This window comes from Ruditapes philippinarum, unplaced genomic scaffold (genome assembly GCF_026571515.1).
Source record: "Ruditapes philippinarum isolate M1 unplaced genomic scaffold, ASM2657151v2 ctg1665_1_1_1_1, whole genome shotgun sequence".
In the NCBI taxonomy this organism is placed as follows: Eukaryota; Metazoa; Mollusca; class Bivalvia; order Venerida; family Veneridae; genus Ruditapes; species Ruditapes philippinarum.
In genome coordinates, this window is record NW_026861357.1 from 53,236 (window position 1) to 164,873 (window position 111,638).

General features: G+C 33.7%; 3 protein-coding genes across 3 annotated transcripts; all 3 read left to right on the forward strand.

Moving 5' to 3' along the window:
• The first annotated feature begins 10,198 nt into the window (after positions 1 to 10,198).
• Positions 10,199 to 12,115, forward strand: LOC132715354 (uncharacterized). Its single transcript, XM_060698344.1, has 3 exons — positions 10,199 to 10,409; positions 10,879 to 11,009; positions 11,853 to 12,115. The coding sequence occupies exons 1-3, from the start codon at positions 10,382 to 10,384 to the stop codon at positions 12,099 to 12,101; spliced, it is 408 nt and encodes a 135-aa protein (XP_060554327.1). The 5' UTR covers positions 10,199 to 10,381; the 3' UTR covers positions 12,102 to 12,115.
• Positions 12,116 to 18,525: 6,410 nt separating this feature from the next.
• On the forward strand, positions 18,526 to 30,101 carry LOC132715355 (serine/threonine-protein kinase pakF-like). The gene is made up of 5 exons (XM_060698345.1): positions 18,526 to 19,834; positions 20,348 to 20,499; positions 21,677 to 21,744; positions 22,253 to 22,432; positions 29,942 to 30,101. The coding sequence occupies exons 1-5, from the start codon at positions 18,526 to 18,528 to the stop codon at positions 30,099 to 30,101; spliced, it is 1,869 nt and encodes a 622-aa protein (XP_060554328.1).
• LOC132715356 (uncharacterized) lies at positions 30,012 to 77,945 on the forward strand. Its single transcript, XM_060698347.1, has 10 exons — positions 30,012 to 30,152; positions 31,384 to 31,484; positions 45,379 to 45,495; positions 46,715 to 46,838; positions 52,900 to 53,028; positions 55,380 to 55,509; positions 61,182 to 62,017; positions 63,519 to 63,793; positions 67,788 to 67,940; positions 77,760 to 77,945. The coding sequence occupies exons 2-10, from the start codon at positions 31,386 to 31,388 to the stop codon at positions 77,943 to 77,945; spliced, it is 2,049 nt and encodes a 682-aa protein (XP_060554330.1). The 5' UTR covers positions 30,012 to 30,152; positions 31,384 to 31,385.
• The last annotated feature ends 33,693 nt before the right edge of the window (positions 77,946 to 111,638 follow it).

Genomic DNA, 111,638 nt, shown 5'->3' on the forward strand with positions numbered 1-111,638 from the left:
TTTCTAAGTTAAAAAGGGGCATTATTCTGTCAATATTGTAGGCAGAGTTATCCAACTTGTCAATCTGATGTACCTTGTTACTATAAATAAGTATTGTAAGTTTCAATTGAATATCTCAAGCAATAATTGAGATATTTGACTTTACAAAAAACTTTAACCAAAATTTCTAAGTTAAAAAGGGGCATTATTCTGTCAATATTGTAGGCAGAGTTATCCAACTTGTCAATCTGATGTACCTTGTTACTATAAATAAGTATTGTAAGTTTCAATTGAATATCTCAAGTAATAATTGAGATATTTGACTTTACAAAAAACTTTAACCAACGCAGACGCCGACGCGGACGCTGACGCCGACGCCGGGGCGACTACAATAGCTCTCATATTCTTCGAATAGTCGAGCTAAAAAGGTGCCGAAAAGACCAGGGTTTTGAACAAAGGGACCCGGCACAGTGTTGGGATAGTAATAAAGTAATTCTAGAAAAAAAATTATACCTTATATATAATATATATATTATATATACAACATATATGATTTTTTAGAATTACTTTTTACACTATCCCAACACTTAGCTGGGTCCCTGTGGTTTTGAGGGTGAAACTTCCAGGACCGAAACGTCCAGGATGTGTAAAGTCCAAACACCAATAATTTATGACTGTATTGGATCATAACTGTATAATAATTTTAACAAATATACTACAGAGGTAAATCCATAAAGATTATTACCTTTAGAAGTAGGTGCATATATATATGTATATATACATATAACTAATTAATGCGTCAAACTTATTGTTAAAATTTTTACACATCAGCTGTACAGTACATGGCTTACAGACACTTCACCCCCCAGACACTTCACCCTAGGCCCTTTTTTGCAGACACTTCACCCCTCAGACAGTTCACCCCTCATTTTAAGAAATTTGATTGAGACACTTCACCCCTCATTTTTTTAATTTTGTGTTAAACAATTATTTATGTAGATTATGTTAAATACATTCAATAGTGATTGAGTTTGTTTATTTGTTTTATAAATGACGTTATGAATGATCTTTGTATTAAATGCAGGATAATTGTGTCTGATAATGATGATAAATAATTCATATTTACTATATTTTATAAAGCAACTGATTCATTCATTCATATTCATTTATATTCATTTTATTTATTTATTTAATTTATTTATTAAGAATAAATTTAATTTTCATACAATTATACCATTTTAATTCAATTATCTAATCAATTGTGAGATAACCATTGAATAAACAACTAATCAACATGTGGAATAAACAAGGTGACATGCAATAAAAACTTAATGGATGAAAGTGCTGTGATATATCATTTGGCAATACAACCAATTTACCTAAATCAGCTTTAAACTTAGTAAAAATAAAGGTAATATGAAAAATTTTTAATCAAATAATACTAAAAATAATAAGGTAATAGGACATTTCGGACCATGGACATTTCGGACCAGACACTTCGGACCAGATTTTGGGACACTTCGGACCAGATATTTGGACGTTTCGGACCATGTGTTGGACATTTCGGACAAGGATGTCGTTGTTCTTTAATACCTGCTAGATCACGATTTAATTTGGATGAAGTTGACTTTAAATATGTAAATTCAGCGTATATCCTACGCTTACCAATATAGATCTAAAGGTATTCTATTATTGTTTTAATTTTTTTTTCAATATTAAAAAATTGTCAGCGTATAGAAATACATAAATGAATTACGATAGAATTACGATATAAATATTTTACATGGAAAGTCAAAACAATGGTAATATAAGCTTATCAGAAAATGTTAAAATCGCGTCGGACAGGTCTTTACTGCATGCATTTTGAATATCATAAAATATAAAAAATGTCAAATATTGTAAATACATCCTGAAATAACAAATAATTATATATAAAAAGGAATATATGTTCTGGTCCGAAGTGGTCCATCATGGTCCGAAATGACCATCGCATGGTCCGATATGTCCCAAAATCGGGTCCGAAATGACCCAAAAATCTGGTCCGAAATGTCTGGTCCGAAACGTCCGTGGTCCGAAATGTCCGTAATTCAATAATAAATATAAACATATATAAGCATTTTGTTGTTGACCAACTTGTTTTATTTACTTTATAGAACAAAATTGGATGAGGGGTGAAGTGTCTTACTGATTTTGGGGGGTGAAGTGTCTTAAGGGGTGAAGTGTCTTCAAAATTTGAGGGGTGAAGTGTCTGGGGGGTGAGGTGTCTTGCTACCCAGTACATTACGGCAATATCAGAGATAACCCGATTAATAAATGGGTTGCACTAAACTGCTGACGAATTAGCGTCAACGATACATAAAATTTTAATGCCGAAAACTGGAAAACAATGAAGGTGTGAATTTGCCGTAGGGGGTAAGAAAAACGACGGGAAATTACTATTATCTTTTTTATTTTTTATAATTTTGCATGTAAACTGTATTGCTTAATTTTGTGATGTTAGATACTTGCGAAAACGAAAGTAGAAAGTTAAAATATGTTTAGAACATTTACATATCAGCATAGGCCCTGGGCCAGTGTGAAATTTGCGTTGAAGATGTGCTAAATTGACCTCTTTACACACCAATCTTCCTAATATACTATATTCCAATTAAAAATTCCAATTTCAAAAACAGTCCATAATATGCTATATAGTTATTATGGACTGTTTTTGAAATTGGAATTTTTAATTGGAATATAGTATAGGCCTATTAGGAAGATTGGTGTGTAAAGAGGTCAATTTAGCACATCTTCAACGCAAATTTCACACTGGCCCAGGGCCTATGCATATCAGTTAATGAACTAATGGATTTTTTATGACGGTTAAAACATGACAACATCACACGTAGCTAAACATTTTAAACTCTACTTTAATATCTGAATTTCTATAAATCAATAGAAAAGTACATTGGTTACATGTAGTCTGGTTAGAAAAAGAACACTGATTAATCAATTTAATGAAGTTAACCCTGATAAATGTGAAGTTCTCAGGATAACAAGAAAAAGAAACCCTGTAATATTTCCTTATACCCTCCATAACATCCAACTAAACTCAACCCAAGAAGCAAAATACTTAGGAGTCACCATTAGTCAAGACCTTTCATGGACCATATATATAAACAATATTACATTTAAAGCAAATAACTCCCTTATATTCATTAGAAGAAATGTTAAAACCCCAAATAAAAAGATAAGGAAACTGAATATAAGACCTATGTTAGACCTCAGGTTGAATATTGCTCCATAGTTTGGCATCCTTGGTAGAAGTACTTAACTTAGAAGATAGAGCAAGTCCAAAGATCAGCTGCTAAATATATTTTTAATGACTAAGACTATATACTGTATACAAGTAGTGTTTCAAAAATGATAAATGATCTTAACTGGCAAACCCTTGAACAGCGTCGAAACATCAGTGCTGTAACCTACTGGTATAAAATCCAGAACAACATTATGTTTTTGTTGACCACCTGAACACCTTACTGAAACAAGAAATCTGAACTACCTCAGATACCCTACTCGAGGACACAATATCATCAAAATTCTTTTTTTCCTTAGGAGCATACATCTTTGGAATAGCCTTCCTCAAACTGTTCAGTCTAGCCCCAGTTTAAACATCTTTACTGAGAGGCATGACCCATTCTATAAATTCTAAATCACACTTTATGTCTTTTAAATTAATAGTCTTGTAGAACTTTTATTCTTTTAACTTTATAAATTTGCATATAAATAATGTCTTTTATTAACAGTTCCCTGACAACGTGCCTCGGCTAGTCATAATCAGAATTGATTGTTAATTTTAGCAGTATGATGTAGATGTTAACACTGATTTGCTTTCATATTTGAAGACCTTTATACAAGATCTTCAAGTTGACCAGTCTCACTTAGCTTAACCTTAACTCATAAAAGACTCTGACCTTGAAAGTCAATATATTGAACTGTACTTGATTTTTGCCATTATCCTACTGACTAATTTGGTTAAAGAATGAATAGATTGTCTTCCTACATGTACATGGACACAAGTTTACACTTGGTGATTTAAAAAGTCAACAATGTTCTTTATAGATCAAGTGATTTTGAATTACTTGGCAGAATCGTGGTCTGTTATAGGGTATGTAAAACAATTTTGTGTCCACGGTCCATAACTTTTTCATAGAAATTTGAATTACTAATGGCACAACATTTCACAACAATAAGACAATGTGTCTTTGGCAAACATAATATCTTAATACAATGAAAACAAGTGAGTTCGAGAAATTTGGGTTGATTCTATTATAACTAAATCTATATACAAAAATAATGCTTTTGACAATATTGAATTATTTTGATATGACCTTGACCATTAAATGACCTTCAATATCAATATATTATAACTTTGTTAATTAATTGATTAGGTTCATTCTTGGACAAAAGAACACTTATTACAAAAATCTGGCAATAATGATTACAGTAATTTAAATGTGACCTTGAATGTCTTAAGGTCAAATATGAAATTTGAATAATAATTGTTTAAGACAGTTATGTTTTCTAGGAGTATATTTCTTGCAATTTTCTTTCTTTTAATGGGTTCGACCTTAGAAGAAGGAGAAATTTGAGTGTAACCCCTGCCTGGTGGTGGCTCTTGTCTTTAGGTAAAGTTTTTCCTGTTTGATTTAGATTTTACTGATTAGTTAAACTGCTAATTTTTTTCTTGCAGGGTCCAGTTATTACAACCTTTACCTAAGTATAGCAGAAATGGCAGTGAATCGTCCCTCTGGTTTGTATTTTATTATATTCCTTTGTATTTAGTGAATGTTATATGAAATGTACCCCTGCCTATGTTGTAAAACACAGCTGGCAGAGATAAAAGTAGATTAGTAATCATTTTTGAAATAATTTGTTTGGCACATAATTGATCATCAGGGCTCACAAGTAGGAAGGCAATAAAAAAGTTATGTATCTACCAGTCCGATGTATCAGAGCGCCAGATGGCATTCATATCAGCTTTAAATGCTCATAGAAAATCTAATATACACCTATGCAGCATAATTAGGCCCCTTTAAATGAAAAAAAATACTTGTATGTCAAAGTTCATGTGTGAAAGGTAGTAAAGTTAATGTTGGCTGCTATCTATATCTTTCTGCTTTATTGGATGGGAAAAAAAATACTGTTGTCATCAATACTGTTGAAAATAAAAGTAGTAGGAAGTACTTAATATAGCATGGCATGAATTATTGATAATGAAGCAAGTAAATATCGTAGATATTGACCTACTGAATTTTGTTCAGACATGACATTGCTACATAATTACCAAGAATGTTTTCATTTCTTCAACTGAAATACTTTGAAAAATGTATTTCCAGCCAATAACTAACGTTCAGATTGACTTATCTTAATGAACACTTGATGTAAAGCAAGCTTATGTAATGACTTCATTTTGGATTGCACGCACCACCCCGGCCCTCCCTTCTAGGATCAAGGTCAATGTCACAGTTACTAAAAATAGAAAATTGGTAACTGGAGTTAAAGGAACTCCACTGAGGTTTAAAAGCCTAAAAACATAACATTTGAATTTCTTACATAAATGAGATTGGGCACTTTAAACAGAAATATATGCAAAGATAGTTTAAATATTAAGAAATATACTTTGAAATAAATTGAAAATCGTAGTTAATTTTTTTCTTAGCCCAATTTGAGTGAAAAGCTATTAAGCGCTTTTCATTTTGGGTCATTTTTTTTAAAATTTGAATAATTATTCTAGAAAAACAAAGTGCGCATATGATCTGAAATTTTGCACAAAGATTAGTGTCTATGGTACATTTATCTGCAAAAAATATTTTCAGTCCCACCATGTCAAAAAACCTCAGTGGAGTCCCTTTAAGGAAAGAAATGTCTCAAACTAAATCGTGTAAAATAAGTTTATGGGTTTACAGAACAGAATGCTTGCTTATTTATTTTATTTCTTCATTACACATAATTTATACCACCAATAGTTACATTGTACATTGCTTGTATTTGTATTCCAACTAGAACAAAACTTTCAATAGTGATAATTGCCTGATTTTGTGGTATAATTGCCATGTTTCTTGTTAACACGTCACACACTAATAGACACTAAAAAGACAGGAGGTGGCAGCAATGTGTCATCCAAGATCTATAATATATGCTACCTTAGGTTTTTACAATATTTCCGGGACCCTCGGAATACCGTATGGCGGCTCTACCGATTGAGCTATCCGGCCGCTTACACATTTTCTCCCCTATATAGTGAACAGTTCTGAACCGTGACATACTCCCCTGCTTTATTGAAATTCGTCCTCAAATTTCACAGAGTTACAGAGCAATGTGAATTTAACTCTGATCCGTATTCAGTCACGGTGACCCTCTTTGGGTGCCAAATGTCACAGGGTGAGAAAAATTACCATTTGATGTAGGTTTAGACCTCTAATCTTTGTGCAAAATTTCAGATCATTTGCGCACTTTGTTTTTTCAGAATAATTATTCACATTGTAAATAAATGACCTAAAATGAAAAGGGTTTAAACGCTTTTCACTCAAATCGGACTAAGAAAAGCATATACATACGATTTTCAATTATTTCAAAGTATATTTCTTAACTATCTTTTGCATATATTTCTGTCTAAAGAGCCCCAACTCATTTATGTAAGAAATTCAAATGTTATGTTTTTGGGCTTTTAAACCTCAGTGGAGTCCCTTTAATCCATACAGTATACAATACTATATATAAAAAAGTAGCCGAAACGTCTAGGAGGTGTAAAGACCAAAGGTGAAACGTCCAGGAGGTGTAAAGTCCTGAAATCAAATAGTCGATAATAAATATTCTTTTATTGAACAAAAGTATTTAATTTTATATAATTGCAATCAGCAACAGCTAGAATTGTGAATGTTTCAGCGGAAAACAGACAAATATTCATTTGTCACATATTTTCGCGATGTCGTGATTAAAAAAAAAAATACTAAAAGGAAGCTGAGTGTTATTCAAAGGTGTTTTATAACACTAAAAATGATGTTTATGAATAAAAATTACTTTAGGTATTGTTTATATTTGTGGATATGGAGATATTTGTCATTATATGTTCAGGTCACATATTCAATGAACATTTTTTAATGGAGGGAGGTGTGTGAAGAGAATCATAAAGAAAACAAAATGTAAGGTTATAAAAAATATTCTTCAAATCTCAACAATCACTTCTGTACAGTACAGTGTTGTCCATTAGGAACATTGGCTGCAAATAATAGTTGTAGTAGATATCCATGTATAATTCTTTTATATTTCAGAATGAAAGTGTTTTATTTATTTTTCACAATTAGAATTTTATTATGTTTAAAAATTCACAAATGAAAAGGCATAGGGTGAATCAAAAAAGTGAAAACAAAAATCACTGTAATAAACAGAGCTACATCTATATTCTCATTAGATAAACAATGTTTATATGTACAGTGATTTTAAAAAGTTTGAAATTTCCATATGAAAATTAAATCTCTCAAGAAAATCTAATTTCTCTCATTAAAATTTCTCAAATGAGAGAAAATCTCTCACTAAAAATCCTGACCAGAATGATCCCTGCTAGTCCAACTGATTGTACTACGCGATGATATCTTCCCTAGTAGAAACGAGATTCTGACCCGTAATAAATATATCTCAGAATTTAACTTTGGTTGGATACTGCAGACCCATACTGAAAATAAAGTATAAATGATGTTAAACTGTTAAATACAGTACACAGTTTATCAAAAAGTTTGGATATTATTAAAATTATATTTCACGTCTTTATGATTAGTAGAATATTTAATGTATGATAAGGACATATTATTTTTGACAAACATTACCCTTAATATGTATGGATGTTCTTCTACAGGTTTTGTTTTAGTATAAACATTAGTATACATACATGTATATATATTATATATTGATATATAGTTTATATGTATAGTATTTATGTAAATATATAAAAAAATATAATAAAAGTAAATAAGAAATAAAATTGTTGTTGAATAATCTTCAAGGGTCTTGTCTTTAAATGCTTGAAAAACCATAAATTATGACAATTGACATGCCATGTATACATTAGATTTTATAACCCTATGAATTTATTTCGCGGAAACCACAACCTGCATTGTCATATAAGTTTTTGAACCAGTACTTTCCATGAAACCACTTTCACCCTATGCATCTTGTCCTCTAACTGATACAGTCCAGCGATTTTTCTCACTTAATTGGGAAGAGGCCTTAGCCACTTGATTTTGGGAAAAATTATTGCTAAAGTTGCTAATTTGGGAAGTAAAAAAGCAAGTTTAATTTCAGATTTTTTGGAAAAGTGCACGATTTCAAAGATAATTTCAATTTCAGGCCTTTTAAGTCTGTTTTTTTAAGCAGGAAAATCACTGTACAGATATATCATGATGTATATCATTTGATAAACAGTGCTACACTATTACCTGTTGGATTTTGCAAAGCTTATAGAGAAATACAAAAAACTCATCGAAACATACAGCTTTAATAATAAAAAGCCTGGGGCGTCCATTGCCGAGTGATAATTGTCGTTGACTTCAAACAACTTGCTCCTCACTGCTGTAGTTTTGAATCTTGCCAGGCCCAGGGACTTTGCATTCTTTCATGTGAGGAATCTATGCAGCTAGCTTACTCAACGTTGGTGGTTCTACTCAGGTGCCCATTTGTGCCTGAAATAATTACTTGCTCCATCAATAAAGCTGGAAAGTTGCCATAATTTTAAACCCAACCAAATGAAAAAAGGCGCATATTTAACTGCTTATTTCATACATTTCATATAATATAATGTTTGAATTTGACATTGATCTAGCTAATAGAATGTTTCCAGATGTCAAATTTACACTTGAAAAAGGAAACGTTTAGGAATCAGTGAACCACTTGGTAGATTTTGATAAAACTATACCGCAATTATCATTAAATAGTCCTTTTGGCTTTATAAAACTTGCTTAATTGTTTCAGTCTGTTGAGCAAGAAATATTGTGGTAATTAAATCTTGTCAATGTAGACAATATCCTCTGGTGAACAATTAAGTCCATCATAGCTCTCTTGTTTTAAAGTCTTATATCAATGCTTTTTAGCTCGACTATTCGATAAGAATAAGTAGAGCTATTGCAGTCACCCGAGCGTCGGCGTCGGCGTCGGCGTAACCACTTATGTTAAAGTTTTTGTAATAGTTCAAATAATTTCAAAGTCCATTGACATATGGCTTTGAAACTTTGCACACTTGTTCACCATCATGACCCCAACCTGTAGACAGGAGGAGGTAACTCTATCAAGCATTTTGACAGAATTATGCCCCTTTTTCGACTTAGAATTTACGTTAAAGTTTTTGTAATAGTTCAAATATTTTCAAAGTCCATTGACATATGGCTTTGAAACTTTGCACACTTGTTCACCATCATGACCCCAACCTGTAGACAGGAGGAGGTAACTCTATCAAGTATTTTGACAGAATTATGCCCCTTTTTCGACTTAGAATTTACGTTAAAGTTTTTGTAATAGTTCAAATATTTTCAAAGTCCATTGACATATGGCTTTGAAACTTTGCACACTTGTTCACCATCATGACCCCAACCTGTAGACAGGAGGAGGTAACTCTATCAAGCATTTTGACAGAATTATGCCCCCTTTTCGACTTAGAATTTACGTTAAAGTTTTTGTAATAGTTCAAATATTTTCAAAGTCCATAGAACATATGGCTTTGAAACTTTGCACACTTGTTCAACATCATGACCCCAACCTGTAGACAGCAGGAGGTAACTCTATTAAGCATTTTGACAGAATTATGCCCCTTTTTCGACTTAGAATTTACGTTAAAGTTTTTTTTAATAGTTCAAATATTTTCAAAGTCCATTGACATATGGCTTTGAAACTTTGCACACTTGTTCACCATCATGACCCCAACCTGTAAACAGGAGGAGGTAACTCTATCAAGCATTTTGACAGAATTATGCCCCTTTTTTCGACTTAGAATTTACGTTAAAGTTTTTGTAATAGTTCAAATATTTTCAAAGTCCATTGACATATGGCTTTAAAACTTTGCACACTTGTTCACCATCATGACCCCAACCTGTAAACAGGAGGAGGTAACTGTATCAGGCATTTTTTTTACTATCAAGCACTTAGAATAGTCGAGCATGCTGTCCTACCGACAGCTCTTGTTTCCTTGTTTGCAAATAGGTATGAAATTCAGTTTGTATGACAAGAAAAGTAGATACCTGTACATTATCAATAGGACGTTTTAATTCCCCTTATTGTCTTCTCAAGCTTTGTGAGACTTATTCATTTTTTTTCATTTACAGAATGATGTTTGAGTTGATGATGGTTTTGTTCTAATGAAAGGCAAGGGAGAAAGAGGATGGCATCCAGGGAGTCTTTTGCTAAAGGTAAAGATAAATGAAAAGATAGATGTAAAGATTATGGAACTGGCCAGTGGCCAGTAGGTTCTGGTAATATGACATATATCTAAAAATAATAGTCTATGAGGAATATACATATACATTAGTGCCCTCATCCTGGGCAAGCCCTCATTTATCATGTGTGTTGCAAGAGTTTAACATCATAAGGATAAATATTTAAGCAGTCCATTGCTTTTGTCTACTGACAAAAAAACAACGAAAAAGAGCTTCAAATTGTCAGATATTGTGGAAGAACATGTATTGCATTAACTTCTATTTTGTGACATTACTTGAATAAAGGCTGCTTCATAAAGGCAGATTGTTTCACTTTGTGGTTTCATAAAGGATAACTAAGTAATGAAATGATATGCTTTTATTTAAGAAGCTTTAGGGCAAGATTTGAAAAATGAAAGATAATTTTATTCCAGTCTGAGTGATGTTTAGCATGTTCTTTCAGATGATAACTTCTATAAAAGAGTACTGAACCGAAGCCTAACAAGATTTGTAGAAGACCTTGACACGACTTCCATATTAGACTTGCTTTTAGAAAGAGATTTTCTGTCATATAGTCAAGTTAGAGATATTCAAGTAAGTAAATTTTATTTTATTTTTCTCCTACTTAAAGGCTAGACAACTTTTAAATGAATTGATTTTTTAACTTATCAAAAAAGATGAAAGTCAGTATAGAAAGAGCTCAGTCTCAGACTTTCAAATTTTTATCATGGGCAATGAATTCCTCCCTTTTCAAGATTAGTGTAAGTCAGTATGTCTTTCCAAAGTGTTTGTGTTATAAAACTGATAAAGACTGACATTCTGCTTGATAATATTATGATGATGTAATGTGTCCAATATAGACTTACATATTCAAATTTTACAAGGTCCATGACTGTATTTTTTTCGAATACCGCCAGTACTGGTTATGCAAGAGCTTGATTTTTAGCTCAGCTATTTGAAGAATAGGGAGAGCTATTGTATTTACCCAGACATTGAGTTGGTGTTGAGGTTTTCATCAGTTTATTTGGTAAGCATTTGCAATGCATGTTGGTATCTCCAAAATACTCAATGGAATTGGTTTACGCTTATTTGAGGGCACAATACGGGTCATAGGTTATGGCTCAGATGTCTATCATGGATTTTGACAGAATTTTGGCCGTTTTTGAACATAGATATTGCTACATTATCCAGGTTGTTGTTTAACTACCAAGAACTGAGAATAGTCAAGCGTGCTGTGCTACAGATAGCTCCTGGTATATTATGATGGAAGAAGTTGCTTTGCCCTGTTAGTAAAAAAAAAAAAAATCACACACACACTCATATAAAACTCATAAACTAATTATGAAATTTAAATGACAGGTATATCAAATAGTGTTGGACATCAGAAGATAAATAGTATATATGAATTACTGCAAGCAGTACTTTGATCTATTTAAGGAGCTGCCTTTAACTTCAACAAGGGCAAGAGAAATATTATCTAAAGTTGCCTCAAGGGGTGAAAAGGGATACAGAATATTTAAAAAGTTATTGAGAGAGTCAAAGCAAGAACATTTAGCAGAATATTTGGGTCGGCAAGAGATAGATTTAGAGAAAAAATTGATGGCTGAGAAGAAAAATGAAGATAAAGGGAAGCAAGGTGGGTTGCAAGTTCCTGCTGCAACTGTAAAGGCTAATACAGGTAAATAGAATTAGAATAAACCTGACTGTCTTTCATTTTGACTGGTCAGTTCTTATTCCAATTAAATTTATAACTGTTTCATTTCCAAAGTTTTGAAACTCACTAGCAGTCTGCTGGCCATGACACTCTTCAATAAAGACACATGGGTTCTTCATGTAAAAGTTTAATGGAAAACAAGGACTGAAAGATATGTACACCTAAACTATGATTAGCATAATAATTATTTAGCTTGATTAGTCAAACAAGTTTTTATGTGCAAGTCCAAAACTACTGAATTGAATAGGTTAAAACTTCTGCACGTATAAGAAATCATAATCAGGTCTATTTTAAAGGCCCTTGGTTAAAAGTCTTGTCAACAGCTCTTCTTTAATATTCAATTTACAGACAATGAAGTTTGTATTAAGGCTGTTGATGGCTATAGTTTTACCTCATGAATTCTGTTTCTGTTTCTGTTAGAAATGTTTAATATGAATATAATGAATTAAAAGCCAGATTACATGTTGGAAGTACCAAGAAATGCTGTAAGGTTGTATGGTATGTATGTAAGATGATTACAAAAAATAGTGGTGTTAGACTATGGTATTAAAGTTAAAGGCCTATGGAAACTTGATTTATAATTAATTAATGAGAATTGGTGTCTGGATAAGTATCGTAATAATAGAGCTACCTTGAAAGTATTTCTGACATAGAGGACTGACATACAGGATTGAAATGATCAGCAAATTGTCTGTTTAGATAACGGGAATTTCATGTCGATTAGGATTTTTTTTCAAAGATTGGGAAAAACTAAGAATATTTGCCATTGGGAATGGGTCTGGTGATCTGACCCATAGTGACCCTTAGAAAAGATACGACCATATTAGGGTAATTGCATAAAAATATACACTACAAGGTGTGAGAGATGTTACACATTTGCATTACTGGTATCAGAACAGACCCTGTCATCAATAATTTTGTTTTTTTCATTGGTTCAGAAGGATCTATCGTTTGCCAGATTTTTTTATTACGCTCGTATAAATACAAAGTGTATTTTACTCCCCATTTTCCAAACTTTGCATCAAAGCTTAACATTAGGCATCAATTTATTGTTACTGATAAGGTTATCATGGCCATCATATATTGTCTAAGGCGTTATATATTCATGAAGCTGCACTTTGTAAGTTATTTGCATGGTGCGTACAGCTACAAGTAAAAGTTATATGTAAGAGAAAGATATCTATTTATGTATTTCAGAAGAAATCCCAGATGATAAAGAATTAATAGCCATTTCATCCCACATTGGAATAAATTGGGAGATGATTGGACCTTTTCTTGGCGTGCCATCTACTACTGTTGATCAGATATGTATGGATAACTCAACAACAATAATGAAAATATACAGGTTGCTTTATGTTTGGCGTGGAATGAATGGGTCTGAAGCTACAGTGAAAAATCTTTTATTGAGTCTGAAGAATGTTCCGGATGCTGTAAATATCAATTGGAAAGGTCTTGAAAGTAAATATCTTTTTATTTTATTAGTCCCCTACCGGTTTAACCGGAGGGGACTTTAGGTTTACCCTCCGTCCTTCTGTCTGTCTGTCTGTCTGTCTGTCCGTCTGTCTGTCAGTCTGCACTCACAGGAGAGTAATGTGGCCAGAGGGACAATAGGTAACTGTTCTTTCTCTTTGATGTCATTCATTCCGTAATGCTTTTATGTGGCTATTTTCCTTTTGTGTGGCTAAAAAGAACAATAGAGGAGAACAATAGAGTAAGCCACATAATTACTGTCCTGGGAGAACGTCCGGTCAGTCCCGTCCGTCCACAAAATGGATCCCGCGATAACGCAAAAAAGTACTGAAAATATTTTTTTATGAAACTTGATATATGGATAGATGGCAGTATGGATTATTATGCACGTCCCTTTTTTTTTCTTCCTATGTTGAAAATTCTGGTTGCATATTTGGCAACAAATAGCTGAAAATATGGCAAATTTAACACATAACTGGATCCAGTGATAACTCAAAAAGTACTGAAAATATTTTTATGAAACTTGTAACATGGGTAGATGGCAGTCTGGAGATTATGCACATTCTTTTTCTTTTCTTCCTATGTTTGAAAATTCTGGTTGCTATGGCAACAAATAGCTTGAATTTCAAGATTTCTGATTTAATTTTTAAGCTTTTTCACTATAAGTTCTTTATTTCTTAAGGTGTTTACATTAATATTTAAATATAAGTTTCTGGTCATCAATTACATCATAAGTGACAAGGTTTACAACTCTATCACAAAATATCAGTATTACCTCCCTTGAAATTAGAATTTTATTAAAAAAAAAAATGTTGTCTTTTTTAATAACTTCTTTATTTCCTAATTATCTACTTCAAAACTTCATATATATGTTTCTTTATTATCACTCAACATTTTTGAGAAGGTTAAATACTCTAGCAAGACTATTTCCAGAATTATGTCCCCTTGAACTTAGATTTTTTTCGAGAGAAAATTGGTATTTTTCACTCCAACTTCTTCATTCCTATGAATTAAGTTTAAAATCCCACATCGTAATAATATGACAAGGTTGTATAAACATAATTTCCTTACTAGGCAGGGAAACTTAACACATTACTGTGATAGAGACAAACTTAAAACTCAAAAGATTTAAGTTCATTCATGTCTTTCATTCACTGGTAAAATTGAATGGCCAATGGCCCATCAGAATGTTGCAGGGGTTCTAACCGGTAGGGGACTTATGGATTGCTTGCAATACAATGATAATTGCTTGTTTATTTTTGGTTAATAATTGTTATAATAATGTAATTTTAAGTAATTCTTTCTGAAGCTTTGATATTCAGCGATTTTGTGAAGAAAAAATGGGTTGTTAAAATTCTGTGTACCTTATTCTCTGGTTAAATCGACCTGGCATTTACTTCTTTGTCATGTTTTCTGAGGTTTAACAGAAAAGTGATTTGCATCATGATTTTTAACAGTTTCTTGACTGCTCATTTAAAAAAACGACAACTGATAGCCAATATAGTGAATGGACATTGTAGTATTATTCAGTTATTCAGTTATTAAGAATCCACTGATTCAGAAATCATGTAGATTTAAAATTGGTCTCTTGCGGAGAAATCAATAATTACAGGTTTTTTACCCAGGAAATACAGTTGGGTGGACAGACTGCCAAGAATTGTCCAAAAACACGTGAAAATTGGTGTTAAAAGTAGATTAAAATAATTTATTAATTATCTAAGTAATTGGCCAATTTAATGGTTATCAGAGCTAAAATCAGAAAATTTTAAACCGTTAATTTTCTTTTCACAGATCTATTATCATTTAACACAGTCTGTAGCTTCTATTAGGGATATTCTATCCAATTTGATTACATAATAATATAAATAGTTGTATCACCTTCCAGAATAGTCAGCACCAAAACCAGCAAAGGGTTATCCACTTTTTAATCCCCCATATAGGGCCCTTTTCTGAGCCTACATTCCCCGCATCTACCCCCCCCCCCCCCCCCTTACACACACACACACACTTTTTTTTAAATAAAAGAATTCTGCCAAAAAAGATAAAAGAAAAAATAACTATTAAACTTTACCTTTAAAAGCAGGGAACCCATAACATTTGCCTAATAGCATGAATATTGTTTACGCAAAAGTTTCTTAGGAATACAGTACCTTTACATTGATTTATTACTAACTTCTTTCAATAATACATCATGACCCGCTGCCAGGGAATTAGACAGCAATGTTTTCCATGTATTCTTTTATACTATAATTTTGATAATCTTACATATTGCTTGTTTGGTTTGCACTTTGAAAATTATGTTTGTGTCTTTTTACAGAAAAACAGTCAACGAATTTGGGCCAAAAAGGAAAGGTTTAAATGAATTACTATCTCTGTTTATTTAAAAAACACACACAGGGAAATGTTTACTGTAGCAAAACTAAAATTATATACATGTATAATGTCAAATAATTGTCTAGCAGGATTATCATAAATTAACTGGTTTTTTTTTTAAAATTCAAGGTTTAGAATTTGTTTTTAGCTCACCTGTCACAAAATGACAGGGTGAGCTTTTGTGATCGCTTTTCGTCCGTCCGTCGTCCGTCCGTCCAAAAACTTTTGCTTTAAATGACATCTCCTCATAAACCACTAAGCCAATTTCATCCAAACTTCACAGGAATGTTCCTTTGGTGGTCACCTTTAACAATTGTTCAAAGAATTAAATTCCATGCAGAACTCTGGTTGCCATGGCAACTGAAAGAAAATCTTTAAATATCTTCTTTTAAACAACCCTAAGAGCTAGAGCTTAGATATTTGGCATGAAACATCTTCTAGTGAGTGTCTACCAAGTTTGTTCAAATAAAAGCCCTGGGATCAAAATTGGCCCCGCCCCAGGGGGTCATTGATTTTCCCTATATGCATATAGTAAAAACCTTAAAAAATCTTCTTTTAAAGAACCCAAAGAGCTAGAGCTAAGATATTTAGCATGACACATCTTCTAATGAGTGTCTACCAAGTTTGTTCAAATAAAAGCCTTGGGGTCAAAATTGGCCCTGCCCCAGGGGGTCATTGATTTTCCCTATATCCATATAGTAAAAACTTAAAAATCTTCTTTTAAAGAACCCAAATAGCTAGAGTTTAGGTATAAAGCATGAAACACCTTTTAGTGAGTGTCTACAAAGTTTGTTCAAATAAAAGCCCTTGGGTCAAAATTGGCCCCGCCCCGGTGGTCATTGATTTTCCTTATATGTGTAGCAAAAACTTAGAAATCTTCTTTGAAAAAACCCAAATAGTTAGAGTTTAGATATTAAGCATTAAACATCTTCTAGTAAATATCTACAAAGTTTGTTAAAATAAAAGCCCTGGGTCAAAAAACTGGCCCCTCCCCAAGGGTGTCATTGTTTTTAACTATTATGTTTGTATAGTAAAAAAACTTCAAAATCTTCTTTTTAAAAAACCCAATGAGCTAGAACTTAAGATGTTTAGCATGAAACATCTTCTTATGGGTGTCAACCAAGATGTTCAAATAAAAGCCCCCGGGGGGGGGGGTGGGAGGGGGCCCTTTTTAAGGTGAGCGACCTCAGGGGCCATCATGGCCCTCTTGTTAGATAGTAAGGTCAATCATAAATCATATAATTAATTAACTCGACTTATGATTTTAAATGCAATTGACATTATTTGCAAAAAAACAAGTCAGCTAAATACATTTTCATTTCTCTGATACCACAGAATTACAACAGAATGATATCTTATGTCTTACAGATAAATTGTTTAAAGATCAGATTTAAAGATTTTGACAATATCGTATGCCTTAGTCTTGTCTTGTGGGTATAGAGAATAAGCAATATATAATTATGCTCTTTACCCCAGTGACTTACTGTTGTTACGGTGAAATTCCTGGCACTAGGACTGCGCAGAAGTTATCTCTGTAAAATTTATCTATATGAAAAACACAAAATATTGTTTCCTGAAAAGTTTCTAGGAATATGGTAGTGTAGCAGCAAAAGTATTTTGCATTTGCCATTGTAGGCTTATTTTGGTTAAAATTCAAAGACTGAGGATGAAATGTAATCAAATATACAGTCTTACTAGGAAATTTGTAATTGTAAATGCAGGGTCAGCAAAATCTGATTTTAATTTACTTGTCTGTTTTATCTGAAACATTTTAAGCTTGACTTTTTTTTTTAGGAAAAAGATATTTTTTATGCCCAGTCAGCTACTATCTACCTGTCCATCCATCCATCCATCTGTCTGTGTTTTCCCACCTGTCAATACTGTAACTTTGTCATGCATTGAAGGATTTTAAAATAACTTGGCACAAATGTCTACCATATTTATGTATAGTTGATTTATTACTTGACTGAAAAACATGTTTGACAAAAAACGAAATGTTGACTTATTTTTTATAAGACCTTGACCTTTGAACGATCTTGACTGTCAAGGACAAATATAAAATTTGAATTATGTAAAAGAAAAGTTTTTTTCTTTAGTATTCTTTACTTCAATATTCTTCTTCTGGTATGTTTTACATTTAAAATTAAAAAAAGGAGTTTTGCCCTGCTAGGCACTGGCTCTTGTTTACTTGTTCATATGATAGTTATATCATCTTTTATAAGATAACCATGGTCATTGTATTATAAAGTGAACTCTTTGAATATTTTATTTGTCCATACAGGCTGTTGGACAACCTGAGCAATAGGGACAATTGAATTTGGCTTCCCTGGTTATTTTGAAATACATAGTCATCATGTTTTCTAACTGTCCTCATGATTGTATGTAAAAAGATGTGTCAGTGTTTGTTCTGATTTGCATTATCTGTGCACTACTTTGAATGCAATCAGATGTGATTGAAATGTTAGTTCAAGAGTTATCATAATTTGATCAATTTTCATTATGCAATTGTAATGTAATGTAGAAGTCATCAACCTAATGTGTGCTTACTATTAAATGAAAGTAATTGTAGCTCTTCTCAATGCTTTTACAAATACACAATACTTACTGAATCTTATTAATGATAGGAAAGTTGATGAAGGGAAGGCAAGAAATACATCAGAAGAAAAGCAGACATTCGCAGAAAGGGAAACTGAAATGCTTTTGAGCAAATTAGACATTGCTCCAACTTCAAAAGAACATGGGTCTAAGCCAAAAGATGTCTCTACAAAAGTAACTGTAGAAAGTGATCCTGACAAAAATCAGCCAAATCTAAAGTATAATCCAAGCTTGGAGGCAATGCAAGGAGAACTTGGCACGACTCGCAGAACAGGAGAGTTGTATAGTAATGAATATGGTCCTGATTTATCTGGGAAAAGTTTCCCCAGAAAGGACATGCTTATGGATCCAGGGGTAAATGTTGGGGATAAAGGGCTAACAAGTGACAAAGAAGTCCTTGATCCAACTTACAAAAGTTTCCAACAAATTCCTCCTATCGAATCTCAGATTTATCAAGTACAACATGGTGAAGTAAAGAAAAATCATCGTTATGATGAAGTTGGCTCTGATTCTGATGGAGAGAGTTCATCAGAAAGGCAATCAGAACAATTTGTGTCTGATCAGCCAAGTCAGTTACCAACAGGAATAAAAAATGATTCGGGTGGAAGTGATTTTAAAGACAAGAAAAAAGATGAAAAAGATGATGATGGTGCTTATGGGGGAATACAGGCTGATGTGAGTGGCAATTATTTAGTGTCAGATTCAAAAAACAACCAAAAAGATGAAGAAAATGATAATGCACTTGGGAATCAGAACGATATAGGAGGCATGCGCATGGATGAGACGGATGCAGGTCGTAGACATTCTTTGGAAAGAGAAATTGCTCAGAATTTACGTCAACAGCAAGCCACTTTTACACCAGCACGTCCAACTGGAGGGGCAACATCTTCTCCATTAGTTGTAGCAAATGCTGGAAAAGAAGACCCTGATAAAATGCTAAATTCCTCTTTAGATATCATTAAAAAGGAAGTTAATAAAATAGAGACTCAAATCAAACAGAAGAAAGGTAATGATGATACAGACGCGACTCCACTTCCGGATCCAAATGTGGTAGTAGAATTAAATTCAAGACCATTAGCTTCTCGGAAACATGATACTACAGTCAGAATCATTGAAGAAAGAAATGAAAGAGTGAAAAAGATTTTTGATTGTGATGATGAACCAAAAGGAAGGCTCAAGAATTTAAATGAACAAAATGTGAAAGATTTACTTGAACTATCTGATAAGAAGCCTGGTCTCAAAGGAGGATTTGGAGAAATTTATGTATGTAAGTATTTTTATTCTAAATACTGCCACAGATATTTTGTTTGATTTGGAGGCATATAGTTATTATAGTGTCCGTCCTTCCATTCGTCTGTCCCAACTTGGGGTCTCACTGGTCCTTGATTTTGTCATTTATGAAAAGATTTTTTAAAGCTATTTTGTATAAATAGGTAGCACATTGGGACAATGAATCTTAGTGTGATTTAGGTCTGTAGCTCAAAGGTCAAAATGCATTAATGTGTTGGACATAATAGTGCTATATCAATTTAAAGGTCAAGGTCACACTTAATAAGGCTAACATTAGCGCGCTTTAACACTATATTTGTATGTAACGCAAATGATGTCACATCAAAGTGTTACAACACTAGTGAAATATTGTTTTCATTAAATGGCTTTATTACACTCCAGTGTCGTAGTGATATGTGATATAAGGTACTTTGAAACAAGTTGTGATGAGTTTTACCATTTTTTTTAAGATTTCAAGGTTGCTTTAAAGTAGTTGTCTCCTTTTTTTTAGCAAGAGAAAAGGTTCCAGGGATTGATATGCAACTGGTTTTGAAAAAAGTGGCGATAGAGAGTGATGGACCAGATAGGAACGATAAAGATTTAAAAGTGCAAAAACTGAGATCCCTCACAAGCGTATGTTTCATAAATTATGTTTTTACTAGAGTTTGATTAGTTCCAAAATATATCTGGGCAATATGCTTTTGTGTACATAGTATATAGATATTTGTTATGTAGCAACATCTTCTAGCTTTTTACAAAAGTTCCGTAAACCATGGGCCCTCAGGTCATAATTGGCTTGGTTTGATAGTTAAAAGTGTTCCTGTCCTAATGAAGGTTGACTCAACGACTTATTTCTGCATTGAATAACTTTGAATTTTTCTAAGTCAAGAATCTCGAGTGACCAATCTGAGAAAGCCATTATGGCTCTCTGGTTTTAACAATTCTTCACACTTTCAAAATTTTCAATGAGGTCAGTGTTAGTTTAAACATGAATTCATGGATAATTTTTAAAAAAAATAATTTTCAGCAGCATCTATTTGTAGTCTAATGATTTACTAAAATAAACACGTACAAGTATCATTCTATAAAACCAGTAGATAAATTAAGCAACAAAATGGTTACAATAGTCATGTTACATGAACCAAGAAGCTGTGTATGAACGTTTGCCAGGGAAACGTCATTTATTGACTTTTGCACATTTAACTTACTTCTCAATATATTTTAATTGTATTGATACTAAAGATGGCAAATGAACAATATTATCATAACAAACAACACCTAATTTTGTATCAATTAACCTTAATTGTCTTTATCACGATCACGATGTGACGCCAACTGTCTCTAATTCAGAACTGTCGACCCACAACTTTTTTTGTCTTTTTGTGTGATTTTCACAATATTTCTGCCAAAGGATCATAGATCAGGTTCAAGAGTTCAGACCATAGGTGTTTGAGCGATCCGAGTTGTAAAACAATACATATTAAAAAAGAATTTTTCTGGAACTGGGCGATGAGTTCAAAAGAAGGTATTCGAGGGATCCGAGTTTAAGCGAACAAAGTTTAGCAGTATCTTTAAATCTTCTTGTCTTTTCTCTTACTTTAAACAAGTTCTAAAGCCTGAATGATTTTCAGTTGCAAATGCAACTTAAAACATTAACTTGATGTTAAATCATTACAAAATTTCAATCTATGGCAGAGACAGTAAATTTTTTTTTACCAGTAAACTTTTTTTTACTGTTTTACTGACTATTTTTAACTGGTGAAAGTTAATGTTTACAAAAGGCAAACGTGAGAATTGATTATTGTACCTACAAATCAGATTATCATATTATCTATTTCAGGAAAAACTGTGTGCCAGAGCAATGCATTATGGGATTGTTCCTCTGTTTGGGATACAGGAGAATTCAAAGTATTTAATTTTCTATTTTGTTTTATTATTATACCATACGACAATAGAAATAAAAATGTGAAAAATATTATGGCATCATCCCTGATGGGCAGGCAACATATAAGCGGCATTATGGTTTGTTTGGTGAATAATAATCATATACATTGCATTGAGGAATTTTAGTATTCATTGACACAAATTTTCACCACCATGAGACTAAGTTGTGTACATGATGCAGGTCTCTAGATTAAACATCAAGGACATACAAAAAATAGTTTATTGTTTGTCCAGAGCCAACTTCTACAAATTCTGGCAAGGGTCAAGGTCACATGCAAATGTCAAAGGTATGATTAGATATTATCAAATAATGTTAATATTGATTATTAAGTTATCATGAATTGTGGATTTTTTTTTTGTGAGACTGAGCTTTTATGATGAGTGTATTTGTCACAAATTGGCAATCTTTTGTTTCAGGCCTTTAAGATACTATGACTTGTATCATATGCACAATCTTTATTTTCTATTTCAGTAACTTTTATTTTCTTTCCCCGTTTATGGTAAATGGAAATCTAAATCATGCCATTGAAGAGGACAACAAGTGGATTGCCAGTGGTAAACCACCAAAGCTAGATGCATTCCAAAGATTAAGGAATATGTTCCAGATAGCTTCAGCTATAGACTTTCTACACACAGCGATTCCTGAGATCAGGTAAGGGCTAAATTAAATATCTCTGTCCTAACTTATATATTTTTGTTAAAGTAAGTAAAATCTGGACACAATACTTAATAGGAAAGTAAGACGCTACTTCTCTATATTGAATAATTATCATCATCATGGTCTCTTTACAAGTGTCTGTTCCTGGGGCAAAACATGAAGCTTGAATGTCTAAATTTTACTTTTTGCTTGAATTTTGCTATAAGTGGCTGAAACTTTGTTATTTTTAAATAGATTGTCTTTAACTTGAAACTTGAATGTATCCTATAGCAATTGAAGGATTTTCTTCAACCTTGGCTCAAATGTTCACCTCAACAAGGGGATGTGCAGAACCCATGTTGCCCATGTGTCAGCTCAAGGTCAAAGTCACCAATTGAAGGTCAAATATCAAACAATCAAATATTAGACAGTATGTCGTGTCTGCTCTGTTAGTCCTACACTAATTAAAAGATTTTCTTCAAGCTTAGCTCAAATGTTCACCTCAACAAGGGGATTTGCAGAACCCATGTTGCCCATGTGTCAGCTCAAGGTCAAGGTCACAATTGAAGGTCAAATATCAAACAATCAAATATTAAACAGTATGTCGTGTCCGCTCTGTAAGTCCTACACTAATTAAAAGATTTTCTTCAAATTTGGCTCAAATGTTCACCTCAAAAAGGGGATGTGCAGTACCCATGTTGCCCATGTGTCAGCTCAAGGTCAAGGTCACAATTGAAGGTCAAATATCAAACAATCAAATATTAAACAGTATGCCGTGTCCGCTCTGTAAGTCCCACACTAATTGAAAGATTTTCTTCAAATTTGGCTCAAATGTTCACCTCAAGAAGGGGATGTGCAGTACCCATGTTGCCCATGTGTCAGCTCAAGGTCAAGGTCACAATTATAGGTCAAATATCAAACAATCAAATATTAGACAGTATCTGTAAGTCCTAAACTAAAGATTTTCTTCGATCTTGGCTTTAAGGTCAAAGTCACACTTGAAGGTCAAAAATTGACTTAGAGAATATTCTTAAATTTTAACATGTATTTGAATATTTCTGAAACTAGAAAAGGTATTTTTTGTTTGTTTTTGTTTGTTTTGGGTTTTTACGTCACATCGACACAGTATAGGTCATATCGCGACGTTCCAGCTTTACTGGTGGAGGAAGACCTCAGGTGCCCTTCCATGCATTATTTCAGGCACGAACGGGCACCTGAGTAGAACCACCAACGTTCCGTAAGTTAGCTGGATAGCTTCCTCACATGAAAGAATCCAAAATCCCTGTGGGGATTCGAACCCACAGCGGTGAGGGGCAAGTGGTTTGAAGTAAACGATCTTAACCACTCGGCCACGGACGCCCCGAAAAGGTATTTGCTTGAAACCTAAAATATATATGAAGTGTCACAATTAAGATATGTAGGTCAAGTTTCATAATTCTGTATTGCATTTGGACAAAGTTATTCCCCTTTTTATACCCCCAAAAATGAAGTTTGGGGGGGTATATAGGAGTCACCCGGTGGTCGGTCGGTCGGGCGTGCGGTCGGTCGGTCGGTCGGTCCAGACGTCCGTTGCATTTTCCTTGTCCGGAGCATAACTTGAAGACTAATGATTGGAATTCAATATAACTACACACAATGGTCAAGCACATTGAGAGGAAGTGCAGTGCACAAGAACCATAACTCTATCTTGACTAATTACAGAGTTATTGCCCTTTGTTACTTTTCTTTGTCAGGGGCATAACTTGAAAACTACTGGTTGGAATTCAAAACAACTTCATACAATTGTCAAACACAATAAGGGGAAGTGCAGTGCACAAGAACCATAACTCTATCTAAAGTAATTACAGAGTTATTGCCCTTTGTTACTTTTCCATTCCTTTCTTTTTTCCGGACCATAACTTGAAGACTAATGGTTGGAATTCAATATAACTACATACAATGGTCAAGCACATTGAGAGAAAGTGCAGTGCACAAGAACCATAACTCCATCTTGACTAATTACAGAGTTATTGCCCTTTGTTACTTTTCCATTGCTTTCTTTTGTCCGGACCATAACTTGAAGACTAATTGTTGGAATTCATTATAACTTAATACTATGGTCAAGCTCATTGAGAGGAAGTGCAGTGCACAAAAACCATAACTCCATCTTGACTTATTACAGAGTTACTGCCCTTTGTTACTTTTCCTTGTCCAGAGCATGACTTGAAAACTACTGGTTGGAATTCAAAACAACTTCATACAATGGTCAAGCACAATAAGGGGAAGTGCAGTGCACAAGAACTATAACTCCATCTTGACTAATTACAGAGTTATTGCCCTTTGTTACTTTTCCATTGCTTTTTTTGTCCGGAGCATAACTTGAAGACTAATAGTTGGAATTCAATATTACTTCATACAATGGTCAAGCACATTGAGAGGAAGTGCAGTGCACAAGAACTATAACTCTATCTTGACTAATTACAGAGTAATTGCCCTTTGTTACTTTTCCTTGTCCAGAGCATAATTTGAAAACTACTGTTTGAAATTCAATACCACTTCATACAGTTGTCAAGGACATTAAAAGGAAGTGCAGTGCACAAGAACCATAACTCCATTTTGACAAAATACAGAGTTACTGCCCTTTGATACTTTTCCTTGTCTGGAGCATAACTTAAAACGTACTGGTTGGAATTCAAAACAACTTCATACAATGGTCAAGCACAATAAAAGGAAGTGCAGTGCACAAGAGATATAACTCCATCTTCAGTATTTATAGAGTTATTGCCCTTTGTTTCTTTTCCTTGTCTTTCTGGACTTATTACAGAGTAATTCAATAAAACTTCATCAATGGCCAACCACATTGAAAGGAAATGAGAAAATACAAGAACCACAACTATCTTTAATTGCCCACAACCATAACTCTATATTTCAATTCTTTTACAAGGTATCCTGTTACTAGTAACATCCTCATTTCTGAAGCAGTCTTGTGGGGGTATTAATCACATTAAGTGATAGTTCTAGTTAAGTCTTCAAATTTACATACAATCAAATATTAGATAATAGGTTGTGTCAGCTCTATAAATTCTATACTAATGGGAAGAATTTTCTTCAAACTTTACTCAAATGTTCATCTCAACAAGGTTATGTGCAGATCCCATCTTACCTTTGTGCCAGCTTAAGGTCAAGGTCACACTTGAAGGTCAAAAATTGACTTAGAAAATGTTCTGAAATTTTAACATGTACTTGAATTTTTCTGAAACTAGCACATGTATTTGCTTTGAACTTAAAAGGTATATGAGGTGTCACAAGTAAGATGTGCAGGTCAAGTTTTATAACTCTGTATTGCATTTTGACAAAGTTATGCCCCTTTTTAAGTCTTTAAATTTACATACAATCAATACTAGACAATATGTTGTGTCCACTCTATAAATTCTATACTAATGGGAAGAATTTTCTTCAAACTTTACTCAAATGTTCATCTCAACAAGGTTATGTGCAGATCCCATCTTACCTTTGTGCCAGCTTAAGGTCAAGGTTACACTTAAAGGTCAAAAATTGACTTAGAAAATGTTCTGAAATTTTAATATGTACTTGAATATTTCTAAATCATTTGAAACTTCAAATACAGTCGAGACTGTCATATGTGACTTTCCAAGGGATCTTCAGAAAAAGATCACATATGACAGGGAGTCTCTTAATACAGTCTCAAGAAAATTAAATTTAAATACCATCTATCTGTCTATATACCATTGTGACTTAACTGTGTGAAGGAATAATATTTAACCAATTGCAAATAAACATAGGTATTCTTAAAATGTTTGATGTAAATAAAATAAATAAGAATCCATGTAAAACAAATATATTCGCATGTATATCATATAAAATTTAATTTTATTTTTTGTATTAAGATTTAAATTGAATCTTTATACAGTGGAACCTGTCTAATCCGAACTCGTCCGGACCAGAAGAAAAGTTCGGATTAGAAAGGTTTCCGGATCAGAAAGGTTTCCGAATTAGAAGGTTTTTTTTACATGTTTTTTCATGTTATTTGCAAAATAGTGTAAGGAAAGAAAACGGGAATGCATTTGAAATTGCAATTTAGATATTTTAATTTTGCAGTCTTTTATCGTTCATTTTAATACATGTGAATACAAAAATAAAGAAATAAATATAAATAAATAAGCAAAAATATTATGTCCTCAAGCGTAAGTTAACCTACGATGTTAAACAGGAGGCCGAGACATGATTGAATATTCGTACCAGCATTTGTCAATTGTTGTTTACTCATATCCGAATCAGCGACTATCCGAATTCACTGACAGTTTCCATTAATTTTCATTACTTAATCACGTATCATTAAATCCATTACAAAGGATTAAAAGATATTTCTTTTGAACTATATCAAAATATTTATAGAAGCTGACGAAAAACAATCAATTAAGCAATTATAGAAGATATCAAGGCAATATAAGTGTAATTTTCACACCTTCACAGAACATACGTTTCACCCATTAAGCGAAATAACACTTATCAGTTTGGTGAATGTTTACACCTGAAAGATGTGCGATTATTTGTTATTTTGAATGAAGGTGTGACATTTGGCAAAATCTGTTCGGATCCGAGAGGTAAATTTTATAGTAAAATAAGAACAAAAATTAAAAAAATCGTCCGGAATTCGAAGTAGACAGGTTCCGGATCCGAAAGGTTTTTAACTATTGAAAATAGAACGAATAAAATCGGGACCGGGCACTTCGTTCGGATAAGAAAGGATTCCGGATTAGAAGGGTTCGGATTAGCAAGGCTCCACTGTAGTATAAAATAAACTGGAATTTGATGCATTCAAATCATTGAAATAAATATCATACTTGTAAAAGTTAAACAATATCTATATCCAAAGCTTTTTCTGGTTTGGTATCAATATTTTTTCCGTATTAATTATGCAGCCATATAAAGGTAAATTAAAAAAAATGCTGCCTTAAAAAAATCTTCCGTTGGCACTCTATAATTTATAAAAAAAAAAAATCTGACATAAGTCTTAATCCAGTTTACTCGTATCATTATGTACATTACACACACAGCGATTGCAGCATGCTTACCATATTTGGCACTAGGGAACAGACGCTACGTCACTCGATACCTGTATACATGTTAACTGTGTAATAGAGCCTAGGTGTGTAGAGTTTGTTTGCTACTGGATTATAATTGGACTTAATTATTTTGGCCCTCTGGCTGTTAAAATAGGTATTATTTATCTGATTAACGGACAAATAAAAGGTGTAAAAGTCATTTAAATCAGACAAAACATTGCAATGGGACCAGACAATTAGGGTCACTTGTCACATATGACGGAGTCGTTTAATTCAGACCATTTATATAGAAAAATACGTTGGGAGTACTGAAACAAGGTCGGATAAGACAGGGAGTCGTTGAAATCAGGGGGTCGCTAAGGCTGTCTCGACTGTATATGCAAAGTGTCGCAAGTAAGATATGCAGGTCAAGTTTCATAACTAAAAAAAGTGTGGGGGGGATAACTTTGTATTGTATTTTGACAAAGTTAAGTCCATTTTTATGTCTTTAAATTTATTTACTATGATATTTCTTAAACTAGAACAGATATTTACTTGAAACTTAAAATTTATATGAATTGTTAAAAGCAAACTCAGATGACGAAAATTCTACAATTCCATTGAATTATGACACATTATGACACATTAGTTATGTAAGGGTCACAGGTAAGCTCAGTATGCAAAGTTTTTCCACTCTTAATTACATTTTAACATAATTATGCTATGTTCTTAACTCCATTGCTTTTGTTTGTTTTAGAACATTGGATTTGTAACTGTTTTGAACATGATTTGACAATATATATTTACATTGGTGGGGGTATGAATCGCATTCAGCGATAGTTCTAGTTTAATATCAGTCACTTCAATAGAAAAATATTAGAAAAAAAGAAACCCTTTTCTTGTAAATGTTATGAAGCAATTCTGATTTCCATCCCTGGAGGAGAGAATTTAACAATAAGATACACTAAACTGTCTCTATTTGCACTTCCTTTCATAATGCTTGACCATTGTATGAAGTTGCTTTGAATTCCAAACATAAGTTTCTAAGTTATGCATCCGACAAAGAAAAGGAACAAAGGGAACAAATAACTCTGAAATACAGAAGATGGAGTAATAGTTATTGTTTTACTCAGGATAAGATATGATATAAAAGTATCATTTATTTAATCACTTCAGTTCTTTTTTCATTACAACTTTTAAATTAATTATATATTCTAACACTATCGGAAATTTTTCTATATAAACAAAGAAGGACGGAAGCATTGCATTATTCTACAACCATGCACTCGCCGTTCTTATTATCTCCCTGTGTATTTTCTTATTGAGGGCCCCATTTTGTTTGAAAAATCTGATAATAAAAACATTTTTTGTCGAATTTTGTTGTGAAAACTATCTTGAATGAAAGAAAATGTTCTAACTTAGAAAATGAATTCGAACACCAATATCTTTAATTCAGTGGTTAACGCTGTACAGATGTTTAAATTGTTGTTTATGTGACGTCACAATGTAGCGCCAAACAGCACGTGCAAAACAATCAAATCAAGTACGCTATTTTAATGTCGCAAACGAGTTAAGATTAACATTTATTTCACTTTTGATAATTTGTTTTTCGCTTGAAAAAATACAGATTGAAATAAAAAAATAAAAAAAGTTTTTAATCAACGCTTTTAAAATTCATTATTCTCAAAATGCTTCTACACACGGTAGATTTAACGCATTTTTTTTTTCAACCCACTGGAACAGCCTTTTAAGAACGTTTCTATTGGAAACTCTGAGGCGAAAACAAAAACCAACAAAACATTAAGTCCAACTTTATAATAATAATTATATCTTTTCTTGACATGTTAGAATGGAAATAGATATTAATTCTGCGTGCATTATTGTATAATAATGCACGTTTTTTGTTCAAATGTAGTGTAATTAATCACTCAGGCCTATAATCTGCCTTTGTGATTATATTACTATGCATTTGAACTCAAACTGTGCATTATTCTACAACAATGCACTCAGAATTGATATCTATTTCCTAAGTAAAAAAGGAAGGGGCTTTGTCCACGAAAGATACGAAAGGGGAATTGTGCAGGCTGAAAAACAAAGGGAGTAGAATTGTTCACCCTATTAAAATAATGGGAGGGGAATTGTCCGGGTTGTCAAGAATAAATGAGAGGGGAATCGTCCAGGAAGGGAATTGTCCAGATTCCATTTAAGCATAATACAGGAATGTTAATTTATATCATAGCTTATACCCGTAAAAACTTGTGTGCCGGCTACCAAATACAGACTTAATCTATGTTTATAAAATGCCTTCAGAAATAAGCTTGTGAGACTGTGTTACATTCTGACCTTGGAAATAAGGTAACAATCTTTTACTAAAAGTAATAATGAGCTGTAGCTTATTATCAAGTTTTTAGTGTATGTTTATAAAGTGTTGGAAAATTCATTTTCATCAGTTTTACTATAATGCATTATTTATTTACAGAGGAATGATATTTCACAGAGATGTTAAATCCTTAAATATTGTGCTAGATGAATTTCTGAACGCAAGAATAATTGATTTTGGCCTTGCACGTGAAATGAAATTTGGCGTTGACAATACAAAAACTACACGTTATTATGCCACCCTGGCTATGGAAAATTAACAAAGCAACAGATCATTGATAGACTTGATGATTACCGTTATTTTGGCGTAGGTAAGTGCTTTATACATTTTACAAAACCAGTAGTTGACCTGCCAAACTCGTACCATTGCCATTTGAGAAGATTTTTTTGGTGACTTAGGTAATTATAAGGTAATAGTGACTTATGTTGGCATTTTAACTGTAAAAGAGGAACTTTTCTTTATGCATGTAGTTTGAAATAATAATGAAATTATAGCACAAATCAACTTTTTTCTTGTTAGATTTTTTATGAGGTCACCTGAGAACCACTGAACCAATTTCAATCAATTTTGGCATAAAGTATCTATAGGTAAAGGGGAACAAAAATTGTGAAATTTCATGGCCCCTGAGAGAGGCTGTCTTCTCCAAAAATTGTGAAATTCATGGCACCAGGGTCAGTGGTTCTGTTGTTTTTAGCTCACCTGTCTTAAAGTGAGCTTTTGTGATCCCTTTTCGTCCGGTCACGGCATCTGTAAACTTTTAATTTTAACGACTTCTTTTCATAAATCACTGAGCCGATTTCATCCAAACTTCACAGGAATGTTCCTTTGGTGGTCATCTTTAAAATTTGTTCAAAGAATTTAATTCCATGCAGAACTCTGGTTGCCAGAAAAACCGTAAAAAATCTTCTTTTAAAAAACCCAAAAAGTTAGAGTTAAGATATTTGGCATGAAACATCTTCTAGCGAGTCTCTACCATGTTTGTTCAAATAAATGCCCTGGGGTCAAAATTGGCCCTGCCCCAGGGGGTCGTTGTTTTTCCCTATATGTATGTAGTTAAAACTTAAAATCTTCTTTTAAAAACTCAGAGAGGTACAGCTTAGATATTTAGCATGAAACATCTTCTAATGGGTGTCTACCAAGTTTGTTCAAATAAAAGCTGTTGGGTTAAAATTGGCCCTGCCGGGGGGAGAGAAGGGAAGGCCATTTTTTTTCCCTATGTGTATATTAAAACTTAAAAAATCTTCTTTTAAAAAACCCAAATGTCTAGAGCTTAGATATTTAGCATGAAACATCTTCTTATTTGTGTCTACCAAGTTTGTTCAAATAAAAAGCTTTGGGTTAAAATTGGCCCGTCCGGGGGCCTATATACAGGTGAGAAATTTCAGGGCCATCAATGCCTTCTTGTTTTATCAAATTAGCGGGAAAAAAAATTCAAATTCTATTTTCAAAATTGATTGTCCTCCACAGATTATAGAAAGTTTTTGTATTTAAGCATTTATTCCTGTTAATCTAATATATTGTTAATGCTTTGGTATTTTCAGTTATGAGAGAACTACTTACGGGTAAAAAGCCATCTGTAGAGGCATGTCCAGAAGATGATTTAATGACACAAATTGAAAAGAAGATAAGAAAACGATTAATGGTTGGTTTTCATTTAGCAAATAACTAAGACATCTTTTAGATAGACTGTTTAGTTATCCAGGAAAGCTTGTGAGTCAAACTGATTGCCAAGATATGATCAAATATGTGTTAAAATTAGTTTAAAAACCAGATAAAGAAATGAAAAAGAAAAAAAAGAAGCTGATTACAAAAAGATATTTATATCTAAGAATTTAAATAAAGTTAGTTGAATGCTTTTGATTAAACTTCAGTCTGTACCCCGGTGTACCACTTCAGTCTGTACCTCTTGGAGTCAGTTTTTGTGTCGCCTTGAAAAGGTGACATATAGGGGTTACTTTTGTCGGCGGTGTCGGCGGCGGCGTCTGTGTCGGCGTCGTTGTCGGCGTCCCCTAAAGCTTGTCCGGAGCATAACTCAGTCACTATAAGTCTGATTGACTTCAAACTTGGTATGCATGCTTCTTTCAATAACCCGAAGTGCAGTGCACAAGGACCGGTACTCTGCAGTTCTTATTTTTGGAGTTATTGCCCTTTGTTAATTTTTATACTTTAATTTTGTCCGGGCCATTTCTCTTCAACTAAAAAAGCTATGGACTTGAAACTTCATAGGATGATAGATCTCATTAAGAAGAAATGCAGTGCACAAGAACCAGTACTCTGTTTTTCCTAATTTTTGAGTTATTGCCCTTTGTTAATTTTCATACTTTATTTTTGTAAGGCCATTTCTCCTAATGTATAAAAGCCATGGACTTGAAACTTCATAGGATGATAGGTCTCATTAAGAAGAAGTGCAGTGCACAAGAACTGGTACTCTGCATTTCTTATTTTTTGAGTTATTGCCCTTTGTTTATTTTCATACTTTAAATTTGTCCGGGCCATTTCTCCTTAAGTATAAAAGCTATGGACTTGAAACTTCATAGGATGATAGATCTCATTATTAAGAAGTGCAGTGCACAAGAATCTGTACTCTGCATTTCTTAATTTTTGAGTTATGGCCCTTTGTTAATTTTCATACTTAATTTTTGTCCAGGCCATTTCTCCGAAAGTATAAAAGTTATGGACTTGAAACTTCATAGGATGATAGATCTCATTAAAAAGAAGTGCAGTGCATAAGAACTGATACTCTGCATTTCTTATTTTTGAGTTATTGCCCTTTGTTGATTTTCTTACTTTATTTTTGTCCTGGTCATTTCTCCTCAAGTATGAAAGCTATGGACTTGAAACATCATAGAATTTGATAAGAAGTGCAGTGTACAGAAACTGCTGCTCTGCACGTATTATTTTTTTAGTTATTGCCCTTTGTTATTTTTCATATTTCATTTTTGTCCTGGCCATTTCCCATAAACTACATTGTTCACAAGGCGACACATCTGACTCGCGGAGTTCTAGTTAATTAGTATTTTAACATATCTTGTAATTATTTATTCCTATACTGTAAAAGCCCATGGTCTTCTTTACCATAACCCTGAGGTCAATATTGTCTCTGGCCTGGAGGTCACCATGCCTTATGTAGATTGATGTATTAGAAAACACATCAAATCTGTTTGTTGAAAACTACAGTGCTCAGAGCTTACATATTTGGTATGTAGTATGGCCTAGCAGACCTGTATAAATGTTTTATGAATCATGCAGCAAGGGTTAAGATGCTTCCACTTAATTTAGTATTAAAAGAATAATTTAGGTAAGAATCTTTTGGTGAAGTTTTTTAAATGTTTTTTTTTAGCTCACCTGAGTTTGCTCAGGGTGAGCTTTTAGGATCGGTGAATGTCCGTCGTACGTCCACAATTGCTTGTGAACACTCTAGCGGTCGCATTTTTGCCTCAATCATCATCAAACTTGGTCAGGATGCTTATCTAGTTGAAAGCTCGGATGAGTTCGAACATGGGTCATCTCGGATGAAAAACTAGGTCACAAGAGCTAAAAATAGAAAAACCTTGTGAACACTCTAGTGGTCACATTTTTTAACCAATCATCATCAAACTTGGTCAGAATGCTTGTCCAGTCAATTGCTTGGATGAGTTTTAACATGGGTCATCTCTGATGAAAAACTAGGTCACAGGAGCTAAAAATAGAAAAACCTTGTGAACACTCTAGTGGTCACATTTTTGACCCAATCATCATCAAACTTTGTCAGGATGCTTGTTTAGATAAAAGCTCGGAATGAGTTCGAATATGGGTCATCTCGGATGAAAAACTAGGTCACCGGAGCTATAAATAGAAAAACCTTGTTAACACTCTAGCGGTCACATTTTTGCATCAATCATCATCAAACTTGGTCAGGATGCTTATCTAGTTGATAGCTTGAATGAGTTTGAACATGGGTCATCTCTGATGAAAAAGTAGGTCACAGGAGCTATAAATAGAAAAACCTTGTGAACACTCTAGTGGTCACATTTTTGAACCAATCATCATCAAACTTGGTCAGAATGCTTGTCCAGTCAATTGCTTGGATGAGTTCGAACATGGGTCATCTCGGATGAAAAACTAGGTCACAGGAGCTAAAAATAGAAAAACCTTGTTAACACTCTAGTGGTCACAATTTTGACTCAATTGTCATCAAACTTGGTCAGGAAACTTGTCTAGGTCATTGCTGGGAATAGATCGAACATGGGACATCTTGGATGAAAAACTAGGTCACCGGAGCTAAAAATAGAAAAATCTTGTTAACACTCTAGTGGCTACTGTTGTGATCCAAATATTCTGTTAATTGGTCTGAAAGTTTGTTTTGATGATTTCTAAGTCAAGATCGAACATAGGTCATCTTGGATGAAAAACTAGGTCACACTGCCCAAATATGGAACAACCTTGTTAACATTCTAGTGGTCACATTTTCGACTCAATTATCATCAAACTTGGTCAGGATGCTTGTCTAGGTAATTGCTTGGATGAGTTCGAAATCGCATGTAAAACTAGGTCACCGGAGCTAAAAATAGAAAAATCTTGTTAACACTCTAGTTGCTACTGTTTTGATCCAAGTATCCTGGAAATCGGTCTGAAAGTTTGTTTTGATGATTTCTAGGTCAAGTTTGAATATGTGTCACCTGGGTAAAAAACTAGGATGCACTGCTCAAATATGGATAATCCTTGTAAACACTGTAGTGGTCACATTTTTGACTCACCTGTCATGAGACTTGGTCAGAATGCTTGTCTAGGTAATTGTTTGGATGAGTTTGATAAGTCAGGTGAGCAATCTAGGGCCATCATGGCCCTCTTGTTTTTTTTCCTAATTGAAAGATTATTATTGATAACTCAAACAATTTTGGTTTAGGCGTATATTGCTCCTCCTTTACAGTGCCCTCGTTATTGATCAGAAGTTAAAAAACTGTAATTTTTTGTGAAGAAAAGATTACGCATGTTTAATTATTGTTTAAGAAGATTGATATTTTTATGCTCGCCTAAAAATTTCGGGGGAGCATAAAGTCGTCGGGTTGTCCGTCCGTCCGTACGCCCCGAATTCGTGTCCGGCCCATAACTTTGTTATTTGGAGTCGGATTTTAAAATTATTTCACAGAAATAATCACCATATTGAGACGATGTGTCGCGCTTAACATTTGGGTCGCTACCTTGAAGGTCAAGGTCACAGCATGACCTTGCAGCAAAATTGTGTCCGGTCCATAACTTCAATATTTGAAGTCGGATTTTAAAACTATTTCACAGAAATGATCACCAAATTAAGATGACGTGTCGCGCGCAAGATTTGGGTCGCTACATTGAAGGTCAAGGTCACAGCATGACCTTGCAGTAAAATCGTGTCTGGTCCATCACTTTGTTATTTGAAGTTGGATTTTAAAACTATTTCACAGAAATGATCACCATATTGAGACGACGTGTCGCGCGCAAGATTTGGGTCGCTACCTTGAAGGTTAAGGTCACAGCATGACCTTGCAGCAAAATCGTTTCCGGTCCATAACTTCGTTATGTGAAGTCGGATTTTAAAACTATTATACAGAAATGATCACCATATTGAGACGAATTGTCGGGCGTAACATTTGGGTCGCTACTTTGAAGGTCAAGGTCATGGCATGACCTTGCAGCAAAATCGTGTCTGGTCCATTACTTCATTATTTGAAGTTTGATTTTACAACTTTTTCACAGAAATGATCATTATATTGAGATGATGTTTCGTGTGCAATATTTGGGGGGCTACCTTGAAGGTCAAGGTCACAGCAAGGCCTTGCAGGAAAATTGTGTCCGGGCCATAACTTTGTTATTTGAAGTCGGATTTTACAACTATTTCACAGAAATGATTACCATATTGAGACAATGTGTCGCGCAACATTTGGGTTGTTTTTACACTTTGAACTTTGCTTGTGACATAACTCTGACACAACAAGACGTATACCTTCCTGTGTCCAAAACCTATTCAGGGAGCATCACCCGGTTCAACCGGCTCTTGTTGTTGGATAATTGTTGACATAATTATTAATCATGAGTGAATTTGTTTATCTGTGTAACATTCATATGAAGCTTCAAGCAAGGATTGCTATGTCATAGTAAATTACCAAAATAGGTCAAAATAAGCATAAATAGTACTTTCAGTGGTAGAAATGCAGAAAAATTATGGTAATAAATACTTTATCCCACATAACATGTAAATTATTACTTGAATCTTAAATCTTTTTACTTTTCTCAAACCTTAGTTTATTATGCTCCTCAAAAAAATTTGGGGGAGCATATAGTCTCCGGGTTGTCCATCAATCCGTACGTTAGTACGTCCTGAATTTGTGTCTGGCCCATAACTTCCTTATTTGAAGTCAGATTTTACAACTATTTTACAGAAATGATCATCATATTGAGACGACGTGTCATGTGCAAATTTGGGTTGCTACCTTAAAGGTCAAGGTCACAGCATGATCTTGCAGCAAAATCTTGTCCGGCCTATAACTTTGTTATTTGAAGTCGGATTTTATGACTATTATACAGAAATGATCACCATATTGAGATGATGGTAGCGCGCCACATTTGGGTCGCTACCTTGTTTTTACACTTTGAACTTAGTCTGTGACATAACTCTGCACTGCCTCTGTGGTCGAGGGGTTAGAGTCGATGACTTTTAATCCAGTTACCTCTGGCTTGGGTTCAATCCCCGGGAGATGCTTTGGTAGTTTAGCGCAGAGGAAGGTAGTCTAGTACTGGTGTAACTCTCCAGGAACAATGGTTAGGAAACTACTTGCCTATATGACTGAAATACTGTTGGAAAAAGGCGTAAAATGAAATAAACAAACAAACAAGTGACATAATCTGACACTACCAGATAGTACCAGAGATAGGGGCCATTTATTTCAAATGTGTGTCCAAAAGTATAATTAGTCTCATTTGAAAGCAAAATGTGTACAGATTCCAAAAATCTATTTCTTAAAAAAAAACTCTTTTACAATCACCGGAAATCCAAGATGGCCGCCAAGATGGCCGCCAAATTTTAAGAAATCACCCTGTATAATAAAAAATATATTTCTGAGTGTATCTTTTGATATCTAATATTGTTTTATTACTGCAAATGATAGAATGTATATTATTTTACATGAATTTAAAGCTTTTAAAATAAATATGTATCTTTCTAGGAGGAAATGTGCCTAAAACCAACAGAAATATGCTAAAATTAATGATTTTTTGTGTTAAAAACGTTTTTTAAATCTATCAGAAAGTGTTTTTATGTGCAAATTTTATCATTTTGTGTAGTTTTGGATAGAAAAAGTTGTTTGATACTGGCACAATTGTTCTAAGATAATAATTTCTGCTGTGAAAATGAGTTTCATCCGAAAAGTGGGTGGGGTAAATTAAACCGATTTTGAAAAAAAAATAAAGAGTTTCATAAAACAATAAGATTTTTTCATTTCCAACTTTTAATTTACTTTTCTGCTAGGCAATTAATGTCAAATGTAATATAACAGTTTTGGTTATGTAAAGTTTGTAATAAATTTCAAATTTTAGTTTAGGGTGGGTGGGGTAAGGTTATATATGATATGTATACGAATTAAAATACTGATTATCATTATTATTGGTAAAAACGCTTTCTTCAAAATGTGAATTAGACGAACCAGATTTTATTTACAAAAGAAAAGCTCGTAAAGGTAGGTGTTTCTTTGTTATTTATAACCTAATAATAAAATATGCTTTGCAAAGTTGTTTCCCTTTCCAAAGAATTCGCCATTTGTTCAGCAGTGCAGACGACACATCAATATATACAGATACATTTTTTTTCAAACCTTTACATATCATAATACCATCGTGTAAGTGCAAATTTTTTTAAATTAGTTATTTACAATTTTTATATTTTAAAAAGAAGGGTATATATTATATAGAAGGGTCATTTCAAAATTATTATTAAAACTTGAATAGTATTCGGATATGGCATAATTTTGGATACAATTATTTACCTTTGCAGAATGACTTCTATACAATCAGAAAAGACAGAACTAAAGTGTTCCAATTATTATTAATTAATTATTAAGAAGCCTTTGTTTAATTACTTATCATCTAAAATATATTTATTTTAGTTATGATGCAGATCGAAGCAGCATTTGTAAAGAGAAGTCGAGCTGAATTTTTAATAGAATAGGAGTTTACCAGCTTATAAGCTCTTGTCATAAGCTATATCACATCTAAAGATAAAATAAAGTATTATTCAAAAGAAAAGTTATATCTGATTACGGAGGGCCATTTAAAAACTATTTTTTAAACATGAATAGTATTCTGATATGTTATTTTGGATTAAAAAAGTTTACATTAGTATTATCAGATAGTTAAGAATAATAAACGTTTTTTGATTGTTTAAGTCTTCTTTTTATCATTTTCACCTGAATGAACCTCTGTTGTATTTTATTTTTTTGCTAGAACATGTACTAAGTTTTAACACTTTTAATACAGAAAAAACTTTGATAAAAGAACCGATGAACAAGACTGAATCTATATAGAATATGAGTCTAACAACTACCAGCCTGTCAAAAGGTATGCTATAAAGTATATAAAAACTTTTTTTTGCTTTTACTATTATACTATTAAATTTGAGATTTTGTTTTTCTAATTTACTCTTAACTACAATGATTTAACTAAAAATGATAAGTCACACCCTTGTGATTTGTTCTGCGATAAGAAAAGCAGTGCCATTGGTCAATCATTTTATGTCTACAACTAAACATTTCGCTTTATAAGATATAGCGGTTATTCAACAGACATGTATATTGTAAATAGTATTACAAGACAATGCTGAAGGAAAACTTTTTAATCAAATAAATATAATTCATGATTAAGCTAGAAAGTCATCATTGAATGCATTTCTTAAAATTCAGCAATTAAATGACACATACCCGTAACTATTTTATGCTTAAAATGATTATTTCTCTGCTACAGAAATAGTGATATCCTGGAATACATATTGTGATGCGATGAGTTGTCAGAGTAACTAAGACTGCAATGAATTTTCTAGACTGTAGGTAAGTAATCATAAATCAAATATTATTGCAAAGAAAGTTTACAGTTTGCTATTGATGATGTACTAACGCTAATAAGTCATGACGCAAGGACTTTTTGATTTATCTTGTTCATACTTTGAAAGAAAAAATTATTCAAATTAAATTGTAGGCAAAACTCTGATATACAAAAGATCGATACTTTACATTTGACATGCATAAAAAGAAATATTATGTTGAATGACTATATCATATTGCCTTTTCAGATTATTACAATGAGTGATATTCAACCTATTTGTATATTACACCGGACAGCTAAAGGGAAATCTGATGAACCCTTGAAACAGTTTACTGAACAGTCATGGGCCAATGTAAAGGAAGCTGAAAAACTTAGAAAAGAACATTTAAAAACTTCACATCTTTTCGATATTACTATTCCAGATCAATATGTTTCACATATGTATTACCACTCTAATTGTTACAAAACTTATACTGCAGTACCAAAACAGCTTAATAAAATTGAACCATATGTTGAAAAAAAATGTGCACTCACTTTGAGAAGTGAGGTTGAACATCCATGTTCAAATAGTACCGGAGTGTTTAAGCCAGTGTGTTTGTTTTGCGGAGAAATTCGTAGATGGAATAAAGGTAAATTTGAGAAACTTGGAACAATTGAAACCAAATCTGCCAGAGACAAGATATTTGAAGCAGCTACTAATCTAACTGATGGTGTTCTGTTATCAAAAATAGCTGGAGAGGATCTTATTGCAAAAGAAGCAAAATTCCATCACACATGCAGAAATGCATATTATAAAAAAAGTGAAAGATTTAAAAATGGTAAAGTAAGTAATCCCGAAAAGCTGTACATAGCTCATAGTAGTGATTCGGGAGAGGTAACGCATACTGCATATGAGCATTTGAAGGACTATGTACGAACAAACCTTGTTGATAATTGTGGTGCTGAAAAGATTACATCCCTGTATAAACGTTATTTATCAGAAAAGAGAGAAACTGATGAAAAATATGCGCCATTTTATCTTTGTGAAAAGCTGTTGGGTGAGTACCCGAATGATCTGAAGACCTACAAGTCAAGCAATAAAGAAGGGATGATACTTTGCAATAAAAGCCTGTCTCAAGAAACAGCTACAATGAGAGCCAATTTTAACAGCAGTCTAGTTAAAGAAACGGCTTATTACCTTCGTTCACTGATACTGTCAATGGCAGCAGATGTTGATAAAATACCAACACCTTATTCAGAAAAATTGTTAAAAGAAGGCCAGAATGCCACACCACCAGAGCTTGAGGAATTTTTTAATGTTCTATACAGCGGCAGAACTGAAGACTATCAGCAAGACAAATTGCAAAGACTAACCAAAAGCACCAGTGATGATGTTGTTTTCAACGTCACCAGAGGAAAGGTTAAACCAGGAAAACATATCTGCCTAGGTCTCGGATTAAAGAGTTTGACAGGTAGTCGTAAGATTATAGAAATTATGAATAGATTTGGACATTCAGTAAGTTACCACATTGTTGAAGAGTTAGAAACACAGATAGCCTCTGAAATAATAGATAGACATATGACAACGCCTGATGGCATTCTTAAGGAACCTGGTCTTTTTACAGGACTTGCCTGGGACAACTATGATGAAAACACAGAAACACTTTCTGGGTCTGGGACTCTTCATGACACAGTTGGAATTTGTTACCAGAATGTTCAACATAATGTTCCCTTTCCTGTTGGAAATGAAAAGCAGCATCATAATGAGATGCAGACTGATGAACAATATCTTGCAAAAGTGGTTAAAGAACCTTTAAAATATGAAAAACAAGATCAACAAGGAAAGGCGGCGTTCAATGAACGCAACTCCCATATGACCCAGCAACAAGAACCAACGGCAAGGAGCCCAGGCGGACCCCAAACATAAAAAGGACAGGGCAACGACACGTTAATCATTAAATTATAAATAATTTGTAACTGATTAGGAATTCAAAGAAAATAATAATAGGCCCACAAAGGGGAAGTCCCAGAAGACCGGGGAAGGGGGGGGGGGTTAATCAAAGAAATAAAAACTAGAGGCAATGGGGAAGATACTTACCGTAGACCAGAAAACAACAAGGGACACAAGCAAGTGTCACCAAAACATTATTTAAAGTCTCGTTCAAAACGAAGTCTCCTTGCAAATGATACGGAACTCGCACCATACAGAAAGAAACCAAAAATGTCATTGTTTCAGTACCAGATAAAGGACTCAGAAAAACCAGAATGCCTTACTAGAATAGAGAGACTTGATACATTTTGGATATTGAATTTTTCAGTCCTTGATAATACTCCAATGTGGACAGGATGGAATTCTTTGTTTGAAAAAGACCATTTGCCTCAACAGAGAATATCCTATATGGAAAATATTTCCTTTCCACCCACACGACTTGATGTAGTAGTTGAAACAATGCGCAGATCCCAGAAAGTTGCTGAAGAATGTGGTGATAAATACATGGCAGTTACATATGACCTTGCTGTTGCAAGACCAGCCCTGCAGATTCAAGCATCAGAATCGCCAGCATTTGATAATCTTTTCATATGTTTTGGTGCATTTCATATCATTCTGTCCTACTTCGGAGCAATTGGATATTTCCTAGATGGTTCTGGTGCTCCTGAAATCTTAAGTGACACTGAAGTGTTAGCTGATGGATCTATAAATGGATTCCTAAAGGGAAAACATTTTAACAGATGCACAAGACTTCATCAGGTGTTGATGTGTGCCTTTAAGTCTCTACATGTCAAAAGATTTTTTTTCAGAAGAAGGACATCTTCCTGAAGCATTAGTACAAAATATGACGACGTTAGCTGCTGACCCATCTGAGGAACACATGAAAATAATTGAATCCTCTCCAGAGTACGAAGATTTCATGACACGTTATGAAGCCTTTACAGAGCAAACACTCAAAGGAGATCTTGGTAGTACTGCCCAATTCTGGATGATATATATAAATCTGGTCTCCATATACCTTAAATTCAATCGAGCCAGTAGAACGAAAATCTATCATTATTTGTTGATTCACTAAAAGACATGTGTCCAGTTTTCTTTGCAATGAATCGGCCCAATTATGCCAGATGGATGGTCAGGTATTACTACAACCTACTTAACATCACCGAAACTCATCCAGGGATGAAAGAAGTCTTAGAAGGTGGAGCTTTATCTATAAGAAGAACAGATAAAATTTCTCTCGTACACCAGTCGATATGGCACTTGAGCAAACAATTAATGCTGATGCAGCTTCAAGACAAACTGGTATTGTCGGTTTTAACAACTCCGAATCAGCACGTAGACGTTGGATGCTGACTCGATCTATGAGAAGTGGTATTATTGGAGGCTTACTTGAGAAAGCAGGATTAAAGTCAGTGGATGATGTATCTACCACATTGAAAGATTCAAGAGTTAAAAGAGACAACGAGGATGTAAGGAAAGTTGTAGACAAAATCGTTACAACTCTCAACCCTTTTGATACTGCACCTGATCACAATTTGTACTGTCTCTCGACGGGAAACAGTGTACCTCTGAAACACGCAATGATCTTCTCAATTGTTTTGACATTGGCCAAAAATGGGAGTCAGAATTTATCAAAGGCTGCTTTTCAGATCCAACAACTTTTGAGAAACCTATACCAAGAAGAAAAGTAAGAAATTTTGCTGCAGATGCCCTGAAGTCAAAAATTACATCAAAAGACAGGAAAATCATTGTTTTGTCGTTTGTTGTATTTAAGCTCAACAAGATACATTGATCTGAAAAAGGTATTTAGTTACCCTCTTGTCCCAGTTCCACTTTCGATAGGACACATAGATGGCTCCATTTACAAGACGGACAAAAGTAGTTTAATGCACAAATTGGAGTAAATGACAACTGCAGAAGGACATGCACCAGACGCTGTTGATGCAACATTTGTTGATGCAGTATTTCTGTTTCACACCCTATCGAATATACCTTGTACAATGGGTGAATTATCTAGGATGTTGCTACATATTATTTGCAAGATGTCACCAGTGGTACATTTCATTTGTGACACATACATTACACCATCAATAAAGGAAACGGAACGTACTAGACGTGGTGAAAGTCACATAGCTTACTCAACAATTGGAAGAGACCAAAAAACGCCAAGAAATTGGCAGCAAACTCTGCAGTCATCACACTTCAAGACTGCTTTCTTCAGGTTCCTTGCATCTGATTGGCAGAATACCTCTTATTCTACGATTTTGCAAAATAATGACGTTTATCTTGGATTTGATGACATATGTTACCGCTTCACTGTGAAGGATGGTGCCACAGTGCGTATGCATGCACAACAGTATGATTGTCACCAATGAAGAGGCCGATACAAAGACTTATCTATCAATTAACGTATTCACGACAGAGAACAACAACAACTTGAACTGTGTGATAAGAAAGCAATGATACTGACGTGCTTGTGCTGCTTTTCTATCATGTCACAGAGTCCAATGTATGGATGGATGCTGGTCTAAATAAGCATAACACAAGAAGGTTTATCAATATTGGATATCTTAAAGAGAACCTTGGCTCGTCATTTACAGACGCTCTCCCAGGATTCCATGCATTCACAGGATCAGATTACACAGCTTCGTTTATGAATAAAGGAAAAGTAAAACCATTAGATCTGATGAAAAAACAAGAAGAATTTGTTAAGGTGTTTGCTGCACTTGGAGATCCACTTATACCTGAAGATAAATAGTTCAATGTTTGGAATCGTTCGTTTGCAAATTATATGGCAAATACAGATCAACAAATGTAAATGAAGTTCGATTCTCGCTGTTTCAAGAGAAGTATTCCTATAATCCTTCAAATTCTAGATATGCTCCGTTGTCAAAAATTAAAGGTATGAATCCAAGTTGCATGCCACCTTGTAAAAAGGTCCTGAAAGAGAAAATTAAGCGAGCAAACTATGTAGCAGCTGTCTGGAAGAGGACGAAATATCAAAATCCTGTCATAGAATCGCCCAATGGCCATGGATGGAAGTTGAGTGACAACTGCTTCGTTGTTAATTGGTTTGAAGGCGATCAGTTACCAGAATCAATTGTTGATCTTCTAGTAACAAATGCATTGGAAGAAAGTGAAACACATGACCTAGAACCTGACTCTTGTAGTAGCAGTGATTCAGAGATTTCTGACGACGATGGAGCATGAAAGGGATCACATTACATGTATCAGTAATTAGTAGTAATTTCATGCTATTATGCTGGAAACAGTCTTCAAAAATGAATGACATTAAATCATTACCATGAAATGATTGACAAATTATTACATGATGATTTCTATTAACAATAAATAAGATAAATATATTTATTGATCAGAGTATGTTGAAAACATTATATTTACATAATAGAAAATGATTTGCATTTCATGACTGATAAAACACTTGAAATTGTTATTTATAGCTTCTGTCATTGCATCGTCTTAATGTTAAACATGTTCGTATTGAAAATTGAAGCTAAAATTTGTTATATAATCTTACCTCATTTAAATAATTCAATTTTATATATCTGAACATATTTTAGTGGAAGAATCTAAATGTTAACTTATATCTATTGTTTTCAAAATCAGGGGTCAATATACCCCACCCAATTTCCACATGAATACCAGTTTTCAAAAAAAAGAAAGTTAAATAAATAAATAAATAAATAAAACATAACCAAAACTGTTATATTACATTTGACATTAATTGCCTAGCAGAAAAGTAAATTAAAAGTTGGAAATGAAAAAATCTTATTGTTTTATGAAACTCTTTAATTTTTTTTCAAAATCGGTTTAATTTACCCCACCCACTTTTCGGATGAAACTCATTTTCACAGCAGAAATTATTATCTTAGAACAATTGTTTCAAATAGACTTATTCCAGAATGAAGTATATTTTCAGTTTTCCCAGCTAATCCTGGGGTACAAACAAACTTTTACAGTTACGGCCTAGAAAAAAGTGCAACAGGTGTGACTGGTAGTGCACCCTGAAGCTAAAACTATAAAAGTTTGTTTGTACTAGGGGATTAGCATGTACAAACCCACATTTGCTGAGTTCCTGATTACAACTATTGTTTGTATGATGACCTGTATGATATTTACATCAAGTTTGGCATTTACACCTTTTTAGCTTGACTATTCCAAGAATAGGGATAGCTATTAGACTCACCCAGGTGTCTCACTTTGGTAAATTTTTACCATGTAAGTCAATTTCTCAAAAACTACTGAAGGGCATTGGTTAAAAATTAAGACTTTCATTTGAGAACATGAAAGTACATTGTCCAAGGCCCATAACTCTTTACATAGATTTTGACAGAATTATGGCCCTTTATGAACTTTACATTATCCAGGTTCTTGTTTTATCAAGCACTGAGAATAGTCAAGCATGGTGTCCTAACAAGTGCTGGTGTTACTTTTTCCATTTACTAATGTGAGCAATATGGGCATACAATATGGGCATACTTGTGCAACTTATATTTTTCAGAAAATGTGGAAGGATTTACAAGTAGTACCAGAAGTTACAGGACCTTTAGTTACTCTGTCTAGTGAATGCATTGAAAATGAGGAAATGACTTCTGATAAATTGGTATCAGAATTAAAGGTAAAAAGTTTGCTAAATTGATAAAGATATTTTCTTGTATAAACTTTGTTTAAAATTTGATGAAAATTGCATTTTCTTGTCAGGTAAAGGAAAAAAAATGCTACAGTTAGGTTTACAAACTTTAAAACAACTGGGCCAACATTAAACAGTTAACATTTGTTTCTAGCTTGACTTTTTTTAAGAAAAATAGAGGTATAGTTAGTCATGTTGGCGTTGATGTTGCCGATGTTGGCATTGATGTTGCCGATGCTGTCGGCAAACTTTAACTTTTTTAGTTATTGCCCTTTGTTAGTTTTCATACTTTATTTTTGTCTGGGCCATTTCTCCTAATGTATAAAAGCTATGGACTTGAAACTTCATAGGATGATAGAACTCATTAAGAAAAAGTGCAGTGCACAAGAACTGGTACTCTGCACTTCTTATTATTTGACTTACTGCCCTTTGTTAATTTTCATGCTTTTTTTTGTCTGGGCCATTTCCCCTAAACTGTAAAAGCTATGGACTTGAAACTTCATGGGATGATAGATCTCATTATGAAGAAGTGCAGTACACAAGACTCTGCACTTCTTATTATTTGAGTTATTGCCCTTTGTAAATTTTCATACTTTATTTTTGTCCAGGCCATTTCTCCCAAACTATAAAAGGCTATGGACATGAAACTTCATAGGATGATAGACCTAATTGAGAAGAAGTGCAGTGCACACGAACCGGTACTCTGTACTTTAAGAGACATGCCCTTTGTTAATTATTATACTTTATTTTTGACCTGGACAATTCTACACAATAAAAGATATTGACTTGAAACTTCATAGGATGATAGAGCTATACTGTTCACAAGGCTACACATCTGACTCGCGGAGTTCTAGTGTTATTTATGTACAGATTTGATTCATAAGTTGACAAAACAACACTTGTGACCAAATGGACATGTGGAATAATTTAGAAATGACCTTGACCTTTGATAATCAAATGATTAAATTTTGATTATATTTTCTTAGCTTTGTCAATTATTTGTGGAAAGGATTTATACTTGGACGAAACAACAAGTGTGACTAGACAAAAAAAATAGGAAAAACTTATTTATTTTTAATTTTCTTTTTAAAGATTTGTTTATTTGTTTGCTTTGTCTGCAGTGGCTCTTGTTGATTTTATTGTTGATCGCTTTGCATATAATTGTTATCTACTTCAAACAAAATCAAGCCTGCCTTTAAATCTTCAGAATCATCTTAGAAATAGTAACACTCAAAGATGGATTAGTAGGAAACAGCTAAAGGATGTGATACAACAGGGGAAAGGCAGTAAACAAACAGAAAAGTGTGATATATGCTTGGCTTATGATGCAGGTTGTATTTAATTATCATGTTAATTGATTGCTTGAACTAAAGACATGAGATCCCAAGTAGAACTTATTTCACTACAGTAAAATACCACCTAACGACCACGCCACAAATAGGACCACGCCACTATTAAGGGCACTTTTCAAAAGTACAAAATATTTGCCTTCTTTATTCATCGAGAAAAATGACCAGTATACCGACCACGTCTCTAATCCGGCATTACGACCACTTCTGTCAGACAATTGTGTGTATTTCTTATTAAATCATTAACCTGTATTACGACCATGCAACATAATGACCACCTAACACAATGTGTTTATTGCCCCACTGACGGCTGTAAACAAATACACCGGGTCAAACGAGGTCATTATCTGTCTTGGTTAATTGGACGCTTGATTTACGATATACCTTAAGCATTCAAGCGGCAGCATGATTCAACTAATTTTGTCGGTAATTAACAGGCGGTCAATTGCATTTTAATTTATTTGTTGATGGAAACAGGTACGTATATACCTGATGGAAAGTATGTGAAGACTAGCTAATTTCACCAAGGATTGTTGGATTTTATTTAGATATGAAATTAATGGTTTAATGAGTCTGTTGGTCAGCGTGAATGTTATAAAATTGAACAAATGAAAGGACTTTATATATTTTGGAAAAAAATGTTGAAACCCCATGCAGTCTTCTTTTAGTTTGCATTCTTATGAAACTTTAAATCATTGCTTGCTTAGTCTATCAAAAATTGTATCATGAAAATATAAAATTAATATACATGTATTATAATTATATTTAAAAGTTTAAATCTAAAGAAAGATAAAAAACCTATATCAATGTCTGAGACATATGAGTACATAAGCATTTAGTTTAGTTGGACTGCGTAAGTTCTAAAAGTGGCTTATTCACTATTAAGACCAGTTCACTATTAAGACCACTTTGAGTCAGTCCCGTTAGTGGTCTTAATAGAGGGAATTTACTTTATATCCCATTATTTATTGTGGCCATAAATTATTTCAAATCATTAAACCAGAACAGTTTTTAGCTCGACTATACAAAGTATATGGAGAGTTCCACTCGCCCCTGCATCAGCGTCCGTGTCCAGATTTCAGATTAAAGTTTTGGAGCAGTAAAATATTTTTCACTATAACTTTTTCATTTCTTAAGGTATCAACTTCATACTACAAATATATGTTGCTTATCATCCGTATCTGACATATGAGTATCATAAGTTTGGGGTATCTTCTGGAGGTGTGCTACTTTAATAAGGCCTTCATGATTAGTTACAAAGCATTTGAACGAAAAACTGGCATTATTATACAGTCCAACACCGTTTATTCTAAGTGCCTAGGACTGAAAATTTACTTCAAATAATCGATGGGTTCGAATAATCGAAATTGGAATATTGTGATAGACGAAAACTACTCCACTCACTTTGACCAATCATAGCAAAACTACCGTTTACAACACACATACTTCCTGCAGTCAATTGAGAAAAATAAATGTTAAAGAAAAGATGGGTAAAAATTATTTTATTGGCATTGAAGACATAAATACATTTTTAACTTGTCTGTATGATATTTACATAGTTTATTCTTGAAAATTTTCACTTGTCCGACAACCCGGGCAATATGGACAATTGATTTTGCCGGCCCTGCATTATGTATAGTTTCGTTTCGTTCAAAAAATAGAGAAAATGAGAATCCCTAAAGCCTTGATAATGGTGGTATTGTCTCTACAGTATTTAAAGCTAAACTCTGGTATTTATACCCCCAAAAACGAAGTTTGGGGGGGTATATAGGAGTCACCCGGTGGTCGGGCGGTCGGTCGGTCGGTCCAGACGTCCGTTGCATTTTCCTTGTCCGGAGCATAACTTGAAAACTAATGGTTGGAATTCAATATAACTACATACAATGGTCAACCACATTGAGAGGAAGTGCAGTGCACAAGAATCATAACTCTATCTTGACTAATTACAGAGTTATTGCCCTTTGTTACTTTTCCTTGTCCGGGGCATAACTTGAAAACTACTGGTTGGAATTCAAAACAACTTCATACAATTGTCAAACACAATAAGGGGAAGTGCAGTGCACAAGAACCATAACTCTATCTAAAGTAATTACAGAGTTATTGCCCTTTGTTGCTTTTCCATTGCTTTTTTTTTTGTCCGTTGCATTTTCCTTGTCCGGAGCATAACTTGAAGACTAATGGTTGGAATTCAATATAACTACATACAATGGTCAAGCACATTGAGAGGAAGTGCAGTGCATAAGAAACATAACTCTATCTTGACTAATTACAGAGTTATTGCCCTTTGTTACTTTTCATTGTCCATGGCATAACTTGAAAACTACTGGTTGGAATTCAAAACAACTTCATACAATTGTCAAACACAATAAGGGGAAGTGCAGTGCACAAGAACCATAACTCTATCTAAAGTAATTACAGAGTTATTGCCCTTTGTTGCTTTTCCATTGCCTTCTTTTTTTGGTCCGGACCATAACTTGAAGACTAATGGTTGGAATTCAATATAACTACATACAATGGTCAAGCACATTGAGAGGAAGTGCAGTGCATAAGAACCATAACTCTATCTAAAGTAATTACAGAGTGATTGCCCTTTGTTTCTTTTCCTTGTCCAGAGCATGACTTTAAAACTACTGGTTGGAATTCAAAACAACTTCATACAATGTCCAAGCACAATAAGGGGAAGTGCAGTGCACAAGAACCATAACTCCATTTTGACTTATTACAGAGTTACTGCCCTTTGTTTCTTTTCCTTGTCCAGAGCATGACTTTAAAACTACTGGTTGGAATTCAAAACAACTTCATACAATGTCCAAGCACAATAAGGGGAAGTGCAGTGCACAAGAACCATAACTCCATCTTGACTAATTACAGAGTTATTGCCCTTTGTTACTTTTCCATTGCTTTCTTTTGTCCGGACCATAACTTGAAGACTTATTGTTGCAATTCATTATAACTTCATACAATGGTCAAGCACATTGAGAGGAAGTGCAGTGCATAAGAACCATAACTCCATCTTGACTAATTACAGAGTTACTGCCCTTTGTTACTTTTCCTTGTCCAGAGCAGGACTTGAAAACTACTGGTTGGAATTCAAAAACAACTTCATACAATGGTCAAGCACAATAAGGGGAAGTGCAGTGCACAAGAACCATAACTCCATCCTTGACTAATTACAGAGTTATTGCCCTTTGTTACTTTTCCTTGTCCAGAGCATAATTTGAAAACTACTGTTTGGAATTCAGTACAACTTCATACAGTTGTCAAGGACATTTAAAAGGAAGTGCAGTGCACAAGAGCCATAACTCCATTTTGACAAAATACAGAGTTACTGCCTTTGATACTTTTTCCTTGTCCGGAGCATAACTTAAAACGTACTGGTTGGAATTCAAAACAACTTCATACAATGGTCAAGCACAATAAGAGGAAGTGCAGTGCACAAGAACTATAACTCTATCTTCAGTATTTATAGAGTTATTACCAATTAAACTTCATTGGCCAACCACATTTGAAAGGAAATCTACATGAACCACAATTATCTTTTAATTGCCCACAACCATAACTCTATGTTTTCAATTTCTATTACAAGGTATTCTGTTACTAGTAACATCCTCATTTCCAAAGCAGACTTGTGGGGGTATTAATCACATTTAGTGATAGTTCTAGTTTCAATTTGGGTAAGGCTCTCATATAGGCGTTAAATTAATGAAAAAAAAACATTTTTGGATGTTTTGACAAATTCACATAAATTTACAGTATTTATAGAAAATATTGCTGTCATCTCCAAGCAATAACTGTAACAACATGGACATGTGATATAGCTTTTCATTTTTAGGTAAATTAAAAAGTGATTAAAAAGAACACACAAAGCGTAATTATCAGGATTGTCTAAATACAAACGCATGAACTGTTGATATTTTTTCACAAGTCGACCCCAGTCCAGCGATAGGATCGGTGCCAATTGGTCTGGCTTCCCGAATAATAGGTGTGAAAATTCTTTCATAATTGTATAAATCTGGACCAAAATTTTACCATCGAAAAACAGGAGGTATTCGGATAATGCATTTCGAATAATATGCTCGTATTTTATATTATTCAATATAGAGATAAAACGGGACTTGGCCGAATCTACTTTTGGATAATGCGGGTAATTCAAATTAAAGGGTTGTAGAAATAACCGGGGTCGGACTGTACTAATAATGCAAATGAAAATAATATCTATTTTCCATTTTAACAACGTCAAGATTAAAAAAATTTGTTGGACCGGTTAAATTTATTTTCCGCCTAATGTTTCCAATAGTAATGTTCTTTAAAAAAGGCGGTTCCAAAGTTGGGTTTAAAAATTACATGTTTGATAAGTCTACCATCTGTAGAAACATTTTGAGAATAATGAATTTTTTGAAAAAAACGGTTTGTTGATAAAACTTTTGTGTGTTTTATTTTGGGTTTTAAACTTTAATATTTTTCAAGTGAAATACGAGTAATTTATAATGAAATAATAGTGAAATTATTTTTTTTTCGAAATAGCATTCTTGTTTTTAACACACTGTTTGGCGCTACAATGTGGGACTCACCAATAAATAACTTTAAAAAAACGTCTGTACTGAATTAAAGATATTGGTGTTCTAATTTATTTTTCTTAGTCTTAGTCTATCATTCCCCTAGATAAGTTTTTCAGAACAAAATTCCAACAAAAATAATTTTTTATTTATCAGATTTTTTTTAAACAAAATGGCGCCTTCATTGTGTTGGTCTGAATCTACAGAGGGAGTAAAATAAGAACGGCGTGTGGCAAGTGGTTGTGAAATATAAGGGCCTTCTTTGTTTATATAAAGGAGAAATCGCCTATAGTGTATTAAAATATCTCATTAACATTACTGAAGATTTTCAGGATTAATTATGATAGCGTATTTTTCTAAGAATTCATAGGTCCTACCTTGGCATCATGATAGAATCTCCTTAGTTTGTATAGTTGACAAGAATTTTTCCCACCAGAAATCTTTTTGACTTTTTTCACAATAAATAAGATAGAAATCTGTAGGCATGTTCCTTAAATTCTCGCATTTGATCCCTTGCCTGAACTGAAGTTTTGTATTTCCCCTTGTATCAGTACCTGTGTTTGGCAACTTGGAATTTTTTCCTACTTTAATTAATGGATTCCAAAACTTTAACACTCATTTTACCAGGATTCCTGTTTTTAATTGCCCCCTAAAAAAAGGCAGCATAATTAAAATGGCACCTGTTCCATCTATCTGTTGGTCCTGTTGCATCCCAACTTTCATTTGTGTTTCCAGACTGTTAACTTTGTCATACCATTGAGGGGTTTGTTAAATAGCTTGGGGCAGCAAATGGTCTACCACATCAATACAAATGTGTTGCTATTCCAAAAAAAACCACCAGGTCCCTAAACTCAAAGGGGTCAAGAATTCACTAACATTTTTGGAAGTTTTCACAATTATCTTCAATTAGAGTTAATAGGTACACCATTCCCATGTCCGGACTGTAACTTTGTTCATGCATCCAAAGGATTTTAAAAATAACTTGACTTAATGTCTACCATGTTTGCGGTCAAAAAATTACGATGTCTTTATTACCCCTATGGTCAAGGTCACACTTACATTTTGAAAGTTTCCCACATTATGCAACCATTAGAGTCAATAGGTACACACCAATCGTGTCCGGGGGCCTGTAACTTTTGTCATGGCATTGAAGGATTTTAGAATAACTTGGCATAAAGGTTTTACCACATCAAGACAATGTGTTCGCTTCAAAGAATCACAATCCCTACCTCAAATTGTCCAGCTTTGGGTAAAAAGGTTTCAAAGGTCTCACTTAAGAAAGGGGTAAAGGTGCTCCTCCTGTTGCAGCTCTTGTCCTACTTTTCCCTTCCAAGTTGGTTAAATTATCCTAAATTTGGTAAACTAAAAATATTATTGTTTTATAGAGTTTTGTAGTCCCAAAGGGCAACTGATTCCTGCTGGATGGCCATGTCTTTTTTAGTTTGCATGTGTTTTTAACAATATTCTTTTACTTGTTCTTCTTCCAGTGGAGGAAAGTGTGTTCAAACACCATGATTGTATAATATCACATAAATGTCTGTGTTTCATGTATGAGGAATTCATATTGCAATCCATCCATTGTCATTCATGTGACACAAAGGTGACACCAACTATAGGTATGTATTAAATGCTGTATGTAGAGCAAATAGTCATTGTAAATGTGTGAAGAAATAAGTTAACCTATGTATTAAGAAGATTGATATTGGTCCACAACATATTAATTATATAATACCCCGGTTAGAAGAAAAATGGGGTGTTGCTAATGTCGGTCGGTAAGTTGGCCTGTCGGTCAGGTGGTCTGTCTGTCGGTAGAACAACATGGTTTGGCTGATGATCTTGAAAACTATTTATCACAAAGTCTTCATATTTCACATACTGATTGGACATAAATAGTAGATGATGCCTATTGATTTTGGGTCACAAGGTCAAGGTCAAAGGGACCATAAAATGTCACAATGGTGTCTGCCTCAATATCTTGGAAACAATTTATCACAAAGTCCTCATATTTCACATACTGATTGGTCATTACTAGTAGATGACGCCTTATAATATTTTGGGGTCACTAGGTAAAGGGACACAGGGGTCTAAAATGTAAGAATGGTTTTTGCTCATTAATTCTTTGAAAAAAAATTATCTCAAAGTCATTATATCTCCCACATTTTGATTAGTCATAACTGTAGATGACCTAAGTAGATGACCTATTTTCGATTTTTTTGGTCAGTAGGTTAAAGGTCAAGGACATGAAATGTTAAATTCGGTAATAATCTTTATAATTAATGCTTTTTGGAACTTACAAAAAATTGATAAATCTTGAATTTGAGCATAAAATCACACAAAAAATGTGTAACACGATCCTTAAATGTCGGAAATAGTTTTCACTCATTATCTTCAAAAACTACTTGTTTATCAAGTCTTCATGTTTCACTAGTAGATGATTTTGAGGCCACTAGTTGAGGCCACTAGTTCAAAGGTCAAGGTCACAATAACCTTGAATGTTTTTCTCTTGACACCAATTAGTGACTAAATCTTTATATTTCACATATTCATTGACCATAACTAAAAGATGACATTTTTTTTTAATTTGGGGTCATAGGGGCCTTAAATCTTGTAATGGTTTACGCTCATTATGTTAAAACTACTGTTCATGAAGTTTTCATATTTCACATATTGATTGGTCATAACTAGAAGATGACCTGTATTGATTTAAGGGTCACTTGGGCAAAGGTCAAATTTAGTTACCTCAAATATAAAAGTCATTTCCGATTAATAACTATGGAATGGCAAGTCTCATAAATGTCAAAGTTGGTCAAAAACTTCCATGTTCTGATTTTTGGCATGTATCTATAACAAAATTACCAACAGTACAAGTCAAGGGCTAGAAAGTTGGGCATACGTGTTTTTCAGCATTTCTTGTTAATTTGTTTATTTTTCTTTCATGTAATAACATTAAAAGACAATATTTACTAATGTATACATGAGAGGGTATAGGTCATATGGCCACTGTCCAGCCACTCTTGGGTCATATGGCCATTTTCAAGCCACTGTTAAGTAATATGGCCAATTTCCAACCACTTTTAAGGTCAAATGGCCATTTTCAAGCCATTGTAAAGTAATATGGCCAATTTTCAGCCACTTTTAAGGTCATATGGCCATTTTAAAGCCACTGTAAAGGTCATATTGTCACTTTCCAGTCACTTTTAAGGTCAAATGGCCATGTTGCAGCCACTGACAAGGTCTTATGGCCACATTCCAGCCACTGTAAAGGTCATATGACAAAGTTAAGAGCCACTGTTAATTTCATATATTGCCACCTTCCAGACACTGTTAAGGTCATATGGCTACTTTTCCAGTCACTGTTCATGTCATATATGGCCACTTTCCAGTCAATCAATGTTCAGGTCATATGGTCACTTTCCAGTCATTGTTAAGATCATATTGTGACTTAACCCACTGTAACGGTCATAGTTATGGGCACTTTCCAGCTACTGTAAAGGTCATGTTTCGGCACTGTAAAGGTCATATGGCCAATGTTTCCAGGCCACTGTAAAGGTCATATGGCAACATTCCAGCCACTGTTAAGGTCATATTGAGAAGTTTCCTCCACTTTAAAGTTCATATGGCGACTTTCCAGCCACTGTAAAGTTCATATGACTACTTTCCCAGCCATTGTAAAACACTTAACTTAGCTAGCAGATAACTTTCTCATGTTACACTGTAAAGTCCAGTGCTTTTGATGTCAAAAATTAACCACCTGACCACAAAGACCCATTTATCAATTTGAGTATTTTTTAGAAATAAGTACCACAATTTATAATGAAGTTGCTTTTTATGTACTGATAAATTTGGGATGTTATTGACTATGATTAATGTCATATTGTTAGTTTCTAAAATTAGTATTGGAAACAAGCTGTCTGTTTATTTTAAAAGGGAACATAAACTATTTTTCTTCTGTATTTTCTAATGTTAGGTCATAACTGGGCAGCCTTGCTGATAGCAGGGTACGATACACGTGATTGGGTGGCCAAATCTTTCAAAGAAGATGTGAAAGCAATTGAGCAAGTGATTTCTTCAAAATGCCCTCTTGTAATGGGTGTAAGGTAAATAAATATATTATTTTAAGAACAATAAAATAGAGAAAAACAGAATCCCTAAAGAAAGTCCAACACAACAAAATTGAAAATATTGCAGGCTCGGTTTGATTGAGCCTGTCAACCTTTTCATTGATTGGTGGAAATGTTTTTAGATGGTATATAGGAAGTACATGTATATGGAAAGCTGTCCTCTCCACATTTAGGTTTTTGTTAAAAGTTTTGTACATCTACAATATGTTTATTTCTTTAGGAATTTACTTCAAATTTCAAATATACTGGTTTCTTAGCAGTTTCCCGCCCCTAGCAGTTTTCTGGCCCTTTATCATTTTTATCCAGCACACTCTACTTTTACCAGTAAGGCATCTATTTTACTACATCATATCAGAGAAATTCATTTCTATGCAACACAGCAGTTAAAATAGTACAGCCATTTATATGTTTTGAACTTTTTCCTGTTTTGTGTCGCCTTTAAAAAGGCAACATATAGGGGTTACTTTTGTCGGCGCCGTCGGTGTCGGATAAAGGGCCAGAAAGGAAGCTGCTAAAAAACCAGTGTATTTGAAATTTGAAGTAAATTCCTAAAGAAATAAACATATTGTAGTAAATATATTTCAATGTACAAAAACTTTAAGCTTGTCCGGAGCATTAGTCAGTCATTATCAGTTGGATTGACTTCAAACTTGGTATGCATGCTTGTTATAATGACCTGAAGTGCAGTGCACAAGAACAGGTACTCTGCACTTTTTAATTTTTATGCCCCCGCCATATAATGGCCGGGGCCTATAGTGTTACCCTGTTCCGTCATTCCGTCCTTCCATCATTCCATCCTTCCGTCATTCTGTCATTCCGTCATCATAAGTTTCCGTTCATTTTCTTAATAACGGTTGCACACATTCAACTCAAATTTGACATATGGATATGTCATGAGAAAATACAGGTCAAGTTCAATTTGGTCATGGTTCGATGATTTTTGGCAGAGTTATTCCCCTTTTACTTTGAAAATAATATGAAATTTTTAGTTTCCGTTCATTATCTCCCCAACGATACAACACATTCAACTCAAACTTGACATATGGATAGGTCACGAGAAAATACAGGCCAAGTTCAATTTGGTCATGGTTCGATGATTTTTGGCAGAGTTATTCCCCTTTTACTTTGAAAATGATATGAAATTTTTAGTTTCCGTTCATTATCTCCCCAACGATACAACACATTCAACTCAAACTTGACATATGGATAGGTCACGAGAAAATACAGGTCAAGTTCGAATTTGGTCATGGTTCGATGATTTTTGGCAGAGTTATTCCCCTTTTACTTTGAAAACAATATGAAATTTTCAGTTTCCGTTCATTTTCTCCCCAATGGTACAACACATTCAACTCAAACTTGACATATGGATATGTCAAAGGAATGCGCAGGTCTGGTTCAAATTTGGTCACGGTTCAATGATTTTTGGCAGAGTTATGCCCCTTTCACTTTGAAAATAATATGAAATTTGCAGTTTCTGTTTATTATCTCCCCAACGGTACAACACATCAACTCAAATTTGACATATGGATATGTTTTGAAATGCCCAGGCCATGTTCGAATTTGGTCATGGTTCAATGATTTTTGGCAGAGTAATGCCCCTTTCACTTTGAAAATAATAGGAAATTTACAGTTTCTGTTCATTATCTACCCAACAGTGTTACATATTCAACTCAAATTTGACATATGGATATATCAAAGGAATGGGCAGGTCAAGTTGGAATTTGGTTATGGTTTGATGATTTTTTTGAGTTATTGCCCTTTGTTAATTTCATACTTTATTTTTGTCCAGGCCATTTCTCCTAAAGTATAAAAGCTGTGGTCTTTAACCCTTTCACTGCCATAGGGACGGCTAATGCCGTCCCTGTTATTTTCGGCGTATTTGCCATATGGACTGCTTTAGCGGTTTCTATAACAATAATAGTAATAATAATAATAAATTAATAATAATAAAAATAATAATAAATATAAAGAAAATCATACCATCGACAATAATTATTATTATACTAACAGATTTGGAAACATATATAATTATTATAATACTAATTACAAATAATATTAATTATATTAATTAATAATATAGTAATTTCTTAGAAAACCCTCTGGCAAATAGGTGATCAATAAAACAATAACCCTCTGGCAGCCAAAGGGTTAAATTTCATAGGATGATAGATCTCATTAAGAAAAATGCAGTGTACAAGAACTGGTACTCTGCACTTCTTTATCTTCTTCATTTTTGTCCTGGCCATAAATTCTCCTAAACTATATTGTTTACAAGGCGCCACATCCGACTTGCGGAGTTCTACTTTAAAGTTACATATGGGAACTTGGGACACTAAAAAATAAACACCTGGGGAATTCTAGTTTGTATGCCCATGTGCTATAACTGAGACCCCATTCTAGGTAAATCAATACCATTGAAAAGTATATTGCAGACAATAAGGAAAGGTCTGGAAGTTCTATTTCTTTGATAAAATCATCTTAACATTGATAACTGGTACTGAATTATACTCAAAATAAAAAATGTCCAAAAAACTGCTATGAAATTTTGAATAAATATAAGAAAAGGCCCATGTTTCAGTTAAAATGGAAAGTAAAAGAGAAACATTAAAAGCATGGTAATGCAGGACAGGTACCTGACTTTGTACTCTCAAAGTTTTTTACTCATCCGTAGGCATATTTTCATTTGTTAAAAAGTGAGGTTTGGGGTCGGAAACTGCTAGGAAACCAGTATGTTCTTTATCAATACCCACATCATCAGTGACAAGGTTCATAACTTTTAACACATATTTTTCTCAGAAACATATCCCTTTTAAACTGAATATTCCTTAGAGAATTATTTCTTAAGGAATTTTCCTTTCATCAGGCACATCATATATGGTAAGGTAAATATCTCTTTCAGCCATGATATTCCCTTTAAACTTAAAATTTCCTTGAAAATTTTTGTATTTAATTTAACTTCTGTATTTCTTGAGGAAATTTAAATGGATAAGATAATTTGAGCCGCGTCATGACAAAACCAACGTAATGCATTTGCGACCAGTATGGATCCAAACCAGCCCGTGCATCTGCGCAGTTTGATCAGGATCCCTGCTGTTCGCTTACAAACTTTATAACAAGTAGAGAAACTGATAGCGAACAGCATGTATCCTGATCAGACTGCACATATGCGCAGTTACTGCCCTTGATTTCATAAAAATTTGCAATTTTCAACTTGTGTCACACATAGCTCAAAAAGCATTTAACCTAGGTTCATGAATATTTACAGGAATGTTGATCAACATCTGAAGTTTTGCACCTCCCAGGGTTCTACTTGTGTTTTATTTATTTCCTTTTTTTAGCTCACCTGTCACAAAGTGACAGGGTGAGCTTTTGTGATCGCTTTTCGTCCGGCGTCCGTCCGTCCGTCCGTAAACTTTTACTTTAAATGACATCTCCTCATAAACCACTAAGCCAATTTCATCCAAACTTCACAGGAATGTTCCTTTGGTGGTCACCTTTAAAAATTGTTCAAAGAATTTAATTCCATGAAGAACTCTGGTTGCCATGGCAACCGAAAGAAAAAACTTTAAATATCTTCTTTTAAAAATCCGTAAGAGCTAAAGCTTAGATATTTGGCATGAAACATCTTCTAGTGAGTGTCTACAAAGTTTGTTCAAATAAAAGCCCTGGGGTCAAAATTGGCCCAGCCCCAGGGGGTCATTGATTTTCCCTATATGCATATAGTAAAAACTTTAAAAATCTTCTTTTAAAGAACCCAAAGAGCTAGAGCTAAGATATTTAGCATGAAACATCTTCTAATGAGTGTCTACCAAGTTTGTTCAAATAAAAGCCCCGGGGTCAAAATTGGCCCCGCCCCAGGGGGTCATTGATTTTCCTTATATGCATATAGTAAAAACTTAAAAAATCTTCTTTTAAAGAACTCAAAGAGCTAGAGCTAAGATATTTAGCATGAAACATGTTCTAATGGGTGTCTACCAAGTATGTTCAAATAAAAGCCCTGGGGTCAAAATTGGCCCCGCCCCGGGGGTCATTGATTTTCCTTATATGTGTATAGCAAAAACTTAAAAAATCTTCTTTGAAAAAACCCAAATAGCTAGAGTTTAGATATTAAGCATGAAACATCTTCTAGTAAGTGTCTACAAAGTTTGTTCAAATAAAAGCCCTTGGGTAAAAACTGGCCCCGCCCCAGGGGTGTCATTTATTAACTATATGTGTATAGTAAAAACTTAAAAAATCTTCTTTTAAGAAACCCAATGAGCTAGAGCTTAGATATTTGGCATGAAACATCTGCTAGTGAATGTCTACCAAGTTTGTTCAAATAAAAGCCCCGGGGTCAAAATTGGCCCCGCCCCAGGGGGTCAATGATTTTCCCTATATGCATATAGTAAAAACTTAAAAAATCTTCTTTTAAAGAACCCAAAGAGCTAGAGCTAAGATATTTAGCATGAAACATCTTCTAATGAGTGTCTACCAAGTTTGTTCAAATAAAAGCCCCGGGGTCAAAATTGGCCCGCCCCAGGGGGTCATTGATTTTCCTTATATGCATATAGTAAAAACTTAAAAAATCTTCTTTTAAAGAACTCAAAGAACTAGAGCTAAGATATTTAGCACGAAACATGTTCTAATGGGTGTCTACCAAGTATGTTCAAATAAAAGTCCTGGGGTCAAAATTGGCCCGCCCTGGGGGTCATTGATTTTCCTTATATGTGTATAGCAAAAACTTAAAAATCTTCTTTGAAAAAAACCAAATAGCTAGAGTTTAGATATTTAGCATGAAACATCTTCTAGTAAGTGTCTACAAAGTTTGATCAAATAAAAGCCCTTGGGTCAAAACTGGCCCCGCCCCAGGGGTGTCATTTATTAACTATATATGTATAGTTAAAACTTAAAAAATCTTCTTTTAAGAAACCCAAATAGCTAGAGCTTAGATGTTTAGCATGAAACATCTTCTTATGGGTGTCTACCAAGTTTGTTCAAATAAAAGCCCTTGGGTTAAAATCGGTCCTGCGGGGGGGCTATATACAGGTGAGCGACTTCAGGGCCATCATGGCCCTCTTGTTTAGAGTTATTGCCCTTAACTTAGTGAAAATTCGCAATTTTCAAATGGTGTCGTGCGTATCTCAAAAAGTATTTTTTCTAGAGTCATGAAACTTAACAGGAATGTTGGTCAACATGTGTAGTTGTGTACCTGGGGTTTCGCTTGTGGATTTTCCAGTATTTCTAGAGTTATTGCCCTTGACTTTGTAAAAACTGTTCCATTATGTTGTGTTATTTGTTGTTTGAGTGCTTGAGTTAAAATCAACCAACTAAGGAAGTCTTTTGTCGAGTTTCAAAACATCAATTATTTGCAATGAAGCTCTTTGTAAATGTTAGTTTGGTTTCTATGCCTATTTGAACTCATTTTGATCAGCTATCAATCCACCTAACCTATTTTCCTGACTTACAAACAAGTCATTACCAATTCATCTTCACATGACCTACTTCCTATTGTCCTCACTTGAGAATTAACCCAGTAAAACCCTTGATTACAAATCCAGTGTATTCCCTATAGAGCTAACAGGTAGAGTTAACTGAAGCTATTATTGGGAAAATCCTATGAAATTGAACTTAACATGTCTTAAAGACACACACTTTTTTTACATTTTCAGCACTAGTAATATGCAAACAGTTTGTCCAGAAGAGAAAGGAAAACCAGATAACATGTTAGAAAAATTAAAAACATCTAAAGAAGTTTTAAAAGGTATTAAAGGTGTTCAAACTCTGCTTGTTTATTATTCCGGTCATTATAAGCCAGATGAGGGGGGATTTCAACTTGTTCATAGCAAAGAAGGAGAGACTGGCATTCAGAATGAAGAACAATATCTTTCTGCTGAAGATTTTCAAGAGGTTATATCAGAGATTTTATATGGATGTGAATCAGCCGTGGAGTCAAAGAGAACAATAGTATTTCTAGATTGTTGTGCTGGGCCTGTAATTTTACCTACTAAAGAGAATAAATCAATACCAACTTCATCTGGGGATACAAGTCAAAATGAAAAGCTTCCATGTTTTACTCTTAGTAAAAATGTAAGGATTGTACAAATTAATGCCTGCCGTCCAGATCAATTTTCGGTGGTGCAACAAGGTGGTAGCCTGTTTAGAAAGTATCTTATTCAGTGCCTTACAAGAGAAGCTCTGGGTGCCAAGTGTTTGATTGAGAGCTGTTATCAGTGCAAAATTAAAGGGGATTTTATAACTATTGAAAAACTGATTGGTTATGTAGGAAAGCATCTGGATCAACACCCTAAAATGGAGCAATACGACCCTGTTATGAATTCTTACAATGTTAGTAAATTGGATGCCAAGATAGGATATGTTGTAAATTTCAAAGTGGATTTAAAGTTTACCTTGAAGTTAGGTGAGAAAATTAGGTATCATATGATTTCACAGCGTATGTTCACAGAGTTACAGGAATTACAAAAGTTGTTGTTCGAGAAATTTGTAGGTAGGTTTTAACCAAGTTTTGATCTTATATCTGCCTAATGCATATTGCCTATATCTCTATATACATATATATACAGTAACTATGTTTTGCTATTTTAGGTTCAGTTATTTCCTCAGAGTTTTTGTACTTTTGTAATTGTTGTTATATTGAGCCTGTATAAGCTTATGTTAGGAGGTGTATGAGTTATTGCTTTCCCAATTGTATCTCATAAACAGGCTAAATGATTATTTTTGCCTACTTAATATACCAGTTTCAATCACAAAGATATGGGAAGACAGTACTGAAATCACTCTGTACAAATTGCATGTCACCTCTATAAATCCTTTACCACATGTCAAATGTCCACCTGAACTAGTAGATTTGCAGGCCCCATACCAGCTTTATGCAAGCTCAAAGTCACACTTGGACAGTTTCCTGCCAAATCTATAAATTATATTCCCCTTGAAGGCTTTTCTTCAAGCTTGACACTTTGATATATTTATGAAATGATTGTCTCCATACTTGAACACAAGGATATCAAACTAAATTTGACCTTGAAGGTCAAATTTTCAATATTTCACTGTTTTTTGGCTATAATCTGCAATAAATTTGAAAGTGATGAATGGACTCAGGACTCTTCATGCTTAGGCATAACAATCCTTGGGACCCAACATTTATGAGAATTTAATTGAACTTGACCATGACTTTTATTTGACCATGACATTAAAGGTATAAAATAAGGCTAACAGAAATGTAGAAAAAGTAAAAATAAGACTTTGATTTAAAAATAACTGACGTCAAGCTGAGATTATTGAATTTTGTCTAATTATGATGTATTTACAATGTATCATGTATTTACAGTTTTGATTCAATTTTGGATAAAACATTTAATTCAAAACTGACATGTTGTATTATTCAAATATGGCCTTGACCTCAAAGTGACCTTGACTGTCATGGTCAGGTTTTATATTTTGCTTAAATTGCCATAATTTTGCTATTAGTTGTAATGGAAAGATTTGATTCATACTTTGACAAAACAGCACTTATAACAACACTGACATTTTGAGTAATATAAGTATGACCTTGATCTGTAAATGATCTTAGCTAACAATGAAATTTCAGTTATGTTTTGTACAAGGAAATGATATATTCTGACAGAATTATTTCTTACAATATTATTCTGTTAGTGTTTGTGATTTAGAAATAAGAAAACATGATGTGTGGCTCTTGATTTATTTATTCTGTTTGCTTGTCCATTTTATCCCAAAATATGGTTGTCTTTGCTAATCAGTATTTTGTTTATGAACCATTCAATTTTAGCAAACTTAACAATTCATTTTAGTTTCAAAAAGGTATGATATAAAATCAGTATCTTTGATCCTGATCAAGATTTTTCTCTTAACATTGGGCCTGGTTATTTGTTGGAAACAATTATTTTGATGTAAATTTCCTTTAGCTCTATGTTTTAATAATATCTAAATGGATTTGTATATTTGATACTTGAAGTGAATTTTTATTTCAGAGAAAATGGAGCTTGATAAATCCATTGGAGATGAGCCAAAATTAGATACAACAGAGTTATATGGCATGATTTGTATCGAGGTTGAGAAAATTCGTCAAAGAGATAAAATAACTACACTGGACCAATTGATGACTGCATGGAATGCTAAACGAGAGCTTTTGGTCACATTAAGGGCAGAGGCTGAAATTTATAATGGTATGGTTGGAAAATTTCTACCCAACGGCCAAAGTGTGGATCCCATTTTAAAATACTTGGAAAAAAGTGATCATGTCACGGTAAGTCTTATTTTACTTTTTACTTTCACTTCATTGGTTTTATGAAGTTGTGAACATAACTTGTTTAATGGACATTTACTTTGCAGACTTAACTTGAATATCTTAACTCTAGCTACAGTGATGATTGATTCTTTTCAGACTGTTATAATGTATGTGTATCTTGGTAATGTACAATATTGGCAAACAAGAGCCATTATTTTTGCTTCCAGCAGTTAGATCATGATAAACATAAAACATAATTGTAACATCCTTTATAAAACTGATATTTTGTATTGACATCATTACTAGTACATGACCCCTTTTGACATTAGGGCCAGTCAAGGTTGTAGTAGCCTTGACCACAAACAGCTGTTCTGACTAATATATAGTGAACACAGTTGGTGTTGAGGTTTGTCAGGGCTACTAGATGACCCAACTGCTTTGGTGATTAGTCAATCACTGGTCAAGTCACAGTGGTTTGACCACTAAAATCTTATCCCACCAATAACTAGAGAACTCCTAGACCAACAGTACTTAGGTTTAGAGAAGAGGTTTGCCTTGATATAGTAGATGACACCTATTTGATTTTGGGGTCAAAGGTCAAAATGCCTGTCCAACAAATATTTAGAGTACAATTTGTTTGACAGTCTTTACATTTGGTATAGAGGTTAGTCATGACTAGAAGATAACCCCTTTTAAGGGTCAGTGTGTCAAGAGTCAAGGTATCTATCTGTGTGTATCTAAAGTGTGTTTGACCAAAAAGGAAAGAGAGACATACAGTCCTAAGATTATGTTTGGAGGTTGCTCATGACTAGAAAAATGGTCAGTCAGTGAAAGGTCAAGGATACTTGTTGTTGCACTAAAGAAAAAACCTTTCCTACCAATTATGAATTAACCCTGAGACATACATTCCTAAGATTTGGCATGAAAGTTTGCCATGATAAGACATAGATGGTATTGGAACCACTTGGTCAAAGGTCAAGTTTAGTTGTGACCTTGACCACAAAAAATTTGTCTAACCAATAAAAAGAGAATAAACCTATGTCAGAGAATTTTGTGTAGAGGTTTATTATGACTTGTAGATTATCCCTGTTGATTAGTGATGGAAATCGGATGAAATTTGTCCCAATCGATCATCGAATAAAGTTGCGTTAGAAAGAAATAGGGAAGTAACATTTCTAACCAAGGCACTTGATTATATTTAGTAACATGAACTTCATTTAGCACTTTTCAACACAGTTTTATATAGTCATATTTTTTTACGAAAAAGATTTTATTTTTCAATGGATGTCAATTAATACCATTCACGTCACATTATAATACTATTATTTACATCACTTATTGATCCTTTTCAACTCCAAATTGTATCTGAGTGATTTTTTGCGATCGGCGAGATGTTCCTAAAAGAAAATTACCGCCAGAAATAATTCCCTTTGATACTTTAAACATATCGACAACGTCGTGGAACAAATTTTTGTGAATCGATTATTGTCGTTTTACATAACAGTAACTGATTATCGGCGACTTGCGACAATCAGAACATCACTACTGTTGATAGTGAAATCTGTCATTCAAAGGTCAAAATCACCAGCACCCAATTGTATAAATGTTGGTTAAATTAACCCTGGGTTAAACGCTAACCATGGGTTAAATTTAACCAACTTTGGTTAACTAACCAATCTGGTTAGTCACTTTTATAAACCGAGATAACCAAAAGGTTAACAAACCAAAATGGTTAAAATTAACCGCTGGTTAAACTAACCAATACTTAAATCCTGGCATGCAATAAATTCTATATCCGGTTATGTTAATTTAGCGGAATATGTCAGAATTGACACATGGTTTACGCTTCCATCTTTATTACAATCGAAAATTTTGATAGTAGAGTTAAAATCGGTTCAAATTTTCAATTCAGATGTTTATTGTCACCACACTAATTACATATCATCATTAAAAAATTGTACAAAATATAACTTTTACATAGGATGAACTTGTTTATGACATTGGAACTGGTGTCAAGGGAATTACTGTAAATTTAAATCAAGTATACCACAAATATTGTCGGTATAGATATTTGCCTATAAACAGGGTTCAGAACGAATTTATTATGTTTTTCATGTAAAAATATTAGGAATTGTGATTATTAAATGATAAAGTAGTGAAATTTATTCGTATTTTTCCATTTTTACTTCTGACGGTTCATGTCGGTAATTAGGGAGACCGCCTGGTTACCAAGGGCTTTGTTTACAAATTAAAACGTACTGCAAATGAGCTAATATTCGCTGACATAATGTAATAAAACAAATTCATCCCTCAACTGGGACAGAAAATGGTTAGAATGTAACTAATTTCATACAAGAACCACTCGATTCAGAAGTATTGACGCATATATTTTCTATCAGATTCATACCTAAAACGTTCGAACCCAAAATATTTTGTATAACAGCAGATGCAATTTTTGCCCCAAACTACTCTCTGTAGTTTCACTATATAATATATGAAACTTCTGTTTCAGTTACTAAATACCATATCAGTCACCTTTGGGAAATCTTGTTGCATTTTTGCCAAAGCTATGTTTCATGATAGAAGAGCTTTACTGAAAGTTTACCATATTATAGCAAAATAAATAATAGAATAAAGGTCTAGTTCTTGCTTATTAACCTGCCCCCACAAATAAAAACAATCACACCCTGCCTCCCCCCCCCCCCCAAAAAAAAAAAATTTACTAAACAGAGGAGAAACTAAATGATCAATAATTATGAAAAAAAAGAAACAATAGTCATCTTGAATTTACCATAATTAATTTATGAGCAATCAAAAGTGATTTTTAATTTACCTCTACTTCAATTTTGTATTATTTTTATTTAATACCCTACAATATTATGTTTAGGAATTCTTACATCTTATATATGTATTACTTATACATGTATCTTGTTAGTAAAAATACTTAACACTTAATGAATGATTGGAACCTGTCACTGGCCAACATTATACTAGTCCAGTACCTTTAGGAATAGGCAATATGTCATTGAAATAGCCTCGGTAAACCAGGGTTTCAATATATGTACATAATGTATGAGTAATGAATAGTATATGACTGTTACCATAAACAATAAGTTATATATACTTTATAAGTGCATAGTCTATAACTGGTTGAAAATTAAAAAGTGTCCAAATATGTTTTCTAGAGTTCTATCTATTGTTAAATTATTATCATTTTGTAAAATATTCTCATCTACATTGAAAGTCTGAATAAATCATTTAATAAATATGATATTGCTTTCATTCATCTGAGTTCAATCATAAATATTTACTTTCATTGTTTACATTATATAAATAAGAAGTATTGTTAGAGTCAAAGCAGTTTAATTTTAATTCAAAATAATAATAATAAAAGAAATGGACATGAAATTGTAAAAAGAAAATGTATTTCTGTTTGAGTACATATAGAATGAAGATATTAATGTTAATTTACGTAAAGAAATTTACGCTGGTTAAATTTAACCAAAATTTTATACAATTGTTTAACTCAAAAGTTAACCTAACCAAGGATTTAACCCAGTGGTTAAAGTTAACCAACGTTTATACAATTGGGTGCAGGGGTTTAAACTGTTTTACCTGACACTCGTAAAGCTTAATTGTCAGACCATTATCTAGAGAAAGCTTCACATACAGTTTAATGCAGAAGTTTGTCATGACCAGTAGTTTATCCTGGATATTTTTTCACATCAGCTGGCAAAAGGTCAAGATTACATTGGCTGAATATCTGCACAGATTTTGATGAAACTATAAAGAAAAGAAATTTTAGTGGAACTGTAAAAAAAGATAGTTATAATTATTATTGATCTGATCAGCTCCTGTTACAATGCTGAACAGATTTTTATTAAACTGACTAGGAATTATTTATTGGTTGTCATTGACAAAGATCTTTGATAAATTGAGTGTTTTGATATTATAAATATCCAATGCCATTATAAGTGTTGTAATATTATGTTGTCACTTTGAACTTTTTCAGATGGCCTATAAAGATTATATAACTGTAGCCAAAGTTGACATTGTGAAATACTTAGAAAATCTGCCTGATGACATTCATGAGGAAGGCACATCGTTGGACACATTTGATGATCATATTGTGAACATTGATAATGCTATGAAGCAAGACAAAGAGGTACATGTATAGGCAGCCTAGGAAACATAAATGCCTCTACTTAGCTTTGACCCTTTTTAGCTTTTCTGAAGACAAGTTGATAATGTGTGAAGTTTAAGGGTTTATGAATTTCATTGTCTGTCTTTTAATACAAATTTTAATTTGATTTTGCTACAGCTTTACCAAATGGTTTGCGGACCATGCCTAATTGGCCAACGAAAATTAAAAATATATAGAAATGTATTATCTTAGTATACTCCTTAATTTGTAAAATTATTTTCTCCAGAAGTGTATTGGTTTACAGCTTAGTTATGTGGTATTAAGCAGTGTCTGTAGTACCTTTAGAAATAGGAAGTTTGTTAAGATCAAAGACTTAGGGTCAAATTGGTTTTACTCTAGGGGTATTTGATTTTACCAAGGAATGAAATTAATATTTAATATTTATCTTAATAATATTGTTTTCCAAAATGGCCGGATTAGCATTGTTCACAGTGTACCCCTTGAAAAATCATATATATTCGAGTTTGATACATATAGATCACAGAAGCTAAAATCTGGCTTTAAAAAATTAATGATATTTTTGAAAAGATTTTCAGAAACGATCATGCTGAGAGCTTAATATATATTTCAGGTCAAGTGATATAAATCATTATAAATCATGACCCAGAGGTCAGAAATGATCCTTCCCTCAGGTTAACCATTTATTTACATAGACTTTACTTAGGTGAACCTATTAACAATCTTCACTGTCACTATATGCCGTGGAGCCAAGATATCTGAGATTGCCTAATAATCTTCTACAAAAGTGAAAAAAATGCTATTGTGGACAAAAAATGGCCCCATCAATTGACAAGACCTTAGACAATTGGCATAAAACAAAACCTTGTAGTAAAGTAATATAAATTATCATGGGCCTGATTTTGAATTTGGACTTCTTTAGCTCCAAAGAGATAGTATCATGACCCTCTTGTTGGAGTGCGCTTTGGTTAACCATTTTGCCATTTCAAAAGGGCAGATAATCCAAAAATCATTTCATGCAAAGTTATGACACTTTTTCATCTTAGATTTTTTGTTATGTGAATTTCTTGGTTAACTTTATATGCCCCCGAAGGTTGGCATATTCAGGCTGTCCAGCGTCCCTAAAATTCCTAAAAAAATCCTAATTTTTTTCAGTTTGCCAAAAATTCATAAAAAAATAAAAATTTCAAAGGGAATTCCTAAAAATGCCCTATTTTTTCAATTAAATTCCTATTTTTTTATCTTTTGTAATAAACATATCGCGAAACAACCATGTTTCAATCACAACTTTAATTCAACACAGTCAGTGGAGCTGATGTCATGTCTGACTAAATTGCATAAAGTCACATGTTGTATTTACTTCAACTCCTGCAGAAATGCTATGCTTGATTATGTCAAATGTTATCAGTAAAACAATAAGAAATTGTTTGTTTTAAATGGAACAATGAAAATTGTACGGCATAACTATATCAAAATAGTCACCTGTTTAAAATTGTGATAAATATTTTTTCAAGGAAGCTACATTTTTATTGGCTACCGAGTTTTACCATTTACCTCAGTAAAGCAACTATTTACATGATGTAGCACTAAATTTTATCAGACTTTATGTAGGGGTCCTTATTAATAAAATCTTAATTTATAATAAAGTTATTTTCAAGTGATGACTGTAGAACAGATCTTTTGTAATATAAGTGATGCCAGCTGACAGATCTAGACAAGTTTCCATATTTGCTAATTATAAAGTGGGTAAGGTAAACTGGCTGTAATGATTGGATGCTTTAACCATTTTGCTACCCAATTAGCTTACTAAGAAGTGACACATTCAGCTGCCCTTTTTGTACACATTAACATGTACTGAATATATTTTTTATAACATATAGTGTAAGGTTTTTTTTATATGCCCGAAAGGGCATATTATGTTATACCCCCTGGCGTCCGTCTGTCCGTCCGTCCGTCCGTCCGTCTGTCCGTCTGTCCGCACTCACAGGAGAGTAATTATGTGGCTAGAGGGACAATAGGTTCTCTTTGATGTCATTCATTCTGTAATGCTTTTATGTGGCTATTTTCTTTTGCGTGTTTAAAAAGAACAATAGAGAGAACAATAGAGTAGCCACATAATTACTGTCCTGTGAGAACGTCCGTCCGTACGTCCGTCCGTCTGTTAGCAATTTGGTTTCCGGAGCATAACTTAAGTTCCATTTGGCCCACAATGTTCAAACTTCATAGGATGATTGTCCATATTGGGTAGAAGACCCCTATTGATTTTGGGGTCAAAGGTCAAGGTCACTATGACCTTAAAACTAAAAACAGTTTCCGGAGCATAACTTAAGCTCCATTCGACCCACAATGTTCAAACTTCATAGGATGATTGTCCATATAAGGTAGAAGACCCCTATTGATTTTGGGGTCACAAGGTCAAAGGTCAAGGTCGCTATTACCTTGATACTGAAAACAGTTTCCGGAGCATAACTTAAGTTCCAATTGACCCACAATGTTCAAACTTCATAGGATGATTGTCCATAGTGGGTAGAAGACCCCTATTGATTTTGGGGTCAAAAGGTCAAAGGTCAAGGTCACTATGACCTTAAAACTGAAAACAGTTTCCGGAGCATAACTTAAGTTCCATTCGACCCACAATGTTCAAACTTCATAGGATGATTGTCCATATTGGGTAGAAGACCCCTATTGATTTTGGGGTCACAAGGTCAAGGTCACTATTACCTTGATACTGAAAACAGTTTCCGGAGCATAACTTAAGTTCCAATTGACCCACAGTGTTCAAACTTCATAGGATGATTGTCCATATTGGGTAGAAGACCCCTATTGATTTTGGGGTCACAAGGTCAAAGGTCAAGGTCACTATAACCTTGATACTGAAAACAGTTTCCGGAGCATAACTTAAGTTCCAATTGACCCACAGTGTATAAACTTCATAGGATGATTGTCCATATTGGGTAGAAGACCCCTATTGATTTTGGGGTCACAAGGTGAAAGGTCAAGGTCACTATTACCTTGATACTGGAAACAGTTTCCGGAGCATAACTTAAGTTCCATTTGGCCCACAGTGTTCAAACTTCATAGGATGATTGTCCATATTAGGTAGAAGACCACTATTGATTTTGGGGTCAAAAGGTCATGGGTCAAGGTCACTAAATCCTTAAAACTGAACACAGTTTCTGGAGCATAACTTAAGTTCCATTTTGCCCACAATATTCAAACTTCATAGGTTGATTGTCCATATTGGGCAAAAGACCCCCTATTGATTTTGGGGTCACTAGGTCAAAGGTCAAGGTCACAATTACCTTAAAACCAAAAGCAGTTTCCGGAGCATAATGTAAGTTCCATTTGGCCCACAATATTCAAACTTCATAGGATGATTGTCCATATTGGGTAGAAGACCCCTATTGATTTTGGGGTCACAAGGTCAAAGTCACTTTTACCTTAATACTGAAAACAGTTTCTAGAGCATAATTAAAGTTCCAATTGGCCCACAATATTCAAACTTCTTAGGATGATTGTCCATATAAGGTAGAAGACCCCTATTGATTTAGGGGTCACAAGGTCAAAGGTTATGGTCATTATTAATAACTTAAGTATTAATCAACCTACAGCTGTAAAATTTTATAGGATGAACAGCGAATTCCCATGTATTACAAATGCTTCATCCTTACTAAAAAAAAACACTTTCGGGCATATAATGCTCCGCCTAGCGGTGCTCTTGTTAAAATCTGGAAAAAAAACTGTTGAAAATCATTGAAAAAAAAACTGACACTATTGTGAAATTTTCTACAATTTTTAGTAGCCTGATTTATTTTGAACAAATTCTTCATAGGTGTATACCCTGCTGTTTGAATTTAAGTTTAAATATTCCTGGGAATGACTTAAGCATGTTACATGTTAAGTGGGTCATATTGTTTTATTAGCTAGACTATTCGAAGAATATGGAGAGCTATTGTAGTCGCTTTGGCATCTGCGTCGGCGTTGGTTAAAGGTTTTTTGTAAAGTCAAATATCTCAATTATTGCTTGAGATATTCAATTGAAACTTACAATACTTATTTATAGTAACAATGTACATCAGATTGACAAGTTGCATAACTGTGCCTACAATATTTACAGAATTATGCCCATTTTTAGCTCGACTATTCGAAGAATATGAGAGCTATTGTAGTCGCCCCGGCGTCCGCGTCGGCGTCCGCGTCTGCGTTGGTTAAAGTTTTTTGTAAAGTCAAATATCTCAATTATTACTTGAGATATTCAATTGAAACTTACAATACTTATTTATAGTAACAAGCTACATCAGATTGACAAGTTGGATAACTCTGCCTACAATATTGACAGAATTATGCCCCTTTTTAACTTAGAAATTTTGGTTAAAGTTTTTTGTAAAGTCAAATATCTCAATTATTACTTGAGATATTCAATTGAAACTTACAATACTTATTTATAGTAACAAGCTACATCAGATTGACAAGTTGAATAACTCTGCCGACAATATTGACAGAATTATGCCCCTTTTTAACTTAGAAATTTTGGTTAAAGTTTTTTGTAAAGTCAAATATCTCAATTATTGCTTGAGATATTCAATTGAAACTTACAATACTTATTTATGTCACAAGCTACATCAGATTGACAAGTTGAATAACTCTGCCGACAATATTGACAGAATTATGCCCCTTTTTAACTTAGAAATTTTGGTTAAAGTTTTTTGTAAAGTCAAATATCTCAATTATTGCTTGAGATATTCAATTGAAATTTAAAAAACTTTTTTATAGGAACAATGTACATCAGTTTGCAAAATTGCATAACTCTGCCTGCAATATTTGCAGAATTATTTGCCCCTTTGAAACTTAGAAATTTTGGTTAAAGGTTAAAGGTCTTCAAATATATTTACTTGAAACTTTACACATACACTTAGGGTCATAATTGGAGGGTCATAATTGTATGTCACTGACCAAGTTCCATAACTCTATCTTAAGGCTGATTCATATCCCCTTTTCTACTTAGTCTCTTGGTTAATGTTTACATGCAAGTTTTACATATCTCAATAACTATTAAAGATATTTATTTAAAACTTCACATATGCATTAAGGGTCATAATTGTAGGTCACTGACAAAGATCCATAATTCTATCTTGCATTTAGGCTGATTTTTCTCCCCTTTTTCAACTTAGAAATTCATGGTAAAGTTTTGCTTGTAAGCTGTTATCTCAATAACAACTGAAGGGTTTGTGCCTTTTTTGGGACAATTTTATGCATTCATAATAATAAAGCAGTTATTTACTTGATAAAACATCTTAATAACAAGCCTTTGTACCTTTTCTGTCAAATTTATGTATTCATAGGTAATTAGTATTATTATACTCAATAAAACACCCTCGTGACATTACCTTCCGAATAGTCAAGCCAATAGTGTATAGTTAGACTCTCTCTAAGGCCTATAACATGAATTTATAAAAAAAAATTAGCCCTTTTGTGAACTTAAAAAATTAAACATTATCAAGGCTCTTTTACTATCAAGCACTTAGAATAGTCGAGCGTGCTGTCCTACCGACAGCTCTTGTTAAATTAGAAATGTTGGTTAAAGTTTTTTGTAAAGTCAAATATCTCAATCATTGCTTGAGATATTCATTTGAAACTTACAATACTTATTTATAGTAACAATGAACATGAGATTGACAAGTTGCATAACTGTGCCTACAATTTTTACAGAACTATGCCCCTTTTTAAACTAGAAATGTTGGTTAAAGTTTTTTGTAAAGTCAAATATCTCAATTGTTGCTTGAGATATTCAATTGAAACTACAATACTTATTTATAGTAACAATGAACATCAGATTGACAAGTTGCATATCTGTGCCTACAATATTTACAGAATTATGCCCCTTTTTAAATTAGAAATGTTGGTTAAAATTTTTTGTAAAGTCAAATATCTCAATTATTGCTTGAGATATTCAGTTGAAACTTACAATACTTATTTATAGTAACAATGTACATCAGATTGACAAGTTGCATAACTCTGCCTGAAATTTTTGCAGAATTATTTGCCCCTTTGAAACTTAGAAATTTTGGTTAAAGGTTAAAGGTCTTAAAAGATAATTACTTGAAACTTTACACATGTACTTAGGGTCATAATTGAAGGTCACGTCTAAAGATTCATTACTCTGCCATGTATTTTGACTGAATATGCTCCCTTTTGTACTAAAAATAATCTCCTTTTCTTGGTAAAGTTTAACGTGCAAGTTTTGCATATCTCTGAAACTATTAAAGATACAAACTTGAAACTTCATTTGTATGTTTGTGGTCATAAATAATGATCACTGAACAGCACTCATATCTGTGTCATGTATTTAGGCTGATTTATCTCCCCCTTTTTTACTTAGTCTCTTGGTTAAGGTTTACATGTAAGTTTTACATATCTCAATAACTATCAAAGATTTTGATTTGAAAGTTCACATATGCATGAAGGGTCATAATTGTATGTCACTGACCAAGTTCCATAACTCTGCCTTGCATTGAGGCTGATTTATCTCCCCTTTTCTACTTAGTCTCTTGGTTAATGTTTACATGCAAGTTTACCATATATCAATAACTATTAAAGATATTTATTTAAAACTTCACATATACATTTAGGGTCATAATTGTAGGTCACTGACCAAGATCCATAATTCTATCTTGCATTTAGGCTGATTGTTCTCCCCTTTTTCAACTTAGAAATTCATGGTAAAGTTTTGCTTGTAAGCTGTTATTTCCATAACTACTGAAGGGTGTGTGCCTTTTTTGGGACAATTTTATGCATTCATAATAATAAAGCAGTGATTTACTTGATAAAACATTTTAATAACAAGCCTTTGTACCTTTTTTGTCAATTTTATGTATTAATAGGTAAGCATTATTATACTCAATAAAACACCCTTGTGACAACTTTTCTGAATAGTCGAGCCTTACTGTCCTCCGATAGTTCTTGTTTTTTTAAGAAAGATCAACTTTTGTTGAAAATGTACCAACCTTAAAATGAATAAATGTTGATAAGAAATGCATTTATAGCTAAAATAGATTTAAAGCATAATTTCCCCTTTCATTTTTTACTGGCTAATCATAGCTTAACTTATTGAATATTGGTTGTTCAGGGATACTTATAACTTTGAAAATGTTTTCATTCTAGTTATGTTTTAATGTAGTTTTTCAGCTCTTTTTAAAGGCAGTTGACCAGTGAATCCATTTATTCACTGGTGACTATGGAACACTGGTAACACCTTTGCTATCACCAAACTAGAGCATTATTTGTGAGTTACTTTTGTGTCAAATATACAAAGTTTAGCCCATATTATGGTCTTTTGAGGCATTAATTTAGTTATAAAATTCCAAATTTTAGCCCAAAAATTTCTTTCATTTACCCTAAAATTTCTTAAAAATTGCCCTAAAATTTGCCCTAATTTTTTGACAGAAGGTGCTGGACAGCCTGCATATTAAACTTGCACTTTCTGTGCGTCCCCACTTATACAGCATTTGTTTCTGACTGTAACTATGTAATGCATTGAAAGATTTTATAATAACCTGGCACAGATGTCTACCACATCATGATGATGAATTGCATATTGTATCGTAAGACCCATGTCTCTACTTCAAAGGTCATGGTCACACTTATAGTTTGAAGGTTTTATTCTCACAATTGGAGTTTGAACGTACACACATTCGTGTCGGGACTTTAACTTTGTCATGCATGGAAGGACTTTTAAATCACCAAGCATGTATAATGTATGTCTACCACATCAAGACGATGTGTGCTGTCCAAGACTTCTGTCCCTACCTCCAAGATCAAGGTCACACTTACAGTTTGAAGGTACACATTCTATCAAGAAGAGTTTGAAGATACACATACGTGTCCAGACTGTAACTTTGTCATACATCAAAGGATTTTAATATGTGTACCACATCAAAACATGTCGGAGTAAGGCTTATGTCCCTACTGTCACTTTGTCTTGCATTGTAGTGAATGGGTAAACAATTTTGAAAATATTGTTACTGACAAGAATCTCGGCTAGGGGCATTTGTGTTAAGCAAACATGTTCTTGTTAGTGTAGTAATCATTCACATCGGATAGTATTCAACTTCATCTGTTGACTTAAAAACTGTTTTAATTGGACACAACACTTGAACATGTGATACAATATTTAACTGAGATGATTTTAAATGTACTTTTGTATCAAAAAATATATTATTATACCCCCGCACAACAAAGTTGTAAGGGGGGTATACTGGAATCAGCTTGTCCGTCTGGCCGGCCGTCGGTTTTTTCTTGTCCGCCCAATAACTTAAGATTCCTTTGACCCACAGTCTTCATATTTGGCATGGAGGTTATTCATGATGAGTAGATAAATTCTATTGCTTTTGAGGACACCAGGTCAAAGGTCAAGGTCACAGGGGCCTTGACTTCAAAAAGCTTGTCAGCCCAATAACTTAAGATTCCTTTGACCAACTGTCCTCATATTTAACATGGAGGTTAGTCATGATGAGTAGATGACCCCTATTGATTTTGAGGTCACCAGGTCAAAGGTCAAGGTCACAGGGGCCTTGACTTCAAAAAGCTTGTCTGCCAAATAACTTAAGATTCCTTTGATCCACAGTCTTTATATTTGGCATGGAGGTTAGTCATGATGAGTAGATGACCCCTATTGATTTTGAGGTCACCAGGTCAAAGGTCAAGGTCACAGGGGCGTTGACTTCAAAAAGCTTGTTCGCCAAATAACTTAAGATTCCTTTAAGCCACAGTCTTGATATTTGGCATGGAGGTTAGTCATGATGAGTAGATGACCCCTTTTGATTTTGAGGTCAGTGCGTCAAAGGTCAAAGTCACAGGGGCCTTGACTAAAAACAGCTTGTCCGCTCAATAACTTAAGATTCCTTTGACCCACAGTCTTCATTTTTGGCATGGAGGTTAGTCATGATGAGTAGGTGACCCCTAATGATTTTGAGGTCACTAGGTCAAAGGTCAAGGTCACAGGGGCCTTGACTTAAAAGGCTTGTCGCCCAATAACTTAAGATTCCTTTGACCCACAGTCTTCATATTTGGCATTGAGGTTAGTCATAATAAGTAGGAGACCCCTATTGATTTTAAGGTTACTGGGTCAAAGGTCAAGGTCACATGGACTTGGACTTCAAAAAGATTGTCTGCCCATTAACTTAAGATTCCTTTGACTGACAGTCTTCATATTTGGCATGGAGATTGGTCATGACCATAAGGTGACCCTTATTGATTTTGAGGTCACTGGGTCAAAAGTCAAGGTCACATGGACCTTGACTTAAAAGCTTTTCCCCTTAATTGCTTAAGAATGCCTGTCCGCAGTGTATTGATTTTGACATTTTCACATTTGAAGCATGTAGAATACATTACTTAACAATGCACTGGCTTTGTAACCAGGGACGTTGTCCTTGAGCTCTATTGACCATAGTAAAATGACAATACGCATTTATTTTATCAATATTTCTTAATATTTCATTTACATGAATATAATAAAAGTCTATATAAAAACTCCTGAAAATGTCCTTAAATATAAGGTTTATATTATAAATTGAAAAAAATATTATACATTGTAGTGACTTTTTATGCCCCTGCCAGGGGCATATAGTGTTACCTTGTTCCGTCCTTCCGTCATTCTGTCATTCCGTCATCATCAGTTTCCGTTCATTATCTAAATATTATAACATCTGAAATTTTGGCCGCATGCATGGGCATCCGTGGCGTGACGACTAGTTTTTCTCATAACTTAATATGAATCACCATGAACATTTGCTTTGATTAAACCTTTGTTTTCCAATGTTATAGGAGATGAAGAAAGTAAAGGAGCTACATATAGTATTTCTTTGCAAAATTGATGAAAACGGGAAAAAGATTCATAGAAGTAACTTCATATGTTACCAGCTCAAAAGAGAAAAAGACTTCTTTAAAGAATTACAAAAACAACAAGAGAAAACACCCCAAAAACATGCAATAGGAAAATTAAATGGTTAATTGTTTTAAAATTTATTTTTTTTGTTTTTAAAACTGAAAACATAGATTATAGGGGGTTTCTCATTTTATATAAAAATTGGGGGTTTTTTAAGCAGCAGAATTCTCCACTTTTCTCAGTAATGGATAGTTTATTGCACTTTCTTGACAGAAACAGTTAATTTGTGCTGGAAGGTTTTTCCTAGAAAGAAATGAGCCAAGACTGTGTCTTTTTTATATTATTACTAGTGACAGAGTGGTTAAGTCATTGACATGAAAATGAGACGATCTCTGTGGTATTTTGTAATGTTTTTTATAATGGCACAAAATATCTAGTTATTTACTGCTTAAAATGCTTGAAAGGATATTTTTGCAAATTTTGACCTCTTGGTAATTTACTTGAATTGCAAGCACCATTTGCAATTTCTTTATTCAATTCACAATATTTTACTTTTAAATACATTTTCAAAATTTTGCGAAAATTAGACTAATGTACAAGAATATATACTGTTTATTAGACATTATGTATACTTTGTAAATGTTTTGAGTTGCATCAGAAATTCTTTTATTCATTTGACTGAATTATATGACTGGCCTCCATTAAATGGGAGTTGAAAAATTGAGCATTTTGATTGAAAGTTAATACCAGTATTTTAGTACTTGTAGTAAAAATTGTGAAAGGCACATTAAGCCTCAGAAACAAATATTTTTCCTTCTTCAGAAATGTCAAAAAAGAGTTTTATGATGTTTAAGAGCATGTTAAATGCTTATTACTTAAGAAAATAGCACTAAAATGAAATTATTTGTTATAGCAAAATGTAAACAAAGTAGTATTTGGACTTCCATTCAAAATAATGACTCCCCATTACTGTACTAATTGCCAAAAAGCAACAAAAGCAATAGATAATTAAGGTATTTGGCCATTGAGAAACTTTATAGACACTATAATAGGGAGTTTTTAAGGGGAAAAATGCATTTCTGTGGCATAAAGGGCTATTATAAATAATGAGTTAAATACATGAAAGGAAGTGAACAAATGTATTTTGGATAGTTATGAAATCTTTAATGAGCTTTAGAATAGAAGTATTCTTAGCCTGCTAGCAGCAACTGCTTCTATCAGCATGTCCAGTACAAACTTACAGATCAACTGACACATCTGTGCGGTCAGATCATGGTCTGCACTGTTTGCCATTCAGTCAATACCTGTTTTGAATTATGTAACTGTCCAAATTAAAAGGTGGACAAGCACATTTAAGATATTTATTGTTGTTAAGAGTTAATTGAATTGAATTTATGGAAGCACTATGTATTTAATCAGACATTTATGTTTGTTATCATTATGATTCATATTTTTAATTCCATAAACAATTGTGATATTTTGATAAAAAGAAATGTGATTGTTTAGATAGGAAGATTTTTTAATATGATTTTAAGTTAAGATTTATGATATCTTGTTTTGACATTTAGTTTGTTTTTTATTATAAAGACATTTAATTTCTGTAAATATTTATAGTTTTCTCAAGGAAGCTATCAATATGTAGTTGCCACTGATTGGCAGTATGAAATTGATCAAACATGTCTTGTTGTGATTGACTTTACAATAAAAATCTATTCTTTATCTTATGACCTAGTTTTTGGATTTTAGGTGAAAAGATTTTGGTGGTAGTAATGCTAAAAAAATATCTTGTTGACACAGATTATTTATCTGTTTTTACTGGTTGAAAAACTCGTGGAAATAGACAGTTATATTCTTATCATGATTCATATAGTTATATTGTATTCCAATTATAATTTTATGTGAAGCAAAATTTCTCCATTACAGCTGTTGATAGTATTGAGTCTGAATCTTGTGATGTTTTGTAGTTCTTGATCATTTGTGTGGAAATTTGTACATGTGATAACTGGTTTAGTTATTCAGGAATACCAATTAGGGTGGACATGACAAAAATATACTAAAACTGCATGCCTCCAGATGAGCCAACATATTTCATGAAAATCAAACTTGAAAAGAATGTAAAAAGATTTAAAGAAAAGTAAAATATTCAAGATTTAAGTAAAATTATTTACATGTTATGTGTGATTAAACACTGACTTTGTAGTATTTATCACCATATTTCTATTTTGTGACTAAAGCTGTAATGGCCATTTTTGCATATTTTGACCTATTTTCGATAATTTACTGGGATTGTAAGTACCATTTGCAATGTATAAATTGCTTGTTCACTTGACAATTTCAATGTACATTGTAACACAATGTTGTTGCAATTATTTTTGTAATATTGTAGTTGTATATATTGTAAACTATGTTTTTATCAGAGGCCCACATGGAAGATTGGGAAACCAAATGTGTAGCCTCGATAAATAAAGCCTTTACTTACTTACTTACTTACTTACTTACTTACTTACAATATTTTACTTTTAAATAAATTTTCAATATTTTTGTGAAAATTAGCATGAAACTGTAGGCATACTGCTTAAAGTACAATACTTGTTATCTTGCAAATGTTTAGCTAGGTGGCACTGAACTGTAAAACTAAGTGTAACTCACATTTTCTGCTTTAATTCTCATTTTTTCCTGAAGATATAACACAGGTATTGCCGGAATTAATTAAAATATTTGATAATTAGACTTTAGCTGATAGATAATGCTATTTAACCTTACTGACATCAACAATTGTGCCAACACTGCAGACCACGACCAACTGTTACATCTGTGCTCTCTCATTATGGTCTGCACTGTTTGCTATTCAGTCATTAAAATTTTCCCAAAAAGGGAATTTCTCCACATTGAAACATGGACAAGTTCATTTAAGATATTTAGCATGGTAAGGTTCTCAGGGACGTGTTTTGTTATGCAATCCATGTATTTAAGTAACATCTAAAACTTTATTAAAAACTTTTTATTATAATGATACATAAAAGAATATGAAAAACATTCTTAATTGAAATAATCTTGTATTAATAAGGAAATTTTCACAATGGAAAAAAATCATTAATGTAATCTATAGTACGGTTTCCAAATAGAAATATGTCCTGGATTCATTTTGTAATAAAGTAAGTATGGCAGCTTATTTCTTAGATAAAGTGCCTTTCACAATTAGGAGTTACTATAAAAGACTTAAAGTGTATAAAACTACATGTATAAATCTGCTGCAAAAATTAGTGTTTGAATTTAAAAGAAAAAAGAATACTTCGAAAATACCTTCATGAAATAATATGGTAGTAAATTGCCTTAAAATAGAATGGCTTAGGAAATCAATTCCAAACTGGGCTGAATAATATTTTCTTCCAGAACATTTATTTTTTTCACATACTATATTCATAAGTATTAAATAAAAGAGGCATTCTATGTCTTTTAGAGAATCGACCATAATATTATTGAACCAATATAATTTAACTGTTGATAAATTTTATAAAAGCATTTTGTAAGATGTAGCTTTGAACCCTTTAAGGAGCAAAATATATCAAGTTTAGATACTTTTCTCTGTAAACAAATATTGCAGTTGTATCTATAAATAAAGTGCATTCACAATTATTATGTAGCTAGCTGTTTTCTTTGATTTAGATATTCATCACACTTTAAGAATTATAGTTGATATACAGTTGAAGTGCCTTTTTGATCTCAAAACTACATAAAAGTTGTCTTACTATGCAAGTGATAATATTGATTGTATTATGCTGTTCAAAGATGCAAATAATGATGTTACCATAAATTTTGTCACATGTTTCAACAAGACATTTTAATTTACCCATTATCTGTACTACATGTACTATATAAATGATTATTTTTTACTACATATATATTGCAACCTATATACCAACTTTTGTGAAATCACAGGGACTTGAAATGCTGTCAATAATAGCAGTTAAGTCTGATTTAAAAAAAATATATCCTGTTTAGATATTTAAAAAAAAAAACACTTATTTTATATTGGAATGGGACTTTTAAATCTGACTATACTGCTATTATTGACAGATTTTCAAGTTCCTGTGTTGAAATGTAACACAGTGACTTAACTTCATTATCTATGTATGGTCTGTTTAATTATTTGATTCATGCTTTTTTTTCTTTTCTTTTTTTGAAATTATACAACTTAGATGTTATTGAATATTGGATACCATATTTTGCCAGCAAATTGACCTCGATACATTATTATTATTTAAATAGGCAATCATGATTAAATTTCACAAAAGCATATTTTTTCATGATACATCAGAAGGCAATTGTTGTTTTGTTATTGTTTTTAGCTCACCTGTCGCAAAGTGACATGGTGAGCTTTTTTTTATCAATTTTCAAAAAGCCCCTGGTATAAAATTGGCCTTGGCCCAGGGGCCTATATACAGATGAGCGATTTCAGGGCCATCACGGTCCTCTTGTTGTCCTTAAATACCAATTTTTGTGAATGTATCAAATTTGTTAATGAAATTATATTTTGTAAATGATAATTGTATTTGAAATGTAACACATTAAAATTAACATAATAAAAGAAAATTAAAGTAATCGAAGTGTTTATGAATTTTCTTTGCTGAAGTTGGGATGATTTATTTAATGGCAAAATGACTAAGTAAGTATTCTTAATTTTTAGCTCACCTGTCACAAAGTGACAGGGTGAGCTTTTGTGATTGCTTTTCGTCCGGCGTCTGTCCGTCCATCGTTCGTTCGTCCGTCCGTAAACTTTTACTTTAAATGACATCTCCTCATAAACCATTAAGCCAATTTCATCCAAACTTCACAGTAATGTTCCTTTGGTGGTCACCTTTAAAATTTGTTCAAAGAATTTAATTCCATGCACAACTCTGGTTGCCATGGCAACCGAAAGAAAAAACTTTAAATATCTTCTTTTAAAATACCCTAAGAGCTAGAGCTTAGATATTTGGCATGAAACATCTTCTAGTGAGTATCTACCAAGTTTGTTCAAATCAAAGCCCCTAGATCAAATTTGGCCCCGCCCCAGGGGGTTATTGGTTTTCCCTATATGCATATGGTAAAAACTTAAAAAAATCTTTAAAGAACACAAAGAGCTAGAGCTAAGATATTTAGCATGAAACATCTTCTAATGAGTGTCTACCAAGTTTGTTCAAATAAAAGCCCAGGGTTCAAAATTGGCCCAGCCCCAGGGGGTCATTGATTTTCCCAATATGCATATAGTAAAAACTTAAAAAAATCTTCTTTTAAAGAACTCAAAGAGTTTGAGCTAAGATATTTAGCATGAAACATGTTCTAATGGGTGTCTACCAAGTTTGTTCAAATAAAAGCTCTGGGGTCAAAATTGGCCCGCCCCGGGGGTCATTGATTTTCCTTATATGTGTATAGCAAAAACTTCTTTGATAAAACCCAAATAGCTAGAGTTTAGATATTAAGCATGAAAAATCTTCTAGCGAGTGTCTTCAAAGTTTGTTCAAATAAAACCCCTTGAGGTCAAAATTGGCCCCGCCCCCGGGGTCATTGATTTTCCTTATATGTGTATAGCAAAAACTTAAAAACCTTCTTTGAAAAAGCCCAAATAGCTAGAGTTTAGATATTAAGCATGAAACATCTTCTAGTGAGTGTCTACAAAGTTTGTTCAAATAAAAGCCCTTGGGTCAAAATTGGCCCGCCCCGGGGGTCATTGATTTTCCTTATATGTGTATAGCAAAAACTTAAAAACCTTTGAAAAAAACCCAAATAGCTAGAGTTTAGATATTAAGCATGAAACATCTTCTAGTAAGTGTCTACAAAGTTTGTTCAAATTAAAGCCCTGGTGTCAAAACTGGCCCCACCCCAGGGGTGTCATTGTTTTTAACTATATGTGGTAAAAACTTAAAAAAACTGATTTTAAAAAAAACCATTGAGCTAGAGCTTAGATGTTTAGCATGAAACATCTTCTTATGGGTGTCTACCAAGTTTGTTCAAATAAAAGCCCTTGGGTTAAAATTGGCACTACCGGGGGGCCTATATACAGGTGAGCGACATCAGGGCCATCATGGCCCTCTTGTTTAGGAATACGCACAACGTTTTTGAAAACATTAACAATGGCCATCTGTCCGGACAATGACTATTTGTCTGTCTGTATGAAATAAACCTGAACCAGCAAGTTTGCTTTTCTTGTACCAATGGCTTCATAATATAACACTTAGTAACCAATAAAAAGTATACTCAGTTCCTATGATATCACGTTTTCTATATCACGGTTATTTACATTTTCTTTGCCTGCATGTGAAAGCAACTCATGTTGATGATACTTTTCTTTAAAATGTGACACTAAATCGCATAGCATCTGCCAATAAATTTAATTTTGTAAATAATGACTATATTCCTTAAAAGAAAACTTAATAAAATCTTAACATTTGACTACTATTTCCCTTAACCCTTTGCCGCATGAGCATATATTAGACCGCCTCCGTGGTCGAGGGGTTAGAGTCGATGACTTCTAATCCAGTTACCTCTCTGGCGTGGGTTCGATCCCCGGGAGATGCTTTGGTAGTTTAGCGAGGAGGAAGGTAGTCAAGTACTGGTGTAACTCTCCAGGAAGGATGGTTAGGAAACTTCCCGCCTATATGACTAAAATACTGTTTGATAAAACTTTAATCTGAAATCGACTATGACTGAAATACTGTTGGAAAAATGCGTAAAATGAAACAAACAAACAGCATGCGCATATTGTGTTTCATTAAAAAGCCTCCTGTTACAAGTTCAGACTGCCATGAAACTATGAAAATTGCTTCAGTACTGATGAAACTTGGCACAAATGTTGACAGATAACAGCATGCTATATCTATTAATTTCTTGTTACCATGGCAATGGGGGACGTCTCAAAATTGTCAAAAATCACAATTTTCCATTGTTTTTTTTCCATTAAAACTGTTTTTAAAGTGTTGCAACTTCTCAATGGATTGAGATAGAGTAAAAGGCTTTTCAGCGTTGGTTACACGTTACCTTACGATCGACCTGAGGCCATTGTTAGCCTGTCACAGGTCCAAAATCTTCTTGGCGATGAGAGGGGAGGGTGGCTGCCGCCACTCTTCAAACCCACGAAACAGAAGCTAGGGGGTACACCCCCCTGATATAACCTTTTGATGGGTGACGGCGCCGAAAAGGTGATCACTTTTTTCATCAACATTTCTTAAACAAAAACCTGTGTTCGGGGCTAAAACAGGACACCTTTTTTACTATTTGAGGTCTAAAGGGGTGGGGGTCGAAAGTGCATTGTTTCGCGTATATATGGGGTAAAGGCTTAATTGTTTTCATATAGCTTGAATTGTATATTAAGTTAGCTGTTGGGGAATATTCCCAACTTAATTTGAAAATTTTGACACATCTATTCCCCCATACTTGCTTTTTGGAGATTACTCGTGTACCGTAGTAAACTCCTCTGAAATCATCCAAATTGGCAGACAATTGAAATAGTTTAAAAAGTGACATTTTAATTGGATCTTTCGTAATAAATCTTTGACAAACAGTTTTGGAAAAAGTTCACTTATTAAATAGAAGAAAAATCTCATTTATGTATGATTTTTATGTCTAAATATTTTCAGATAAACTTAAGTACCGTGATATCATAGTATCCCGTGATCTCGCTACATGATCTTGGCAAGTTAAGGTCAAAGGTGCCAAAAATATATTTCCACACATTTGCTGATACAGCCTTTATTTATTGACCAATGTTTTTCATATGTGGTAAGGTGATAATTTGCGTGTTTTTCATTATTTATTTTTTTTGATTGATAAAGGGGCCTGTTGGGTCAAGGTCACCAGTGCTTAATAAAGATTTTTACACTTTTGCCCACAAAGCCTTTATTAATTGATATTTACTAGGAAGATAACTTACGTCTGTTGTCTTCCGTTGGATTGAATAATGGGTCAGTGGGTCAAGGTCAGGGGTACCAAAAAAAAAGATTTCTAAACATTTGCTTATAGTACAGCCTTTACCTAAATAATGATATTTTTCATATTTGGAAGTAACATGCCTTGGGCGGTTCAGTGTTTGGAGTCATAAGGTCGAGGCCCACTCGTGCTAACAATAGATTTTTGTACACTTATATGGTCTTTGTATATAATTTTACAATTTTCTCATATTTATTTGCTCATTTTGAACCGGTGGAAGGAAATTGAAACTACTTGGCAGAATTGTTAACTATAATAAAATGATGTTCAAAGCCCAGATTTGACCTTCCTTAGGTCAATGTCACACAAATATCAAGAGGCTGTGAGAAAACTGTTACAAAATTTCCTACCATTCACAATTAATGTTGAAAATTTAACTAAGTCGGTAAACATGAAGTGGATGAGCGACATACCTGAAATCGAATCATGTGTTAATGCTTTATACCAAATATCAAGAGGCTGTGAGAAAACTGTTACGAAAATCTCCTACCATTCACAATTTATGTTGAAAATTTAACTAAATCGGTAAAAAGGAAGTGGATGAGCGACAGATCAGAAATCGAATCTAACGGTATGGGACCATGTGTTATTGCTTTATACCAAATATCAAGAGGCTGTGATAAGTAGTTACTGAGAAAACTGTTACCATTCATCATTAATGTTGAAAATTTAACTAAGTCGGTAAACAGGGAGTGCCTGAAATAGAATCCCATGGTATGGGACCATGTGTTAATGCGGTATACCGAATATTAAGAGGCTGTGAGATAAATGTTACAAAAATTCCTACCATTCACCAGGGTCTTTCAAAACTAAGTCGGTATCAGCAAGTGGATGAGCGACAGACCTGACATCGAATCCCTCAGTATGTGACCATGTGTTAATGCTGTATATCAAATATCAAGAGGCTGTGATAAGTAGTTGCTGAGAAAACTGTTACGAAAATTTCCTAACATTCACCATTAATGTTAAAAAATAAACTTTGTCAGTAAACAGGAAGTGGATGAGAAACAAACCTGGAAATCTAATCCATCAGTATGTGGCCATGTGTTTATGCAGTATACCAAATATCAAGAGGCTGTGAAAATTATTTTAACAATTTTTTTCCTCTTCAGTGTAATGTTGTCTCTATTAATTTCAGTGTTTATTAAAGTGATTATAGGTAGTTGATCACTACCCATAGTATCATCTATGACTAAAAATTCTGATAAAATAAATAAATTTGATGAAACTATGGAAAGATCGATGGCGGAGTAAATGTGGGACTCGCAGTTACAATCATTTGAATAAAATAAAATATTGTCATTTAAAATACTAGCAATTCCTCAGACTCGTCAAGTTCGGGATTCCAGCATGGATGTTTTAGATTAAAATCTCCAGCTATCATAGCATTTTCTAAGTTATTTCCACAAATATATTTTAGTTTATCATACGTGTATTTAATTATATGTGCATAATAGTTTATAACGGTGAAATTTTCTTTTTTGCCTTTTACTTCTATAGCTACAAATTCTATATATTTTATCATAATTTGTAATCTTTTCTGGATGCGGTTCATTAACTAAAAAGATATCATCGTATGTCGATAATATACTCAAACCACACATGGAATCATTACCCTCATATGTCAAGGATACTACAGATTTTATCAGAAAAATACAAAACATAACAAATATTTCAACAGAATCATTCTTAGTAACAATGGATGTATCATCTTTATATAGTAATATACCGCATAATGATGGAATCAAAGCATGTCAGTATTACCTTAATCAGAGAACAGGACAACAACATTCAGTTAAAGACATTTTACATCTTATTGAAATAGTGCTTACAAAAAACAACTTCCAGTTTGGTGATGATAACTATATACAAAATTTAGGAACAGCTATGGGAACTAAAATGGCACCATCTTATGCTTCATTATTTATGGGAAAATTTGAAATGGACTTTTTAAATACATGTGAAAGAAAACCCTCAATATGGCTGCGATTTCTTGATGATATTTTTATCATTTGGGACCACAGTGAAGAGGAGCTTATTACATTTTTTAATGAAATTAACAACTATCACAACACTATTAAATTTACTTATAACTACTTAAAAACAAATGCAACATTTCTAGACGTAAATTTGGAAAAGAAAGATAACTGTGAAATTGAAACTAGTGTCCATGAAAAATTAACAAATGCCCATCAATATATTGAATTTTCTTCATGTCATCCTTTGTCATGTAAAAAAGGTATTCCATTTAGCCAGGCTAAACGATACAGACGAATTACATCAAATAACAACATATATGAAAAAGACTGTGACAAACTACGAGGTTATTTCCGTGCCAGAAACTATTCAGAAAATATCATTACAGACACAATTACCAGAGCATCAACTTTATCGAGGGAGGATACATTAAAATTAAAAGACAAATCAGAAGAACGTGAAAATATTATCCCCTTTGTGTGTGCATATAATCCATCTTTACCTAATATAGGTAAAATAATTAACCAATATTGGAACCTATTGAAATTTTCTCCAAATGAAAGTGTATGTAAATTATACAAATACAAAACCAATTGTTGCTTATAAGAGACCGAGAAATTTACAAGACAATTTAGTTCATACTCATTTAAATGCCAAATTCATGGTTGGTTCAGTATCTAAATGCTGTCGACCTCGTTGTACTCATTGTAATAATATTGTTTAAGCTAATAATTTTTCAAGTTCTACTATACCTAAAGAATTTGCTATAAAACGTGATTTTTCATGTATATCTTCAGATGTCATTTATCTTATAACTTGTAAAACATGTAAAAAACAGCATGTTGGTCAAACTCAGCAAAAATGTAGTCAAAGAATGAATAGCCACAAATTTGATATTAAACACTTTCCTGACACTATTACCAATGTATCTGAACATTTTAATTCTGAAGGGCATTCTATCAAAGATTTTTCATTTATGCCAATTGATAAAGTAAAGAATAATTGGCAAAGATTATTAAAAGAAACTACATGGATGTATAAGCTAGGTACAATTATTCCTGATGGCATGAATTCCAAAATACTTTATTAATTTTGTAGATTATAATTCTTCATTTTAATATATTTTTTATTTATTTATTTATTTTTTTTTTATTTTATTTTTTTTTTATAAAAAAAATTGTATTTTCTAATTTTTGCTTAATATGACTTAAAACTAATTTCATGCCAATATGTAGTTTATGCTGGTTTTCTTATTTTACATTGCTTTTTACTGCATCTCCACCAGTGTTTTGTATCTTTTATAAAGATCCTACATTTAACATTAATACGCCAAATTATGTATTACATTTTGACGTTGTTGTCCTTGACGTCATATGACGTTGACGTCATTTCCTGTAAACAAAGTATACCTGATGAAGACTTTTGAGTCGAAACGTTGTATATTTTTCAAATAAAATAATTACATTTTTAAATTGAAACTGGAGTTGATTTCTATATTCAAACTTATATAATCTTTTCTTTAAAAGTTATATCATTTTTAACATACTTGTATATGCATACACTGCCGCCTGGGTGATCTGCATCTAGTCTATTTTTGTAAACTGGCTTTTGGTAGCCTTTCAATTTAAATGGAACTTGTTCTTTAATTAGTTTTGTTTCATGTTACAAATTACATCTAGCGGGTTCTTAAGAATACTAAATAGTCCATTACAATTTATACTATTATCTGCTTTCATCCTGTTCATATTCCATGACAATGTGCGTTGTAGTCAGAAATAATTGTCATAAATTATGTCTTATCAACACCAAGTATTGATCCGTTATCTTTACAACAAAATCTTCCGCACTTTCGATATGATTTGTCTATGTTTTAAAGTTATCAAGTTTTAGAAGGTATTACGAATTTTCAAAACTGTCTTTAAAATAGTATATGATAATCTGTTTATTCAATGTCAAAATCTGGAGACAGACCAATATTACGAAAAATGCTGCCTCGGTTGAGTCACGTGATTGGGATATCTACCGACCGTGATATGGCATAGCACATCACCATTCAAAAATCAAATTAAAAGATAATGTTTTGTTAAATCAATAAAAAAAATACTAAAAACTAACTCTGACTACAGTATTTTATCAGTTTTTACTTTAAAAGTAACAATTCTATAGATTTGCAATAAAATAAGAAATTTTTCGTTCCCGGTGTAAAGGTAAAAATCTACTGCTCATATTTGAAAATAGGTCCGAGTTTCGTTTTTTTTGTTTTTTTTTAATTTATGCCTTGTTCAATGACAAAATAGAAATCGATTTTTCAGAGAAAAGATGTTATGAAATCGTATCATGTAAAAATGTTATAATATTTCACGATGTTATTTGCAAATGTTTGGTGTTTAATTTGGTGCATTTTCAAAATTGCGCCGTTTATCGGCAAATATTCTGAACAAACAATCTATGTTTTTTTAACGAAGATGGCTTTACAAAACATCACTTCCAGAAATATTTATCATTTTTTCAAAAGTTTAAAGATTTTAAAATAACATCATGTCGTTTAAATTTTCATTTTTTCCCTTATATTTAATATTCGCCCTTTTCTTGAACACTTACATAATTAACTTATAGCATACTTTACCGATTTATACCGAGACATGTTAAATTGTAGCGAGAAGGGTTTACATAATTCTATTTGAAAGACCCTGCTCGTACATTAAGAAAATTGAAAAAGAACAAATATATAGTACAATTCAAATAATTAATTATGAAGGCTTATTATTTATCATTACTGTAGGCTTATCATTATTTATCATTACTGTATACCAGACGCTTGTATACATTCTCAACACATTAAACCAAGATTTTGTCGATTTACACTCCCTTTAAGGTAGTTTTTCCACTTAACCTATTTTAGGCATGCCGCAACTTCTAAACATATATGAAAACTTAAAATCACTATCAATATTCTATATAAAAATAATAAATAAGAAATGAAAAATACAATATTAAATAGTTGACCTTTGAATATTTCAAATAAGGAAAAATGAAAAAAATATAGAACAGTAGTCAGTTAGTAGATTCTATGTAAAAATACGAAAGCCGCTTGATTTTTTCATCATTAAAGAAAAATATTAAAAAAGAGAACGGCCGAGTACGGAAGCTTAATAAGGCCTTATGGAAGCTTTAATTGACCCCCCCCCCGAGATGCCGTGGTCCGTGATAATTTGTATGTGGTCATGTTGACATATATTAGTGCGACATGGCGTGTTTTACAATAGTCTTATTTGCGATGAAATGAATGCACTCTAAATTATTTTCTTTGTAAAAAAATAGTAATTATATAGATCTATACAGTTTGAGAGGGCAATCTAAATAGAAAGCCAACTTTTTGTTGGAAAAAGCCATCTATTTCGAAGTTGCAACCTCATGTTCAGACCACTATCAAACTAAATTTGGAGTGTGTACGTTGACACTTTTTAGACAGTATGTGAACGTTGACATTACTGTAAGTTGGTCAATTTTAAATAAATACAAAAAATGACAGCAGGAAACCAGTTGTTTTTTTATTAAAACATTTTCTTATATATTTTAAGACCTGAAATTTTACTTAGAACTGAATTTCGTATCGTTTATTAAGTTATTATCAACACTTTTACACAAAAGTGTGTACGTTGTCATCGACAATATGCAAATTTTGTTTGAATGGTCTCATGATATACAAAATGTTAGACGAAACTAAATACATTTTTAGAAAGCATCGGAACTGCCGCGGTCGGTAGACTATGTAGCATAATTAAAATCGGCAGGACAAAAAAAAAATCACTAAAGCCGAGCTATTTTGGCCGTGTACGTTGACTTTTGCGGTCAAATGACCAAAGTTGCTTACCCACGGTGAACAGTTTGGATGGGAAAAATATAATCTTGACAACACCTGTATCAGAGCAAGAGGACGGGAACCTAAATATTATTCGGAAACTAAATCCCGCCAATCGAGTAATGATTGACCTACTGCATAACTTTATCGTTGATTTCATTATCAAAGCCCTACGTTATGGGGCCGTCACACCATGACGTTTTGTTCAGCGTTCTATGGCGTTTTGGGAAACGTTGTAAGTCGCCCATGGTTGCTAGGATAGCGCCAGAAGAACGTTGTGTGAACGCCAGTGGACGTCTGTAATCGCCGGGAATCGGCGTAGAACGCTGGTCCGGAAAAAAGTTTTGAACATGCACAGACGTTCTCACTCAGACCAGCGTTCTTCAACATTTAAATTCCAAACGCTGAAGAACGTTTAAGAACGTTCATGGAACGTTTTACTAACTTTCACTTAGCGTTGCACTCGTTCGTGTATCGGTAGTCAGCCGTTACTTAATCGCTTCTTGGTTGTTACTAATCGTTTGCTTGGCAGTGAACGACTCACTGGCGACTCTCAGACGACCTGTCATTGACCGCTGAACGGTCTTCAAGCGTACAAAAAGTGTGACTAAAGGTAAAGGAACGTCCTTTTTGCGTCCATTGAGCGTCATTTTTGCGTCATTCGACCGTTTCACTAAACGACCCTGCATATGTAATAAGCAAGGTTCATTTGATTTTGGGCTATCGTAGAGAACACCTACTATGGAAGATCCTGAAAGATTAAGTAGGCAATATATGTTTGCTATAGCCAAGCATCAAGTAGATGCACTGAACTTTAACATATGGAAATCACCCGCAGAGAAATGAAGACCCCAACATTTATCCACAGAGAAGAAGACCCCGACAAAGACGACAGTATTGGACAAAATCATAAATATAAAGACGTCAAGAAATGTAGCTATAAGAAGCCCTCGTCCCAATCATTTTTTCTTGTTGTTATGATGCTGACTATTCAGCACACAAGAACAAATGAATTCACTATGAAATTTCCAGCGTTCTGTACCCGTTTAGCTGTAAAAATCAACACGCTATCACGACGCTATTGTGTCGTTATTCACGCTCACAACGCTCGTCAGGCGTTGACAAATAGTTCGTCCCGCGCCAGTTAGCACACGCTTATTGGTTTCAGACGTATTTTACTTCGTCGCTGTTACATGTTTCTCGTGCGTTAGACACACGCTAGTTATGCATTAGACACAGGTTAATCACACGCTAGATGTGTCAACTTCATTCAAGAACATTCAAATATTGAACGATTGAAACGTTCAGAGAACGTTGACCAGAACGTCATGGTGTTACGGACCCTTTAATAAGAAAACCATTTTGGCTTTAAAGTATATCGTCGGATGTTTATTTTCGATCTTTAATACATGTATGTCAATTGAGTTAAGTACAATACGTGCAGAGCATTTCGTTGAATAACCTTTCTGGAAATAAAACAAGTTAAATTACTTAAGTGCTCTTTAAATAACCTTTCGACTTTCCAATGGACATTTTTGAAGGTTATACAAAACATATAGTTGTATGCATATACTCGCGTTTGAAGTACATTATGTAGTCTTTTATCTATCTGGTCAGCAGTAAAACCAGAAAAAAATATTTCAGTTAGTGTTTGATATATAAATCGTATTATTTAATTTTACCCATGAAATATGGTGCTATATCAGTCAAATATATTTCATATTTTTTTAAAATAGCTATGAAATATAAATATGAAAGTGGGCGGAGTCAAAACTCATATTTATTTTATGGGACTTCTTTCGCCGTTTTGTTTGAGAAATCTGATAAATACAAAACAACTTTTTCTTGAATTTTGTTTTGAAAACTATCTAGCATGATAGAAAATGGTCTAACTAAGAAAATTAATCCGAATACCAATATCTTTAATTCAGTAATTAACGCTGTACAGACGTTTAAAGAGTTGTTTACATGACGTCACAATGTAGCGTCAAACAGCGCGTGCTTACGCATTAATTACTGCGCGCTGTACAATTGCAGATGGTAGCAAGCAAAGGGATTCGTTACCATTTTCTTTGATAATGAAATTAAATAAAAAAGTTATTTTTTCGTTTTTTGTGAAATATGGTATATATTTTCACTCAACATGATAAAATGCCACATATTTTCACTCGCCGTACCGGCTCGTGAAAATATGTGGCATTTTATCATGTTTCGTGAAAATATATTCCATATTTCACGCAAACGAAAAAATATCCTCTTATTATTATAACAATGATATACATTTACTATGGATACCATTGAAAGGACATTTTCATTTAACAGCCAAATCTGCCGTTTTGTTATTTTTTATTCTATCAATTACATTGATGACTTAATGTAAGTTTGAATATAGAAATCAACTCCAGTTCCAATTTAAAAATGTAATTATTTTATTTGAAAAATATACAACGTTTCGACTCAAAAGTCTTCATCAGGTATACTTTGTTTACAGGAAATGACGTCAACGTCATATTACGTCAAGGACAACGACGTCAAAATGTAATACATAATTTGGCGTTTAAATGTAATATGTAGGATCTTAATAAAAGATACAAAACACTGGTGAAGATGCAGTAAAAAGCAATGTAAAATTAGAAAACCAGCATAAACTACATATTGACGTGAAATTAGTTTTAAGTCATATTAAGCAAAAATAAAGTTTCCCTTTTAAAGGAAAGGCTTGCACAGTTGTGCCTTCATCCCAACCCTTTAAAATTGGTGTTTTTTTTTTTTTTTTTTGGTTTCAATTTATCATCACAATTTTTTGAATTACGGTATTTGTATATCATAAAGGGTTTATTTAGTGTTTTTTTTTGTAAAAACGAATATTTTTTGTCAAAACGATTTGAAATCTTTTCTCTTTTGTATAAAACTAATAAAGAAAATAATCAATCGTAAAAATACTAACAGGCAGATCTATCTATCATACTGAAGGGAAACAAGTGTGCACATTTCATTTCATTTTCGCAGAGAAATAATTCGTTTTGGCAGTATATAGCAGCTTTATAGACAAGTTAATGCACTAAAATACTTCGTTACGTGGTACCAATTAATTAGCATGTATCAACTATGTTACACGATCACAGTCTGTAGATCAGCACGTGGTAAGGTTAATGATATGCATGGGCTATTTTTAGATTACCTCACCAAGATGTTGAATTGCGTTCAGTAGATCTAAATATAACTCGATCATGTACTAATATTCTGTGTGATTTGGTAAGCAGGACCACCCTTTGACTACAGTCACCATTCTCTTTTGTATAAAGCTAATACAGACAAAAAAACAATTATAAAAGAAACTAACTTTTGCGTCTTGAAAAAGAATTGAAACGGAACAATTTCGTTTATAATTTATTACGGTTTAAACCGATAAATCAAGTAAAAATAGAAATCATATTTATATAAACTTGGATTACCGAAGTAACTAAAATAGCTTAGATTTCCGTAATATTACTTCGTCTGATTCCGCAGTATGACGGAATCCCCCGAATTGTCACGATAGCAATCGGCACTACATCGGCTATTATCATTAATCCGAAGATTGACGGAAAAGGCCGAAAAGTTGCAATTGGCACGATTGCAGCTGGTTTCCCGTTCAATCATGCACTAACAAATGTAAACAGGAAACCACCTTACCGGAACAACTTTTCCAAAACAGATGGCTTGCAGCCACGGCTGCAAGCCAAAATGAAAATACAATTTTTTAATAAAAAAAAATATTTTGGAATTCATGCCATCTGGAATAATTGTACCTAGCTTATACATCCATGAAGTTTCTTTAAATAATCTTTGCCAATTATTCTTTACTTTATCAATTGGCATGAATGAAAAATCTTTGATAGAATGCCCGTCAGAATTAAAATGTTCAGATACATTGGTAATAGTGTCAGGAAAGTGTTTAATATCAAATTTATGACTATTAATTCTTTGACTACATTTTTGCTGAGTTTGACCAACATACTGTTTTTTTACATTTTTACAAGTTATAAGATAAATGACATCTGAAGATATACATGAAAATCACGTTTTATAGCAAATTCTTTAGGTATAGTAGTCCTTGAAAAATTATTAGCTTCAACAATATTATGACAATGAGTACAACGAGGTCGACAGCATTTAGATACTGAACCAACCATGAATTTGGCATTTAAATGAGTATGAACTAAATTGTCTTGTAAATTTCTTGGTCTCTTATAAGCAACAATTGGTTTGTATTTGTATAATTTACATACACTTTCATTTGGAGAACATTTAAATAGGTTCCAATTTTTGTTAATTATTTTACCTATATTAGGTAAAGATGGATTATATGTAAACACAAAGGGGATACTACTTTAACGTTCTTCTGATTTGTCTTTTAATTTTAATGTATCCTCCCTCGATAAAGTTGATGCTCTGATAATTGTGTCTGTAATGATATTTTCTGGATAATTTCTGGCACGGAAATAACCTCGTAGTTTGTCACAGTCTTTTTCATATATGTTGTTATTTGATGTAATTCGTCTGTATCGTTTAGCCTGATGTCTTACAAATAACAGTATATCAGTTAGATATATCAACAATCCTTTATATGATAACAAATTACACAAAATAAAGTACATTATGTATGCAATAGTACGCTGGATCTATTGCTAGTAAGTATACTTCAACAGTAAAATGCAGAGGAACTCAATAACAAGGACGTATGAACACCTTTAAATAATTTGCTGCAAACTATTCTGTCTATGTGTATAACATAAATTAACTACTGACGAAGTGATTGGCAGTATGCATATGAGTCACATATATGTGCATATTTACGGTTGTAAACGTGGGTTCCATCTGAGGGCCGTCTAGACACATGATAACTATGTAAATGACAGTAAATCAGTAAAGTTACATGCAACTTTGATGAATCAGTATTATGATGAAAGACACCATTATAAAGACACCATTGTAAGGACTTATAAACATCTGTGTTTAAAGGACAATCCAACTTTAATTAATGTCTTTACAAAATATAGTGCATTTCGCATTAGCAAACAGTCAAATATTCTTCTTGGCAAAAATATATTTCTGACAAATCTATCATTTATCTATTTTGTTTCGTTTTGTATTATGAACCCCTTTCAAAAAGTGTTTGTTTGGTAACCTTTCAGTTTTATATACAAATGGTACATTTGGCTATAAAGTGAAATGTCCCTTCAAAGGTTCTTCTTATCATTAGTGTTTATACGTATATAAAATATAGAAGGTTGCTTAGCAAACACTGACTGAAATTAATTATCTGGTAAAACTTCTAGTTAGATAAACACGCATATATACAAACAAGCACATACTCAGATTAAATGACATTTCAAAGTATCTAGCGAATAGTATTGCAGTACTGTTCTTTAAAGATGTAATTAGATTTTGGGTTGGTAGGAGGGATCAAGTTTCCGAATATTAATAAAGTCTTTCCGACAGTACCCATAATGTTATGACGTTGTGACATTTTCCAAAAGCAGAGATATTACAAGGCTTATTATGATGAAACAGGTTGACATTGCTGTTCGCAATTCTCATCAACTCCATAATGGTATTTATATGGAGAAGATTATATGTCGACATGCATTGAAACAGACGTTGTCAAGACGTCTTTAATATCCCACCAAACAATGATAGAAGGCGTCATATCGCGTTAAAATGTGTCGACATGCCGACACACGAGTTATCACTCTTATGGCTTCTAGGGGGTGGGGCAATTCAAGCTTCCATAGGAAGGAAAGCTCTGAAGTTACAACTAACTTAGGGAATTAACATATTTCAAGATTCTCCAGTTTTAATAAATAACACTGTCTTCAAATCAAATTAAATCATATACACCCTAAATCTCCGAAATTATTATAATCTTTACAGAAAAAGTCTAAAAATAATAAGTTTGATAAAAACACAAAGTAATAGATTTTGGGAAATAAAGGGAGGTATCAAACCAAAAAATAAGTCACACCGGCACAGTATAGGTCACTTGGCGCAGTTCCAGATTTACTGGCAAGAGAGACCTCAGGTGCCATTCCGTGCATTATTTCAGGCACGATCGGGCACCTGAGTAGAACCAGAAGGAAACATATTTATAAACTCATACACTGTCTAGGTTCCTTTACGGAGCCCCTAAGATGACATTTTCCACACTTTTTTCCCCAGACTTAATTCGTAATAACGAAATATTAATTCGTTGTTACGAAATATTAATTCGTAATTACGAAATATTAATTCGTAAAAACGAAATATTATTTCATAATTACGAAATAATATTTCATAAAACGAAATAATAATTTGTTTTTTTACGAAATATTATTTCATAATTACGAAATATTAATTCATATTTACGAAATATTAATTCGTTTTTACGAAAAATATTTCGTAATTACGAAATATTAATTTGTAAAAACCAAATATTAAAATTTCGTTACTACGAATTTATATTTCGTAAATAGAATTATATTTCGCTTTTACGAATCAATATTGTTTTTTTTTTTTTTCGAAAAGCATCCTGTGATTAAATGGAATCACACAAGGCATAATCACCGCTTTCTTGTCGGCTGAATAACTTGATACCTTTGACATTTACTATCTTTATATTCACACTGACCATATCTTTCGCAGAAGCGGCGGGTCCATCGCAGCGTCGGTTGAGTATTCGTCGCAGAAGCGGTGTATAAAATATGGCCGTTTGCTTTTGTAGGTAAGAATATGGCTGAATTTTGTTTCTTGTTTTAATGTTTTACTGGTAATACTTAGTGAGACTGGAGCCCACATATGTACTCTTTCAACTTACTACACACACACGGTGCAATTTATTGCCGTTTATGCAAACACTTCTGTACAGTTTGACGAGAGGACGCCACTTTTGCCTAATTTTGGTTAAAACACGTACAAATGTGTGCAAAATGACTCTATAATACAACGGCATCACACCGTATGAATTATACTTTCACAAATTAACTATAATTTGGAAATTATTATTGCCTGTTTATAAAATTAATGAAGAAAAAATGTTTTCAACGAGGACGGCGGTGGATTCGATTGCAACGCAGTACGGTGGACCCGATACCATTTATGTATATTTTAGGGGTTCAACTTGACGTTACACACTTTTCAATTGAGTACTACCCTTTTCTTACATTGACATTTATCGGAGAAACGTGTTTTAAATTCTTTGGCCGTTATTATCATAGACTAATTCATGATCAACATCTAATTACGGGTTATTACTAAGTATCAAGAAATTTTTGTGTGTGAATGCACCATTCCAGTTGAAATGCGCAGTAAAGTAAGAATATAATATAGTGCCCTTTATCATTATATTTGTATATTTCCAAGTTCATATCAGGGATCATGCATTTGGCAACCCGAACAGTAGATCGAGGCCCCGGCGGAAAATAGGAGTAATGATTATTGACCTTGATGCACCATCGAAAGGAAATTGAGCTATGCGCAGGGCATTACACACATGTGATGAATACAGACAAAATATCACATGTGTCAGACATTTACATATTACTCGTGATCACATGTTACTCCTATATACCAATGTCGATTTCTGATTAATTAAAAGCGGCATGGCAGGACCGTGCATATATTTTTGCATTACGACATATGAGTTATACAAACATAAAGTTTCTTACTAAATAAACTTAAGCAGTCGTGTATATAAACTTTATAATACTGCATGTTTGTAACGTGACTTTTCATTGGATAATCGAGACATTTATTGAGTCATAAAGATTTTTGGTTTATTTGTAACTTTATTTTCTGATTTTAACATGTACACGTATTATAAAGAACATGGAGAGGACATTTTTTTGTTTTGCATGTAAGATTGAAATATATTTCAATGAGTGAACACCAGATGCAATATTTTCACGAGTGGCATAACTACGAGTGAAAATAGAATAGCTTGTGTTCATGGATGAAATATATTTCAATCTTATATGCAAACAAATAAATTTCTTTTTATTTCATGCTTTATAAGTGATTTTAAGTATTTTTTACTGATTTAACCGCGTACCGCCACGCATTCTCCTTTATGGAATATGATTACATAAACATTTCAAGCGAAAAAAAAACTAATTTCCTGTACGTGAATTTGAATTTTTCCTTATTTCGGGGGTTATTTCATGGACAGATAATTTAAAGATACCCCTGAAAAATCCCCTTTTCCGCTTGTTATGTTCTTCACTTGTTTGTGTACATTTTCGAAGTAAGAAATAATACCATTAAATATTTCTGTTACCTTTTTTATTTTTTCATTTCATGCTTAAAAGTCTTTAAACAAATATACCATATTTGAAACCATTTTTCTTCGATATACAAATGTATATCACTATTTAAGAAAAAGTAGAAAAACTAAAGCTATATAACGCACAGGTTTTTACAAAAAGTAATAGAGAAAACTCATACGCTGTAAAAATGAAATTTATATTAATTGGTGTTCTCAGTATATGATGATATAACACAGTGGCATTCAAAGCTGAGATTGTTTTTCGTATTCAAGAAGCATGTTCTGTTTATCTTTACGAGTATCTCTTTTATATGTCTGTATGACAAAAACATTGTTGAACCCGGAACTGTCTTTTTATATCCAAGGTTGAACGTGGAATATTTTAAATGATAATAACTGCTAAAGGAATTTTCAAGGGAAGGAAAATTGAAGCTATCGTTGTAAACATCAAATAAACATATTTCTCAGATGTCAATGTAAGAAAAGGGTTGTACTCAATTGAAATGTGCTTTACGCCAAGATAAACCCTCAAAATATGTATAAATGGTATCGGGCCCACCGCACTGCGTTGCAATTAAATCCACCGCCGTCCGCGTTGAAACGCCCGCCAGTCCGCCGTCCGCGTATCATTCATACGATGTGATGCTGTTGTATTATGGGGTCGTTTTGCTCACATTTGTACGTGTTTTAACCAAAATTAGGCAAAAGTGGCGTCCCCTCGTCAAACTGTACAGAAGTGTTTGCATAAACGGCAATAAATTGCACCGTGTGCGTGTAATAAGTTGAAAGAGTACATATGTGGGCTCCAGTCTCACTAAGTGATACTAGTAAAACATTAAAACATAAACCAAAATTCAGTCATATACTTACCGACAACAGCAAACGGCCATATTTTATCCACCGTTTCTGCGACGAATACTCCACCGACGCTGCGATGGACCCACCGCTTCTGCTAAAGCTATGGCCAGTGTGGTATTTAGTATTTTTATGATCGCATGGTGCCAATACATAAATTCTAAGGAAATATATTTTAAATGAAAATCTGGTTGCTAATGTTAATGATAAAAGAAAGTAATTCTATAGTCGTTAGTTTTTTTAAAGAAACATGTCAGAAAAGAATAATTGTTTTAGAAAATAAAACATAAAACATTTAGACTTTTTGTCAGCTGTTGGGGATATGTTTTTGAACAAGGAGAAAAAGAGAATGTTTTGGAACCCTGTTCACCCAAATATAATAAGCCATTAGGCTTATTATCGTTATATTTGGTGGCAATGTTGATCCACGCCTATAAATGACCCCTATGTTTGTGAGGTTAGGAGATTCTATGTCAAGCAATTCAAACTCTTATCAGGCCAATTACTTAAGTATATGATATTGCTTGCTATCCTTATTACTGAATGAAGGTATCGTGACTGTTCATGGTTACTAGAAAATGAAATAAGATTTCGTAAAAACGAATTATTATTTCGTAAAAACGAATTAACATTTTTTCGCAAAAACGAAATAATATTTCGTAAAACGAATTACAAATGTATTAATTTGTAATTACGAATTACTATTTCGTAAAAACGAATTATTATTTCGTTATTACGAATTAATATTTCTTAAAAACGAATTAATATTTCGTAATTACGAATTAATATTTCGTTAAAACGAATTAAGTCCCGGGAAAAAGGTGTGGAAAATGTCATAGTCCTTACATATAAACTTATACAAGAATTTTGAACAAGTTTAATGTTGATGCTGCATATCAAAGACGCCGTCAAATGATGTGAACAGTCACAGATAATGAACAAAATCAGAATTGAAAATCGTTCTCTATTACAGTTGAATATACGAAGCACTAATCAATTTTTTCTCCATGTTCTTATGTGTCTGAAAGTCTGAAATGTTTTTCTGTTGCAACAATGATTGAAACGTCTGGTCTAAGCAAAGTAAATTGGATAGCAAGAAAAATTGAAAGGATTGGTAAGCTTAAAATGAATTCAAGACAATATGTGCCGAGAATATGTCCATTTAAATATTGGTGCGAATTGCATAATGTTCGTTCGAATTCATTTTAAAGCAGAAATTATACAAAACTAGCTATGGTATTTAGTATCTCAAAATTTTGATTACACTGCTTTATATGCTGAGAATGAAACATATTTGAGCATGACATATGTTATCAAATACTTTTCATTTTTTTCATTTTGGATAAATGTACTCATTGTGACAATGACAATTGTTGCTTATATTTATATACATGTATTGATTTTGGTCACCTGACTTTTAGCGAAGACGCACATGTTTGAGCTCTGGGATATTTTGTACATATTTTGTGATATATTAACTATACTGGCAAAATTTTATTTGGATTTTGTTAATTATGTTGTGAACTTAATGAATAATGAGTGCAAATAAAAACAAAACAGGACTAAACGGAAAAAAGGGAGTAGTAGTGGTGATGAATATGTCGCATTGAGTAAGGCGTTTAGAGGAGGCCCGTCTAGTGGCCCAGTAGCGGACAAGAATGAGCTCAAATCAGTAAGTGACATTATTTGTGAAATGAATTCTGTTTTGTTTGATACATCTTCAGTTTTTACAGAGAGTGATATAGACAAATCTGCTATGTCGCAGAGTACGATCTCTCTAAGTACTGAGACGACAGTAGTATCAAATAGTGACATAATGGCGTTCCTGATAAACTTGGAAACTAAAATTGTTAGTGTTGAGACGCGCCTTAATAAGCTTGATTTGTTAGACCACAAAGTTACTCAATTTGATAAAGACATTAAAACTTTGTTCACACAAATTCACGATCACAAGAAAGGTACAACTGATAGTTTACACGGATTAGACGATCGTGTGGAAAGGGTTGAATTTATCAGTGCTCAGTATCAATCGCGCATTGAATCTCTAGAGAAAGAGAATGATGATCTGAAGGACCAAGTAACCTACTTGAAATCTCAATCAATGCGCAACAATCTCATTTTCGGGGGATTCAAGGAAGAGGAAGATGAAAATCTTGATGGCGTTATGCGCAAATTCTTTGTGGATAAGTTAAAAGTGGCACAGAGTATTGTTGATTCTATGAAAATAGAGCGAGTACATAGATTAGGCCAAGTTAAGGGTAATACAACGGAGCCTTGCAAAGTTGTCTGCAGATTCGCTTATTTCTCAGACCGTGAAATAGTTAGACGACAAAACAAACTTTTAGATCACACGGATTATTTTTTGCACGAGCAATTCCCTCCTGAAATTGTCGCTAGACGCCGTAAACTGTTACCGAAGTTGAAAGCTGCTATAAAGGATAAGAAGAAAGCCTGGTTTGTTTACGACACCCTTTACATAGACGGAGCCCCAGTTAAGTACGAATAGGATTTATTGGAGGATGAACTTAGTATTCTAGTATGGAATTTAAATGGTTTAACTGACACAAAACGTTCTGATAAAGATTTTCTTTCCATTTTAACTGATAATGATATTATTGTTTTAAGTGAAACATGGACCGATAAAAATTCAAATGTGTCTATAGAAGGCTATCGTTGCTATAATTTATATCGAAAGTTCAAACATAAAAGGGCAAGACGTAATAGTGGTGGAATGTCAATTTACGTACGTGAATGCCTCAATCAAGGTGTATCTATAGTTAAGAATAATTTTGACACTATTGTCTGGCTTAAATTTGATTGTGATTTTTTCAATTTTGATAAGGATGTTTATTTTTGTTGTTTATATTTATGGCCGGATGAATCTCCTGCTGCAAATGTTATAGACGCTAACCTTTTTGATGTCATAGAACAAGATGTCTTTAATTTTGAACAATCGGGTCGAGTATATGTAGCAGGTGATTGGAACTGTCGTATTGGTAATAAACCTGACTACATTGTTTGTGACAAAAATATTAGAAATTATGATCCGGACTTTTATGTTCCCGATAATCACCTTGTCAGGGCCTCGCTTGATAATTTGTGCAATACACGCGGTCACAAAATGCTTGACTTGTGTAAAGCAACCGGTTTGCGGGTAGCTAACGGGAGATTAGGCCAGTTAGATAATTCTTGTGGTTTTACCTATTATAGCCGCGGCGCGCATAGTGTAATTGATTATTTACTTCTAAAAGAGCCCGATTTTGATACGCTTAGTATGTTCGAAATTTGCCCCTTTAATATATTTAGTGATCATGCTGCTTTGAGATTAGGTATGCGAGCGATTAAACCATTAACGGAGGATATTGTTAATAACAATGAATCTCGCGTTCACACAGTTTACAAATGGAACATGGAACACAAAGAAATCTTTCGGCGCGGCCTTATAGCTAAATTACCCGATTTCAATAATCTTATTGTAAGTGCGGATTGTAGTGATTTAAAAAGAATAGATTACACAGTGGATATGTTTACAAACATCATTTCGGAAGTTGCGTCGCCTCTGTTCAAACGTGAATATAAAAATCATGTACCCTCCCAAGCAAATCTTACGGAGCCCCTAAGGTGACATTTTCGACACTTTTTCCCCGGCATTTAATTCGTTTTTACGAAATATTATTTCGTAATTACGAAATATTAATTCGTTTTTACGAAATATTATTTCGTAATTACGAAATATTAATTCGTAATTACGAAATAATAATTCGTTTTTACGAAATATTATTTCGTAATAACGAAATATTAATTCGTAAAAACGAAATATTAATTCGTAATTACGAAATATTAATTCGTTATTACGAAATATTAATTCGTAAAAACGAAATGTTATTTCGTAATTACGAAATAATAATTCGTTTTTACGAAATATGTACTCTTTTTCCCCATTGTGAAATACATGTTCCCATCAGCAATGTTTTAATTTTTGAGGTTATTAATCTTTTCTGACATGTTTCTTAAAAAAATGCTATATTATTACTTCTTTTATCATATACATTAGTTAAACTAAAAGGGGGGGCTCCAGATTTAATCAATTTAAAAAAGTATATTTCTTTACAAGTTATGTGATCATAAAAACATAATATTTGATTTCAAAACTCATCGACAGAACGATGAATTTGAAGCACAGGACCCCCATTTTAACAAAATTTTCCTAGCGCTGTACAACCACGGCTGTGGCGGCAACGCTATTGACAGCCAATTATTTTAATTTAAGTGTACATAAGTGTTAAGTTGTAAAACTTGGGGAGAGAAAAAATCACTATTTTTATATTGCTTTAACATGCCTTCTATTTAGTCAGGAACTTAGTGTTAAGTCCGTCTTTATAAATATTACCAAAATTCTTTTACACCCTAGAAAAAAAAATCGTTTTTGCGAATTATTATTTCGTATTTACGAATTATTATTTTGTAATTACGAAATAACATTTCGTTTTTTTACGAATTAATAATTCAAATGACTGAGCGATCTTGAAAAAGTTTCATTCGGGGCACCCTATGAAACAACATTCCGTACTGTCACGTGCCAACAGAATGGTAGCTGCAAGACCGTATTTGGGCCGTCCCCAGAGATAAAAAGAAATCTTACAACAAATACATATGGTGAATCAGAATGTTTTATACAGATAAGACTGAGAGTCCCTCATAAAACTATCCTATTCTTATTAAAACAAGACGTGCCCGAGCTCTGATAAAATAACATTCTTTAGATAAGTTTAATCCACAGTGCCTAAACCCCCGTATCCCCCCAGAAAAATTAAATTAGAACGAAACCATGTTCCTAAAAACCCAAGACCCATGTAAGCAAAACGTGTTGATAATAAAAACGGAATGTACATAGTGCAACCCCGGAACGGCATTTAGGTAAAATCTGCCCGCTTTACACAAATATATCAGACAACATGAAAGCGCAGACAGGCGATGCTTTGGACGCGCGTGTGCCAGATTAGAAAAAATAACAAGTTTTAAACCCCTGATAGAGCTGTTTTGTGAAATATAGTTTTATATATCATATGCCTAAATAATCCCCATATTCATATAGCATCTCCCCAATACATTAGATCGCATAAGACAGTGAGCAATTTTTAAAAATTATTTGGTTGCCCCAAGTTAGTGCGGGATTGAAATTTCTCGTGTGTCGTCTTCGTCCGTCCGTGATGCCTGGATCCCTTTCCACTTTAGTAAATCGCCTCGTCAGAACGCTGAAAGCCTCGACAGAAAGTGCAGAATATTGAAATAGCGCTAGATGTTAACAGAAAACCTTTTAACCAGGGAAATGAGCTTGCATCCGGATGACTCGAATTGTTCTACCTGAGCCCTAGGATTTCGCTTCCCTGGGTATATATATCTTACAAGTCTTACGAGCATGGATATTTATATTTTCCACCATTGACTGTAGTATATAAACTCTTTATAGCCAAGTTTCAACGTTTGTGTAGCCATGTTAAGTAACAAGTTCCTGTACCAAGGAGTCTTGATAAAAAGCCCGTTTCTAACTCTAAGTAATTTATTCGTTCCCTTTATTCCTAGCGTGTTGATCTTGGGCAACCTCCATTTGAGGTATTTAACCCTTGTGCCAAATATAATAGTCTGGGGTTTACTGGATAATTATTATAGTATATTTTAAGACCGTGATAATAATGTACCCACACCTGTTAAGATAAAACATATATTTTTTTCAATTATATACTGGGATCTTGTGATTTGTGAAGGCCCCAATTCCGAAATATCCAATCGATCGATTAAAGTATTAACATTCTAAAAACTATTGTCACTGGACATGGCGATTTATTTTCTGCTGTCACCGAGAGTCCTCAGTCGTTCCTCGATCTGGACAAGCGGACTTATTACCAGGTAACCAATCCTTAATCCAAGCTATGGTGATGATGTGTACACCCGTTGAATTTTATGCTGTCTACCCCGAGTAATATTTTTGCAGTAAAGTTCATACCCATGAGGTCTAAATTGCCTCTACATTGATCATATTAAGTTAAAATCTGGCTAATTAATTCAAATAGATTTGTCGCAAATGCATATCCTCCCCAACACAAAGTATCATGAATATCCTAACGAAGTGATAAACCCCTTGAAGTAGATGTTCGGATCCCCAGCATGATTTTGAGATGTTTTGAGTGCAACTGAGTAAATGCTGTTTAGTGTAGCATAGATATTTATATAGTTGATTTTCAGAGCTTATCAGCTCACGGTTCGATTAGAGAGCTAAGAAGTTAAGTGCAAAACCCCCACGCCGCCACTGTTCTGTCAAGTATTAAATTACTAAGTCAAGGAATAACTCTACAAAATACTGGATATAAAATCCACAGCCTGAAAACACCAGGTGCAAATCTACAAATATGTGAGTCACTATGCTCCCCATGTCTCACTATGTAAGTGTCTAAATGCTGAGCATGTACACTTACCCCCGAAAAGAGATTTATAGAACTCTCGGTCTATTTGAATCTTTTAGCAAGACAGATTGTGATCAGTACATGTGATCTATGCTATAGTGCGACACACATTGTGTTTAATGTGCTCGTCATGCGATATATTTAGTATTTTCGGATAAAATTCCGTTGACTCTATATAAAATATTTCTGCCCAAGTTTGTCAAGTTAGTGCTTAGAGTTCCGCATGAGCTCATAACTCCAAAAAAATCACCGTAAATTTAATGACCCTATCACGACGAAAATGACCTTGTAAGCACAACTAGAAAACAAATGACTGATTTCAAATACCTTCTAGGTAAGTAAAGTTTACATCGGACTCTTGAGACTCAGGTCACAAATACTTTTTGTAGTTACATGCGACATCAGTCTGAGTTTGTGGAATAGAACCTGTTGCATAAATAGTAATTTTACGTAGATCAAGGCAATACAACTCCAATGTAGCGATATTTTTAGATATTTTTCGGAGTTATACTAAAAATATCCACACGAAGCCAAATTGACACTCCCTAGTAAGTCAAAAACTAACACCACGCAACATCCGTTATTTTTTTCAGTCCGAACTATATTCACTATAACAAACCAGCACACAGTTGAAAATGTTTGCAGAAATTGTATATATAGCCAAAGGGACAAAAAAAAGTACTTTCCCTACCTAAGAAACTTCAATAGTAAATAATCCAGTACGTACAGAATTACCTCCAAAAGTGACAATCAAACTGTTGTACACCGATATTCAATGCCTGAATGACTCGCACGATTCCTGTGTAGAAGTTTCATTACTGTCAGAGCTCACAAATTCCTTTTCGAGGTTACGATTCGAATCTCTTGCAAAGTTTAAAATTGCAACAATAATTTACTAAGTGCTAATTAAGTGTCATCAATAACTTCGTATGACAAATTACATAAAATTATAGTAACGACATCACAATAATGCCTCCTTCACCCTGAACAAGGAAATTTTTTTACAATCGCACATATGTTCTGCAATCAAACAATTCCTCTGTGTGATTGAGACGTTTACAATTGATCTACATCAAATTAACTCTCAAAGAGACAACAGACGCAGAGTGTTGAATGTCTAACATCAGATTCTAATCAAGTACAAAGACCGTTGCATGAATGCAACTCCCGCAATTGAATCACTCCTAAAAAGACACTATTGACAAATATAATTAAACAGGTTCTCTAGCGACTCACAACCCTTGCTGAGTTTGAACACTGTTCTCTTGTAAACGTTTTCTATTCATTATCACCTAGCGACTGTCAAATACTCTTATCTATTATCCAGATTATTTGTCCTAGAAGCAGTTAATTATGCCGATCACTAAGTTGATTGAACTTAGTATGCACAAAATAATTTATTTAGAAGCTACGAACAAGACTCAGATACGACTCTTAAAATTACGTCATAAAATCCAGACGAAGAATACCCAGGTGGGCACAACCTACACAGTGCTGAGATGGGGACATCAAACCCACTATCTTCTAATGTAGTGTCCACAAGACTCTCATCAGTATAGGTCACCAAACCTTTTTAGTTATTCATGGCTGACAATAAATATTCCCCGAACACAAGAAGCTGTGGTTGAATAGAAAGTGAGGTAGCAAATTTAATCTCTATACTAACTGATTAAATATATAACAATGAAATCCTTACATATCTTTTAGGCGTCTAACGAGCTCATAGGGCTCAAGACACTATATACCATATAATCCCTACCCCCCCCCCCCTATCCCCCCAGCACCCACCCACACACCCCCGCCAGCCCCGCCCACCAACCCACCCCACCCCCCCCCACACCGCCCCTCCCCCCCCCCACCCCCCCCCCCCCCCACCCCCCCCCCCCACCCCCCCCCCCTCCTCCCCCCCCCCCTCCCCCCCGCCCCCTCCACACACTCCCCCCTCACCCACGCAAACACTTCCTCCCCGTCGCCCGACCAAACACAGCCCACACCGCACTGCCCACCCCCCCCCCCCCCACCCCCCCCGATGGCGGACGACTAAGGTCTAAATCAAATCGCCCGCCACTACTTGAGGCTCAAAAATGAATTTTAAATCTCTACGTTATGATATTTGACAGATGATTATTAGATTTAAAATATCTTCCAAAACTCACGCGGTTTACTTTTCTAACTCCGAAAGCTCCCTACCTTCATTCAATGTAACCGCCAATTTTCTTGCGCACCGTATATATTTTTTCAAATCTATCCGCAGATACCTCGTATAGCGGATAATTGTTGTCTGTCCTTACCCGTGTTAAGTAAAAACTGGATTGGTCAGTTTTGCTTGAACGCGTCGGAGTATATATCAGTCAAGGGCTGACTAGTAACAGTTTCATCGAGAGTATCTCACAGGCAGAAAAAACAGCACTATTATCTTTCAGCAAAGTCAAATGTTTCCATTCAGGGAAATGAGCATGAAATTTTGTCGGAGGAGAAAGTCACAGATTTGTTGGCTCAGCATTAGTATAGCAGCAAATGCTCAAAGAGATGGAAGCATGTATTCTGGAACATAACAGCGACTTCTCAGAGCAAGCTTCCAGTAAATTGCCTCTTGCTTCGCTGACAACAGTCAAGTTCGACGTAAGAAAGCAACGAAGAGCAATTCAAGGTCAATGCGGACTGTTTGACAGCACAGCTTGAAGGTACCTGAGAGGCTCGTTCAGTGTGAAAACATGGAAGAAACCATACAGGAGATTATTAGCGTTATACGTTATGCTATTGACAATTATCAGCTGTTGTTTCTACTTTTATCACAAAATTGTAAGACGTCTAGCCATAGTTATTTCATGTTACCGCACGCTGGAAATGATTTGCCTATTTATAACGGTTCAACGTCTGTGATACTCCCGGTTTGTTATGACGTGCTGGCTTTGTTGTGACCCCGACCACGTTGAAAGTAAAATGTAAATATCAGTTTCAATGTGTCTTTTGTGTTTTTTTGTTAAACTACAATAGTTGATAATCATAGCCGAAAGTACATGTATATTTGTATAACTATAGTATGACGGTATATAAGTACTTATTTAAAAAGTAAAATAATATATATTGTTATTGTCACGGCTTGTTTGGCCATATATTTCAGCAAAAATCGTTGCCTTCAGCTCGCCAGAAATGATAAATGGCACGACTGCATCGGATTAGGATGGAAGTCGTATCAGAATACGAAACCAACCGCTTGCTATGATAGTGACGATGAAAAAAGGATGTACAAGGCAGAACCCCGTCCTAAACAGGAAGGCGAGAGTAGACAGAGCCCAGAGAAATCAGGCGATCTAATGTTCAATCCTTACCGTAAGAGGGCATCGCCCCCTCACCCACAGACCGAAGAATGGCGGTTTGGATCCTGTTAATCTACAGGCACCAAGACGTATTCCTCAGACGTTTGTTTTGCCTGTCGAAAGCAGGACACTGGGAAGGGGCCCACCGGAATGCAGCAAAATATATCAAATATAAGATAACGTAACCTATTAGTTAATAGTGCTACAAGTATGTTATTTCTGCAGAACACGGAGTCTGAATACAGTGAGTCAATCCTGAAATATTGAATGTAAATTAAGATACGTTGAAACTAAAGGCGTTGTTAAAGTCTGACATAGCGATGAGATCTAAATTACGTCGAAAAAGCACCGGAAGTGCATGTCGAGCTCACCTGATCGACGTCATCCCTTATACCGAAGCTAAGTAATATGCAGAAGTCTGTCAGCTCCGGAAAACGTTTCACCTGTCCGTTAGGTTGAAAATTTTATAACACATTGTGAATCCGTTGTCTTCCGAGTAGATATATCAAAAATGTTATAAAAGAAGCCTACAAGTTGCCCTTTTACAACGATATTCCTAAAAGTTAGCTGTTACGAAATAAAGGTTTCGAAGAAAAATCCTGTTTTTTGTAAAGAGCCAAATTTATTCTTACTTAGGAAAGAAATTATTCTGAGGACGAAGTCCCTTATGTTGTTAATCCCACTAACGTTGCAGTATCGGAAAGTCCGCAGCATATGGCTAGTTTCAGACTGTCGACATATCATGAATGTTACATTTGTTTAAGGTCAAGTTGATGACGTTAAGTCGCAAAGCAAAATCGCTAAACATACTTTCATTTACTTATTTAAAGGGGCATACCATCATGATGAATATATTTCAACCACATTAGAAGTATACTAGGATTTCTTGATCAACATTGAAACACAATGATATCTATCACCTTAATTCATCTTCCTTTGGATCGAACCGCTGGGCATTATTTACAAAGCTTTAAAGGGAAGTCGTAGCTTATATCAGAAGTCATAATCATAGAATAGTGCATGCTTTTGATGACGCAGGAGCCCACACTTACATGTAATTAGCAGTGAAATTTCAGTCAGTTCTGTAAAAATACTGT

Bases quoted from the DNA above. Each gene is read 5' to 3' on its own strand.
- LOC132715355 (XM_060698345.1), top strand. From the start codon at position 18,526: ATGAAAGTAATTGTAGCTCTTCTCAATGCTTTTACAAATACACAATAC. The intron at 19,835-20,347 runs GTAAGTATTTTT...CCTTTTTTTTAG, and splicing joins ATTTGGAGAAATTTATGTAT to CAAGAGAAAAGGTTCCAGGG. The intron at 21,745-22,252 runs GTATTTAATTTT...TTTCTATTTCAG, and splicing joins GGGATACAGGAGAATTCAAA to TAACTTTTATTTTCTTTCCC.
- LOC132715356 (XM_060698347.1), top strand. From the start codon at position 31,386: ATGAGAGAACTACTTACGGGTAAAAAGCCATCTGTAGAGGCATGTCCA. The intron at 62,018-63,518 runs GTAGGTTTTAAC...TTTTTATTTCAG, and splicing joins GTTGTTCGAGAAATTTGTAG to AGAAAATGGAGCTTGATAAA. The intron at 63,794-67,787 runs GTAAGTCTTATT...GAACTTTTTCAG, and splicing joins AAAAAAGTGATCATGTCACG to ATGGCCTATAAAGATTATAT.
- LOC132715354 (XM_060698344.1), top strand. From the start codon at position 10,382: ATGGCATCCAGGGAGTCTTTTGCTAAAG. The intron at 10,410-10,878 runs GTAAAGATAAAT...ATGTTCTTTCAG, and splicing joins CAGGGAGTCTTTTGCTAAAG to ATGATAACTTCTATAAAAGA. The intron at 11,010-11,852 runs GTAAGTAAATTT...GATCTATTTAAG, and splicing joins GTCAAGTTAGAGATATTCAA to GAGCTGCCTTTAACTTCAAC.